This window comes from Mastigoproctus giganteus, chromosome 9 (assembly GCF_048544385.1).
Source record: "Mastigoproctus giganteus isolate SK-2022 chromosome 9, ASM4854438v1, whole genome shotgun sequence".
NCBI classification, from domain to species: Eukaryota; Metazoa; Arthropoda; class Arachnida; order Uropygi; family Thelyphonidae; genus Mastigoproctus; species Mastigoproctus giganteus.
In genome coordinates this window covers 180,332,006-180,442,092 of record NC_143583.1, presented here as the reverse complement: position 1 = coordinate 180,442,092, position 110,087 = coordinate 180,332,006, and the positions used below count along the sequence as shown (strand labels likewise).

The 110,087-nt window shown below is 36.6% G+C and overlaps 1 protein-coding gene and 1 long non-coding RNA gene across 3 annotated transcripts; both read right to left on the bottom strand.

The window, feature by feature from the left end:
- Positions 1 to 7,374: 7,374 nt before the first annotated feature.
- Positions 7,375 to 56,525, bottom strand: LOC150080921 (transcription termination factor 5, mitochondrial-like). The gene is made up of 3 exons (XM_090380856.1): positions 56,347 to 56,525; positions 30,358 to 30,703; positions 7,375 to 8,178 (listed from the first exon to the last, which is right to left on the bottom strand). The coding sequence occupies exons 1-3, from the start codon at positions 56,523 to 56,525 to the stop codon at positions 7,375 to 7,377; spliced, it is 1,329 nt and encodes a 442-aa protein (XP_090236982.1).
- Positions 56,526 to 56,547: 22 nt separating this feature from the next.
- Positions 56,548 to 75,602, bottom strand: LOC150080920 (uncharacterized). 2 transcript variants are annotated; one of them, XR_016547413.1, is made up of 2 exons: positions 75,480 to 75,602; positions 56,548 to 56,760 (listed from the first exon to the last, which is right to left on the bottom strand). It is a non-coding gene; the product is annotated as an uncharacterized LOC150080920 (long non-coding RNA). The 2 variants fall into 2 exon arrangements; XR_016547412.1 differs by lacking the exon at positions 75,480 to 75,602 and adding an exon at positions 74,275 to 74,490.
- Positions 75,603 to 110,087: the final 34,485 nt, after the last annotated feature.

The window sequence follows — 110,087 nt, the reverse complement described above, 5'->3', positions numbered from 1 at the left end:
TATGGAAATGATAGCATGTATTAACAGATTAAATGAGAAATTAATATATTAGATGTAAATGAACACCAGTTATGTATTGTAAGTAGATTTGTATGATAAATGACTTTTGTTTTATAGTTGTGTCAATGCTCTTGAGAAACTGACAGCTCACATATAATATATATATATATATATATATATATATACGATATATAATATATATACTCGTGTGTGTGTGTGGGGGGGGGAATATCCCTCAGCTCCTGGAAATTCTAATTTTTTAACGCAGTCAGGTAGCTTGTGGGGCTTAGTGCTTGAAGGGAGTTGCTGTATGAAAATCATAACAGTGGCCACTGATGGCGATACTAAGGTAGAGGAAAATAAAAATTAATAAATAAATAACCCTCCTCCCACAACTTAGATTTGTTTCCTCACCAAGCTTAACCGTCAGTCTCTTTCTTTCATTAATACAGATACAGTGCCATAAAAAGTCAATAAAGGAAATATTTTTTATTTTTGATAAAAAGGAAATAAGATTTTTTGAATATGAAGGAATAAGGGGGGGGGGGGTTAAATTGCAACTTCTCTACTACTATCTCAGTACAAAGCATCAACCAGCACAGAATCCAAAAGGACGTTTTCTGCCGCTAATTAAATATGTACCAAAATTAGATCCAGTTTAAACGATAACACTATTGAGTTTCTTAAGAGCTCACTTTATTCGGACAGGTAATGTGGATGCTTATTTTTGTTGTTTTTAGAATAACTATGTTTAGTAATTTTTGCTAGAATATTTATTAAACATACAATCATTCTAAAATGATCAATATGGCATTATGTTGGCCCACATGATGTACAATAATTTATTGTAATAAAAGTTTGATTTAAAATGTGAATTAAAGTAATCACTTGTTTTTTCCTTACTTTATTGCACCTAACTGTCATCAAAATTATTGCAAAAAATATTTTTTTTGGAATATCGGTATCTCGGTTTCATAAATTAAAAATTCCAAAATACCGGTATTGTGAGCCCTAGTAGCTATGGAACTGGATATCAGTCATCAATATCCTTACACTAACTTGGGCAAGTATTGCATGATTTTTTTCCTCAGAAACTCAGTTTCTTCATTTAGCAGAGTGACCACAAATAGTACACAGTTTTTTTTTGCACATCACAGGAGCATAGACTTTCATTACTTTTGTTGTGTAATGAAATGATTAGAAACTCTACTCTGCAGCATTTTTTGTTTTCAAAACAAAAAATAACACTACCGATCCATCAAATCTTTTATTATGCAAAATGTGGTTTTCCAATTTTCTATTTCCAGAACTTATATCATCATCATCATCATCCAAATCTGTTATCCACAGTGAATATAAAGGTCACTACGGTAGTATAAAATAGCCCTTCTGGACTACCATCCTTCCACTCATTATCTTTTGGGCTATCCTATTTCTCATTAGATCTCTAGCCAGTGGTTTAACTATGTCAATGCCATGCACTGGGGCCCACTGCCCAAAACAGAAAAAAAATTTTATTGAGTAAAAATTTAAGTTTTTTAGTTATGTTTATGATAAAATTTACTATGTCTACGAACAATAAGTTTTTCACACGAAGCATGTTTTATTGTTAGCTAGCTACACAGCACAAGCAAAACTGCAGTGAATATAGATGAGAAATGGTGCTAGCATAGCTGCTGCTTCCAGGGCAATTTTTGAGGATTTGTTTTTAAGGTTTTTTATTTTTGCCAAAACAAATATTTTTCAGGGAGCCCACGCTAAACTTTGCATTGGGGCCCACTTTTTCTAGTTAAGACACTGTCTCTAGCCCTCTTTTTTGTAATTCTTGCTTGACACCATTGATCCACCCTGTTCATGGTCTGCATCTGGGCCTAGTACAATTCGTTTTTGCTTAAATATCTTTTAACTAAGCTCCCTTCTCCCATCCTTTCTGCTTACCAATACATAAATTTTGCTCAATTCACCTTTGAATGGATAATTTTTTTTTTTACCTCAAGATTTGTTCTTATTACCTTGTTTGTAACATGGTCTTGCCATTGCTTCCTCTTGTTAGTTTCATTTATTATTTTTTAAACTCTCATTTCTGAAAATTATAATTTTTAATTATACAGGTCAGGAACTTTTATTCAAGTCAAGTATTATTCATTGGGAAAAAGAAAAAAAAAGTGTACTAGATAGATCTTTGAATTATGATTCCATATCTTTCATCAGTTTTCCTCTAACTTGTCTAGTTTTTGACAGACCAATTACAGAAACATGATGAGACTAATTATACCACTCACATACCTATTCACTCAATCTACATCAGGGGTCCCGAAACTTTTAGAGAAGTAGGCCACATATGAATTATTGGAATACTTGGCAGGCTGGAGAAAATTCCTAATTATTGGAAACTATATTCATCATATTTATGCAGAGAAACAAATTTTATACTTACCTGTATCTACAGCTTCAAAAATAAATTGATGGATATGTAATATAAAATATACCACTTTATTTATATCAAATTTTAATTATTACTTATTTATTATACTAATCACAAAAAATACAGTTAGTAATACAACAAAATTATAATTAATGCAATGAATGTGGTTATAGAGTGCAACTGAGTTTCATAATATCAGGTTTTAAAGTACTAGTTCCAGTTCTTATAGTCATGGTCAGTTAGGCGTGATCATATTTTTGATTTTACATATTTCATTTTTGAAAAGATGTAATTTTTTTCACACAAAGCATATTTATTGTTAGCTAGCTGCACAGCACAAGCAAAACTGCAGTGAACAGAGGTGAGAAATGACGTAACCTTCTTTAAAAATTTTTAATTTTTGGATAATCTGACTCAGATAATGCTGAATAAAGTTGAATTAGATTTTCATTTTTCAATATTGTCTTCAGTGCATCATTAGATTGAAGATCTACCAACTCTAATTGTAAATTCTCATCAACATTGTTGACGTTACGCCAAATGAATTTTGAAAAAGTTCAAACACCTTTGAATTATTTTTAAAATCAGAAAATCTATCCACAAAATTTTCAGTGGAAAAATTCCAACTAAGCATATTTTTAGATAAATTATCACAACATGGAAAATGTGAATAATTATTCTGAAGTAGTTGACTTTTAAATAACTCCAGTTTTGTTTAAAATGCTTTGACATTATAATACAGTTCATTAACAAGTTTGTTTCATCCTTGTAGTTTCATATTAAGAAAATATAGCTGTTAAAAAGGCAAGGTTCTGCAACCATTTGAGATCTGACAGTTCTGGAACAGGTTTCAATTTTTAATTCATAAATAGATCTATTTCTATCTTAAGTTCGAAAAATTGCTTCAACATGTTACTGCGACTCAACCATCGTACTTCAATGTGGTACAACAAATCACTGTATTCAGCCTTAATTGTTTCAAGAAAATTTTTGAATTGCCGATGATTCAGACCAGCCTTGCGAATAAAATTTACTGCTGATATTACAGTTGACATGACCAAAAATCTATGCTCAAATTTTCCACACAAAGGCTGGTGAATTATACAATGAAATTGCATTGGATTTTTAATATTTTTACTCTCAAAATATTTATGATGCTGACCCATGAACCCAATTTTAGTACTGACCATATTTTTAGCGCCATCTGTCATAACTACTGATAGCAAATCCCAATTCAATTTGAGGCCTTCACTTCTAACACACTCAAAAATATATTTTCACCTGTTGTTGTATCTTCCAACCTTTTTAATGCAACTAGCTCTTCAGTTACTTCAAAACTTTGATTTACACCTCATATATAAATTAGTAATTGAGCTGTATGGTTTGTATTCACTGTCATCAATTGCTATTGAAAAATGTGTGAATTTCCCGAACTTTTTCTACGAGTTTATTTTGAACATCAGCTCCTAAATCTTCAATTCTTCTTGTTACAGTTGATGAAGATAAATTTACAGACACAAAATTCTTCACTTTCTCAGAGTATACTTCTGCAATTGCCAAACAAATTCTCCATTCGTAAAGGCCCTTCCTTATTCGGCAATGATTTGGGAAGCTCAAAAACTAGCTCTAGCTGCAGATAAATTTTGATGAGTAAAAGTTCTAACCTTCTGTTGCTGACTTTGAAAAGTTTGTGTTAGTTTTTGGAGTTTTTCTCTGCTGCAAAGCTCCTTGAAATTTTTTATAATTTGAGGCATGTTTTGTGGTGTAGTGATGTTTCACATTATGTTCCTTGAACACCAACAAGGCTTCACTGCAAATAAGACAAGTGCAAGTATCATTAATCAGTTCTTAATTCTTTTTTTTTTTTTTTTTTGACATCAACTTCGACAATTTTTATGGGGTCACTGGAATAAAAAAAAAAAATACTTGTAAATATTGAAGTAAGCAAGCACTGATGGGTCTTAAAATTTCATGAAATATTTTAACATAAATTTATTCACAAATTTGAAAAAAATTTTAAGATTTATTACAAAAAAATTTAAACAGTTGATTTTTAGCAAATTGTTTCCGCGGCTTTTCGTATGACAGAGAATGTGATTTTAATTACTACCAAAAATGTAACATCAGATAAAAACAGTACCTACTTATCTGACTAGAAAACAAGACGACACTAACTTTTTGTCTTTGTGCCCAGATTTAAAAAAATTATATTTGTTGAGGCTACTGAAGTTGGTCACACTCGTGAAGCGTTCAATCAATACAACACTTCTGTATTTTCTCTTTAACGGTTTATTAAATGAAATGTATATACAGGACTCTAACAATGTTTAACTTAGAACTTAACAAGTGAACTGCTATTTAGTACTAACTTAGTACTAAATAAAAATATTTACGTGATGGGCAGAAAGTAACCCCCACTACAAAAGGGGTAGGTCTATGTGGAGGGGACACAAGTGTCACCCAAGCCAAGATAAGAGATTAGGAAATCCATAATTGCTGTCTCTAATGACTATTGCTCTTTAATGACAGAGTCAAGGTTAACAGATTATTTTAACGATGTTTCAAGGAATAGCTTTGAATGGAAATAACAGAATTAAATCGAAAAAGACTAAGCTGACGACAGAGAGGTGTCAACATGATTAATCAACCGATGAATGCTAAAATAATCTGAAAAATGTGTTTTTCATAAATTTTATTGTGATCTAATATAAACAAATTTTTATGATCTAATTGAAATATCGGAACCGGGCCGTAGTTTGGGGAAGCCTGATCTACATGAAAATAATTATTGTTTGTACATTTGTATTTATGTATTGTTTGAATATAACTATATCCTTGTTATTTCATAATTTAATTATTTTGTTATAAACCGTTTAAGGTAAGATTGGCAAATTACTGAAACATATTCATCACCATGCCTCAAAAATGTAAAAATCGCCTGAACAAATTCTGCTGTGTGTGCAGCTTTTTCCTAACTAAATCATAAAAAAAAAAAATTATGCCATTGCCTGTGACTTCCAGTGATATCAAGGATATGGAGGGAGCCAAAAGACCACGGTGATGAGTATATAACTGGATTCTCAAAGAAGAAGAATAAGATTGTCTATCCGAACCTGGATGAGCAATGTGACCAATCTCTCATGACAGTATGTAAGTACCTCCACAGCACAGACTATGTTCTTTGGAAGATAAAATGGAATGAGATGAAGTTGCAATTGGTGGAGACCTGAGAACTTCAGTTGATCCCAATGAAGAGACATCAGAGCTGTTGATCTCATTAGAGGTCTAGCCCTCTCCAAAAAGATAAAGCCAAACATTACCCTGAGAACTAAAGTATACACACTTGGGTAAAAAGAATATCAAATGTATTGAAAAAGAAATCAAGTTTTGGGAATATTCTTTATAGTAAACAGTCTTCTTTGCTACTATCCAAAAAAAAATTTCCCTATTACTGTGTGTGTGTGTGTGTGTGAGAGAGAGAGAGAGAGAGAGAGAGAGAGAGAGAGAGAGAGAGACCCTAGATGTGCCAAGCCCATTCTCACCAGATGTGAGCCTAACTCAACCTTCTATTGCTAACATGGTATCTGACAGTTGCATTTTTAAAATTTCTGTTTGTTTTTTTAATTTGTAAATGAAATCAAAACCCTCCCATGTAGCTTTGCCCGCCAATATTCTCTAATTGGATATACATTATTTTGTTTTTTTAATTTCAATATGGTATGAATTACAGGTTCTGTTTGCCATTTAACATACTACCAGGTGAGCATCTGGGTTTCATTCTGGGGATCACTGACCCTAAATTAGAGAGAAAAAAAAATGATAAAACCTTTATTATTGTTTTCTCTTATTTATTTTAATTGGATTTAGTAAATCATAATTGATAGACCACCATTTAATTCAGCAGAAAAGCTAAAAATTAATTTTTTATAATTAAAACAATAAAAGGAATCACACAAATGCCACACTGTGTGGAATCTCTGTGTAATAATCTTGAGGTTGAAATTAATGGAAGGTTAAGTGAGAAATTTCTCAAGATCAGTACTGCAAAAGTGAAAGAGGAAATCTTTGGGAGGTCTCAAATCAGAGAACATCTGCAAGATGAAAGTTTTGAAAAATGCTTCAATATTATTAGAAATAACAGCATGGCAGGCTTTCAAATGTATATCACTGGAACTTGCATTCTCATTTAGACTTCTTTCCTGAAAACCTTGGTACAATGAGTGATGAGCAGGGAGACCAATTCCATTAAGTCAGTGGCTATTAAGGTTTGTTTGTTATTTGGTTTTTAGGAGCATTAGCAACTAAGGCCATATTGCTCCGGGATATGCGGTGGTCATTCCCTGACCTTTCCGCATCCTCCGTATTTGGTGGTGACGGGCTCGAACCCCGGTCTAATCAAGAAGCGTGTTCTACGCACTGCCGCTCCTTCCCACCTGGCTACGGAGGCGCCAGTGGCTATTAAGGCTTCTGGAATGAATATATATTGGCAGACTACTGTTGGATATTGTACCACATTCACTGAAAACAATTTTTTTACAATATTACACCGTATTATCTTAACTATTCTGTATTAACTATTCAGCAGTCACATTAGGAAAGTATATGTGCTTGAGGGGGGGGAAAAAATTGAAATCAGCACGCATGCAAACCAGGTTTATAAAAGTGTGTTTGCACCTTTGAAAAAAGTTTCATTTTGTTGACCACTGTTATATGAGCAAGATAATGTTTATTGTCACAAATTTCACCAAATTACTTTATACCTACAATTTTTTTATAATTAAAACAATAAAGGGAATCACACAAATGCCACACTGTGTGTCATCTCTGTGTAATAAACTTGAGGTTGAAATTGATGGAGGCTATTTTATTAGCACATTTAATACATAATTTTGCATGATCTGAAATTTACTTCAAATTTTGTATAATGACACATTTATTTATAATAACTGTCAGTTTTCATATTCATTCATTATACTATAGATACCTTTACCAGTGAAATTAGTACTCTTTTCTAAAAAGTATAACATAAGCTGTAAGAAATTATAATGAGCTTTCCACTCAAAAAATGGTTGAACCACCTCATAATATGGCAAATTATGAAACAGCTCTTCAACTTTATTGCTATGGTAAAGAACAATAGGCAATCCATTTAATAACTGTTCTCTGGAAATTCCATTTAGCAACAGAAATTCAACAACTTTCTTCACATTTAATAATGAAATATGCGAAGCAAAGGGGTGAACACCAAGTTTTAGTCTGATTTCTGGTAAATTGCTACCTAAACGAGATGCTAAATAATGACAGCTCTCCTTCCCATGTGAATGATCTTTACCTAGTCTTAAAATATAAAGCTGTGAATGAGAAAGTGCATTAATTGTTATGGATGTAAAGTCAGCTTCTTTTAGCAGCTGCAGCCTTTCTTTTGTCCTCTTGTAAAGATAAACTAAATGTAGAAATCTAGGACATAATCTCATTACTTCTAATTCGGGTATATTAAGAATTTCTATCAATCTTGCTTTCAAAGTTTCAGTTGCAAGAGTCAGTATGACAGCACAGCACTGAACCTGATAATCTTGAATCTTATTCTCTTTTAAATGCTGAATGTTTGTACTCAAGTCATCACCAGATTTGAGTAGAATTTTTGAATATTTCATAGCAAGTTTTCGTATATCAAGATTACCATAAGTAGAAACTTGTAGAATATCTTTAAGGTTATCAGGGTAGCACTTAAGAAGGAAACATTCAGAGTGGATCTGGAATTAAATAATAGATAAATATATACACATGTAACTATGAGGTTCATTCAGAAAGAAAGTAGTGATCTCTAATTTTTAACGTGAAATAGAATTATAGGAAAGTAAAACACAATAGTACTTTAGTAAACTGAGGACCATATGTTCTACTGCATTCTCCTGTCCCCAGTCCATACCTTTTTGAACTGCTATAATGCTATGGTCTTAATACTCGAACAAAACAAACTCCCTTAATCACAAGCTGCCTGAAGATGCACTACTTTTAAGCAAATAGTAACACAAAACAGCTAAATTATTATTTGTTTAAAATATGAGACACTGTTATAACACCATAATTCAAGACTTACTGGTCTCTCATCAAAAAGTGACCTTGTGGGCAGCCTTGTTTAGCCAATCTCATGTTTTGTGAATATAAAGCAGTTTTATGAGTTGCTATGCTATATATAAAGAAGGCAAAATTTAATTATTGTAAATATAGTAGAAGCTGTATAATAAATAATAAATCTGCAGCCAATTTCAATCCACTAGAGGATGGCGGTCTCCTCAACAAGCAATGTTGAGAGAATAGACCATAATCTGCCATGCTGGTCCAGTGAGGGTTGGCAGATCAACCATATTTAGCAGTCAGAGGCTTGAACCCCAGTGTGTGTGTTATTGCACTCCCAGTCCTGACAACTCAGCTACAGAGGCCTTAGAAGCCCGTCACCACCAAATACGGAGGATGCGGAAAGGTCATTCAGGGAATGACCACCGCATATCCCGGAGCAATATGGCCTTAGTTGCTAATGCTCCTAAAAACCAAATAACAACAACAACAGCCTTAGAAGCTATATAACCTTTTAAATAAATTAGTAATTTTAATACTATCTGTCATATTAAAATAATCTGTTATGAAAAGGTTGACCTGATTATTAAAATAATCAGGTTTTAACTTCTTCATAACTCAGATGGAATTGATTCATTATTAATAAGTCATCAGAGATTTGCTAATTCAGATAATCCACAATCTGATGAGAGACCAGTAAATCTTGAAACACTGTCAAACAGTGGCTCATATTTTAAACGAATAACAGACTAGCCTTGCTATTTTGTTTAAAAATAGAGTTTGTTCTACCTTGAGTATTAAGCCTATAGTATTTACTCATGGCAACTGAAAACTTGCTGTCTGAAAAAAAAAAAAAGGGGGGGGGGGAACAATAAAAGAACAACATAGCCCTCAGTTTACACATTTCATGGGCCACATAATTTAAGTTTAAACAAGCTTGTTCTAAACCAGGGGGTTCTTAACATTTTGCTTTAAGTGAGCAAAATTTTTCAAATAAGGCAAAAAAAATATACATTTTTTTGCTTAAAGATTAAAAATGCATTTTTTAAAGTAATTTTTAGCTGCATTACGCATACAAGAATTATATTTTTCAATTAAAAATTTTGGGTGCTAATATTTATTATCTTATCAGTGTGAATCTTGACTTTGAAGAGATGTCAACCTTTGAAATTAATTTCTCAATTATGAAGAGATAATCACAAATTTTCTTCCAAATGTGATGTCAATAATCTTGTCCTTTTTTTTGTTTTTGATGTTGATTAATTGTTTGATATTAATGAAAAAGCACTTTCACATGTGTATGTTGATCCAAACATAGAAAGTACAGTGGATTCCGTTTATTTGGGGCAAATCTTAAAAAACAGAAACCAATCGAGAAAATAGCCAGGGTTTACTTCGCTTAATTGGGACAGCATGCCATTTAATCGGGGCAGGAGACCGATTAAACGGCATGCACTGGATCGTAGGGTAATCTCCGCAGCACTGGAGATTACTCTACAATTGTCTCTGATGGTAACCACATGGTTCGGTCGAAATTCTGGAGGTCACAACCATAAAACAATTAGCAGTCACCTCTTTATTGGGCTTTTCTGTTAGTGAAATCTATCATAAACAGACAGTAAACTTGATCTTACTGAATTTGCAATAACACCGACAGCTGGAATTCTGTGAGTTATTATGGTGAAATGTGTTTACACTTCTATGAAATCTTCATTCATATAAAAAAATTAATTTTCAGATTTTCTCTTCATTCCTATTTTTAAAGCTTTGTAACTCGTTACTCCGTTTTCACTTGCGCGTATTGTTTTACTTGCAATTTGTGTGTGTGCTGTGTTCTTTGTTATTGTTTTACGCTTATCTTTTTACTGTTTTAAATTTTAACCCCCACCCACAAATGTCAGTGAACAGAAATGTCAACTAGTTCGTATGCACATATTACAGTATGTATTAATTATTCCGATTATTATGTATATTCTTCCGATTTTCACGTATCATTTAATTTTTTAATTGGTAAGGTAATAAAGGATAAATTTGTGCTTAATATATCTTTGCTTTCATAGCCTGTGGATAATATTCCTCCTATTTTTGCTAATTAGAATCACTGTTTAATAGAATTAAAATTCAATTCACAAACGTGATCACAATGACCGGCGCTTACTGCACATCGTATAGTGAAGGGTACTTTACTATGGTGACTCCATCTTAACGTGATTTGATTGTACAGTGAACTAATTGTAAAGGGGGGGGTTACATTGTATTTTTAACTATTTACGTGAAACTTCAGATAACTGGGGCAGCCACTTAATCGAGCCAAAATGCACTAGTCCTGATGTGTCCCAAATAACCGGAATGGACTGTACTTTGAACGCTTCTCTTTGTAATAAAGGAAATTTTTTGCAGTCAGAAAAACCCCAGAATTTTAAAATAGTTTTGTGTTGGAAAAGAGATTTCAGAGCTAAAGCTGACTGCATATTAACAATTTCTAACTCGGCAGCTGCTACTTCATTTTGATTGAAAATTTGTTCCAAGTTACTGATTTCAAAATTTCTGTAATTTATCATTAATTCAAATTTTTGGAGGTGCTCTTTCAAGTATTCAAATCTTTCTTGAATTGGTCACTAAGGTCTTTGACTGGATTCATTACAAACGTTGAGAACTCCCCAGCAGTTCCCTCCAGACATTTTTTTAAGAGAAGGAAAATTAAGCAAATTTCCTTTTAAAACTTGATTCTGAAACACTTGAAGTTTTTTCTCAAATGCAATGATCTCCTCATATAAAACTACCACAAATTTATCCATTTAAATGGCTGAAGATGCCAACCATGAATAAAAGTGTAATCTTAAAATTTTTATTAAAAAGGTTTTCTTTATTGCTTTCAATTAAAAAAGCTTTTAGTTCTTCAAACACCTCCCAAATTCTGGAGAGTGCCTTTCCACGATTGAGCCAATGAACCTCTGTATGGGTAATAAGATCAGAATAAGAAGAGCTTCCAAAAATATATTTAGAAGTTGCTTATTTAGGGATTTAGCAATAAAATGGTTGATGACTTTAACAATGACTTCAAGACATCCTATAATTTCTTTTTGATCTTTCATTCAAAAAACTCTGTATCACTGAACACAAAGTCTCAATATGAGTCAAACAGTGATAATGCAGAAAATTAGGCATCCTTTCATCTCTATTAAGATAAGCAATAAGGCCTTTGTTTTTACCTATCATGGAAGGCATACCATCGGTAACAATTGATACACGTTTACTCAGATCAATTTTGTGCACTGTGAAGAATTTCATAAGTGCATCATATACATTGTTTCCAGTTGTATGACCAGTAGGTGGCAAAATAGCCAAAAAATCTTCTTCACAGCTGCCATTTGATCCTTTTGAATTAAATGAACAAAGCACATAAGTTGTGATATGCCAGAAACATCAGTCGACTCATCAAGTGCCTGTGAAAAAAAAAAAAAAAAAAAAACTTTCAATTCTACCTAATAATTCATTGAATATTACATCTGCCATTTTATGAACTCAATTTGAAGCTATATCATTACTCAAAGAAATATTTTTGGTGGAGCTAATCAAGGTAGCTCTCTGTTTTTCTGGTAAGACGTGTTAACAAGCCTGTCTAATACACAATTTTTTTATTATTTCTCCACTAGTGTAAGGCAATGAATTCTTCACAATTATATTTGATAAAATAAATGAAACTTCATTCGCTAACACTTTACTACTTTATTAGCTTGACATAAATTTAAAATATTTTTCTGTCTTTCAAGTTTCTTTTTTCCTTCTTGAAGTTTAGCTTTAGTAATACGCTGTTGTGCAAAACTTAAGGACCAACACTATTTCTAATGGTTACAACCACAAAATCAAACGAAACATCCTGTGGCGATTTGCATAGCTGTGGCCATTCAGTAGAAAGCTGGTGCGCATGCAAAAATTTGAATCGTGATGAGAGGGCTCACATAAACAGATAAAAGCAGCGGTTATGTGCAAATTACCAAATGGTGAGCACGATTGTTACAGACATTTGATTGATTTCATACAGTGCTACAGACAACAAAATGGCCAGTAGACAACATCTTCCCAATTATTCGACCCGGGGTCGAATAATTGGGAAGCTCGAGAAAGGTCGAAGTGCAAGGAGTGTGGCTGCAAAGTTCGGTATCACCTATAGCATCGTCTCATGTGCGTGGTCGGCCTTCAGAACGACAGGTACAGCTGTTCGAAGGACCAGTGGTGGTCATTCACGAAAAACAATGCCCAATGATGACCACTATATACTCCTATAGGCCAAGAGGGACCGACACCAGACAGCGGAATCCACTGCAAACCAGCTGCATAGGACACAGGATATCATGGTTTATTGTAGCCAGGTGACTCCACAAAGGTGGACTGTTTGCCCGATGGCCAGTACACTGTGTCCCTTTAACACCTGCCCATCGGAGACACCGTTTATAGTGGTGCATCGAACACAAGGCCTAGACAGCAGCGTAATGGGATAAGGTACTCTTTACTGATGAGAGTAGATTCAGTCTCAGCAGCGATTCTGGACGTCAGCTAATCTGGCAAGAGGTTGGCACACAGTATCACCCTGCAAACATCACTGAAAGGGATTGATATGGCGGTCGAGGTGTTATCTTGAATGGATGTACACAACTCCAGATAATGGAAGGTGGTACTGTAACCGGTGCATGCTACTGTACTGAGGTAATCCTTCCCCATGTGCATCTGTTCTGAGGTGCCATTGGCTCCCGAGTTCATGTTTATGGATGATAATGCAACACCTCATCGCACTGCAGCTGTTGATACGCTTTTGGAAAGTGAGGATTGTTCGTATGAATTGGCCTGCCTGTTCCCTCAATCTAAATCCCATCAAACACATATGGGACACTCTGGGGAGACGCCTAGCGGCACGTCCATACCCACCACAAAATGTTCACCAGCTGAGGATGGCACTGACAGAGAAATGGATGATGTTACCGCAAGAACTTATCAAGAACATTGTTCTAAGTATGGACAGGTGGTGCAAAGCCTGCATCGACATTAGGGATGGCCATGTCTCCTATTGAGGACCACCTCTTCCCTTTGTTGTTCCATCTTTGGCAGTGATACATCTGTATCATGGCAGCCAGTGCTATGTTGCCATTTTTGAATAAAGTCCCTCTGTACCTTTTTGTTTCTGTTGTTGTCAGTGTTATTTCCTTCGTCATTTCTGTACCTCACGAGGTTCCCTTGGTATGCTTTTCCCCATATCCAGCCACTCCTATGAGAAGCTACAGGTGAAAACCTGACTGGTCTTTAAGTTTTGCACACCAGTGTATCACTAAATTTGGGAAAAGCTTCATGAAAATTCCTATGGCATGTTTGGTAACGTCTTTCACAATTCAACTTCCGATAGCCAGCCAAATACGCCTGACATAATAAGCAAATTACACCAGTTCCACTACTATTATCTATTACCAACAATCATATTCCCAAGAGGAGTGAAATGCATACTTTTTAATTTTTATTTTTCTGCATTTTAAACGTGTAGGTCTAAATCAGATGAATGCGAAGGTAATGTTAATGCATCATTTTTTCCTCATCATATTCATTTCAGTTTCTTTTTAAAAACTTAACCATTTTGATAGGGTTTAGTAACTTTAGTTAAATCTGTTAAAAGAAAATATATTTAAGCATTTGCACCAAAAATCAAAAGATTTCTTACTATAACACTTTCATCACCTTTAAATTCAGCACTATACATATATGGTACCTACCGCAGCAGCGCAACTGAGCGAAACCCGGAAGAAACCTGTTAAAACTAGAAACTGAGAATCAGAGGAGGTAGTATCCTCGCTCTGTAGTTACACTACGGCAAAAATGATCGTACTCTCAACAAAAATATTTTGTAAAAATTTTTCTGACTAAATAAATGTCAACTTAACAATAATTAATAAGAAAAAATTTTAAGAATACCAAAGTGTCAAACCTTGACCGTTTTTTAGATTAAAAAGCCACAAACTATTTAATTTTCCTTGAATCACTAACAAATGAAAGGATTTTTTAGCAAAGAATGGTATGGATTTTTGTAGATTATTGCAGAAAGCTGAGAAATAGAAAGCACCTTTTTTAAATACAAAGATTTATATATACAGTCAGTCCTCATATAAGACATGTTTACACTATACAAATTCGATCATACACGATTTATAAATACGGGAACGATATCTTATATAATACGAGCCAAATTCGCTTATGCACGATTCGCCTTTGTGTTTACAAGAAATGGCAGTCGAACACAGAATCACCCCAACCGAACGCAACACGATAGGAATGAAGAGAAGATTCTGAAAATTTGTTTTCTATATCAGTGAAGGGGGAAACACATTTCACCATAATAACATAAAAACCAACACAATTCCAGCTATTGGTATAATCGCAAATGCAATTAGATCGAGTTTACTACCAGTTTATAACAGATTCCACTAGCAGAAACGCAACTGGAAATTGTTTTTATTGTTTTATGGTAGTAACCCCCAGAAATGTGCTTTAGTAAAATGTGAGGTGTTAATAGTGTATCTCTGCCTTTACGGTGTTGTTTATTCAGCTGCTACATGCGCGCAGCTTTGTTTATGTGTATCAAGCATGCCTCCTCGTTTTGTAATTGTGCTTTATTCCCTAAAAATGAGTAAAATACTTAAAATTCAGATTCAGAGAGAAAAAGAAAAGCAATATCAATAAACAGAGGCGGACTGGGTCAAAAATTCTTACGTGGGAAAATTTATAGTGGTCTCATACTACGGTTTATTGCCAAAATCATACCGGCCTCCGGCCCACCGGGGTTTCCCCGGTAAGGATTATGGCCAGTCTGCCTCTGTCAATAGAGAAAAAATATGAAATTGTGAAATGCTTTGAGCGAAATGAAGACCATGTGATATTGCACGTGCTACAGGCCTAAATGAGGCAACGCCGAGAATTACAAAGAATGCAGAGAAAATAAAAACAACTTTCAATGCAGAAACAACTGAAAGTGTAATTAAAATCCATTAGATTAAGACAAAGAATTGGAAGAGATGGAATGGCTGTCATCTGTTTCGATAGAAAATCAAACAAAAAACAAGTTTGCTTATGATAGAAGCGTAAGCATTAGCAATATTTTATTACGTAATAGTCGTAATAAAATACATAAGTATTTTATTACGATTATTTATTGTTTGGTAATGTTTTGGTTACAAATGTGTGTTCAATCTTGGGTGGTCGGCACCTAATCCTATTTTTCCCCATAGGGCCTGTTGTTCATATTGCACGAGGGTTTCTAGGAACACAACTATCGTGCTATACGAGGACTGACTGTACATAGTTTAGCTTAAGTGAAAGTGCTCGCGAGCACTGATTTTAGGATCGGTTACAAGCAAAATTTATTTTTTAAAAAGCACAATGGTGCTCATGAGCACCAGGTTAAGAATCCCTGTTCTAAATGTATTTATTTCTGCATGCAATTCTCAATAAGGAATCTACAGTTTCTGAGTAGACGTCATGGAAAGTTGTTTCCCTAATGAAAGCTGCAATCACCTGTGATGAATGGGTCGAAATTCTGAAAAATAAGGCCTTTTTTTTTTTAATTAATTTGGTTATTATAGAATCAAAGCAACCCAAAGCCATGAGCATCACTGTACCTTGTTTATAAATTGTGACCTAATCTAAACTCAATTTTGAAAAGGTCAAGAGCAGGAAACTTACTTATTTAAATCATAGTCATGTTCTCATGCCAAAACTATTGGCTGCAACGGTATCAGTAAGATAGCCTATGCGGATGACTTGGTGAATATTGCTGATGGAAGCACAAGGAGAATAACTGAAGAGAAAATACAGCCCACCTTGGATGATTTGATGGCATGGGCTAGTCAAAAAACTGAAAATATCCCCCATTAAAATCAGTTTTATGACTTTTAAGAACCATTTTAACCACAATAGACCACCCAGAATCTGAGTAAATAATACCCAAATCCCCTATGTATCCCAAACTAAGTATTTGGGTATCACCTTAGATGATAAACTCAGCTTTCTGCCTTATGTGTCAAAACTCAGGGACAAAATCTGTTTTTTCCAGCCTCAGTTATCAGTCTCAAGGAAAGAGTGGGGATTATCAAAGAAAACCTTGAACCTTTACTATAAAACCATATTTTTGCCTATTATATCATGTGCAGCAAGTGTTTGGTACCAAAAGGTATCAAAGGTAAAAGTGAAACAAACTTATTTTCACACAAAGATCAGTTCTTCTGACAATCAATAATATTCAAAGGATTGTTTCAAACAATGCACTCCAAATACTTAGCAGTATGATTCCTGTAGATTTATATATTACTTTCTGGGGTTTGATTTACTACCTAAAAAAAGCAGTCTAAGACACTGCTTGGAATTACAGCTTACCCAGCCAGCGACGTTAAAAGGGAGAAGAAAGGGCTTGGAAGGAATTTACTGTTGTCTGGCAAAAAAGATGGGATGAGAGCTAATTTGGGCTTGTAACAAGAAAGTATATTGCATAAGTGGAATTCTCAACAACCCATGGTTTTGGTCTTCTACGACAACTTATCTTCTGCTAACAGGGCATGGGTCTCCGGGCTAAGTTATTTGAGCATGGTCTGGAGTCTGATCCAGACCATGCTCAAATATGAAATGTGGATTCATGTACTTCTGAACTGTCCATTGTACTCTCAACCTAGAGCGGATTTAATGTTTGCAGTTCCAAACTTATTGGAGAACAATATGAATATCTTAGTTGAAGACCATAATAACTTTACTGTTCTGCGAACCTTCTCAAGAACAGTTTTCATATTGAGGATTCAGCTAACTTCAGCTTCTCCTGGGAACTGACTACACAAAAGATCAAAAGGTTTATGTGAATTGTTATTGTGTTGATTTATGTCAAATATTATTGTCTTGACTTATGTTGATTATTATTGTGTTGATTTATGTCAATTGTTATTTGATAGTATTAACCAGAGCTATAATGCTCAATACGTTCTACATTGATATCAATATTTGTAAAAGAATAAGAGAAGTTTAGCTCAATATGATACGTAGAACACTTCTGATTAATACTCCCGAGAAATTAAAGCGAAAACAATTTAAAAATGAAAATCTTACATTACAGTAAGAAATAATTAACAATAATTAAAAAACAAATGAACACAAATCAATTTAACGCAATTAAAAATTAAGTAAAAAATTAATTTAACAAAAAAAAAATTGCAAAACGATTTTTCTTCCTGAAGCTGACAATGCTTTTTGACTGTATGTCGTGATCGCAGGAATAAAAATTACCGAATAGGGGTGAGCATAGAACTTAAATAGGGATTATTTGTCTTTGCGCATATGGGTAAAGGTTCAAGAGTTGGAGATTAGATATGGCCGGCGAACATTAACAGAATTCTTGTGTAATTTAATTTTTATGGTTTCTGCAATTAATAGTCTCATATAATTACATTAGACACTTAAGTATTTTGGCCTCGTTAAATAAAAAGGTATGTTTTTCATTAAGGGCATGAAAGGCTAATTCTGAAGCTGCTGAACGAGAAGCACGAACTGAGGCCGTGTGTTAACACGAAAATTCAGAGGAAACCACGTAGAACCCTGATAAGACGAGTCATAATCACTGCAAGAAATTTATACTAGGTCATTTATTTGTGTTGAGAACGAGGAAAGGACTGAGCAATTGTTCAGTATAGTGTGTAATTTCCGTATTGGCCTGGCCACAATTTTTTAAATTCAGTATCTTTAAAGAATCTGTTGTTTGTGTCACTGTTCAACATATGGAACAGAAATAAAGTATTTTTTGATATTACTGTTGTTGGTTGGTGTACTTTTTTTTGTATCCAATCCTTAGCTTATATCCTAATTTGGTTTTCTATAGCAAGAAGATAACCCCTGTTTAAGAATCTGCTGGTTTATATTGGTATTCCTGAGCCCAAAGCAGATTCCGTCGTTTAATATTTATAAGCATTGAGAAATTGATTAAAGATAATCGATCTTTTATAGGTGAACGGGTGATAGCTGTTATAATGCAGGAGCATACCGGTATTTGTAAGTTTTCGATAGATGTTAAATTGGATTTTATTCGCGTCCCGAATAAGCATGAAATTTAGAAAATTTAATGACTTAGTATCTGTATTCTCTCTCTCCAATGTAAATTTGAGCCTAGAATGAATATTATTAAACGAATGTAAAATGTCTTGGATAGTGATACTATCGGTAACGACTAGAACATCATCTAAATACCTTCCATAGTATGTGATACAGGGTAGAAAAGGTGTCAAATGTATACGTTCAATCATTGAGAGATAGATCTCTGATATTAGGCTGCTCAGACTTTAATCCCTTTGGCAAACCAAAAATTTGTTTGTATACTTTGTCTCGAAAGGTGATATAGTTGGTTTCAACTAAGAGTTTAAGTAAGTGAAAAATTTCTTTAAGAGAAAGCTTCATATAATGAATTGGTATAGAGTTATTATTTAACCTATCCCAGAGAATATCTAATGTGTATTCAATATTTACATTCGTATATAACAAAGTAACATCTAGTGAAAATAAATTATCATTACCGCGAAGTCTACAGTCCTTAAGGTTATTAAATAGTGTATTGTAGTTCTTAATCCCAAATTGTATCGCCTGTCTAAAGGGTTTTATAATGCTATATACATGTGTGGCCAAGGATTAAAATGGAGGGTTTCTGTAGGAAACAATAGGCCGAATAGGAAATCCGGTCTTATGTAATTTTACCTGACGAAAAGTGCAGGAATATTGTATGTTTAATTCCTTTAAGTGAGCCATAGTAATGTAGCTGTTTTTTCAATACGTGGTTAACATTTTGTTGTATTGATTGATCAAATTGGTAAATAGTGCCGGGTCTACTTCAAGATAAGTGGAGGTATTTGATACAACTGACTCTAATTTATTAATATAATCGGGTTTATTGAGTATTACCACTATATTTCCTTTATCAGCTCTCTGAATAATAATGTCTTTATTTTCCCGAAGTTCATGTAAAGCTGACTGTCATGTGTATTCAATTTAGAAAGTAGAGCTTCTTTTGTGTTATTCACCACCTGGTTAACTTGTTGAATAAATAAATCTTTTTGTGGAACATTATGAGGTCCAAATTCAATATCACTTACGTGCTGTTTTTTAGGCAATTTTCGGGGTGGTAAATTGTAATTTAATCCTTTGGATAAAAGTGAAATCTGGTCCTGCGATAGCGTATACGAGGAAAGATTTGTAACCTGTTGATATGTCAGTTTGTTGAATGTTGGGCGAGGAGATATTCACGAACTAGCTGAAGTATTCTGCGGTAGACCGTTGTGTGTATATGGGGGGTCGTCACACAACTTGTATGAATTTAGTTGCAAGCTCGTGACAATATGTTAAAAAACTCTTGTGAACGTGTCTTGACCCTCCCGATAATGTATTCAATTTGTTAATGTGCCTGTTTTTTTATTTCTGAAGCCTGTGCTTCATGTCACAAATCTATGGAGGTCTTCAATACAGACCAATCGTTAAAATACAGATAATGTTTTAATTTGTTGAAGTTTTCTAACTTGGAAAAGGTATTTTTGTTTATTAGAATACCGAGATCTTAAGGCAATCTTAACTATATTATGTGATGTGGTAAGTGCTATCTGGTTAACACCCAAAATTTTATGATTTAAATTGACCCTGGCAAACTTCGGAACGATGTTGTTTTGAAAGCAATCCCTTAGAAAAATATGGTAACTTTGGGCCAAGTATCTTAATGTTAATCTAATGTAATTTTGCACCAAGGTATTCAAAAAATCCACACATAATTGTGTGTATCGATAGGTTATACCTGGAGAGAAAGGAAGTGAATGAAATAGTCAATAAGAGATTAAAAATTAATTTGATAGTATGAACTAGAGCTATAATTGCTCAATACGTTCTATGATTATATAAATATTTGTAAAAGAATAAGATACGTAGAACACTTCCATATGATACTCTCCAGAATTAAAATGAAAACAATTAAAAAAAATCGAAAATCTTACATTACAGTAAGAAATATTTACAATAATTAAAAATCAAATGAACACAATTAAAAATCAATTTAACGCAATTAAAAATTAAAATAATTTAATTTGTCAAAAATTAATTTTTGACTTAATTTTTAATTGTGTTCATTTGATTTTTAATTGTTAATAATTTTTACTGTAATGTAAGATTTTCAATTTTTTGTTTTCGTTTTAAATTCTGGAGAGTATCATATGAAAGTGTTCTGTGTATCATATTGAGGAAAACCTCTTATTCTTTTACAGATGTCAATTGTTATTGTAAAGACTGGTACTGTGAAACACAGGGTTTATGAGAATCATTTAGTAGCTATCTCATTGTGCTTGTTGGCAGGTTTGAAAGTTCTAGCAGACAGACTAGACAGTGTTGTTAATTGTCCATTGTATGTAATCATGCCCAAGGGCTCACATCTGGTGAGTATGGGCTTGGCACACCCAGGTTCCTGAGCTGGATATCATCATTCTTCTCTTCTTGGTGATTCCCTTCTACTCTTGACTCTCTCTCTCTCTCTCTCTCTCTCTCTCTCTCTCTCTCTCTCTCTCAGAGTAACTCGGGATTTTTTTTTTTTTTTTTTTGGCTGGTGCAGCATAAGCCTCAGGCTTCCTTGCATCATGTAGCTGATGATGATGATGATAATAATAATAATAATAATTTAATTATATATTGTTTTCTGGTTCTCACGAATTCAGAGACTGAACATATTTAAAACAAGTGTTGTATATACCTGTTTAATATAATAATTACTGTTTCTCAGTAGTAGTGAGGATAATTTGTGGAAGTTCTCCACTAGTAATTCACTTGTCTTCACCCACTGGTATTGCACTACATCCGGTGGTTGCAGGACTTCTGCATTCGGCACAAACAGATAACATATCAATGTATAAACTCTCGAAGGGACTACTTTGAAGGGGACAATGCCGACATGTAACTAACATAAGTATAAATTAATTTATTGCCCTAGTTTGGACTTTTAACCTTTTGGCTCATATTGCATGCGCATGTTACTATTATTTATTCCATTTTCAAATTTAGTGCACTGTGAAGCGCATGGAATTTGAATATTATGCATTTGCTAACTATCTATCAATAACGAAGTCAGTTTTATGGTTTCATTTTTTGTGTGTGTAAAAGGTGGAGAAAAATTGTCAGGATAGCGAGCAGGAGAATCAGTCAAAAAATATGGAATGTCCATCATAAACCCTGAGACCTGGCAGCTGTGGAAGTAGGAACTATAAACTGATCAGCCTAACTTCTGGGTGAGGAAAAATCACAGAAGCAATGATTAAGAATGTAATACAGGGTAGTCTAGACAGAAAATAGCTTTTCTCAAGGGAGCACAGCATGGTTTTGTTAAAAGAAAATCTTATTTGATGAACCTGATAAACTCTTATAACAGTTTGGCTTGTCAGTTTAGAAGGCAACCAATCAAGTCTTTTAATTGCCTTTTTTATTTCATTTTATAAATTTAAGACAAAACATTGTCAAAATATTTTAATTGCAGCAGCATGCACTCTATAATATACAATTAATCACCAAATCTTCAGCAAAAGCTTATTATTTTTGTACTTACCTTGTTATTTTTGTATATTTTTGTATTTAGGGTTTAAAATTCATAAAAAGCAAAAGTGGAGGTAATGGATTAACTATATTAAATTAAATAAGAACATTCCCTGAGGAAGGAGAACTGCACTGCTTTCCCCCCCCCCAGTAGTCATCTATAAAAGAAACTGCATAAAAAGGACTAGGACAGAGATGCTATCATCGTCAGTTGGTTATGTGATACAAGCAGAATGTAGCCATTTATTTATAGTAACTTTAATTCCCAGGATGCATCACGTTGGAAAGTGTCACGTGTCATATTGGTAAAAGGTTTGCTGGTAATTTGCATTTAGCATTTCGTGTGACATATTCTGTTGGAACCATTCTATGTCAAAGTCTTCCTACTGGAGTATTTTGCAATTAGAATTTAATCTGACTAAGGTGATTGTGGGGGTCTATTAATGAATTGAAATTAAGATTGTGCACTTTGAGTGAGTTCAGTACCAGACTGGTTATATCTTAAACTATTATAATGATAACATGCTCTTGTGTTCGCTGTCTTGGATGATCCATATTTAGTGGTAGTGCTACCTATGTAACAAGCATTACAGCTTGTTATGTCATCTGTATATCGTATGAATAACTTGATCTCGGGAGGAAAAGGTTTAAGTATTTGATTCTCAACAGCTGCTAAATATATCCCAAAGAGTGGGGCCGAAATGCCTAAACTCATTGGGAGCCAGCAAACTTGTTCATAAATTATAAATTTCGTTTTTGAACCGAAATGTCTCGCTTTGACTAGATGTTGGTTAATTCTAAAATACTGTTGATGTTAAGGGATGTACGGTCTTTGAGTGTGGGGTCTGCTACTAATAACTCCCGCAGTTTCTGTAGAGTGTAATCGATGTTTACATTAGTGTATAGTGATACAATGTCATAAGATGCGAGCATATCATCATCTGTTTAATTTGTTCTAATGCTTGATTGGTGTTGTATGCTCTAAATTCTGAAAATTTCATTAGTGGTGAGCTTATTTTAACGAGGAATGATGACAGATTAGCAAACACTGATTTTTATACGATTATGGGCCGTAATGGATGGCCTATTTTGTGTAATTTGACTGTCTCATACATGTATGGTAAAATATTGTTTCCAATGCCTATTTACTGTTTTGCAGATAGTACTGAAAGTTTTACGTTTAGGCTCTTGGTTACTGACACTCTGTCTGTCCTTTTTATGCAGTTTCTTTTATAGACGACAACTGAGGGAAAAAAAAGCAGTGCACTTCTTCTTCAGGGCATGTTCTTATTTAATTTAATATAGTTAATCTGTTACCTCCACTTTTGCTGGAAGATTTGATGAATAAACAAACCGTACTCCAAGCCCTAGCTGCAAAATTATATAGCAAATAATCACATAAATGTAAACATGCCTGACTGGATACTGGGAGCAGTGTGACAAAAATAGGCAATGATCATGCAGCTATCACTGCTGCAGCTTCCTGAAATGAAAAGTTGCAAATGTCATATACACCTAATTCTGTTTTTACACGATAGATACGTTCCTGAAAAATACGTGTAAAAAAAAATTCGTGTAAAAAAAGACATTGTATTTATGGAAGGAAAGACGATTGGTTCCGGATCTAAAAAATCAGTAAAAATAATTAAAAAAAAACACATAAAAATATTCGTTTTAAGCTTATTATTTTATTTCAACAAAATACACATGTAATAATATGTAATGAAAATGTATTAAAGTAAATTTGTATGCATGAAAAAAATTCTTCATGAACAAAAAAAATCTGTTTTACACATAAAAAGATTTTATTCATTTTCACTTTCTGATAATAAACGGCGCATACGTTTGCGTACGACTGGAATATCACTAGAAATGTTGTGGACATGGTCTTCTTCCTCTATTATGAAATTCTATCTGTGATCTCTTGAGAAAAATCAGCACGAGTCTCCTCTGGTGCTGATGTTTCACCGGTTTTTACGAACGAATTCAGTTATTAATCGCTGTGTTCGTGTTTTGGTTAGGCCGTTATATAATTCTCTGTAAGAGGCTGTCAACAACTTCAGTTCACATTGAAACTTCCCAGCGCGTTCTTCATTAGGGTCATGTTTGACAAAATGATTACCTAATTTTCTGGCCAGTTCCAGACCTTCTTTTATTAAATCTGCATTTAGAACAGAATCATTTTCTTCATTATCACTACGTTCTGTGGGATAAGGAGTCCCAAGGACAACCTCTAATATTTCATCTTCGCTTAGGGCTTTGTCGGTTAACAATTCATCAATATCTTCAAACGATAGATCATCAAATCCTTCTCCACCAATTTTGTGTGCCATTGTAATGATGTTGGGAAATTCGGTCGTATTAGGGATGATGGGATCTTTTTACACATTGTGGCCAAACCGCTTTCCAACACGCATTTAAAGTTGCTGGTTTTAATTCAGTTAACGCTAATCCAACTTGATTGATACAATCCATAATTGAGAATTTCTTCCACACATTAATGACTGTTAGTGTTTCATCATTCAGTTTGTCCAAAACGTGTTGGAATGTTCGTTTTACGTAGTATGTTTTAATTGTCGCAATTATACCTTAGTCTAGCGGTTGTATCAAAGATGTAGTATTAGGTGGCAGAAATAAAATTTGTATGTTTGGGTGTTCCAAGACAGGATGGCCGGGTGCATTGTCAAGAAATCAGAAGAACTTTAAATTCGAGACCTTTCAAATTCATATAACATCTGACTTCTGGGGCAAAACATTTGTTGAACCATTCTGTAAAGATAGCAGTTGTCACCCAGGCCTTCTTGTTTGACATCCATTGAACAGGCAGTTTATTGATATCTACACCTTTCATTGAACGTGGGTTTAGGGCTCGATTTACCAGCAGTGGTTTCAACATACGATCTCCTGAAGCGTTGGAAGAAAATAACAAGGTCACACGATCCTTAGCTACCTTAAAACCACCAGCAGTTTTCTGCGATTTGGCTACATACATTCTGTTCGGCATTCGTTTCCAGAAGAAACCAGTTTCATCTGCATTCCACACTTGATCAGGAGTGTATCCTCCGTCTTCAATAATTTTTGCAAGTTCCTGCGGGAGTACTTTAGTGGCCGGTTCATCTGCAGATGCAGTTTCACCTTTAATTTTTATATTAGGAAGAGCATTCCTTTTAAGAAACCCTATCATCCAACCTGTACTCGCAGAAAATTCATACTTTCTGTTTAACTTTCTGTTTTTTGTTTGAGATGAAGTGCTTGGCTTCTTTTCTTTAATCTGTCTGTAAATTCTTAGTGCTGTTTGCTTGATGGCATTTCCATCTACTGGTACTCTTTTTTGTGACTGATCTTCTATCCATATTACCAGAGCCTTTTCCATTTTTTCCTTGACAATATCTCTTGTATATGATGATGAATTAACACTTACTTTTGTTCCAGAACATACCGACTTCCTAATTGCAGCTTCATTTTTCTTAATAGTTCTTACGGTAGCTTCATGTACACCAAAATGCTTTCCTACAGACGTAGCCCCTTGTCCAGTTGCAAGACGATCTAAAATTTGAATTTTAAGTTCCAAAGAACTCGCTTTCCTTTTCATTTTGGTAATAGGCGAATTATTCGACATTATATAAGGGCTACCGAAAAATATCTCAGTTATAGTTAATAAAAAAAGTATGAAAAATTTGTAAACTTACAATTTATTGACTATAGGCAAAATTAATAAATTTATATGTGCACAAATTTCACTAAAGATTCTTTCACTTTGAAATAGAGCTTACTACTTAATGTCTTTCGAAGATACAATGCACGAATACCGTATGTGTGCACCAAATTCAATAAAAACGTTGATGATTCATAGATACCTAGACGTACACATTGGTAAACAAAAGCACACATTTCAAAACGCACACACTAGCTAATCTATCACACTAATAAATAGCTGATAATCACACTAATCTATTGGTGCGTGTAATATAGAAATGATACTAATATGTCACAAATAAAAAAAAATTCTTAGAATTTAGGCAAAAAAAATTCATAGAAATTGTGTTAAATCAAAATGACTCGCGTAAAAAGAGATTGAAATATTTATTTTGAATTCGTGTTAAATCAAATTCGTGTAAAAAAAGTTCGTGCAAAAACAGAATTAGGTGTAATCAAATACAGAATACTATCCCCAAATAAAATTTTGTATATTTCATTAGTCTCTTTTTTTTTGTAGTCATAGCTGTAAATATTAATTTTAAATATACAGTATAACTTGGATAATTTGAAGTTGAAAGGACATCAAAATTACATCAAATCACTCAAACTTTGAATTATCCAATACTTCCCCATCCATTTTACTAAGCACATCAATTTATGTTAGCCTAAACCATCTTAGACAATAAGAATTCCATGAATGTGATCTCTATTGGGAAATTAGCGATGCAATGCTTACATTTTGCTGTAAGCTGTTATATTTTCAGAAAAGCACAAAAAAGAGGCAATTCTGTTGCCCCCCCCCCCCATCCTACAAGCAAATATTTGACATTTCTGCTTTTCCCCACCACCTTAAATGGTAATTAATCTAAAAATGACTGTTTATATATCATAAAGTAGCTTCCAAACTATTGTTTAAGGTGCCGACACAAAATAAATGGTCAGCTGCTAATTGCTGACATTTCTTGGGTGACAGGAGGCTAGTATTGAATAGAGAGTTATCTTCTTTACTTCAGAAGAGATTTGGAACTTTGGTACTGACATTTGAAAAAACAAATTTATTTTCTATCCCATGTATGTATACACATTGTTCTGTGCTTGAATACCTCTATTGCAGTTCTCAGATTCTATGAAACTGTTCAACTGTTCAAGAGGTTTGTTTCACAATATGAAAGGGGGAGGGTCCAAAATTTGCAGCAAACTCCTGGTTGTATTTGAATTGTAAATGATAGTTCATAGAGGCTTTTTTTTTTTTTTTTTTTTTATTGCCATTGAAAATATGGGGAGATTTAGTTTGAAAGCTAATGTGGGGGGGAGAGAAGAAAAGAAGCATGAAAAATCACTAGGCATAATAGCTATACAAATGTTTTACAGTACATTATTGAGAAACTGATGTACAAACCTTTACAAAAATTTATTTAAAGAAGCTAATAATTTTGCCTGGCTTTTTTTGTTTGTTCCTTTTTAAATCCAATACAAAATCTGGTTTGTTCAGAGACTGAAAAATTTTATCATTCATGTCCTGTGCTTCTACAAAGCATTTTATTTGTACCACAAGCTGTAGGTATTGCTTCTTCCACAAAAACAGGCCCTATATCCTCTTCTGATTATTTATCTTGATTTTTCTTCATTATGTCATTGAGTATCTCAGCTTCCATAAATTCTCCACATCTTCATCAATATTAACATACATTTCATGTGAAATGTCCCTTTTCAGTTCCTTCCATTCTTCAGGCTCTGGGATCTGAATATCTTCTACAAGCAAGTCAGTCGCTGTGTCTTCATTTTGTAAAGATGGTTTGAACCCTGCTTTATGAAAAGTTTGCAATGGTTTCTGGCTTATATTGTTTCCATGCTTTTGCGATCATCCAACTAGCATCTGACATAGCACCCAAGAGATTAATTTTGATATGCAATTTTGAAGAAATTAACTATAATTTTTGCCACCATCAGCCCACAATAAATGTGTTTCAAAATTCCAAATCATCCCCTGATTCATTGGCTGCACTACAGAGGTCATGTTTGGTGGTAAAAAGATTACTTCAGTTGCCTTCAAATGAGGAATATTGCTGTGAGCTGTACAGTTGTCAAGAAAGAGCAGAATCTTTTTTGTAGATAATGTTTTGTCTAATTTAACAAGCCAACCTTTAAAGAGCTTGCTAGTCATCCAATTTTTGTTTTGTTAAACTCTTACTGCGCTGGTAGGCTTTTAGCTTTTTTGAAGCATCTAGGTTTTGCCAATTTTCCAACAATTAACACTGGCAGTTTTTCTGAGCCACCCAGAATTGTCACTTTTTCTTTACTATTTTTAACATTGCTACAATGATCGCCTTTAAAAGAAAACATTTCATCCAGCATTCACTTAAATCAAACTTTAAAAACATCTCTTGGTTCATACTTCGTTAGTTTATAAGAAAGACTTAATCCACTTGTTTGCTGCTACTTCACTGGCTGAAGCACTATCACCATTATTATATTTAATTTAAAATTTATATTTAATTTATATTTTTTATATTATATTTAAAATGTAATGTTGTTCGTATCTTTAAATCCTGTCAGCCATCCCGAACTTACTTTAAAATTACTCTACCCCAAATTTTTAGCAGAATCTTTGCTTTTGCCTTTATCATTGGCTCACTCAATGGAATGTTTTTTTTCACATACCTGCTTAAACCACTCTAACATACACTCATCAAATTGAGGAAAATTGGCCCCTCTGAACTGTTTCCTTTGTTCATCCTGGCAATGAATAAAGGAAACAGTTCTTTTTTCTACTTCATTAATCACTTGTACTTTTTTTTTTGGTGCGTGTTAGGCCACATTTAGACATTAGCATTAGTAGAAGCATATGATGCAAGCTTATACAGCATCAGCGAAAAAAAAAAAACCTTTCCATTTCACCCATCCATTCGCTCTAAATGTTTGCTAGTTCTGCCTTGAATTTATTTCAACACAATGACAGATGGAAGTTTGTCGCAGAACTACCTGCTGGCTAAAGGCACATTTCCGCACATCTATTCTAAAACTGTCTTTCCTCAGTTTGAATTCATTTCCCCTCAGGTGATTAATCTGGACAAGAGGAAGGATCCCATCGGCATTGAGCTTGCTCAAACCATTCAAGGCCTTACACACCTCAATCAAATTCCCATTTCACCCATCCATTCGCTCCAAATGTTTGCTAGTTTTGCCTTAAATTTATTTCGACACAACGACAGATGGAAGTTTGTTGCAGAAATCAACCACCCGCTGGCTAAAGGCAAATTTCGCACATCGATATTAACCTTAGCTACCCTAACACAATCCTTGTATTTACTTGTTCTGAAATGACTCCCAGCAGTCTCTGAAATCCCCTGCACCTTGTTTTCCAGGCTGCAGCTCATTCCGATAGAAGCAGTGCAAGAATCACTTTCATCTCTGCCAGCGGCTACTGTTAATCTATTAGTCCGTGTATCCCCCCCAAACTAGTAGTTTTCCGACCCACCTAACACTGCCTCGATAGCGTCAGCAAATATTCCTGCACCCTTTCTATTTAAGTGTATCTCATCCCTGTAGAATCCGTCTCTCCTGTTAACAAGCACAGACCAGGCTGAGAAAAATTCTACCCCTTGAGCCTTGCACAATCTCTCCAGGGACGAATTGATTGACAAGGCTCTCATCATATACTCCCTTCTATCGTGTCTGGGCAGAATTGGAGACACTTTCAAATTCAACCCTCCCTAACTCACTGCTTTTTTTCAACATTTACTTGTACTTGTTAAGTAATTCTACCGGTCTCCTACTCTTAATATCATTAGTGCCAACGAGTACAACAATATCACCTTTTGTGCCCTTATAAGATGATATCTGCTCTTCAATATCATCAACCTTTGCCCCTGGCAGATATACTCTGGTCCTGTTCCGCCTATCCTTTTTGCACAATATATTCCCCGTTTCCCTGACAATAGAATCACCAACAACAACTATTTACAGTGCATTCTGCCTTGGGGGTTGCCACTGTGTTGTGTGATGTTAAGTGCAAGCTCTGGCGTTGATGTGGGCAGCTGAGAGCTTGATGAGCCTCTCAATTTAAATCCTTGGAGGGTATCTACCCTGTCCTTCAAGCTCTCATATAGGCCCATAACAATGCTGAGTTGGCACCTGATTCCTCATACTCCTTGAACAAACTTCCGTCTGTCGTAGAAGTTGATAGCTTAAATAGATTTAAGGCAGAACTAGACAAACATTTGGAGTGGATGGATGAAATGAAATGAGAAGATATATATATATATATATATATATAATTTTTTTTTTTTTTTTTTTTTGCTGATGCTGTATAAGCTTGCTTTCTTGCATCATACGCCTTTTCTAATGCTAGTCACTAATTAAGATATAAAATGATAATGAAAAATAAAGAATAAAAAGGAAAAAAAACAGAAATATGAACTATAATAATTTTGAGCCATATCACTTTTTCCTATTATTATTTGCTTGTTTATTGATATGTCACAACAATAATAGAAGTACAAAAAAAATTCATATTCCTAGTTTTTTCCTCTTACCTTTGAAACTGAAAAGTTAAAGTCCTTTATTAAGATGCTGAAAACTTTCTGTAAAACTGATACACTTCTGTATTGCAAGGTGGGCATTCTGGTAATCATGTCCTTTGTTTGTGTCAATTTGCATTTCAGCTGCCATGATAAATATTCAGTTGTGATCATATTTTTAATGACTGATATACTTGTATTTGAGGTATAAAATTGAGCTTGCTTTATCATCCGAAGTTTTAATTCCGCTGGACATTCTATATAAGATAATGTGCATTTAATAATATCCAGTGGTGATGACGAAAAGAGAAAATAATTAAGCTGCACCTGATAAGGTGTTTTATTCATCACAGCACAAAATCTAAATAAAAACAAAATAAGGTTAAAATACAATGTGAAAAAGCAGAAATATTATAATAATCTTAAAAATTTCTAACAAAAAATTATTACTGATTGAATGTGCTTATTAATGATCAGGCTGTTTGTGTTCCCTCCCATGTAACACTATTTTTAGCAGTTTATGATACAATTCATGGAGCTCTGTTTGATATAGCATAAAAGTAGGAATCATAATAATCTCTTTTAGTATATCGGCTTCACTATACCATCTGAAAGAGCTGACTTTTATTCGTTTGTTGCTGACTAGAAAAACTGGTAACAGAGAAGTAACCCTAGAAACTACCAATCTTTTTATACCAACAAAGAGATTTTTCAAGAGTTCAACCAAAATGGACACCAGCTGAACTAATGAATTTAACTCAGTGGTGGCACAGCATTTGACAGACTTAATTTCTACAACAAAAAAAAAAAAAAAAAGGGGGTTTTGGTTATTTTGAATTCTGCTCAATCTTTCATTAACAGATTGTGTTATCTATTGAATATTGTTTTTTTTTTAACACAAAATTCAAAAATATATTTTTTTTAAACCTCGTATTTTAAACAAAACAAAAGTTATTACTTCTGCTGGAAGGAAAAAATAAATAAAAATATGAAACGAATAGCCTTTTCCAAATTCAAGTTTACAAAATTATTAAATGCATAACAATTTGGCATTATATACACCATATATACACAAAAATTGGATGTATTATACAAATGTTATTTGTGTTGTTGTTGTTATTTGGTTTTTTTAGGAGCATTAGCAACTAAGGCCATATTGCTCCGGGATATGCGGTGGTCATTCCCTGACCTTTCCACATCCTCCGTATTTGGTGGTGACGGGCTCGAACCCCAGTCTAATCAAGAAGCGTGTGCTACGCACTGCTGCTCCTTCCCACCTGGCTACGGAGGCGCCATGTGTTATTTGTGTAACATTCATATAATAACATTTTTATCATTGTTAGATGTTCAGAATTTCTGCTAGTGGAACACACACATGAATGGCATCACTTTGCAACAGACTGATTACAGCAGTACACTTCAGCTGCAATTTTGCCCACTTCCTATCATCACCCAGAAATCTTAGAATGTTTGAGGTTTATGAATGTATAGAGGAGTAATGCTGAAGGTCCCACTTCAGATTTTCTTATTCCCTGCATGTCAGGAATTTGTGGGGAGAGGTATATTTCAAAAACATTGCCCTTGCAACCTGTCCATCACCCAGGAAACCAAATACCCACAAGTATGAATTCATGGACATTCATGTTGAAATACAGTGCTGTATCTTCCGGCTGAATTTTAATATGATACGTAGAACCTTCAAAGGTTCTACATATCATATTCAGGTAAATTTCTCACATCCTTCTACAAATATTGAAATACAATGTAGAATGTAATGAGCATCGTAGCTCTGTTTTATAGTAATCTCCTGCTGATGAGGTGGAGAATGAAAAAGACCTGGGGGTAATTGTGCAGTCAGATATGAAGTTCTCTGAGCAGTGCAGGTCATGGAGTTTTACCAATTATATATAGGAATTTTGCTAGCAGAGACAAGGAGGTGATTATCCCTTTGTGTAAGGCAATGGTCAGGCCACACCTTGAGTACTGTATACAGGTCTGGAAGGATGTAGAGTTGCTAGAATGAGTAGAGAAGGGCAACAAGATTGGTGAGAGGAACAAAGGGGTGCGCTTATGAAGAAAGGCTTAAGTTCTACAAGTTGCAGCATCTGGAGACTAGGTACCTGCGAGGTGATCTGACTGAGGTGTATAAGGCCTTGAATGGTTTGAGCAGGCTCAATGCTGACAGGATACTTCCGCTTGCTCAGACTAAGAACCTGAGGGGGGCATAGATTCAAATTGAGCAAAGACAGTTGCAGAATAGATGTGCAGAAGTTTGCCTTTAGCCAACAGATAGTTAATTGGTGGAACAGACTTCCATCTGTTGTGTGGAAATTGATAGCTTAAATAAATTTAAGGCTGACTAGGCAAACATTGGAGTGACCGGATGGGTGAAATGGGAAGGGGTTTTTTTTTTTTTTTTTGGCTGATGCTGTATAAGCTTGCTTTCTTGCATCATATGCCTCAACTAATGCTAATGCTAAGATGCTCATAATTCTCGATTGACTCAAATGACTTGGATGCTTTTGGCAGTTCTTTCTTCCACAGCTATCCTCTTTAATGTTATAAACAGTTCCATGTTTTTCAGATTTATCACTGAGGCAGGTTATTGTTAGATGCATTGAATGTCTTTGTCGTATATGTGATGAACTGCTTGAGCATTGTCATACTCTCAGAACCATTTCAGAATACACTTACTTCAAATGTTCATTGATTATTCTCCATAAGTAAGGGATCGCTAGTTATTCTTAATGTAATGAAAATTTATTAAAAGCTTAATTGTTTATTTCAGTTTTAAAATGAACAACTTTTTATTCAAATTGCCATTCTATCTACAGAATATAGCCATTTAAAAGATTTTATATAGAATTCAGTTATAAATTCACCCCATATATGTGATATACACTATATTGGAATATGGCAGAAATAACCATATCTGCCATCCAAGTGTCAAGAATAGCAACTAGGTATAAAAGCAACTGCATTCATGCTAGAAGTAATCAATTTCCTGCCATGTTCAGTTCTGCACAACATTATCTCTGTGACAGTATTCATGATATTTGTTTTCAATTTGTTAATCCTGGAGACTGTAGGGTGATATACAATGTTTTTAATACATCTTCATGAGGAGTCAGGAGGGGGGGGGGGCTGTCTGAAAATCAGGGAGGCCAAGGGCCTGGTCTATCTCTGCCAATTCATCTTCCTCGAAATCATCTACTGAAAGCCCTGAACAACTACAAGGTGGAACTCAAGACCTGAGGTTGGCAATGGTCTGAATCTGTTTCATTAATTGTCATTATTGGGAAGATAATGATACAGGTACTCAAATTAGACTTGAATTGAGTACGCTGAGACTTGACAAACCTATCTGTGACTTGACCAATTCCAGGACCTAACCGATCCATTCTTAAAAGTTTTTTTTTTTTGCTGACCCTTTTGTCACTGAATACAGGCAGGATTTCTTTATCAGTAAAAACGTTTCGGTATAACAGTTGACAGCCCACCTCCACACAAGGACAGAAACCAATTTCTGGCATACTCTGCTAAGAGGCTGATCACCCAACACAAACAACATAACCTAACACCACAACTACACAAACAAACAAACACCACTGCACCAATCGTCTTTGCTGGGTACAGTTTACATGTACACTGTCTGGCTAGGAACTGCCCCCACATAAAAAAAAAAAAAAAAAAAAAACTGTCCTGTCAAAGGTATCCAACACCCCTTGGGGTTTGGGAAAAAAATGAGCCATACTCACCATACACACCTCAATAACAGATATAAAAGCAAATTATGTTCACACTATAAATAAGCACATGAATGAAATACAGCAGATGGTTGAGGCACTGAACCTAGCAACTTCTAATGGGGACTCATCATGGGATACCATATGAGAAATCAATTCTGTTTGTACCATTGCAGTACAACACCCTAGTCAATGGTTGCTGATGTAATCACCAAATGGAAATATCACAGCTCTATTACATAACCAGAAAACATTCAGGCAACTGCAGAAATTGACAGAAAGAGACCAGAGGGGGCTCAGCATATTGGGATGTAGATCCAATCAGTTCTCACTGAATAACCGGAGTTCAGAAGGCTACAAGAATTTTGTTATTTCTAGAACAAAGAATGCTATGTGGCACAATGACATTCTGCTCTTCCTACACAGCAGCAGGAGTACGACGAAGAGGAACGATACTATTCCAGCATGACAATATGCCATATCACGGCCTGTCCAAAGCTCTGACCTTAATACCATTAAACACCTTTCACACCTTTAGGATGAACTGGAGTTTCCAGCCAGACACACTCACAGTGCATAACCAGCACAACTCGGTATAAATTTATGTTCTATAAAAAAACAAATGATGCAAATAAACATGTCATGTATGACATCATCATTAGGAAATGTCATCTATTTTTGCATTTCTTTCTATGCACTGCACACCGTTATGCTTACATGTTTGTGTCTGAATACACTGCATGTCCTGCCATATGAAATTAAAAAAATAGATCTACATAATCATCATCATCATCAGCCATTTTCAATCCACTGCAGGATGAAGGCCTCTCCAGCAACTTTCCAGTTCCTTCTGTTTTGAGCACTGGCCATCCATTTACTACCCACAAACTCATGAATTTCATCTATCCATCTCCGCCTTTGTTTTCCAGGTTTTCTTCTAGCTCCTCTTGGATACCATTCTGTTATTTTCTTAGTCCATGTGTCATCATGTCTTTGAGCTATGTCCTGCCCAAGACCATTTTAGTTCTTTAGTTTTGATAAGAATGTCCTTTACTTGAGTTTGCTGCCTAATCCATGTGTTTCTCTTCTTATCTAACAGTATGATTCCCAATATAATTTGTTCCATTCTTCACGGTGTAGTTCTCAGCTTCTCTTCCATTCTTTTGGTAAGTGCCCAAGTTTCACTTCCATAAGTCATGTTAGGGAGTATACATTGGTTCATTATTTTACGTTTCAGACAAACTGGGATATTGCTCTTCAGTATGTGACTATATTTCCTGAATGCTATCCATCCAAAATTATTCTTCTCTTGACTTCCAGCCATTTATCATTATTACAGCTAATAACGTGTCCCAGATAAGTATATGACTCCACCTTTTCAATTACTGCTCCTTCAATCATTATTTCCCTTTCTGTGGCATACTTGTTCATCTTTTGTTTTAGCCATATTCATTTTTAGTCCAAAATCCTTACTCACTGTGCATAACTGATTAAGATTTTCCTCTAATTCTTTGGGATCGTGGCTTATGACCACAATGTCATCTGCAAATCGTAAATGGTTTAGGTACTCTCCGTTCACATTGACTCCTTTCTGCAACCAGTCTAATCTTCTGCAAGCTTCCTCAAGGGCAGCAGTAAACAGCTTCGGAGATATTGTGTCTCCTTGTCGAACTCCTTTCTCAATTTTAAATTTCCTACTGTCTTTGTCTAGTCGATTAAAGGAGGTAGCACTCTCATATATTTTCTTCAAAATCATAATATATGGGGTATCTATGCCTTGTCTTTCCAGTGCCCAAAACATTGCCTTATGCTGTATGGAGTCAAATGCCTTTTCATAATCCACAAATGCCAGGCATAATGGTGTTTTATATTCATTTGCTTTCTCCATTAGCTGTGATATTATGTGAAGGTGATCCATAGTTGAGAATCCTGTCCTAAAGCCAGCTTGCTCTTTTGTTTGATTCTCATTCAAGTATTCTTTCTAATCTGTTAGTAATGACCCTTGTGAACAACTTGTAGATGTGGGATAACAAGCTAATTGGTCTATAATTTCCAATTTCTGATTTATCTCCTTTCTTATGCAGCAAAACTATGATTGCATTATTCCACTGCTTAGGCGTCACACCTTTCCTAATGCACTTTGTGAAGAACCATGCCAGTTTTTGTGTTATGTCTCTTCCTCCCAATTTTAACAACTCTACAGTAACTTCATCTTTCCCCGGGGCTTTCTGATTCTTCATTTTCTTCAATGCATGTTCTACCTCATCAGGAAGAATATCGGGTATGTTGTATGTGTTGCTACTTTGCAATCCATCTTCCCCACTGCTGGCATCATTCCCCTGCCCCTTGTATAATTCTCTATAGTAGTCTTCTGCTATTTGAATTATGCCTTCTCTTCTGTTTATCAGTACACCATCGCTATTCTTCAGTTTCAGTATCATTTGTCTTTCTGTATTACTGCTCATGGTTGCTGATTTAAATCCTTTGTTTTCCCTTAATTCTTGTTCTACTTTTCTTGTGTTAAATCTTCTTATGTTCTCTCTGAGTCTCTTTCTAATGGCTTTGCATAACTCAGTATACTCAATTTTCTCCCTGTCAGTGTTTTTCTTGCTTTTCATTTGTCGTCATTTCTTCTTCTTCTTCTTTCAGCCAAACCAATGATATTCCAATTCACATTTTCTAATTCCTTTTCCCGTTCTAATATCCTGTCTTCACCGATGAGTGATCTGACGTTATAACAGGCCAAGTTCAGTTTCTGTGCATGGCAGCCTGGTCGTACCCAGAGATTCTTAGCACCCTCTGCTTCCACTCTGATCCTCTCGCTGCCATAAGAGGGAGAGTGAAAGGTGCTGGGGACTGAGGGCCATTTGTTTTGTCGTGCTGTCATATGCTGGAGGGTTTGGTCTTTTCCTTTTCATGCTGACCAGGCGTCTTGAAGAGAACCACTCTACATGTTCATTGCCACCTAAATGACGTAACAGGGCTTACCATTGAGAAGGTGTGCATAAGTGGATTTTAGGGAGGCGGGCCAACCGGACTTCTCCTAAATCTTCTGTAATAGAGAGATATTGGATCCATCAGTGTTTTAGGCCGAGTGTCTGATAACACACAGTATACCTGTTCCCCTCTAAGCTCCTTACATAAAGTATTCTACTACATAAAGATCTACATAAAGTACTCGGCAAACGTTACCTTTTTTTTAGAATTCGCAATACACATAAAAATCATGCATGTCTTCTGAAATTTAATATATTTCTTTGGCATCTTACTGAAAAATATTGTTAATTAGCGTCACACTACAAAGTGTGATAAAATGCATTTCTATTTTACAATGTAAAGTAGTACATCTCATAACCAATACATTAATGAAAATAAAAAGATATTCATAAAAAATTTTAAAAATTTATTCAATTTTAATTCCAAAAAATACAATTTTACTATATTTTTGCAAAAAGATTAAGAAAAACCATGTTTTTGAAAAAAGACAGAAACTATGTCACCAACTACATTACAACAGTGAGATGGCTTCTCAACTGTAAATCCAGTGAGTTGGCAGCTAAACTACTATAATAATTTCTTAAATTTTAGATGTTTTGAGACTTACTCTCATCAGATGGAGGCACCTTGAGTTGTAAATAAATAGCAGTTTCTCCTTCTTTTGGTGATGCCATTTAATTTATAATGATCCAAAAAACCAATGTCCCCAAAACAGAATGTGGCAAATGCATAATTATTTCAATCTATGCATTGTAACAGAATTCTGCAACCTTTACAATGAGCCAATGCAGCCCAGTATTAGAGGTTAAACATATGTAACCTTTATGTGTTTGATTACAAATTTATCTTAAATCTTATTCTAATAACATTTTAGGACGGAAAGCCTCAAACATGTCATAACTTAAATCTTATTTTAAGATTGTTGACTTCTTGTCTTTTTTTTTTTTTTGCAAAAACCCCAAACATGAAAGGTATTAAAACCTATAGTACTTAGTACTGTGTGGGTTGGAGGTTGAGAAGACAGGAGATACTTGTTGACATCAGACTTATTTTGGTAGATTGCAATTTCAGGAAATACATGTGAAGGAAGATTTTTCCAGAAAGCTGAAGTTGAAGGACAATTGAGAAAGAAGAAAAGTCGGTTCTGGGAGTTTCAAGTTGGACAGTAAATGAATGTTGACTGGTTCCAGCATGCATTCGGACTGGTTTAGGGAAGTTACAGAAGCCAATTCAGAAGAACAGTGCCCATAGAAGTAGCTACAGAAAAGGCATGCAGAAGAAACAGAATTCTATGAGATAGAGAGACTTTGTAAGAGATGGGTCATTAATTAAACTAACTTGCCCTCTTTTGAATGGAGTCTAGAAGCCTGAGAGAGGTTTTGAGGGCACCACAAAAGATGTAGGAACAATATTCTGTGGTAGGGCAGATTTCAGATTTGTACAAAGATAAAAGGCAGATAAAGGAGATTTGGATGCGAGCCACTTGTGGTATGCAACATTCTTATCTTGAGCAGCCTTAGCACAGTTATTGGAAAACCAAGGTTTGGATAAAAGGATGGCATTTTTAGGTAGCGTCTACAGCATTACCAATAATAATTTTTCACAAACATTGATAACAGAAGATTTAAAACTGTAATCCTACCAAGGAAAAGAAGAATAGAAATAGGTTGAGAATGGCCATGAGAAAAAGGCTCCACTGGAGAAGAGACCATTACCAAATTGAGATCTGCGGTGTAGACATCTCAGATCATTTATGCCATATACTCTGAATGGTTGTTTGTGAGAAAAAGACTGGGTGTTGGGTGTGTGGTTAGAACTGTCTGGTGTTCTGGTAGATAAATCAACAACCTGTTTGAGACCATTAGTAATTGTAAAAGCCTCAGCATCTCAACCAGCTGGGTCCATGTGACTAGAAAACTGAAGCAAATTGGAGTTGGTTGTTGTTGTTATTTGGTTTTTAGGAGCATTGGCAACTAAGGCCATATTGCTCCGGGGATATGCGGTGATCATTCCCTGACCTTTCCGCATCCTCCGCATTTGGTGGTCATGGGCTCGAACCCCGGTCTAATCAAGAAGCGTGTGCTACGCACTGCTGCTCCTGCCCACCTGGCTACGGAGGCGCCATTGGAGTTAGGAATAATAAAGTTGCCAAGGAAAATAACCTCACTGTTAGGAAAGTTGGAGTGGAGAGTGTCGATTTTCAAAGAAAGGAAATCAGAGTTTCAAATGATTAGTGAAAAAAGTTTTAAGAAGCATAGCAGCAGCAAGTGAATTTGACAGAATGGGGTAGTGAGATTTTAAGCCAGAGACAATGAAAAAGAGGAGATAAGTTATTAAGTCTCTGACAGGGATACCAGAACAGAATTATGTACAAGTACTACCTATGAAGCAAAAGGAATCATATAGCAGATAATTAGAACACTTGAGATGGGTAATAGTTGAGGCAATCAATAATTGGGAATTGTGATTCTGTCAGAAAAAGCAAGTGAGGTTTGGCAGACTGCATGTGGAAATGAACATCATTGAGAATGGAACTGAGACCATGTATATTTCTGAAATGAATAAAGTTTTTGGGAGATTTAGATCTTTTCACAGTTACAGTTCTATTAATTTGGTACCATTCGTTGTGTCTTAAGTAGTAAAGTAAAAATAAAGGGGGGGGGGACATGTATGAAGTAATGAAATTTTTGGATATGGCATACACAGCAAGAATATACCCAACTCCTTGACATAACCTGGCCTCAACAATGCCCCCACCCCTCCAGATATACACTACTCAGACCACCGCCAGTCATTACCTGGCAGAGCAGATGCAGTGAGATTATACATTAGCTGATTTGGATGCTTCCTACAGCATTACCAATAGGTTTGGTCCACTAGACCGAACCTATTGGTAATGCTGTAGACCAACAAGTCGATCGTAACCTACTAGTCGATCATGGCTTTAATTTTGGTCGATCACAACGAATTTTAAATATATATGAAAACAGATTAGTCAAAATATAAATATTGTTATTATGTGCCCCGCTATATACGCTTATTACAAATCCACTGAACCACATGACTACTCTTGTCACTGTGCTGCCTAGGCTTCTCTAGTGAAAATGCACACAGTTACATTGTGGAGAGCATAGTGTATGTGTTAAATTGTTATTTAGCTTACTTATATTAATAACTGGACAGTTCTTATACATTAATTTAATAACCTTTGATTTAAAATTAATACTACGAAAAAGAGCAAAACATATCATTTTATTCAAGAGTGGGAACTAGAATACTTTTTTGTAATGATAAAAGAAAAATGTTGTTTGATTTTGCAGTGCTTCCATAGCTATACCCAAAAAAGGAAATTTAGAAAGGCACTTCAACACACTGATTAATAGTATTTCTGCATATAAATATCAATTTTTGGCAATGGCTAAGGATCTCAAAGAAAAAAAAAAAAAAAAAATGATCATTTTGCAAATATGCAAGATCATTTGCAAATATGTCCTGTTTTTGAATTTAATAGTGAGAAATATGTTTCTGAAATTGAGAAAGTTGTGGATGATTTTGAAACCAGATTCAGTAATTTTAAAACAATTGAAGACATTGTTCAATATATTTCTTATCCATTTAATACTTTAAGACTTAGATACAAAACAAATTGCAGAAAAAAATCGCTGAAATTTTTCAGATGGAGAAAATATTATTGGAAAATGAAATTATTACATTACAAAACGATATCTTCCTAAAAGCCAGATCATCAGAAGACGACATTTGGAAATATGTTTGCCGAGAGAAGTACCGAAATGTAAAAAAATGCAGTGAACTTTTAAATTCTTGTTTTGGTTCTACATATCTATGTGAATCGGCCTTTTTGTATTTGAAACAAACAAAGACGAAGGATCGCTTTACTCTTACAGACTTGCATACGGAAGATTCTTTACGGTTGGCCTTATCACGGTATAACCCCGATTTTAAAAGCTTGGCAGATGACACGTAGACACAAACTTCGCATAAATTAAAATTTTAAATACGTATGAATTTAAAATAAGAATTCTGAATTGCATTTCATTTTAAAATTTATAAACAATATTTTCCAATATGTGTTGATTAACTTTTTTCACCATGCGCAATCAAATTCTTGAGATGGTAGATTGCGGCACATTTTGAAGAAAAAAAGTAGATCGCATCACAAATTAAGTTGGCCGCCCCCTGCTGTAGACTATCTAGCAACCACCCTGCAAACATTGTCTTAGAGTTGTACCTTTGAAATGTAAGGAAGACTGGATCTTGCCATGATGTCCATCATAACTTCAAGACATCAATCATACTTTATGATGAAATAGATGGAGGGTTGACCAAATGCAATAATAATTTGCTAACGACACTTATTATTTGAAATACAGTCAGTCCTCATATAGCACGATAGTTGTGTTCCTAGAAACCCTCGTGCAATGCAAAACCGTGCAATATAAACAACAGGTCCTATGGGAAAAATAGGATTAGGTGCTGACCACCCAAGATTGAACACACATTTGTAACCAAAACATTACTAAACACAATAAATAATCGTAATAGTCGTAATAAAATACTTATGTATTTATTTACGACTATTACGCAATAAAATATTGCTAATGCTTTTGCTTCTATCGTAAGCAAACTTGTTTTTTGTTTGATTTTCTATCCAAACAGTTGACAGCCGTTGCATCGCTTCCAATTCTTTGTGTCTTAATCTAATAGATTTTAATTACACTTTCAGTTGTTTCTGCATTGAAAGTTGTTTTTATTTACTCTGCATTCTTTGTAATTCTCAGCGTTGCCTCATTTAGGTCTGTAGCATGTGCAATATCACATGGTCTTTCATTTCGCTCAAAGCGTTTCACAGTTTCATATTTTTTTCGTTATCGACAGTGGTGGACTGGAGGCCGGTGTGATTTTGGCCATAAACCGTAGTATGAGGACACTATAAATTTTCCTGGGTAAGAATTTTTGACCCAGTCCGCCTCTGTTTATCGATACTGCTTTTTTTTTCTCTCTGAATCTGCAGTGTCTTCACCAGGACGCTTTCTTTTCACACCTTTTATGTATTTTACTCATTTTTAGGGAATAAAGCACAATTACAAAACGAGGAGGCACGCTTGATACACATAAACAAAGCTGCACGCGTGTAGCAACTGAATAAACAACACCGTGAAGGCAGAGATACACTATTAACACCTCACATTTTACAAAAGCACATTTCTAGGGGTTACTACCATAAAACAATAAAAACAATTTCCAGTTGCGTTTCTGCTAGTGGAATCTGTTATAAACTGTTAGTAAACTCGATCTAATTGCATTTGCGATTATACCAATAGCTGGAATTGTGTTGGTTTTTACGTTTTTATGGTGAAATGTGTTTCCCCTTCACTGATATAAAACACATAAATACATTTTCAGAATCTTCTCTTCATTCCTGTCGTGTTGCGTTCAGTTGGGGTGATTCCGCATTTGACTGCCATTTCTTGTAAACACAAAGGCGAATCGTGCATAAGCGAATTCGGTTCGTGTTATACAAGATATCGTTCCCCTATTTATAAATCGTGTATGATCGAATTCGTGTAATGTAAACACGTGTTATACGAGGACTGACTGTACAGTACTGGCAAATTTCCTTTGCATTAGCATTAGTAGAGGCATACAATACCTTGCATTAGTAGAGGCATATGATGCAAGAAAGCAAGCTTATGCAGCATCAGCCAAAAAAAAACAAAAAATAAATAAAATAACCCTCCCATTTCACTCCTCTATTCGTTCCAAATGCCTGTCGAGCTCAGCATTAAATTTATTTAGGCTATCAACTTCCACAACAAAAGACGGAAGTCGGTTCCATCAATCAACTACCCGCTGGCTAAAGGCAAATTTCCACACATCTATTCTACAACTGTCTTTCCTCAATTTGAATCTGTGCTTCCTCAGGTTCTTAATCTGAGCAAGAGGAAGAATCCCATCAGCATTCAGCTTGCTCAACCCATTCAAGGCCTTATACACCTCAATCAGATCACCTTGCAAGTGCCTACCCTCCAGGCATTGCAATTTGCAAAACTTAAGCCTTTCTTGGTAAGAGCACCCCTTTGTTCCCCTCACCAATCTTGTTGCCCTTCTTTCTATTCGTTCTAGCAACTCTACATCCTTCCTAAAATGAAGCCTCCAGACCTGTACACAGTACTCTAGGTGTGGCCTGACCACTGCCTTGTATAACGGGATAATCACCTCCCTGTCCCTGCTAGCAAAATTTGTATATATCATTGACAAGACTCCATGACCTTCCCTGGCAGCCCCTCTGCACTGCTCAGCGAACAGTTGGTACACTTCTCTTCGGTTACTGGTAGCCATATGCAGTACTTTGCATTTGTCAATGTTAAACTTCAGTTGCCACTTTTCAGCCCATTTGCCCAATTTATCTAGATTCAGTTGGAGAAGCATACTGTCTTTACTGTCATTAACAATTCTGCCAAACTTTTTTGTATATCTGCAAACTTGGGGACATTAAATCTTATATGCCTTCATCAATATCATTGATAAATATACAAAACAACAATGGGCACAACACCAGACCCTGGGGAACTCCACTAATAACATTTGTCCATGAAGAGCAGTGTCCATAGATTACCACCCTGTCGTCTCCCACTCAACCATCCCTTTATCCATTGTAGCAGCTTACCCTTAATGCCATACTGCTCCAATTTGTACAGTAGTCTTACATGTGCAACAGTATCAAAAGCTTCCCTGAAATCCAAGTTCATGATATCAAAATTATTTTTGGCATTCAGTTCCTTTGTGACCACATCATAGCATCCAATCAAATTGGTCAGACAAGACCTCCCTTTAACAAATCCATGCTGTGTCTTAACTATTACTGCCGTCTTGTCTAGATGATACTTTTTTTGTAATGCTTTTTTAACCAGTGATTCCATTATTTTCCTCAGAACACAAGTTAAACTAATAGGTCTATAGTTACCTGTGTCACCTTTTGAACCCCCTTTGTGAATTGGTGATACATTTGCACACCTCCAGTCCATGGGGACCTCCCCTGAGTCCAAGGAAGCTCTCATAATTATCGCTAAGGGTTTGCTTGCTTACTTCCTTTGCTGCCTCCTTTAATATAACTGGATAGATCCCGTCCACCCCAGGTGCCTTTTTTATGTTTAACTTCAATAATTTCTCCTTCACTTTGCTCTCAGTTATTACAAAATCACTTAGCTACCTGTTCGAGTTTGATAAACTTCTGGCACTTCCCTCATTGAATAACTCCTCATGTATGAATATAGATGCAAAATACTCATTCGGTTTATCAGCTACCTAAGCATGATCATCAATAGTCAACCCATCTATGTTAAGTGGTCCAATCTGATTCGTCTTTTTCCTTCTAGAGTTTACATAAGTAAAGAACTCTTTGCATCCTTTGCCAAGGATTTCTCGTAATCTGCCTTCGCCTGCCTAACATCCTTTGTGACTTGATTGCTGACTAGTTTATATCTGCCATAGGCTTCTGTGTCACCTGATAATTTATATGCATCCCATACATTTTTCTTCTCTGCCACGAGTCTCATTAGTTCATCTGTCATTCATTTAGGCCTAAACCTTGAACAGTATTTCTTAGTTGGAATGAAAAGCCTAATAGCCTCCAAAATTAAGTCCCTGAAGATTTCCCATTTAGAATTCAACATTGGTAATGTCATCAGTTGATCCTACTGTACAGAGTTTAAAAACTGTCTGAGACCTCTGTAATCACCTTTACAAAAGCAAAAGCCCTTCCCTTTAGCCTTGATGGTAGTTACATCTTTAAGTAATTCACACATCAGTACATTGTGATCACTGTCACCCAGTGGTTCCTTTATCTGCAAATTCTCTAATGCATGAATAATCACTGCTGATAATCAGATCAAGAGTATTACTCCCTCTGGTTGGCTCTTGAACATGTTGCTGGAGAAAACAGTCATCCTATAAATCCTCAAAAGTCTTGCTAGTATGCGGGTGACCAATCCACAAATTCCAGTCAATATCTGGAAAGTTAAAATCCCCCATTATAAGACATTCTGATTTACTGGCTCTCTCTATTTCTCTGCACAACTGCTCATTATACTCATCAGATTCATTAAGCCTATAACACACACCTATTCTCATTTTTCCTTTCCCAGTGCTTATATCACACCAAACAGACTCAACATTGTATTGTCCACCAACATCAATTGGATGCACTTCCTTAGATTTTATGTGTTTCTTAACTGACAGCATAACCCCTCCTCCCTGTCCTGTCTATTCTTTCTGTATACATTGTACTCCCCAAATTTGAATTTTGCACTGCTTATGTCTGTGTGACACAATGTCTCTAATATCCCAACAATATCTGCCTTTGATATGTTGACTAGCACTTCAAGCTCATCAAATTTATTAACTATACTCCTAGCATTGGTGTACATGCAAGTATACATGCACCTGTTTCTACTCTTAGTTACCCTAACACAGCCCATGTATTTATTTGTTCCACTATGACTGCCAGAAGTCCTGGAAATCTCCATTGCCTTGCTTTCCAGGCTGCTGCTCATTCTAATAGAAGTAGTGGAAGAATCACTTTTGCCACTGTTAACTTTTAGTCTGTGTATCTCCCTAAGCTAGCAGTTTTCCAACCCACCTAACACTGCCTCGATAGCATCAGATCCTATAATGATAAAAGAATCAAGCCTTATACAGAAAATACATGATGCAATTAAGCACTGTTCTAAGGGATATGATTTATACACAAAATTACAGTATTTAGCATTAGTAGAGGCATATGATGCAAGCAAGCAAGCAAGCATGCTTATACAGCATCTGCCAAAAAAAAAAAAATCCCATCTTTTCCGAATGAAAATATCTCTCACAACTAATCAACAATACTATTTCAGAATTAAAACAGATTACAGGCACACATAATAACATTACAACAAACCTCAGGAAAAGATATAAAAATCAACTACCATACAACTGCTGGTAAGCATATTATCTGAAATAATTTTTTTCAGGAACCCATACTACTTTCCTCATATAACAAATTAGGATTTTTTTCTTAAACTAATCAGTCCCTTCTTTAATATAAACGATATTAATAGTATTATTTATTTAATTCAATGTCAACAAGGTATAACACTTGCTGTATTAAAAGCATTTCAGTCTGATTCAATTCTAACAATATGTCTGGTACCAGAATGTTTCACCACAAATTAAATTTCAACGGTATGTTGACTATGTTTGGTTCTACCAGAACCAAATTCAGTGAACACATACTCCACCTTACACTATCCACAGTGTTAATTAAGCACAAACCTCATTTAAATTATATTCAAGTTAAAAGCTATTGATATACTAGACATTAACTAATGAATATTCCTGACAAAATTTTAAATCTGTCTGATTTTAAACAAACTTGGTAACTAAAACCAGATCAAAATTTTCACAGTTCCTATGAAACCAAACATAGAAGTGAATTGTGGAGATCAAAAAGGCACTCTTAATAAAATATCATGCTAACCTTCATTGTCAGCCTTTTGGACCTGAGGATGTCATTTCAAAAATAGTCATTCCACAGTAAACTTCATTCCACTTTCCAGCTCAACAATGGAAATAGAGATGCTAATTCAGAAGCATATTTATTCAAGAAAATATGTAGAGAAAAGGCATACAGCAGAAACTAAACATGCATGTGTGTGATCTCTCTCTCTCTCTCTCTCTCTCTCTCTCTCTCTCTCTCTCTCTCTCTCTCTCTCTCTCTCTCTCTCTCACACACACACACACACACACACATGCATGTTTAGTTTGTCAGAGACAAGACTGTCACACACACACACACATGAGAGAGTTTGTCAGAGACAAGTAATTAATTTACCTGACTGCCCTCTTTTCAATAGTTACTAGAAGCTTGAGAGAGGTTTTGGAAGCTTCAATATCACACAGTAAAGGCAGAATTCAGACTTGTAGTGTAGCTGTTTGGAAAAAAAGTAATGCTGAGAGAAAATAAGAAGTTTTCTTGAGATAAAGGAAGCAATATTTATGATAAGCTTATGTCAAGGGAGAGAGATTAGAAATCAGGGTAATCCATAATAAAGATATATGATCTTGTCTAAACCCAAGTGCCATCAAAGATGAACGTGGAACTAGTAGACTCTTTTTCTGCAAGAAATGAGGGGGGGGGAGGGTTATAGAGCATTAAGCTACTTAGCTAATGTTAATGCTCTGCAAGAAATGCTCTACTTAGTTAATGCTCTGCAAGAAATAAGACAGGACTCAGTTTTAGAAAGACCAAAATTAAGCTTTCTTTTTCCCCATTAAAGAATTACCTGGAGATCGACATGTAAGGAATTGAGTTTCACTGAACTTTCCCATTGAATCTGTCCAAAGATGAGTAATATATGCTCAGATATGACCAGTAGATTGATATGGACAAAATCCAAATTGGTGGTCATTGATCAGATGGAAGGCTCTGGGATAGCTTAAGGGTTGTCAGCTAATGGACTTCTCTATTATTTTGGAGAGAACAGTGATGAGTGCAATGGAAAAATAACTGGAAGTGAAGGATTTGTCACCCATTTTAGGAACTGGCTTGATATAAGAAATTTCCACAAAGAAGGGAAAATATTTTACTTATTTTACACCTAGTGAAATAAGAGAGTGTAAAAATGAAACACAAAACAGAAGCAATCTCTGGAGTACAGGTTCAGGGAAAAAATGTCATCGGCATCTGGAGTCTTCTTCGAATCAAGTTTGCTCAGAATTTTTCTAATATCCTTCTGTGGTATAACCATGGAAGGTATTGGCAGAATGTTTGGTATGGTAACCATACAAGTTGAAAGTAAGACGCTAAGATCTTTAGCTTTATCTTTAGCTAAGGATGCAACAGAATCAACAGGTTGTAATAGAAGTGGAAATATAGATGGACAGAAGTTGCAGCCAACAGCTCTGGAAAGAGACTAGATACCATTTGAAAGGGCAAGTTTCTTACCCTCAATCTATTCAAAATCACTATTCACAAATTCTATTCACAAAAAATTAAGCTGGTGATTTGGACTCAAGCCAATTATGATATGCTATGTTCTTATCTTGAACAGCCTTGGCACATTCACTGGAAAAACAAAGGTTTAAATGAAGGATGGGATTTTAGGGTGGAATGAGAATAATTTCACTGACACAAGCTGAGCAAACACAGACTGGAAGATTTATGATGGTAATACAAGCACAGAAAAAAATGAATAGAAATCATGCAGTCCCATTTCGTGTTCTTAAAATGCCAGAAGAAATAAGGCCAAAAATGGCCATGTGAGAGAGAGAGAGAGGCTCCATTGGAAAAGAGAACATTACCAAGTTATGATCTGAGATATACAGACCACTAACATTAAATGTATAATGTGACGAGCTGTCGGTGATGAAAAGATCAAGAGTGTTGGGTGTATGGTTAGGATTGTCTCTTATTCTGATAAGTAAATGAACAAGTTGCAAGGTTGCACTAGCAGGATCTTGTTTGGTTTTTTTTAGGAGCATTAGCAACTAAGGCCATATTGCTCCGGGAATATGCGGTGGTCATTCCCTGACCTTTCCGCATCCTCCATATGTGCTATGCACTGCTGCTCCTTCCCACCTGGCTATGGAGGCACCACTAGCAGGATCTGTGCAACTAAAAAAATTGAAGCCAGCTGGATTGTTGTTGTTGGGTTTTAGGCACATCAGCAACTTAGACCATTTGCACTACTGTGTATTATGTCTGTATAAGAAGTGTTAGCATTAGTAGAGGCATATGATGCAAGAAAGCAAGCTTATACAGCATTAGCGAAAAAAGAAAAAAAACCTTCCCATTTCACCAATCCGTTCACTCCAAAAGCTTGTCCATTTCTACCTTGAATTTATTTAAGCTATCAACTTCCACAACGACAGATGGAAGTTTGTTCCAGCAATGAAAAAAATTCTACCCCATGAGCCTTACACAATATTTCCAGGGCTGAATTGATTGACAAGGCTCTCATCATATACTCCCTCCTATCGTGTCTGAGTAGATTAGAAGACTAAAAGAAATTTTAATTTCATTTTACTTATGGCACTATGAATATTTTATACAGAAATGTATTTTAAGTTTCAATTTATATTTAAGTGTAATATGTTTATTTTGTTCTTGTATGAGTGACAATAATTGTTTAAAAGACCACGTTTTCCATTTTTCAAAAATCGGAGTTTTAAAATTTACTGGGTTATACTGACCCGAACATTACACGAACATAATAAAAGTGAATAGAACAGCAGGGCTAATAAAATACTGATAAATAATATTTAATAAAATATTCAATAAAAATATTATTGATAAAATAATACACCAAACTTATGCTTGTCAAAATATGAATTTCTGGCTTTCCTTTTTATTATTATCATCATCATCAGCCATTTTCAATCCACTGCAGGTTGAAGGCCTCTCCAGCAACTTTCCAGTTCCTTCTGTTTTGTGCAATGGCCATCCATTTACTACCCACAAACTCATGAATTTCATCTGTCCATCTCCATCATTGTCTTCCAGATTTTCTTCTAGCTCCTCTTGGGTACCATTCTGTTATTCTCTTAGTCCATGTGTCATCATGTCTTCGAACTACGTGTCCTGCCCAAGACCATTTTAGTTCTTTAGTTTTGATAAGAATGTCCTTTACTTGAGTTTGCTGCCTAATCCATGTGTTTCTCTTCTTATCTAAGTCTGATTCCCAATATAATTCATTCCATTCTTCACTGTGTAGTTCTCAGCTTCTCTTCCATTCTTCTGGTGAGTACCCAAGTTTCACTTCCATAAGTCATGATGTCATAGTATACATTGGTTCATTATTTTACATTTAATACAAATTGGGATATTGCTCCTCAGTATGTGACCATATTTCCTGAATGCTGTCCATCCAAAAATTATTCTTCTCTTGACATCCATCTATTTATCATTATTACCGCTAACGACTTGTCCCATGTAAGTATATGACTCCACCTTTTCAATTACTACTCCTTCAATCATATTCCTTTCTGTGGCATACTTGTTCATCATTACTTTTGTTTTAGCCATATTCATCTTTAGTCCAAAATCCTTACTAACTCTGCATAACTGATTATGATTTTCTTCTAATTCTTTGGGATTGTGGCTTATGACCACAATGTCATCTGCAAATTGTAAATGGTTTAGGTACTCTCCATTCACATTGACTCCTTTCTGTGACCAGTCTAATCTTCTGAAAGCTTCCTCAAGGACAGGAGTAAACAACTTCGGAGATATTGTGTCTCCTTGTCGAACTCATTTCTCAATTTTAAATTTGCTACTGTCTTTGTATAGTCTAATAAAGGAGGTAGCATTCTCATATTTTCTTCAAAATCATAATATTTGTCTTTCCAGTGCCCGAAACATTTCAGGCACTGGAAAGACAAATATTGGCATTTGACTACATACAGCATAAGGCATTTCCATGCCTTATGCTGTATTATTTATTCATTCAACTGCCGTTTTCTGGAACAACCTTCCTTCATACGTATTTCCTGAAAATTACAATCTACAGAAGTTCAAGTCCAATATCAACAAATATCTTCTTTCGTCTTCTCAACCTGCAACCCAAGCACGGTACTAAGTACTATAGGTTATAATACCTCTCGTGTTTGGGGTTCTCATAAAAAAAAAAAAAAAAAAAAAAAATACAGCATAAGGCATTTCCATGCCTTATGCTGTATGGAGTCAGATGCCTTTTCATAGTCCACAAATGCCAGGCATAATGGTGTTTTATATTCATTTGCTTTCTCCATTTGCTGTGATATTACGTGAAGGTGATCCATAGTTGAGAATCCTGTCCTAAAGCCAGCTTGCTCTTTTGGTTGATTCTCATCAAGTATTCTTTCTAATCTGTTAGTAATGACCCTTGTGAACACTTGTAGATATGGGATAACAAGCTAATTGGTCTATAATTTCCAATTTTTGATTTATCTCCTTTCTTATGCAGTAAAACTATGATTGCATTATTCCACTCCTTAGGCATCAACACCTTTTCTAATGCATTTTGTGAAGAGTCTTGCCAGTTTTTGTGTTATGCCTCTTCCTCCCAATTTTAACAACTCTACAGTAACTTCATCTTCCTGGCGCCTCCATAGCCAGGTGGGAAGGAGCAGCAGTGCGCAGCACATGCTTCTTGATTAGACCGGGGTTCGAGCCCGTCACCACCAAATACGGAGGATGCGGAGAGGTCAAGGAATGACCACCGCATATCACGGAGCAATATGGCCTTAGTTGCTAATGCTCCTAAAAACCAACCAAACAACAACAACTTCATCTTCCCCTGGAGCTTTCTGATTTCTTCATTTTCTTCAACACATGTTCTACTTCATCAGGAAGGATATCGGGTATGTTGTATATGTTACTAATTTGCGATCCATCTTCCCCACTGCTGGCATCATTTCCTCTCTCCTTGTATAATTTTCTATAGTAGTCTTCTGCTATTTGAATTATGCCTTCTCTGCTATTTTTAAGTACACCATCGCTATTCTTCAGTTTCAGTATTATTTGTCTTTCTGTGTTACTGCCAATGGCTGCTGATTTAAGTCTTTTGTTTTCTCTTAATGCTTGTTCTACTTTTCTTGTGTTAAATCTTCTTATGTCCTCTCTGAGTCTCTTTCTAATGGCTTTGCATTACTCAGTATACTCAATTTTCTCCGTCACTGTTTTCCTTTCTCTTCATTTGTAGTCTTCGGTTCATCACGACAAGTGTTTCTTGACTAATTTTTTCTTCTTTGGATTTCTTTTTATCTATAGGTTTCTTGGGCTTTATCATGTTCAGAAAGTTGTAATATTCCTGATCAATATCTTGGTCTTGAACAATCTGCAGAAGCTCAAACTTGTTCTTAAGTTCCAGTACATACTGCTTTTTCTCCTCTTCTGTTATCTCAAAGACCTTTGTATTATTTACTCGAGTCAGTTTTTTCCTTTCCTACATCTATATCAAGTGTACATCTTACCATTCTGTGATCACTTCCAACATTTTCCTTGTTCAAGACGGTAACATCATTCACAATATATCTTTCATTAGTGAGGATGAAGTCGATTTCATTAGTTATTAATCCATTTGGACTCTTCCATGTCCACTTTCTGTTCACCCTTTTCTTGAAAAAAGTGTTCATTACTGACAATTCTCGAGATTCTGCAAATTCCACAAGTCTTATACCTCTTTCATTTCTTTCACCAATTCCAAAATTTCCTATTGTTATTTAGTTTTTAGGAGCATTAGCAACTAAGGCCATATTGCTCCGGGATATGCAGTGGTCATTCCCTGACCTTTCCGCATCCTCCGTATTTGGTGGTGACGGGCTCGAACCCTGGTCTAATCAAGAAGCGTGTGCTACGCACTGCTGCTCCTTCCCACCCGGCTACGGAGGCGCCACCAAAATTTCCTATAGTTCCCCTTTCTAACCTGTTTTGTCTCTTTCCAACCTTAGCATTGAAGTCCCCCATAATGATAGTATAGTGGATTTTCTGCTCATCTAGAAGACTATCAATTTCGGTGTACATTTTTTCAACCTCTCCATCATCGTGGCTCGATGTTAGTGCATAAATTATTATAACCTTTAGCTTGTACCTCTTAGAAACCTGAGTAGTAGTCCTGACACCCTTGGTGATGTACTTTTAAAATCCAAAATGTTGTTTTTTTATTTTTATGCACCAGAAAGCCAACTCCACCTTTGCTCCTTTCACTGTTTCCATTGGTGTACAGTAGATTTCCACTTGATAAACTTATAAGTGATTCATTTTTTCCTTCTTGTTTCAGCAAAACTGATGATATTCCAATTCACATTTTCTAATTCTTTTTCCAGCTCTAATAACCTGTCTTCATCGATGAGCAATCTTACGTTGTAACTAGAGGCTCACATCTGGTGAGTATGGGCTTGGCACACCCAGGGTCCTGAGCTGGATATCATCATTCTTCTCTTTCTTGGTGATTCCCTTCTACTTTTGACTCTCTCTCTCTCAGGGTTACTCGGGAACTTTTTTTTTTTCCTGGTGCAGCATAAGCCTCAGGCTTCCCCTTGCATCATATGGATATTAATAATAATAACAGGCCAAGTTCAGTTTCCATGCATGGAAGCCTGGTCGTATCCAGAGATTCTTAGCACCCTCTGCTTCCACTCTTATCCTCTCTGCTGTAAGAGGGGGAGTGAAAGCCGCTGGGGACTGAGGGCAATTTGTTTCATTGTGCTGTCATGTGCTGGAGGGTTTGGTCTTTTCCTTTTGTTACGTCACTAACCAGGCATCTTGTTACGTCACTTAGGTGGCAACAAACGTGTAGAGTAGTTCTCTTCAAGGCCTGGTCAGAGTGAAGAGAACACTACACATTCGTTGCCACCTAAGTGACGTAACAGGGCTTACCATCAAGGTGTGCATGAGTGGATTTTAGGGAGGCAGGCCAACCAGACTTCTCCTAAATCTTCTGAGATAGAAAGATATTGGATCCATCAGTGTTTTAGACTGAGTGTCTGATAGCACACAGAATGCCTGTTCCTCTCTAAGCCACCTCTAAGCCCTTTTTATTAACTAAATTGTAACTGCTTGTTGTTACACAATCGTATCATACATTTTTAATTAGTGAAGTAGCAAGCTGGTGCTTCATGCAATCTTACTTGTGCACGTGTTTTTGTTTTAGTACAACAATGTATTTTAAATTTTAATTTGCCCCTTATTTGAAAAATAATTTCAGTGAAAAGAAAGTATACTGACAAATAATAATGTAGCATTACTTCAATAAGTTTAACAGGGTAGGAAAGCCACAATGCATCATATGATTGGAAGCTCTTTTAAGTGAATCACTGAAACCAACTGACATCAATTATAGCCCAATGACTTCCTGTTACCATCTTAATTTTTCTTTTTTTAATATGAAATTCCCAAGCACGAGAAGTATTAGAGCCTATAGTACTTAGTACCGTGCATAAGTTGAAAGTTGAGATGAAAGAAGATACTTGATGTTAGACTTGAATTACTGTAGATTGCAATTTTTGGGAAATATGTATGAAGGGAGGTTGCTGCAGAAAACAGAAGTTGAAGGAATAAATGAGGAAACAAAAAAGGTTGGTTCTGTGAGTTTGAAGTTGGACTGTAAAAAGATGCTGACTGGGTTGGAAAAGAGAGAGGGAATTATGGAAGCCAATTCAGAAGAACAGTGCCAGTATCTATAGAAAACGCATGCAGCAGAAACAGAACATCTATGAGACAGAGAGTCTCGTAGACTCTCTGTTAGAGATGGGGTCATTAATTAACCTAACTGCTCTCTTTTGAATGAAATCTAGAAGTCTGAGAAAGGTTTTGGTGGCACCATCCCAGATGAAGGAACAATATTCCACGGTAGGGCAGATTTGCAATTTGTACACAGTGAACCGCTGTTTGGAAGAAAAGTAATGCTGTGACTTAGTACTGTGCATAAGGTGAAAGTTGAGATGAAAGAAGATACTTGATGTTAGACTTGAATTTCTGTAGATTGCAATTTTTGGGAAATATGTATGAAGGGAGGTTGCTCCAGAAAACAGAAGTTAAAGGAATAAATGAGGAAACAAAAAAGTTGGTTCTGTGAGTTTGAAGTTGGACTGTAAAAAGATGCTGACTGGTTGCAGCATGTATTCTGACTGGTTCGGAAAAGAGAGAGGGAATTATGGAAGCCAATTCAGAAGAACAGTGCCAGTATCTATAGAAAATGCATGCAGCAGAAACAGAACATCTATGAGACAGAGAGTCTCACAGACTCTCTGTTAGAGATGGGGTCATTAATTAACCTAACTGCTCTCTTTTGAATGAAATCTAGAAGCCTGAGAAAGGTTTTGGTGGCACCGTCCCAGATGAGGGAACAATATTCCATGGTAGGGCAGATCTGCAATTTGTACACTGTTTGGAAGAAAAGTAATGCTGTGAGTGAAGGATAAAACCCATTTTTATAGATTCAGAGGAAGCAATATTTGTGATGTGCTTATGCCAAGAGAGATTAAAAGTCACGGTAATCCCTAACTGAGATGTGATCTGTCTAGAAATCTGAGTGTCACTGAAGATAAGAACAGGAGTAGAAAAATCCTTTTTGCTAGATATAAGACAGGACAGGTTTAGAAGGATTGAAATTAACTTGGTTATCTTTGTCCCATTGGAGATCTGCATTTAGAGAATTGGTAGTGGATATTCAAGAAGTTAAAGCTGTTTGTGCAGGGCAAGGTTTAATTTTTTTTTTTTTTTTTTTTTCATTCCACCTTCCACTCTTAAGAGTGGAAGGTGGAATGCAATGTGCTATCATCAGCAAAACTATAGATAGGATCTCTGGGCAATGGAAGGTCATTAATATGAAATTCACAAAGATTTATCAAGCAAAAGCAAAAGCAAACAACTAAACCCAGATTTTAAAGAGAGTAGAAGATACACGAAATCTAGAAATAATGGTGTATTTTGTTAGCTTTTGGAGCGTAACCCCCTCCCCTTTTCATACCTTTTCTTAATCTCGTATAACACGGTTTTGCACATCATGACATTTTACAGGAGCCCAAATACCATGTTATACGAGGGTTACCTGTAATCTAATACACACACAAAAAATTTTTTTAAAAAAAAGGCAAAGAAAGCCTGCACAAGAAGCACGCAAAAGTTCGATGAAATTTACCGGTAAAAGTACTTTGCCGAAACGGCATTTGTACTGTTGCTCACTCAGTAAACATACAGTGGGTGTTATCGGTCAGGAGTAGAAATTGAATCCCATGGGAGATTTAAACCCTCCCAAAGTGGAGGGGTAACCTGACCTTTTTTCTTTAGAATCGCTGGTGGATTAGTGGATAAATTGCTTATTAAGTAAAAAAAGGCAACGGAAAAGGAGGCCCACACGAGAAGCATGGCAAACTTCAAAAAGGTTTACTGGTGAAACTACGTTACGAACATTTTTTACGACACCAGAACTTCCAATATGACTGTTCGTGATTCAATTAGTGATTCTAAAGAAAAAAGGTCAGGTTATCCCCCCTCCAGTTCGGGAGGGTTTCAAGCTCCCGTGGGATTCAACTTCTGCTCCAGACCGATAATACCCACCGTCTGTTTACCGAGAGAGAAACAATACAAATGCCATTAACAGCAAAGTACTTTTACCGGTAAATTTCATCGAACTTTTGCATGCATCTCGTGCAGGCTTTCTTACCTTAGCCAAAAAAACTAATACCATAAACATATTTATAGTTTTATGAAGGGATTCCTTACCTCTGTATGATATACAAATTAATACAGCAGAAACCTATTTCCTTTAAACACTGAATACGATTCATAATAATTTCTGGAGAAAGGGTAATAACTGTAGGATAGCTTGAAATATCTCTTAAATCAAGTTCCTTTAAATAAAACATAGTCCTTTTAATTTGTTCTTCTTTAATTCCAATCATACGCTTATTTTTTCTTATTAATGAGAAAGCAGTAACAGGCGAGCATCCTATTGTATTTGCAAGCATTTGAACATATGCAGCTTCTTTTAATTTTACTTTGTCAGTACATTTAGGAGCAAGTGAAGGAGGCAATAAGTTAGTTACAGTTTGAATACAGCTGCACATAAATTTCCATTTATGTTTCTTTACACTTCTAGCAAACATTGCTGAGGGGTTAGCTCCACAACTAGAATAACTAAAAAGAAAAAATTAACAGTTTGCAATAAACTAAAAATCTTCCACAACATAATAAACAATTGATAAAATTCAATTTAAATTGTTAAGCAGTTTGTTTTGAAAGGGATGTGCAAGTACATTAAAAATTTAAATGAGTTAATATCTTCAAACATACATCTACCAAAGTACAGGCAACCCCCGTCTAACATGGAACTTCTAAAAACACAGTTTTGCTCTAACACGATTGATAAATTGCAGCAATCCTCACACAACATGGTACTTCTACAACAAGGTTTTGCTCTAACATGTTTTGAGAACTGCTGGAAATCTTGCATAACACAGTATTTTTGAGCTTTTGTGCTAGGAAAACCCTGCTATTACGTTAGATGTAATTTTCAATGTGTTTCCATTCCTTTTTGTGAATCCCTGCTGTTGACACGCTAGTTGTTATCGCCTTTGTAGTATTTTTCTAAAGCACATTTCTGGAGGTCACTACCATAAAACAATTTGAAGTTTCCAGTTTATTGGGCTTTTCTGTTAGTGTAATCAATTATAAACAGGTGGTAAACTCGATCTTCTTGCATTTGCTATAGTACTGATAGTTGGAATTCTGTGAGTTTTCATGTTATCATGGTGAAATGTGTTTCCCTGATGAAATATTCAATCATATAAAAAACAAATAAGTTTTCAGAAACCTATTACTCCGTATTGTTTTTGTTGTAACTTGTGCAAGCTGTGTTCTTTGTTATTAATTGCTTATCATTTTTACTGTTTTTAATTTTGCAGCCAAAAAAAAAAAAAAAAAAGGTCAGTGAACAGAAATATCTATTAGTATGTACACATTACAGTACATATTAATTAAGCTATATATGTAAGTGTAAATTTGTTTTTATTTTGCTAATTGGAAAATATTCTTCAGATTTTCACATATCATTTAAAAACAAGGTTCACTGTATTTTGTTGGAAGATCCCTGGGTTAGTTTGTTTGTTTGGTTGGTTTTTAGGAGCATTAGCAACTAAGGCCATATTGCTCCGGGATATGCGGTGGTCATTCCTTGACCTTTCCGCATCCTCCGTATTTGGTGGTGACGGGCTCGAACCCTGGTCTAATCAAGAAGCGTGTGCTGCGCACTGCTGCTCTTTCCCACCTGGCTACGGAGGCGCCTCCCTGCGTTAGGTTCTGTGCTATTGAACTTGCACTTGTTTGAGACCATAAAAAATAATTGTGACTTTGAAGAGTGCAGTTCATGACTTTTAAAGAGAGCAGAAGGTACACGAAATCTAGATGCTGCAGAAGAGGTTGTGCTTAGCAGCGATGAAGAGGAAAAACATTAAATGAATGTACATTATCTGACATATAAGTATCACAGTTTGTAAGATAAGACGTTTGTTCAGTTATTACTATTTAAGTTACTACTATTATAAAAATAAAGTTAAAATATTAAGTAATTTTCTCAAATTACGGCATGCAAAAAGGTCATCTCGGTCAGCCAAGCTGGACTGGAGGCAGCTAATGAATACTACCAACAAAGGGGCATATCAGATCGCCCTATCCAATCGCTTCGAGACGCTAGCTGTGCCCGAGGATATAAATGAAGAAGAAAAGCAGATCTCTGATGCCATCCTGGAATGTGCCAAGCCCCTATGTCCACCTGCCCGACGTCGAACGCAACCATGGATATCAGACGAGTGCCTTGACCTCGTGGACAAACGGAAGCAGGCAAAGTTGGTCGACTTTGAACGGTACCGGCAGCTAAACCGAGAAGTCCGACAAAGGATGACAGCGGAAAGAGAAGCATACTGGAATCAAGTGGCAGACGATCTTGAAGTGGCGGCATCCAAGAACGAGTACCGCACTCTCTATCGCACCCTCAGATGTCTGAGTGGAAAGACCAAATTGACTAGTGACAACATCAAGAATGCTGATGGGACCTTCTGCGATCACCGTCCGAACGCTTGCAACGGTGGAGTGAATTCTTCAAAGCATTGTATAATCACGACCCACCTCAGGGACTGCCAGAAGCCGCACTATCGATTGATCCCCCTGAAGTCTCCATGGTCGATGTTGAGCCTACAGTAGAAGTGAAAGCAGCCATACAATCCCTAAAGAATGGCAGGGCACCAGGAGTGGACCAAGTCACCACAGAAGCGATCAATGCTGGGGGAGATGTACTGCTTCGCCGACTACACTCACTGCTCAAAACCATCTGGTGCACTGAACAAATTCCGCTAACATGGAGGAAAGCCATTATTGTACCGATCCACAAGAAAGGTGATAACCGGGATTGCAAGAACTACCGAGGCATCAGCCTCCTTTCCATCATCGGAAAGGTCTTTATGAAGATTATCCAGTCAAGACTGCAAAAACATCGTGAGCAAACCAGTCGAGAAGAACGCGGGATTTAGACCTGGGCGAGGATGCTGTGATCAAATCTTTGCCATCCGTCAGCTGATGGAGGAGAGGATCCGGTGTGGACAGCGAACCGTCATTGTTTTCATTAACTTTAAGTCTGCTTTCGACTGTGTCCATCGGCCTGCCTTATGGAAACTACTAGAGGTCGAACATGTACCTCGAAAAGTCATCACACTCCTCCAAACTGCATACAATGGTTTAACCAGCCAGGTGCGCATCCAGAACGATTTATCTGAGGAATTTACCATCCAAACTGGAGTCCGCCAAGGGGATGTAGCCTCCCCGTTGCTTTTCAACATTGTGGTCGACGCCATTATGAGGCAAGCATTCAGAAACAGACGGGGCATACAATATGACAAGGATCACTATGTGACTGACCTGATGTTTGCCGATGATAGTGCTATCTTTGCTGGTAACGACTCTGAAGCCACAGACATCCTCTACGACATTGCCCGGCCATACGGTTTGAAGATCAATGCTGATAAGACAAAGGCCCTGACAACAGATGGGTTGCAAGCCACCATCTATCTCAAAGGCATCCAGATCGAGCAAGTGCAGGACTTTAAATACCTTGGGTCGCTGGTCCAGGAGAAGAAAGTTGCATCCACCATGGAAATCCACAGCAGAATTGGACAGGCGGCCACTGCGTTCGCCTCGCTCAAATGGTGTCTGTGGAAGAGGACCAACATTTCCTCAAAGACTAAAATCCGACTCTTCCGGACTTTGATCCTGCCCATTCTCCTTTATGGATCAGAAACATGGATTTGTCTCAAGCTAGATATAAACAAACTTGAGGTATTCCAAATGCGATGCCTGGCAGATTTTGGGCATCTCACTTCGTGACCGCATCACTAATGATACCATCCGCACCAGATGCCAACAGCAACCAACCATTGCCGACCAAATCCAGAAGCGAAGGCTTAGATGGTTTGGCCACGTATGTAGAATGGGCACGAACAGAATACCATCCACACTCCTTTGGAGACAACGACCCACCCAATGGAGCATCCAACGGACCGCGCCTAGGAAAACGTGGGCCAAGCAAGTGGAAAATGACTTGAAGAGCCGACGTCTCGACCTTAACCAGGCCAGGACTGACGCCATGGATCGTAAAGTATGGAAGAACATCACAGAGCAAGTCCGAAACCCTGCGGCACCTACAGCAGCATACTGGTTGCGTGGCCAACCACCTTCCCCAGCTGCCAGCTAAGGACCAAGAAGAAGAAGAAGAAAGTTTCTGATAGTTATAAAAAAAAATGACATTTTTGTTAGCTTTTGGAACATAACCCCCCCCCCTTTTGGTACTGGTTCTCAGTTCCATATAACACCCCAGGGGCTCACATCTGGTGAGTATGGGCTTGGCACACCCAGGGTCCTCAGCTGGATACCATCATTCTTCTCTTTCTTGGTGATTCCCTTCTACTTCTCTCAATCTCGGGGTAATTCAGATTTTTTTGGCTGGTGCAGCATTAAGTCTCAGGCTTCCTTGCACCATATGGCTAATAATAATAATAAACACGGTTTCGCATTACACGAGATTTTGTAGGAACCAAACAACCATGTTATACGAGGGTTAACTGTACTTTATCAACTGGAGGGAGAGATACTAGAAATGATAAAATGTAGCCATTATATTATAGCCTGTTAAGTTGGTGCTCGCTGGACAGAGAGCATCAACTGATTGGCAATTCTGCAGCCAAGCACTTATTAGGAACTCCACTATATTTTAGTCACAGGTAAAGCTTTGTTCAACAGAGATGGAACAACAAACACATAAAATGCACGTCTGTGCTCATGAGAATCCTTACACAATCACAAAAATAAATTTCCATATTCGTTTCTCGATGAATATCTGATGCAGTATTATCAGAAATTACTCATTAGGTTGTTTGTATACTTGAAAACAACTATTTAGCCAAGTGCTGGCTATGATTTTCATAGAAAGAGCTGCCGCTGTTAGATGATGTTCCTCTACAAACCAGGTGGATACAGCAGGGGGGGGGGTGCATCCTTTCATTTTGGTTGGGAAGTTGGGACTGCACTGCTCACTCAACCATTGGATAGGGCGTGTGGTGGGGGGGTACAGTTGCTTGGCCTATGAGATCAATTGACATCATTATGTCTTTTGGACTATTGTCTGTGGAGCATGCTGTGAAATTAAACAGGGCCAACCTGCTGTGAACAAAAGCAGATCCAAGAAGAGGCAAGTTGGGTAATTGTTCCACTCCCAGAGCCTGAGAAAATTGGAAAAAATATTGTACTTTATAATAAGTTATTGTATAGTTACTATACAATAACTTATTATACAATTACTATAATCAGCTTCCCACATCAATGCCAGAGCTTGCACTAGAACATCAGGCAACACAGCGGCAATCCCCAAGGCAGAATGCGCTGATCCCACAGGAACTAGTTGTCAGTGACTCTATTGTCTGGGAAACGGGGAATATATTGTGCAAAAAAGGATAGGTGGAACCGGACCGGGGTATGTCTGCCAGGGACAAAAGTTGATGACGTTGTACAGCAGACATCATCTTTTAAGGGCACAAAAGGTGATTTGTTGTACACGTTGGCACCAGCCATATTAAGAGTAGGAGAATGGCAGAATTACTTAACAAGTACAGGTCAATGTTGAAAAAAGTCAAGAGTTAGAGTTGACTGCAAGTATATGATGAGAGCCTTGTCAATCAATTCGGCCCTGGAAAGATTGTGCAAGGTTCATGGGATAGAATTTTTCTCACCCTGGTATGTGCTTGTTAACAGGAGAACCTGCTTCTACAGGGATGGGATACACTTAAATAGAAAGGGTACAAGAATATTTGCTGATGCTATCATGGCAGGGGGGGGTGCATCATGGCAGTGTTAGGTGGGTCAGAAAACTGCTAACCGCTGGTAGAGATGAAAGTGATTCTTGCACTGCTTCTAATGGAATGAACAGCAGCCTGGGGATTTCAGAAACTGCCATGAGTCATTGTGGAACAAGTAAATACATGGGCTATGTTAGGGTAGCTAAGAACAGTCAAAACATCACAAAGGCAGATATTGTTGGGATATCAGATATAAGTAATGCAGTATTAGAATTTGGGGAGTACAATGTGTACAGGAAGGGAGGAGGGGTTATGCTATTAGTTAAGAAACATAAAATCCAAGGAAGTGAAGCCAGTCAACATAGCTGGACAGTGCAGTGTCGAGTCAGTTTGGTGTGACATAAGCATTGGGAGACAAAACTGAGAGTAGGGGTGTGCTATAGGCCTAATGACGCTGATGAGTATAATAAGAAACTGTACAGGGAAATAGAGTGTGATTCTTGCACTGCTTCTAATGGAATGAACAGCAGCCTGGGGATTTCAGAAACTGCCATGAGTCATTGTGGAACAAGTAAATACATGGGCTATGTTAGGGTAGCTAAGAACAGTCAAAACATCACAAAGGCAGATATTGTTGGGATATCAGATATAAGTAATGCAGTATTAGAATTTGGGGAGTACAATGTGTACAGGAAGGGAGGAGGGGTTATGCTATTAGTTAAGAAACATAAAATCCAAGGAAGTGAAGCCAGTCAACATAGCTGGACAGTGCAGTGTCGAGTCAGTTTGGTGTGACATAAGCATTGGGAGACAAAACTGAGAGTAGGGGTGTGCTATAGGCCTAATGACGCTGATGAGTATAATAAGAAACTGTACAGGGAAATAGAGTGGGCCAGTAAATCAGAGTGTCTTACAATGGGGATTTTTAATTTCCCAGATATTGATTTGTGGGTTGGTCATTCACACACTAGCAAGGCATTTGTGGATATGTTGGATGATTGTTTTCTACAGCAGCATGTTCAGGAGGCAACCAAAGGTACTCTTGATCTGATTATCAATAGTTATTCTTCATGCATTAAGAATCTACAGATAAAGGAACCGCTAGGTGGCAGTGATCACAGTGTTCTATGTGGGATTTACTCAAAGAGGTAACTACCATCAGAGGTAAAGGGAAGGAGGGTTTTTGCTTTCGTAAAGGTGACTACAGAGGTCTGAGACAGTTTTTAAAGTCTATACAGTAGGACTAACTGAAGATGTTACATTGACAGCTTAAATAAATTCAGCCATTAATTTATTTAAGCTGTCAACTTTCACAATGACAGATGGAAGTTTGTTCCAGTGATCAACCACCTGCTGGCTAAAGACAACTTTCCACACATCTATTCTACAACTGTCTTTCCTCAATTTGAATTTATGCCCCCTCAGGTGCAGAATCTCAGCAAAAGGAAGAATCCCATCAGCATCGAGCTTGCTCAAACTATTCAAGGCCTTATACACTTCAATCAGATCACCTCACAGGTGTCTAGTATCCAGTTCTGAGAGCACTATCTACCGAGAATGCAGCTTTTCCCTGCATTCTCGGTGAACAGATAGTGCGTGTTATCAATAGTGGCAGTAGAAGTCGATAACAATGTATTGATTAGTTTTTCTTATTTCTTCCCTATTAAAAGCAGATTATCGGAGTTCACGAGTGGGCTGAAATTTACTTATGGGTACACACTCCAGACTGCCTCAGTCTTAGGGTGTTTATCCCCCCTTCACGCTGTTTTAGCCCAATAGGAAAATGACTTCTGCTGCAACTACCGATAACATGCACTGTCTGTAGAAGTAATTTTCGTATCGGGTTAAAACAGCAAGGAAGGGGTTATAAACACCCTAAGACTGAGGCAGTCTGGAGTGTGTACCCATAAGTAAATTTCAGCCCACTCGTGAACTCCGATAATCTGCTTTTAATAATAAGAAAAACTAATCAATACATCATTATCAACTTCTACTGCCACTACCAATAACACACACCATCTGTTTACTGAGAATACAGGGAGAAGCTGCGGTACCAGGAAACACTTTTGACCGCTAAAAGTTTCCCGTGGTTCTCATGTTTGCTTTCTTTACCTTAGCCCACATTTTATATCTGGAATAATATCACTGAAGATTATAAAAAATTAAATGGCAAACTGTATGTAGACCATGAGATGTATTTGAGAACAATCCGGCTTGCAATTAATATTAAACTTGTTGTTTTGCTCAATGTTTGTTTTTAGCTCAGCACTGTCATATAGTTATTTAGACAAAATATTTTATATCTTGTAAACTGGGCTCTGAACTACTATATTTCACATGATTCAAAACTTAAGTTTTACCAATTTCATTTAAAACTCTGAGTATGTGAATAATCAACTGGGGTTTAGTCTCTTGGGGTACTAAAATAAACATACCAGTCCAAGGGTGGGAAACCTTTTTGCATTAGAAGGCCAAATTTTATTTAACCAAGATACTATTAGACTGCATGCTGCAAATTAAATATATACAAAAAAATTATGTTTTTGGAGGCATATTTATAATTTTAATTACAGCCTGCTATTGTATAAGGAATTTAAACAAACAAATTAGCAAACACATTTATTTGTTTAGCAAAGTCATAACAAAACTAAAAATGGGCAAATTTAGACAACAAACCATTTAATGACTTTTCTGCGACTGCTTAATGCCAGATAGTATTCTGATATTTAGTTCCAACATCATTGAGCATACTTTTAATTGGTCTTCCAAGTGAATATCAGTCATCTGAGATCTCAAGCTTGTTTTAATTTGTGTCATATATGAAAATGTTGATTCACAACAGTAGGTTGTGCCAAAACAAGATAGCATTCAACGAGCATGTTGACGTATAGGTATTCAACAGCATTTTTCTATATTTAAAGAGGATCCTTCTTCACGCCAAATAGAGACTTCAGAATATTATCTTCTGAGAGCTCAATTAATTCAATCTGTAAGTCAGCAGGTGCTTTAGAGACATCAATCATGTGTGGTTGAAAAGCTGGTTTCAGTGTGAGTTCATGTTTCTCAAAATCAGCAAACCTTTCATTGTATTCTTCAATCAGGGAGTCTAGAATAGCTGTGTATTCTTTCATGTCGCATTTCCTAAAAGATTTGTTTGTATCCTGTTCATTAATTACTTTTGCCAGTTCAGGAAAGTGTTCAGTTGAAAGTTCCAATTGGTTAAGCAAAGTTCTGAGAAAGTCAGCTTTTTTCCGAAATGCCTGTATTTTAAGCCACATATCATATTTAGATTTGGTTTTACCTTGCTTCAGATCCTTGCAGTTTTACCTTGCAAAAAAAAATATTCAGATCACTTTGCTTTGATATTATATTACACAAAACTGCAATATCTCTGTAGAATTCCACTTTTGACAATTCATACTGTTAATTCAGTTCCTCAAAAAAGCTTGTGATTTGTTTTCACAAAGTAAAAGTTTAACAAGTATTTGTCCTTGGGACAACCAGCACACTGTAGAATGATATGGCAGATCCACGCTGAATGTTTCATCATTAAGCTGAAGCATGCTGCAAAATTGGCGATGTCGTGATGTATTTACTTGAATGTAGTTTACAATACCTATAATGATATTTAATGTGTCATTTAAAATGGTAGATTTGGCACACAGATTCTGCTGATGAAAGAACGATTAATGACATTAATCGCACTGTACATATTTACAAATTACTTTTGTAAATTACATATGATTTTGAGATGTAAAACTTCAGAAGTTTTGGAGAAATAAATTAAAATTAAAAAAATAATAACAATAACAGGCAAATGGGCCTGAAAAATGGCAATCCAGGTTTAACACTGATAAATGTAGGCTAATAAAATTGAAGAATTTAAGTTTTGTAATACCAAACAAAAATGCTTGGCTCATTACCAACTACCTTAAATATCAATCTCAAGTAGTTCACAAAGCAAAAGATCTAGGAATAATTATATAGCCCGACGTGACATTCTCTGAGTAGGGTTCTTTCTATAATTCACAGAAACTTTGCCAGCTTACAGGTTTATAAACCTGATTATATAAAAACAAGAGCTACAAGATTAGTTCAGAGCAAAAAGGGTATTCTTACCAAGAAAGACTGTGGTTATATAAATAGCAGTACACAAAAACTAGGAATCTGCATGGTGTCCTAGCTGAAGTGTTTAAGGCTTTAAAAGGATTAGCCAAAGAGGGGAAAAAACACTATCCCACCTCATCTGTCCACACCCTCTATAACAATATGTCTAATTCTTTCTTAAATTTATTCTAACCACCCGCTTTCAAAAACATTTAATATTAATTACTCTACAGCTGAAAGCAAATTTCATGCATCTATCCTACAGCCATCCTTTTTCATTTTATGTTGCCTTGTGTGCAGAATCTGAGAAAGTGTCAGAATACTATCATCACTAAGTCTGCTCAATCCATTTAAAGCCTTAAACAGTTCAGTCAGGTCTCCTCAGAAGTATCTAGTTTCCAAGCACTGCAATTTACAATACCAAAGTCTTTTGTGGTAAGAGTACCACTTTGTGTTCCTCACTAATCAAGTTTGCTCTTCTCTGCACCCATTCTTAAAACGAGGCTCCCAGACATGTATGCAGTACTCAAGATGTGACCTAACATTGCTTAATACGGTGGGATAATCAATTCCTTGTCCCTGCTGATAGGGTTCCAGTTTATCATTGACAAAACCCTATTATAATACTATCTTAGCACCCCATCTGCACTTCTCAAAGAACTTCATGTTAAACTGTACAATTATCCCGGGTATCTTTTGTTCTCCATCACCTTGAATGTAGTACTACCTAATTGGTGCATTATTCTGGGATTAATGTCACCCATATGCAATACCTTCCATTTACCAACATTAAGGGTGGACAAATAAAGTGGGGTTTTTTTTTTTTTTTCTTTTTCTGTTGATGCTGGTATAAGCTTGCTTACTTGCAAAATTTTGCCAATATTAATACCAATAATGGTTTAGAGAAGGAAATGTCCAAAGGATAAAATTTAAAAAAATAAACAAACTAACAGGGTAAACTAACTTTTAAACATATCATCACATTACAGTTAGGGGCATATAAAGTCAAACATTACAAATAAGAGATTCTATAAAAGTATTGTTAGATTTTCTTAAAAGTTACCCTTGTGTAATTAATATACATAAATCTTTGGTTCAAATTTATATGTTCACCAGTGAGTGGGAGATACCTTTATTTTATATCAAGACATTAAACAGTGACCTCTTCTTAAAATTAGTATTAGTACACTAAAATGGTAGAGCCATGCAAGGAAGTAAAGATTACTTAGCATCTGCTGTAAAATAAATTATATATATATATATATATATTTAAAAAAAATTTTAATGTGATAAAATAAAATGTTTCCCTGGTTTTATATTTCTTCTACTGCTTCCAAATGTTTAACTAATCTTTCTGCCTCTACAAAGATAGGTAGTAACCTAGCTTTGTACAGGCAGAGAACTAGGTAGTAAACTTGTACAAAGCTAGTACAAAATTTGTAAAAAACAGTAAAAAGCTAGGTAGTAACCTAGCTTTCTACAGGCAGAGAACTAGGTAGTAAACTTGTTCCAACAGTTTACTCTTTGATGAAAGGCAATTTTCTAATGTCCAATGTATAATTAGCTTTCCTGAATAATGACTGATGCTGTTTAAGCTTGCTTCCTTGCACCATTTGCCACTACTACCTAACCTAACTATTACATATCTATATCCAGAAGTGCAAGAACTGGAAGAAAAGCAAATTTAAGAATAAAACTAAGTGAGATCAAATAGGGAGTAAAGTGGTATATCTTTCACAAAAATATGGACAAGGTACTCCCAATGCAGTGTATGTTTTATAACAAAATAAATTATGATGAATTAGGAAGTAAAGTGGTAATAAAATAAAATAAAAATAAGTGTTTACAGTGCTATCCAGATGCAAAAATAAGTGGCTATAAGCAAATGACGCGATTAGAATAAGTTTAGAATAAATTTAAGGATAATATGTATATAAAGTTAGATATATGGTATAAGGTAAATGGAGTGAACTGAGGATAGGGAAGGGATAAAGGTGTAAATAAAAAGGCAAAGATAGCGAGAGATTTAGGGCAGTAGGAACATTTGTATCACTAATAGTTTTACGAATGAGAAAAAAGGGGAAGTAGAAAGTGTAAAAATATAAAGCTAAGAAAAAGATATTAAAAGTACCGAGCTAGCTGGGATTGTAAAGCCCATCCTTTTAGTAAGAGCCCAGTGAGAGAGACTGTTAGTAGAAAAAAGGGCATTACCCCACTTGCCCTAATAGATTGAGTCTTATTTCCCACTTGCCCTAAAAGTATATGCTCTATGTTCCGCTTGCCCTAATCACATTTCTATTGTTTTCATGTAACAGTATCCTACTTTTTCAGAGTGATAAAAATATAAAAATGGACTTCAAAAACTTAATAAGACTCCAGCAATCTACCAAGTGATGCACACCCGATTCGGGCCTCAAAACAGAAAAACCAAGTGCAAACTACTCTGGTTAAAAAGGACATTGTTTTCTTAGAAGACTCCATTGTCAGGGAAACGGGGAATATTTTTTGTAATAAGGATAGGTGGAGTAGAACCAGGGTATGTCTGCCGAGAGCAACTATTAATGATGTCACCAACAGATTGTCAGATTTTAAGGGGGGTAAAGAGAATATTATTATTCATGTGAGGACAAATGACATTAAACGTACATAATCTGACAATTTGTTGGAAAAATACAGGACCATGCTGAGGAAATGCCACAAGCTAGGCAACAATGTCTATGTGTCTGCAATTCTGCCCAGACATAATAGGAGGGATTATATGTTAAAAGACTTGTGGATTAACTCGAGACTTGAAGGACTCTGCAAGGCTTTCGGAGGGAAATTTCTATCAGCATGGCCCACCACACTTGTAGGTAGAAGGAATTTGTTTTGTAAAGATGGGATACACTTAAACAAAGGTGGTGCAAACGTTTTTGCCAGTATTATTGAGGTAACCTTAAAGGTTCAGGGAAACTGCTAGTTAGGGGGCATGTGAGTAATACTGACATGCGTTTATCTGATAATATTGGTCAAAGTAACTCTTGCACATACCTCAAGAGTTCTTATCTGTTACCTTAACTGGACATATTATCTAGATGTTCTGGGGACAGAAACGTTTCAAGTGAGCAGGTAGCTAATGCCAGGGAAGAGAGCCTAAAAAACTTCAAGGGTTGTGTTAGGGTTGTTAAATATACAAGAACAGTAAGTCTTAATTGTTTATACAGTAATGTTAGAAGTGTCGTCAATAAAATTAGCGAATTCGAACTGTTGGTTAAAACAAATAACGCGGACATAATAATAGGGATTACGGAGACGTGGTGCTACCCGGAAATTGGGGATGATGAGTTTCAGTACAGCTTGTATAATGTATTTAGGAAGGATAGGGTAGATAGAAGGGGTGGTGGGGTAAGGCTTCTTATCAGAAGCAGCCTGAGTGCGACGATAGCTTTCCCGGATTCAAATGTTTCACATGCTAATATAGAATCTGAATGGTGTGAGATAGTTGGAAACAAAGATATAATGCGAGTAGGAGTAATCTACAGACCAGGTGATTGTGAAGATTATGACTAAAGCCTCTACATGCAAATGGAATGGGCTAGTAAGCGTCAATGTCTTATTATGGGTGATTTCAGTTTGCCTCTAATTGATTGGAGTAAATGGGAAGGAAACTCGACATGGGAAACAAAATTTTTAAATCAACTAGATGACTGTTATTTGTATTAACATGTCAGGGAAAGTACTAGAGAAAAGAATATCCTAGACCTCATCATCACCCATGAATCAGATGACATAACAGGGCTGACAGTAGAGGAACCAGTAGCAGGAAGTGATCACAGAGTTCTATGGTATATGATAATGAGAGAGTTAGCAGCAGTAAAAGGCAAAGGAATGGGTTTTAATTTCAGAAAAGCAAATTATGATGCCTTAAGGTACTACATGGCCTCTATTAACTGGGTAGATATCGCGCAGAGAATGAATACATTTGAACTGTGGTATGCTTTTAAAACATTAATCACAGATGCCTTAAATGCGTACTTACCATTAAAAAAATACTCCACGAGGAGGGTTCCAAGTTAAAATAGGATGAATAGTGAAGTTGTCACATTACTTGAGCAGAAAAAGGTGGCATGGAAAGGTTACAGAGCAATAAAAAGTACTGAAGCCTATAACAGCTACAAGATGATCTGTAATAGAGACACAGAAAAGGTTCGACAGGCAAAGGCAGTTTATGAAAAATCACTAGCAAACAGAGCAAAGGGGGGGGGGATAAGGAATTCTTCACATATATAAATGCCAAGAAGAGCAGGACAAACCACATCGGGCCTTTACTTAAGGGGAAGGTGATAGTATTAAATACACCAGCTTCTGTTGCAGATGAACACAACAGTTATTTTGCATCGATATTTACAAGTGAAAAACCTTTTGTGGCAATGGGAAATTGTGGGAGCGAAGTTGAAAAATATGTAATTAATGATATTGAAATTTCGCAACATTATTTAATGAAAAAAACTTTCGAGCCTACAGGCCAGTAAGGCTCCTGGATTTGATGGAATATTCCCTATAATCTTAAAGGAGGCGGCAAGTGAGTGCATCGAACCATTGAGGCTAATTATGCGAGCATCACTAGACTCTGGGGAGATTCCCTTGATTTAGAAAAGTGCCAATGTATCTCCCATACATAATGGTGGCTCTAAGAGTGAAGTGGAAAATTATCGACCTATCAGTCTGACTTCAGTGGTAGAGAAAATCATGGAGGCAATGATCAAGGGTGGAATTCAGGATCATTTGGATCGAATTGAAATTTTCAAGGATACTCAGCATGGTTTTGTAAAGGGAAAATCGTGTTTAACAAATCTAGTTTACTATTTTGAAATGGTCACTCACAAGCTGGATTTAGGGAATAATTTCGACATTGTTTATTTAGATTTCAGCAAAGCTTTTGACTCAGTCCCACATGAGCGGTTGCTTTATAAGCTGGAACAGGTTGGAATCACTGGAAAAATCCTTAGATGGATAGCAAGATGGCTTATGGGTAGGAGGTAGAGGGTTGTGATAAATGGCTATTCCTCAGATTGGGTTGATGTAAGAAGTGGGGTTCCCCAAGGATCAGTATTAGGACCACTGTTGTTTTTAATTTTCATAAACAACATCGATGAAGGGATAAAGGGCATGATGTCTAAATTTGCAGATGATGTTAAATTTGGTAGAGTAGTTAATGATCACTGTCAAGCTGAGCTTTTTCAGAGAGACTTCAGGAATGGTCAGAAAAATGGCAGCTATGCTTTAATCCGACAAAGTGTAAGGTATTACACCTGGGAAACAGTAATCCCAAAATAACTTATTCACTTGGTGGAGTTCAACTTAACCCAGTACTGGAGGAAAGGGACTTGGGTGTTACGATACAGTCAGACATGAAATTCTCTGAGTATTGTAAACAGGTTGCAAGGAAGGCCCATGGTGTCCTATCGATGATCTATCGAACTTTTGCAAGTAGAGATAGGGACGTGATAATCCCATTATATAAGGCTTTTGTTAGACCACACTTGGAATACTGTGTTCAAGTATGGAGACCGCGCCTAAAGAAAGACATCGAGCTTCTTGAAAGGGTGCAAAGATGGGTAACTCGCCTGGTGAGATTGGCAAAAGGGCGTCCTTATGAAGAAAGACTTCGAATATGTGGGTTGCAGAGTTTGGAAACACCTTAGAGAAGATTTGATTGAAGTGTTTAAGGCTCTGAGAGGCATCAGTAAAATGAATGAGGGCAAAATTTTCAAGATTATAAATGATGCTAGAACTAGAGGACATAAATTCAAGTTACGGGGGGAATGTTTAGATTGGACTGCAGGAAGTTTTATTTTAGCCAGCGAGTTATAAATTACTGGAGTAAGTTGCCTACAATGGGTAGTAGAGGCTGACAGTTTGGGAAAATTCAAAGGTCATCTGAATAGTACCTTTGGGTGAGGGAAGCACATAGGATGATAGGTTTAATTTCCTTTTCTTTTATTAATTATTATTATTATTTATTTTTATTTATTATTTTTTTTTGGCTGGTGCAGCATAAGCCATAGGTTTTCTTGCACCATGGGACCATTACTAATACACTAATATTAATAAAAAAAAATAAACAAATACAGTATAACATCAAAATAATAATCAATTTATTTTCTTTATGCAAATAAAAATTTTGTTTAAAATACAACACAGGTTTAAAATACAAATTATTAAAGTTTAAATTATACTAATCATTTAGTGGAAGAAAGTAACCAACTGCTTGCACAAAAGTGTGTAAATCGATGTCCCCATTTTGTCTATCTGCTGTTTTGTCTTTTTGGAGGATGTTGCAGTGGATGTTCTCGAATGATTCCTCCCCAAGCGTCCTCTAGTTCATCTAAAGAAACAAATGCCAATTCCAACAGTGACCACTAACTTTCTGACAATTTGTTCCTCGATGTATGCCAATTGTAATCCTAAATGTTGTATGGATCTGATCACAGCACTTTCGTAATAGTAGTAGTAGTGGCATGTGATGCAAGAAAGCAAGTGTGTGAGCTTATGCATCAGCCAAAAAAAAAAAAAATAAATAAAAAATATATATATACTATCATTGAATTATATTAAATATTAACAAATTAAATTATAATAAAGTGAATAAATAAATAATTAGGTTTAAGGTAATTTGGTTTTTGTTTTTAAGGTAATTAGGTAATTTGTTTTATTTTATTTAATTTAATTTAAAATATTGGATATATATATATATATATATATATATATATAAATACAAAATAATTCCCTCCAAATGTCTGTCCAGCTCCTCCTTAAATTTATTCAAACTATCAACCTCCACAACGACAGATGGAAGCTTGTTCCAGCAATTAACCACCTGTTGGCTAAAGGCAAATTTCCGCACATCTATTCTACATCTGTCTTTCCTCAATTTGAATTTATGCCCCCTTAGGTTCGTAATCTGAACAAGTGGAAGAATCCCATCAGAATCCTTATGCACCTTAATCAACTTGGAATTTTCTTGGTTGAAACATTGTCCCGATTTGCAGTGCAATTTAAAATTGTTCCTAATCAAGGAACAATTTTAAATGTTCCATGTAAATAGCATTTCCAGGATTTTTGCAGAGAATCTGAAGGAACTGTGCAATTCTGAAACCAAGAATCTTTTCTTCCTCACCATCTTCAAATAGTAAAAATTCTTTATCTTCCAACTTCTTATATTCATTCGGGATCAGTTTTGATAATGAATCTGGAAGACAAGGAAGAGATTTAGCAGCTCTATGAGGCATTGATCATACGTTTTCATAGCTGGGCATAGCAGAAGCAACTTCTATATCTTCAGGAATCTAGTGTTTTGTTTAATACTTCCCTATAAACTGTAGTAACCATTGCTTCTGTTTGTGTTAAGATATTCTCCTTCATTTGTTCCACCATGTTCGCTTTCATAGCTTTCTGAATTCAGGCTCGTGATTATAATGGCCACTTTTTGCTTTCAAAATGCTCTGGCAAGCGTTCATTAGTGCATGTGCAATTAGGGCAAGTGACCATTAGTTATTGTTATTTTGGTTTTTAGGAGCATTAGCAACTAAGGCCATATTGCTCAAGGGATATGTGGTGGTCATTCCCTGACCTTTCCTCATCCTCCATATTTGGTGGCTCCTGGGCTCGAACCCCAGTCTAATCAAGAAGCGTGTGCTATGAACTGCTGCTCCTGCCCACCTGGCTATGAAGGCACTGTGACCATTAGTGCTTCTGAGATTAGGGCATATGGATTAGGGCAAGAGGGATTAAACCGAAAAACGAGACTAATACCAAATGTTTGCTATGTAAGAAGGTGAAAAATAAAGAGCCAACATAAAAACCAAAAGCAGCTGGTTGCAAAAATATAGTATATAACCTATACCTGGAATATATATATATATATATATATATATATATATATATATATATTATTTTTATTTATTTTTTATTATTATTATTTTAATTATCATTCTAATTTATTTTTATATTTCAAGCATCATGTAGAGGAATATGCTTTTTGCTGCCTCTGATGTTTGCTTTACCTTTTTATTTTTTATTAGGTAAGATTAAGTTTTCAACTATTTCAAACATTATTCAAATATATATATATATATATATACACACTGTATTAGTAAAAATTTCAGAGTTGCAAGGCTCAGTAACTTCCACGATTTTTCAATATATTAAAAAAATAAGAGTTTACCTCAATCTTTTTCGTGGAATGCTTCTGGTCAATTCTCTCCAAATGTAACGAATAAAATAAGATGATAAAACGAATAATTTCCTCACTCATAGAGATACGACCAAATTCGAAGTGCAACGGAATCAAAAGCCGAGAACCCCAACCCGACCTCGAAACACATCTAACCACCGCAGCAAGATCATGAGTGTGAGAAGACATGTTTTCAGAATAAATAATTAAAACCGCTTCCGATAATAAATAATTAAAATCACGATTAAAAAGATTAAAATCACGAGATTTTTAAGAGCCAAATACACACACAAACACTTCGCGATATTCTCATCCTGTGAACACGGCGATCAGCCGAAAAGCGTGGTAAGGAAGGGAAACAGCTGTGCATTTCGTTTAATTTGAGTGTTCATCCAAATTTAATTGTGTTTTAATTATTTATTATCGGAAGCGGTTTTAATTATTTATTCTGACAACGTCTTCTCACACTCGTGGTCTTGCTGCGATGGTTTGAAGTGTTTCGTCGGGGTCAGGTTGGGGCTCGGCTTTCGATTCCGTTGCACTTCGAATTTGGTCGTATCTCTATGAGTGAGGGAATTATTCGTTTTATCATCTTATTTTATTCGTTACATTTGGAGAGAATTGACTGGAAGCATTCCACGAAAAAGATTGAGGTAATCTCTTATTTTTTTTTATATACTGTATATATATATTATATATACTGTATACATATAAAATATATTTATATATATATATACATATAAAAAAAAAAATATATATCCAATATTTTAAATTAAATAAAATAAAACATAAGCCAGTAGTATGGCAAAAACTGTAGAGCGAAAATTAACATAAAAATAATTTCGGCTTCATATGGAGGAATTGCAAGTTGCTGCCTCTAATGAATGCTTAATTATTTATTTATTTTATTACAATTTAGCTTTCGTCAACATTTAATATAATTTTATTTTATTTTATTTAAAACATTGGATGTATTTCAGCTTCATATGGAGGAACTGCATGTTGCTGCCTCTAATGAATGCTTAATTATTTATTTATTTATTCATTTTATTATAATTTAACTTATGTTAATGTTTAATATAATTCAATGATAGTATATATATATATATATATATATATATATTTTTTTTTTTTTTTTAAATGGTCACTTCTTTTTTAGAAGCCGACTTGTATGAAGGAAACAAATTTTCTCCTACCTGTGATTCTTCAGGATAACTGGGATAGCATACACTTTAGTTGAGAGATTTTTACTAAAAAAGCATATGTTATTTCCACGTATTCCATGTTTCAATTGACGTCTGAAGAAAACGCAAATTTCATTCCAATTCCAAAAAGCAAAGTTCTCCTGTATTTTTAACTATGTTTGTACAAAAGTGAATCACACTAGATCCTAGAAAAAGCTTTTATTCTTAACAGATATGGAATAACTTTTAATTATAATGAAAACATTTTTCTAACAATTTAAACTTGGCTCCATAACTTTGTTAATAAATATATCCATTAGTTTCTCTTCACTCTTAGACACTTTTTTTTTTTAGCGCCTCTGGTAGCCGCTTGCGTGTCAAAGTCAAGTCTGTTTTCGTGTGAGTGCAGGATTGCCAATTTAGGAAATTTTGAGAGACATCTGGCGATAAATTTTTCGATTTTGCGACAAGTCGAAATTTTGGTGCTTTTTCAATTAAAATGGTGACAAATCTGGTGTTTTTATGGATCGAAGCATTCCTGTATTAAATAATACAAACTTGAAATCAATCTTGTTTCATTGTACCTCTCTAAGTACCTTTCCACTTTCTATAACCAGTAGGATACCTGAAGCCACAGAGTAGCAAACAAGGGTTTGCTTATTACTCTGTGCCTGAAGCCTGCATTTCGTTGTGTGTTCTTCTAATACAACAGGGCCAATAAAAAAAATTAATAATTTAAAAGTCTGCCCCTGCTATATTTCAGATCTAAAAGACCTCTCTCTCTCTCTCTCTCTCTAAAACAATTATACTGTATTCTGTGTACTGAAAAACAGTTTCGGGATCGTCTTTTTCTTCTTCTTGTACTTTGTGGATTTTTGGCTTATGAAGCTTGTACCATTAATTTCTTCAAAGAACTGTTCGATTCGTCTTTTTCTGAGACGCAGTCTGTTTCTTTTTCAAATAGGTTTGCAGTTCATTGTCAATTTTGGTAGTCTCTTCTTACTCATTCTCTCTACATGCACTTTCCATTCGTGTTTTTCTTAAAAAAAAAGAAAAGAAAGAAAGCACACATTTCCAAATAAATAAAATAATAGCAATTGTTTTATTAATAAGATACTTTACTTGTAGTGCACTCAGAATTCTATCGGTTAGTATTTTTATGGACTGGTGCAGTTCATTTTTTACGTTAGATATGATGGCAACTGAAGACGTTTTTAAAGGTATTTAGCAAAGGACAGGATGGAATACTTCCACTTGCTCAGATTAAGAACCTGAAGGGAGATAGGTTCAAATCGAGGAAAGACAGTTGTAAAATAGATGTGCAGAAGTTTGTCTTTAGCCAGTGGGTAGTTGATTGCTGGAACAGACTTCCATCTGTTGTGGAAGTTGATAGCTTAAATAAATTTAATGCTGAACTAGACAAACATTTGGAGTGACCGGATGGGTGAAATGGGAAGGGGTTTTTAATTTTTTTTATCATTTTTATTAATTAATTTATTATTATTATTATTTTTTTTTTTTTTTTGGCTCATGCTCTATAAGCTTGCTTTCTTGCGTCATATACCTCAACTAATACTAAATAAAAGACAGTAGTGCTTAAAGCGCCTGTCGGCATTTTTTTTTTTTTTTACAAAACAAGATTACGTTTATAACGCGGCTATGTATCAGTATATCTCAAATGAAAATGTTTTAAACATATCACAGTTGGATTGCTCATAACGCGACAGCATATCACCACTTTTTAGTGAATATTCCTTTTCCTGTTTAAGAATGCTACAGGCATGATAAACACAAATAATTATATTCATAACTACAGCAGTTAAGCAACTCCAAGGGCTTACATATGGTGAACATGGGCTTGGCATACACAGGGTCCTGAGCTAGATATCATCATTCTCCTCTTTCTTGGTAATTCCCTTCTCCTTCTGAATCTTGTTTTCTCTCTCTCTCTCTCTCTCTCTCTCTCTCTCTCTCTCTCTCTCAGAGTAATTCAGAATTTTTTTTTTTTTGGCTGGTGCAGCACAAGCCTCAGGCTTCCTTGAACCATATGGCTACTGCTATATAATAATAATATTAATAATAATAATTATTATTATTATAACCTCAAAGAAGGAAGGAAGAAACTACACCTTCACCAACCTGATGTGCATGGATGACATCAAGCTCTATGCGGGAACCGAGAAGCACCTCCAGCAACTACTCCAGATGACCGAAGAATTCAGCAATAATATTAGGATGGAATTGGTCTAGAAAAATGCAAGACCCCCGGATTGCACCAGGGAAAATTGGTCAACCGAAACTACCAGCTGCAGACTGGTAAAGAGATTGAAGCCATGGCAGAGGGAGAAGCCTACAAATACTTGGGGATGATGCAGGCTAGGCAGTTACAGCACAAGGAAATTAAGGCCCACCTGACCGAAAAATACCATCAGAGACTCAGAAGCCTGCTGAATGGAAGGAACACAGTTAAAGCCATAAATACCTATGCAGTCCCAGTGCTAACATACTCCTTCGGGGTCATAGATTGGACTAACACGGAGCTGAAGGATATCATGAGAAAGACAAGGACAATGATGACCAAGAGCCGCCAACACCACCCGAAATCTGCCGTGGAGAGTCTGACAATTGCCTGGAAAGAAGAAGGAAGGGGCCTCATTGAGCAACAGAAGACAGCGATAGTTAACCTGAAGGATTACTTCCAGAAACATACAGCAGCATTCCACCAGACCATAAGGAAGATAGACAAGCAGTACACCTCACTCAGCCTAAGCAAGGAGTCCCCTCCCAACCAGGAAGCACAAACGAAGCTAGAAAGATGGGTAGAGAAGACACTCCATGGCAAACACTACAGCGATCTCCATCAAGATCACATTGATAAACTTGCTTCCAATGCATGATTCATGAGCGGGACGCTGTTCCCCGAGACTGAAGGATTCATGCTCGCCATCCAAGACCAGGTAATCAACACCAGGAACTATAGAAAATACATAGCCAATGAGCCCGAAGTGTTCGATGACACATGTCAACGATGCCACCTGACTTCAGAAACGATCCACCACATCACCGCAGGATGCAAGGTAATTATCTAGACTGTGTACACGCATAGACACCACCAGGTAGCCAGGACAATACATCAGAAGCTGGCAAGGAAAAAGCAGTTGATCGAAGGAAGTGTACTGTACTATAAGTATGAACTCCAGGCAGTACTAGTGACCCCAATCCACAAGCTGTATTGGGAACGCGCCATAATAACGGATAAGACAATCCGTTATTATATAATGTAGTATATAATAAGATAAGATATAATGTAGTATGAATGAAATGTCTTATTCGTAAACCAAATACGTTTTTTTTCTTTTTTTTTAACTTCATATCGTAAGTGCTATATAATTGATTGCTATGTGACCACATGCTGTATTTAGAAAATTATAACTTGCCAGCTAATAGAAGTTTCTTCTTTCCCCTTCACTTCTACTTATCTGATTGACACATCGGTATCTAACACTGGCAACCTGCAGAAAATCCATGGGGAAGAAATCAGGAAGTACACGAACTTAAGACAGGAGATCAAAGAGATCTGACTATGCAGCGAGTAACGACCATCATGTCAGACAGGTATGGTGCCAAAGACCCTACATACGAACCTAAGATCAAAGAGATGTGACATATGCAACGAGTAACGACCATCCCATCATCGTGTCAAAGACAGGTAATATGGTGCCAAAGACCCTACATAACATTCTAGTAGCAATAGCTCTTCCAGGAACACCTACAAGGAATTCCAGAATGTCGCAATCCTGAACACCTGTAGAGAGTTCCTCGACCAACAGTAACACCAGACATAACAAAAGCCACCCTGTGTACTTGTATTGCTATCCTGTGTAGCAATACCTGTCACGAGGTGGAACCCTAATCAAGGAGAAATAATATAAGAGCAATAATAATATTTTCTTCAGGAAATTTTAAATCATTAATACAAATATAATGTAGTATGAAAGAAATGTCTTATTCGTAAACCACATACGTTTTTTTTTTTAACTTCATATCGTAAGTGCTATATAATTGATTGCAATGTGACTACATGCTGTATTTAGAAAATTATAACTCGCAGGCTAATGTGAAATTGTCTTCATTTTCACTTGGTCGGTACAGTCCCAGAGAGAGAGAGAGAGAGAGAGAGCAGTCGTCTTATACTTTTGCCACTACATATAGGCATAGAATAACATTTTCTCTCTCAGAATGTTTGTTTCTTTTGCCTTGCTGTGCTTGTTGGGCGTTAGAACGTAGATCGTAACAATTAGACCAATATCAGATGTCCGACTCGAAGATGACGAGAGATATATAGCTCAAGCGCTCGGACCAGTGTGTTACGCAATGTTTATATAAAAACAGGGAGCAAGAGTTACGATTGCGGGCGGAGAAAGAACAGTTTCGAAAAGAGAATATTGTCCGATCGTAACTTGAACTGGGTATTTAGCCCGTGTTTGTATTACGAGGACCCCTGTGAGAGAAGATGAATCTAGGTCTGATTATCTGGAAATGCAAGGCGACACTAATATAATAATTCTCTTGATGACCCCTCGTAAATGTCTATTCGTTTTGATAGCAGTTTGGGTTTCAGAAGCATGTTAGTTTTACGAATCCATTTCCCGCCCCCCGGTAAAAATTAACCCGTGAATCAGGGCAGGCCTTTGGAAATACCAAAGGAGAAGGGGAAAGAAGACGATATATATATAAGAAGGGGGAAAAAGAAGGAAGAGAGAGTAAGAATTGATAGTGGTTGCGAAGCAGTGTTTTGGAGCTGACATATAGAAAAAAGGCTATTTTCGCTGACGAGAGTAAAAAGGAAAATAATGAAGCATTTTCCCATTAATCGTTCCAGAGAGCTGGGAGGCCAAGAGGAAACTCTGTTGTTTTCGGGTAAGTCAATATTTAATTAAATTAGACACAGAATATAACCCCTGAAACACAAGCACCCACCTTTTTATCAAGTAGTCTTTCTTTTACTTCCCACATGACTCCTCAAAAGGTGGCACCTTGATAAAGATGTACACTATCAGATTATTATGAGAGTATTGGGAAGTTATGAGCCTTTACTTTTCGTGGATTGATTTATTATCACACTATTCATATCCTGTTCATGAAAACAATGAACCAGACAGAGATGTATTGAGGTAATATCTAGAACCAATGTACATATATACAAATTACTGTTTCATTTTAATTGTGACAATATCCCTGTATTGAGTAATATATATTAAATCATATTTTGTTGGATTAATCTTGTCTGATGGCCATTCTCTAGACACACCTTACTTATACACTAGTTTTATGAGCTATTTAAAGAGCCATTAATTGCAGTCATTCTGCGGCCCCCTTATCTAAGAGGGACCTCTGGGTGAAAAATCACAGTGCGTCTAGATGTTGCAATTTGCTCTCTACTTCTCAGAGTAAATTTAGAACACTAGATTATTTTGTCCTAATTTAAACTGCTAGATAGATCATTTGAAAGCCAGGGTTTTCTGGATAGACCTCGTAATGTGCTGGCTTGCTGGAGGCTGAGTGATCCACGAGTATGTTGATTAGGCTAGTTAGTTATTTGTTAGTTATTGGGATTTTAGGAGCATTAGCAACAAAGGCCATATTTCTCCGGGATATGCGGTGGTCATTCCCTGACCTTTCCGCATCCTCCGTATTTGGTGGTGACGGGCTCGAACCCCGGTCTAATCAAGAAGCGTGTGCTATGCACTGCTGCTCCTTCCCACCTGGCTACGGAGGTGCCGTTGATTAGGCAAGAGCACGTTATGACAGAAAATTCTGTGGAACACTGTTGCTAATCGTGACCAGGATGAAATGTGCTTTTGCGGGATGAAAAGCCTCTTTTTTATATGAAAGCTTGTGAGTAACTGGGATTACTGTAATTCAATGAGCCGAGTCACACCAGGAGAAACTAGTGAATAGAAGACAACATAAAAGGGATTACTGTTGTAATAGAAAGAAAGGGAAAATGTCCCACTAGTGAATTTGTGTGTATACAGAGAATGGTTAGAGGCATTTTAATTAATTTTCGTTTTCTTTTTCAGCAATACAAATAACACAGTCCTCAAGTACATACATAGTAGTAACACTTAGCAACTAGAAGCATTTAGAAGTAGTTAATTGATGTGTCAAAACAAATAGTAATAATAAATTTTAAAAAAAGAAAAAAAAATTTTCTAGTTGCTATATGTTAGAAACTCATTTTGTTTTTAGCATTACTCAGTACTAACAGTTTAGTCCTGTTTCAGCTACGGAAAGGTAAGTACACTATTTTGGAGGGACCCTTCCACCCGAAAATTTTACTCAAATATTAACAGTCACTTAATTTAACATAGACACTTATAAATCCAACATGGAAGAACAAATTCCACAAACTTCAACTAACCTTTCTGCTGCATTGTTTGATATGCAACAAACACAATCCCCTCCCGGATCTGACAGGCCGCATGTGGCTAATATTGCAGGTTACCTGGGTCTTGTGCCTACATTTTTTGGTACAGATGAAGGCCCATCTGTGCAATATTTTTTTGAAACTTTAGAAAGTGTAAGGGAATTAGCGGCTTGGCGAAATTCCGGAATGATCGCCATTTCGAAATCAAAATTTCGTTCATTGGCAGCGGAATTTCTTGCACAATCCACTGAATTACATAGGGAGAAAAATTATAACGTGTTCAAAAATGGTTTCTTAGCTCAGTTTGAAAAAACAGTATTTTGAAAATACTGTGCAAAAACATACGGAAAATGTGGCTAGTTTTGGCGCCAGAATTACGAATTTGGCAAGAAAAGCTTTCAACATACAGAATGAAACTCACGAGGAAAAAATGATTTTAGATCAGGCAATGTTGGCCCAGTTCCTTAGGGGGTGTTTCGAATAAAATTAAAAGAATGGTGCTTTCACAAAATCCATTAACTTTCCAGCAGGCAATTATGATCTCCAAAAGTGAGGAGATAAATGAACTTCTTACAGAAACAAAACACAGACCAGTCAATGCCATGTATTGTCAATCTAATAGTGAAGAAGTCCGTAGCTAGCAGGAAAATTATTTCGAAAAATTTATTAAACCTTACAAGATCAAATAGTAGACTTAAAACAATCATTTAAAGCCTTAGCTGTAAGTAACGCTACCTGGAATAATTTACAAACACCAATTTACGAAATGGAACGATGTCAAAATCATGATGCGGCATCTTTTTCCCACTACAGTTACAGAGCGCCCAACATTATGTATTCGCAGTCTGAAGAACGAAGAGTTGCTATACCCTCAGGCGGCAAGGGAAATGAATTATCCCGATCAGAGAAACGTGATTTTGCTCCGTGCTATGCTAGGAAGCACGTATACTATAATCCTACATACCAGGCAGAAAGACGTTATGCGGCTGCCAGTCGCTGCAGCAGCTCACGACCGACGCCAAATTATTCTAACCATCCCTGCCCGAGTCGTGCAGTGCGCGAATACACTGCGTTACCAAAATATCGGTCAGCCGATGTTAACAGACAAAGTTGTAATTTTGATGGAAATGGGTTTAGAAATGCAAATAAAATGTATTATAATAATCGAAATAGGACTAATATGAACTCTTACACAGGGGTAAGAAAAAGAAAAGAAATACCTAGAAATGAGTTTAATCAGGTACAACCTCACCCTAAAGCGATTTTTGGTAGGTCAATGAACCATGTAGGCAATGTAAGTTACAGACAAGATAGAGATAGACATTTCTGACATTAACGGGGGTCTGAAGGAAATAGAAGGGACTATCAGCGTCATAGAACTGTTTTACCAGGTCAGAATTATTATAGAGAAGATAAATCTTATACCAACCACAAAAATGTGCAACATGGAGTTTATATTTTAGATAACGATTCTCAATTACCGTTGATCATTTTTTTTTTTTTTTATATCAACCCCAAACACGAGAGGTATTAGAACCTATGGTACTTAGTACCGTGCTTGGGTTGGAGGTTGAGAAGACGAAAGAAGATATTTGTTGACATTGGACTTGAACTTCTGCAGATTGTAATTTTCAGGAAATACGTATGAAGGAAGGTTGTTCCAGAAAACGGCAGTTGAATGAATAAATGAGGAAGATGAAAAGTTGGTTCTGTGGGTTTGAAGTTGGACAGTAAATGGATGTTGGCTGGTGGCGGCACGTGTTCGGACTGTTTTGAAAGAGAGAGAAGGAATTATAGAAGCCAATTCAGAAGAACAGTGCCCATGGAAGTATCTGTAGAAGAGGCATGCAGCAGAAACAGTGCGTCTATGAGAAAGCGAGTGGAGAGACTCTGTTAGAGATGAGTCATTAATTAACCTAATTGCCCTCTTCTGAATGGAATCAAGAAGCCTGAGAGAGGTTTTGGGGGCACCACCCCAAATGTGGGAGCAATATTCCATGGCATGGCGGATTTGCGATTTATACAGAGTGAGCAGCTGTTTGGAAGAAAAGTAACGCCGACAGCGAAAGAGAAAACCAAGTTTTTTAGATGCAGAGGAAGCAATATTTGTAATATGCTTGTGCCAAGAGAGATTAGAAGACAGGGTAATCCCCAAAAGAGATATATCCTTTTGCCTAGAAATTGGAGTGTCACTAAAGATAAGCATAGGAGGAGAAGAATCCTTTTTGCGAGATATAAGACAAGACTGAGTTTTAGAAGGGTTGAAATCAACTAAGTTGTCTTTGCCCCACTGGAGAATTATCTGAAGATCGGCATTTAAGGAATTGGTAGCAGATTTTCGAGAAATTGGAGCTGATTGAGCAGGACAAGATTTCTCAAAACAGAAAGTTGAATGCAATGTGCTATCATCGGCAAAACTATGGATAGGATTTCCAGTCAATGGAAGAAGGTCATTGATATACAAGAGGAAAAGAGTGGGGGAAAGAACTGAACCTTGGGGGGGACACCGGCATTAGTAGAGAAGTTAGAAGACAGAGAGCCATCTACCATCACCCTCAGTGAGCGATCAGAGAGAAAACTGGATAACCAATTACTAAAAACAGTTGGCAAACCATAAGATGGAAGCTTGTTTAGAAGACCTTTATGCCAAACACGATCAAAAGTCTTTGAGATGTCAAGAGCAACTACTTGTGTTTCACCAAACCTTTCCATTGAAGTAGTCCATAAATGGGTAACATAAGCCAGGATATCACTAGTGGATCAACACTGACGGAATCCATACTGGTGATCGTTGATCAGACGGAAGGTTTCTAGGTAGTTTAAGAGTTGGCGGTTAATTGATTTCTCCATTACTTTAGAAAGAGTAGAAGTAATTGCAATGGGACGATAATTGGATGCGAGGGATTTGTCACCCTTTTTAGGAACTGGCTGGATATGAGCAAATTTCCAAGCAGAAGGAAAAACACCTTTGGAATAAGAAAGTGAAAAAAGACAGCAAAGAATAGGAGTAAGTTCAGGAGCACAGATTTTGAGAACAAGTGGAGAAATACCATCAGGACCTGGAGCTTTTTTAGCATCAAGATTCATCAAAATCCATCTGATATCCTTTTGACGGAAGACCACAGGAGGCATTGAATGGACCGTGCTGGGAATGGTGGGAGGTGTTTTACCAAGTTCATTAATACATGAGCTGGAAGAAAAATGGGATGCTAGCAGGTCAGCTTTATCCTTGGCTGAAGTGACAACAGAACCATCTGGTTTGGACAGAGGTGGAAGCAGAGATGGGCAAAAGTTGCGGCCAATAGCTTTGGCAAGAGACCAGAATGCTCGGCTACCATTAGGGCAAGAAGCAAGTTTTCTACTCTTAGCCTGTTCAAACTCTAGTTTGGACTGATTAATAACTGCTTTACAATTGTTGCGAGCTTTGGTGTAGGCAGAAAATGAAACTGAAAAATTAGAAACAAGCCAATTACGATATGCAACATTCTTCTCTTGAACAGCCTTAGCACATTTATTGGAAAACCAAGGTTTAGATAAAGGACGAGATTTTAAAATGGAGTGTGGGATAAAGGATTCCATTCCTGCAAGAATAATTTCACTGACACGATCTGAGCAAACGTTGACATCAGGAGTTTTGAAACCGTAATCCGACCAAGGAAAAGAAGAAAAGAAGTCTCGCAGGTCATCCCATTTTGCATTCTTGTAATGCCAAACAACACGAGGTTGGGAATAGCCATGAGATAAAGGTTTCATTGGAGAAGAGACAATCACCAAGTTGTGATCTGAAGTGCCTAAAGGACCTCTCACTTCGACCGTGTACTTAGAAGGGTTGTTTGTGAGAAAAAGATCAAGCGTATTGGCTGTATGATTCGGATTGTCCGGTATTCTTGTAGGTAAATGAACAATCTGTGCTAGGTCATTAGTAATTGCAAAAGCCTCAGCATCTCAACCTGCTGGGTCGGTGTGACTAGAAAACGGAAGCCAGCTGGAGTTGTGAACATTAAAATCACCAAGGAAAATTACCTCACTGTTAGGAAAGTTGGACTGAAGAAAGTCAAGTTGCAACGAGAGGAAGTCAAAGAGCTCCAAGTGATTAGTGGAGTTGGGAGAACGGTAGAGACAACAGATGAATTTGACACAATGAGGTAGAGAGATTTTAAGCCAGAAAAGATCAAAGAGAGGAGATTCCAAATTGCCAAGTCTCTGACAGGGAATATCAGAACGGATATATGCACAAGTACCACCTTTGAGGCGAAAGGAATCATACAGCGAATAATTTGGGCATCTGAGATGAGCAGTAGTTGAATCAACCGATAACTGAGATTCTGTCAGGAAAAAGTACATGTGGTTTGGCAGACTGCAAGTGGAAATGGACATCGTTGAGATTAGAATTGAGACCACGTATATTTGTGAAATGAATTAGGAAGTCCTTGGGAGGTTTAGATCTTTTCGCAGATAAGCTTGTTCAATTAGTTTGACAATTCATGGTGTATTCAATAGTAAGAAAAAGTGGGTGGGACATGCTGTATGAAGTAATGAAATTTTTGGATATGGCGTACATGTGGTAAGAATATACCCAGATCCTTGACATAACGTGGCCTTGACAATGCTCCCCGCATACACACTACTCGGACTCCCTCCAGATCGTGGGATCAGTTCAAAATGTTGAGGCTAAATGTTTGGTAGATACAGGCATGAGCATAACATTAATGAGCACAGACTTATTTAATAAAATTAAGCATGATAAATCTCTAAATCCAAGGGCTCCCAATTTGACTGTAACCGGTGTTTCATGGTATGTAGTACCCATCCATACTGAAATTACAGTAAACATTAAGCTGGACAGAGCAAGATTTCAAGATAATGTTTTGGTAGCTAATGGAAATTTCAAAGGACAGCATGACATATTCGGGTTGAATGTTTTAAGACGTTTTTCTTTCATAATTGACTTAGGCAAAAAAAATGGTTCGATCAATTCCATTGAATATTTGTTTATGAGAAGTAGGTGTTAGGGAACGAATTATGAGTTCTAAACCCGTGGTAGCTAAGCTCACATGTAAACATGTGCTACCAGCATCTTCTGAAATGGTTGTGACAGCATATTGTAACCAGCTTGCTGTTTCCACAGAACAACTTGTGTTAACAGAGCCTAATTATAACCTAGGTCATGAAGACTTAGCTGTCTGTTGTTCAGTGGACAAAGTACAGTCCGATGGATTAGTATCAGTCCTGGTGGCAAATTTGTCAACTGAGCCTTTACATCTTCCAAAGGGGATGGGAATTGCTAGTTTGGAAAGGGTTGAAAATAATCCAGTCACTTTTGCAGGTAAGGAAGTAGAGGAAAATAAGACATCTCCTGTGACTAAAAGATTTTGATTTTGATCATTTGACTGGTGATCAGAAACATAAACTATCAGACTTGTATGAATATAGAGATGTTTTTGCCAAGTGTCCAGCTCAGCTAGGAAATTCAAAGGTATTTAAACATAGAATTAAACTGATGGACAATATACCAGTTAAGCAGTCAGCTTATAGAGTTCCTTTCTTGTCGAAAGATGAAGTTCGAAGGCAGGTGAATGAACTTTTGGAGGCAAACATCATTCAACCCAGCAACTCCCCATTTTCAGCGGCAATTGTTTTGGTTCGCAAAAAAGACAAATCGTATAGGCTTTGTGTGGATTTTCGGAGATTGAATGCGAAAACGGTTTCAGATGCATATCCTGTCCCGGATTTGAATGAAATTCTTCAACTTCTAGGAAAAGCACGCTATTTTACTTCGCTTGATTTGCAAAGTGATTTCCACCAAATTGAGGTGCACCCCGTCGATCGTCATAAAACCACTTTGACCACTGGTGAATCCTTATATGAATTTTCCTGAATGTCTTTTGGCCTTTGTAACGGAGTGGCATCGTTCGTGAGAACTATGTCATTGGTGCTTTCTGGCCTGGAAAATCAATCGATATTCGCTTACCTCAATGACGTAATCATAGCTTCAGAAAATTGGGTCACAGCATGCCAAGCTGCGGATGGTCTTCCAGCGTCTGAGAGACTATGACCTAAAATTAAAGCCTAAAAAGCGTGAATTTGGTAAACAAGAAATTTGTTATCTTGGCCACCTGGTGAGCAGCGACGGCATTCGTCCAAATCCCGAAAACTTGGCCGCAGTTCGAGACCGTAAACAGCCCGAACGATCAAACAAGTCCGATTGTTTCTTGGAATGGCGGGATTCTACAGGAAATTCATTCCCAATTATGCGGAGATAGCGAAACCCCTCACTTCACTAACAAAAAAAGAAACACCTTTTGTTTGGGACTGTTCCACACAGCAAGCTTTCGATCAACTGAAAACTGCCTTGACAACTGAACCTGTTGGCTTTTCCTGACTTCACAAGACAATTTGTCTTATCAACTGACTCCTTGTCGTACTGCGTAGGGGCCTCTCTGGAGCTTCAGATGGATGAGGATACGAGACAGCCAGTTGCCTATGCTTCTAGACTATTAAAGAAGTCAGAATTGAATTATAGTACGCAGAGAAAGAAGCTTTGGCTTTTGTTTTTGCAGTAACAAAGTTCAGACCTTTTTTAGTGTCCAATCATTTCACCCTGACAAAAGATCACCAACCCTTGAGTTATTTGTTCAATTTGAAGAATCCGTCCCCCGCTTAGCGAGATGGAGCATGCTTTTACAAGAATATGACTTCCAAATTCAGTACCAAATTAAGTACATTCAAATGTAGATTTTCTTTCAAGGCCAGTGTTAGAAGAGGATGAAAAGAAAAAAAGGCCAAGGAAGGCTAAAACAACTGAGTTAATTGCTCCCATATCAGCTGATTTAACCATGGAGTCACTGGTGATGCCCCAGCAACAAACCAGAAATTTAATTAAAACCCTGCAAAGAGAAGATCCAGTTTTACAAAAGTTAATTGAACAGTTGGAAGGAATACCCCAGGCATCAGCAAAAATCCCAGATTCCTTCTATTTATCTAAAGAGGGAATACTATATCACTACACTTTATCTGACCCTGGAGCGACAAGAGAAGAGCCAACAGAACAATTAGTAGTCCCCATTGGCTTGAAGACAGGTATTGAAAGCATGCCACGACAACGCTCTTAGTGGTGGTCACTTGGCACTACAGAAGACGGAGAAACTCAGGAAGAATTTTTTTTGGATTGGGATGTTTTCAGATGTAAGGCACTATATTGAGTCATGTCCATCGTGTATGGAACGTAAAGGTTACAATCCTAAAGCCAAAGCAGCTCTGATGGGAGTTCCCAGTGAAAATTCACCTTGGGAGCGAGTGTCATCAGATATCCTAGGACCACTTCCTATGTCCTTGAGAGGACACAAATATCTATTGCTAGCAGTGGATAATTTCACTTATTATGTTGAAGCAATTCCACTCCAAACTCAGGAGGCAGATGAAGTAGCCACAGCATTTATAAACAATGTGATTGCATGACATGGAATACCTAAATACATTCTCACGGATCAAGGTACAAACTTCATGTCCTTATTGTTGCGACAAGTGTGTGAGAAATTGGACATTCACCAACTCCATACATCTAGTTTCCACCCACAAGGAAATGCGAAAGTTGAACGTTTCAATCGCACTTTAGCTAACATTTTATCCCATGTCGTAAATCAGACCCAATCAGATTGGGACCAGATGGTACCATTGGCTGTGGCTGTATATCATGCTGCAACTCATAGTGCTACTGAAGAATCCCCCAATTTTTTAATCTACAGCAGAGACTTAGTGTTACCTTCAGATTTATGACATGCAAAATTAAGGCAAAGTTATGCGTCATTGGAGAACTATTCAGAACAAATGTGTGTATGACTTAAGAGGGCTTATGAAATTGTTTCTGAACATTTGGAGGAAGCAGTGCAGAAGCAAGAACAGCATAGAGCAGCAGTAGCTGTGGATAAGAATATTCGAGTAGGAAGTCTTCTTTACCTTTTTACTCCTAAGGTAAAAGTCGGTACCACGAAGAAACTGGCTCGCTTGAGTACAGGTCCATACCGTGTAATCAGTCAGAGTTCGCCAGTAAACTATGAAATACAGAACTTGTATAAGACAAGCAGATTGTACATGTTGATAGATTGACAAAAGTAGTAAATAGAAAAGTTTTTCCTGAACTTAAGAGTGGAAGAGTCAGAAGAATCAGAAGATGGGGAACTACAAGATCAATCTGGTACAGAGACAGTGCCAAAATAAACATGGATCTATGATGATCCAGGTGTGGAAGAAGGTGACTGGATCCCAATGGTAGATCCTAGACCAGTGATACAACAACCTACGAGCATAGTGTGGTTACCAGTTCAATTCCATTGTCTTCTCTCCCAGGTAGGAATCACGATCAAGGTTTGACGAACAGACAGCCGGAGGATTCAATTGAAACTGTTCAGGCACCCACTCCCTCATACAGTTATAATTTGCGTAGTCGTAGTAGGATGACTCATACACCATATGTAGTATCCCTAAATCCTCCATCACAAAATGATGTGATAGTTTCCGAATCAGCTTCAGACAGTAGACTGGAAACAGAAAAGGGCAGCCCCTCTCATGAAACGGAGATGCAGAAAGATCAACCATCAGATCAAAATACTGAAGGACAAGGAACTGCAGATCAAGCAGAACAATCGAGTGGTATAGATAGGACTATTCAGTGGATGCTAGGTCCACTCGCTTCGAGACTGGATTCACAGAATAGTGATAAGGGCTTTGATTCGGCAGGCCTGATCAGAGATGCGTGGAAAGATTAAAAAAAAATTATATAGGAAAATGCTATATGATTTTGGGATTAGGGAGGCACACAAGGTGAGTTTTTTTTTTTATTCTCTTTTTAGGGTGGCTTTCAGGTATTGACCAAAATGCGATTTTCAAGATAAAGTATTTATTGAAGATGATGATCCTAGGAACGTTTTTTGTGTTTAGTCAAGCTGATGTCGAACTGTGCCAGGTGAAACATGGAGTTTGTCTGTGAGATGACTAAACCCTGTCTTTGCGTAAATGGATTCCACAAAACAGCTGTTCAATCATGAATTGTGAAAATTGCTTGAAGCAATGGGTGTCTAGAATTCTTCTTAAAAATGGCACTTTGATTCCCCCAGTGCATTTTGTGCTGAAACATTCGCCAAAGGAAAATGGTACTTCAGCCATTTATGAGTGCCAGAGAGATGGCAAAGCCTGTGAATGCAGCAAGGAACACTGCAAGGGAAGTCTGGAATACTGCTATGAAGCTGAATGTGACCAACAGGCTTCATGTATGTGCCACAGACAGCCTGCCGAAACTTATTGGCTGGCAGAATGTGGACCTCTGACTCTTAGAAATCCAGTGATTATTTCCTATAGAATGTGCTTGATCCCACCGGTAGAAAACGTCCATCAGAGGAGACACGTGAGACGTATTATCAGACGAACAAGCTCATTTTTGAGGAACAGGGATTAGACGTCATGTTTACAGATCCAGTGTTTACTACATTAGAGAAAGGCACTCTGATAATAAGGAAGTATGGTAATGAAAAAACGTTTGTAATAAATAAGGAACCCCTACTGGCAGAAGTTCCATGTGAGTTCTTATTGTCCCCTGGCCCATTAGAATTTTTGTTCGTATCTCAACAAGGGAAGGTAGTGCAAGGAACAATACATTTGGCAGGAAGAAGTGAATGTAAGCGATTGTTATGCATTTTTGTTGGGAACTGATAAACAATCGACATTGTTTTCCTCCTATTACGTACACAATATACATATTGGGTATTTTGGCAGCAATGATTGTTTGGTACTTTAAATTCATCATTAAATCAGTAGCACAAACGGTCAGAGGATTTTTCGTGCTCATTAGTGCCATGTGGAGAATGTTTCGTACGGCCTGGCACCTCACGAGCCTGGCAGGCCTTTCGGCAGGTGCAGCAGTCAGAACCACTACTGGTAGAGTGCAAGAATTTTTAGAACATGTTCCTGTGGAACTGAGGCCGCTTGTGCATATTGCACCCATACAGATGCTTTTGTATATATCAGCACTCATACTTTTAGTTGATTCAACATGTACCAATCATCAGATTTTGCATGCTAAAGTGAAGGAATGTCAAGCAGACTTGTCTCGACCATGCAAAGTCTCAACTAGAGCCCGTGTGACTTTGTTAAACTTGAAGTACAAACAGTGCCTGTGGTTCGTATCTGACACTGAGCAAACTCTTTTCCAGTTACAGTTAACTTTTAAGCAAGTACAGTGTCACTGGCAGACAAAACAAATGCATTACACTTTCCCCTACAGAACTGCATCTTATAAGTCAGGTAGCTTGCCCTCAAAATGCTTATGGCGCATGGGGGCTACATTGCATTCTGGGCTACTCCTTTCAAGCGATAACAAAGGAATCATTGAGCTGGCCTGGAATCACAAATTGCATTGCAGGAGACAGTGGTGCGAATTGCCATATCATAGACAGCCAGCCTTGTTTGCATTATCGAGTTTGGTTGGTCCCAGATTTTACACGCATATATGAAGTACGAAAAATTGAAGTAGTTTCTTGTAGATACATAGTGGAAGTGTAGACCTGTGCTAATGAAACTGCAGAAACCATAACGTTGAATAACTTTGCTATTACACGAGACAACATTGAAATTCAGGTGCTGGGAGCGTTTGATCAGCCCACTGACATTTTGGAACATCATCTAATTGTGAGAGTTGGCGATAATAGCGAAGCCTACTTAGATCAGGCAGCTTTGGTGTCATGACCTAAATATGGTGAGATTGGAGACATCCAAGCTAATCATAGTGTCTCTAAGCAGTTTATTTTCGATGACCGGATGATTCAATGTCAATTTTATGAAGAAAAAATTCATTGTCAAAAAAGTGAGTCTTATTTGGAACAGATGGTGGGTGGCAAAATTAAACTCCCAAGAACGCAAATGTCACACCAGTTAGAGACTGAATCTTCTGGCAGACTTACATCAAAATGATACAATCAGCCCCATTAACATTAGACCTATCATTTTCTGAATTTGAATTTTATTTGGAAACCCATACAGTGTGTCCTAAATTTGTAGAAGAGATTACCAAACCAGTTGGGTGTTTTACATGTGATACATTGGCTACTTTCACATTCCAAGCGTTTTCTACATGCCTTTCAGGAACAGTTACTGTGAGCTTTCAAAGCATATTAATAGCTACAAGAGCAGTTAAGGTGACCCAAGAAACAACCACTTACACTATTCGATTTAAAACCGATGTTAAATGCCATAATGAGAACTTGTGTTTAGTTGTTCGAACTATTACAGCTTGTAAAGACATTGAATTTTGCTTAGAAGACCCAGCGCTACAGGTAAACCATCCAAACTTTTCACAAGTCACACACATGTGAAGTTACTCTTCTGGTCAATCACCATGGTCAGTTTGGTTTCATCAACTAATTGGGGGAACTTTCATTTCATGGATCAAAATACCTATTATACTGGTATCTGTGGCTCTATTGGGAACTTTCGTGGTTTCCTCGTGCATGTCATGCTGTCGTGAATAAATCAAAGTTTTTTAGGAAAAAATAAGTAATAAGGAGAAGAACGAAAGGGTGAAAAAAGTGTTTCCGAGGTTGAGAGATAGAAAAAAAGGAAGAGTGACTGAGAAGTGAAGATGAGGAGTACAAGTAGCACAAGAGAAGTCTTTTTTTTTTAAAGAGTAAATCTTTCGTTTGAAACTTAGACTCGACAGAAGGAGTGAGTGAATGGATTATATATATTTTTTTTATCTCTTTATGCTCATATTTTTTTTTTTTGCTACTGTTTCCCACCTGCAGTTACTTTGTTGATCCTTCTAATGAAGAGAATATGGGCATGTTTCCGCTACATAGCACAACTGGTGAGGGGCTCAACTAGCCTTTCCCCTCCAAAAAAACCATATCAGGAGTGCTATGGGACTGCCTCGTTGGTGACCCCCCCCCCCCCGAATACCGACAGCTCGCCATCGCAGACGCCCAACACAGGGGCCACAACCAGCAAAGAGGTTACAGAGAGACGACTCCCCACTTGCAAGGCAATTTTCCCATGAGACATCGGAGCAGTTCCCCTGTGATCGACCGACCCTCATAAGATGCTCCTCACACGAATTTATTTCCACCGGATGTCCTATTAGAGCCCTGAAGGTCCCTTTTGCCAATTGGGTTTTGGTGGAGGTCCGTTCTGTGAGGGGTGCGGTTGGTCCACTGGTGCCCGAAGAAATTGCAATTGTCACCTGTGATTGCCAGACTATGGCCGGCATCCTCCAACCAGGAACATTACCCTCCCCAGGTTTCGGATTATGGATCAGCCCACTACTAGAGCCCTACCAAGTTGGGATTGCAGATGGTAGGGTAAAATCTAAATGTTTACAGGAGGCCCTTCCGTTTAAAACTAATAAATATTCATGAGTTTGATCGTCCGCTGATTAATAAGCTTCCATCGCTAAGGGATCACACATTTAAATGCCCATCGGACCACCCGGACATTTACTGCGCTGTCCATGCAGCGGAGGGTCCAAGCCCAATGGGCAGAGTTTCAAGGTATTGTGAAGGTGAGGCCCATTTTAATACCTGAATGGTGGGAGTGAGAAGCTACAATCTTATAGTTATATATATTATACTGTTGTAACCACCACATCTTATAATTTTATAGTCATATATATTATACTATTGTAACCACATCTTATAGTCATATATATTATACTGTTGTAACCACATATTATAATCTTATAGTTGTATATGTTATCATGGCTTAACAAATTTTGATATTTGTTGTTGTATGGCTAACCCTGGTCATATTTTTCAGGGAATACCTAACTGGCCTTGTATTCATCCTTGTATATATTCATACCTAGTGAGTAACCTTATGTGTGTGTGTTATTTGGTTTTTAGGAGCATTAGCAACTAAGGCCATATTGCTCCGGGAAATGCGGTGGTCATTCCCCGACCTTTCCACATCCTCCGTATTTGGTGGCGACAGGCTCAAACCCGGGTCTAATCAAGAAGTGTGTGCTACGCACTGCTGCTCCTTCCCACCTGGCTACAGAGGCGCCGAGTAACCTTATATGTATTAGGTATTGTTTTAATGGTCTGTTATTAACTTCAAACTTCTTTTCACACTAATGAAGGTATTACCGAACCATATTACCTGAAAAATCAATCTATATGTAGTGTATTAAGCCAATATTAGTGCAATGTGTATTATTAATCATAGATTGTTTAAAAGGACTTAGAGTGCATCATTATATGTTAACTATATCAGTTTTAAAAGATACAGATAATGACACTGTGTTTTCTTGATGTTTCATGTAATGCACTACGTCGAGCGGACACTAGTGAGGAGTGTTCTGTACCAGCGTCAATTGCTTCGATTTTATACAAAGAAGTTCTGGAAGAAGTAAGCCTTCAGTGAGCCTACAGAGCAGTGATGGACGGTCTTGCAGTCGTGTAAAATTATGACTTTCCTGAGTTATTAGTTATATCCAGGTGAACCTTCTACAAATCAGGAGTAATCGAAATTGGACTAACCAAAGTCTTTGATTACAACAACTCACAAACTTTAATATATGTAACCTACCAGCAGACAACCCGAGATATTTGAAGATTTATGGTGTGAAATACATTTCTTTATTTAGAGTTACTTAAGTTGCTTTTTTTTTTACAACTCACAAACTTTAATATATGTAACCTACCAGCAGACAACCCGAGATATTTGAAGATTTATGGTGTGAAATACATTTCTTTGTTTAGAGTTACTTAAGTTGCTTTTTTTTACATGTTAACACAAGTGTGTAAGAGGAGCCATGCAGGTAAGTCCTCCCTTTTTTCTTTTCCTCTCCTTTTCCCTCAAAAAAAAAAAAAAAAAAAAAAAAAAAAAAAAAATTTTTTTTAATTTGTTTTGTTTTTTTTTGCTGGTAGGATGGAGGTGTGTGAAATTGTCATTTTCACTTGGTGGGGGGGGGAGAGAGAGCAGTCATCTTATACTTTTGCAACTACATATAGGCATAGAATAACATTTTCTCTCTCAGAATGTTTGTTTCTTTTGCCTTGCTGTGCTTGTTGGGCGTTAGAACGTAGATCGTAACAATTAGACCAATATCAGATGTCCGACTCGAAGATGACGAGAGATATATAGCTCAAGCGCTCGGACCAGTGTGTTACGCAATGTTTATATAAAAACAGGGAGCAAGAGTTACGATTGCGGGCGGAGAAAGAACAGTTTCGAAAAGAGAATATTGTCCGATCGTAACTTGAACTGGGTATTTAGCCCGTGTTTGTATTACGAGGACCCCTCGTGAGAGAAGAGTCTAGGTCTGATTGTCTGGAAATGCAAGGCGACACTAATATAATAATTCTCTTGATGACCCCTCGTAAATGTCTATTCATTTTGATAGCAGTTTTGGTTTCAGAAGCATGTTAGTTTTACGAATCCATTTCCCGCCCTGGTAAAAATTAACCCGTGAATCAGGGCAGGCCTTTGGAAATACCAAAGGAGAAGGGGAAAGAAGACGATATATATATATATAAGAAGGGGGAAAAAGAAGGAAAGAGTAAGAATTGATAGTGGTTGCGAAGCAGTGTTTTGGAGCTGACATATAGAAAAAGGGCTATTTTCACTGACGAGTAAAAAGGAAAATAATGAAGCGTTTTCCCATGAATCATTCCAGAGAACTGGGAGGCCAAGAGGAAACTCCATTGTTTTCGGGTAAGCAATATTTAATTAAATTAGACACAGAATATAACCCCTGAAACACAAGCACCCACCTTTTTATCAAGTAGTCTTTCTTTTATCAAGTAGTCTTCCCACATGACTCCTCAAAAGGTGGCACCTTGATAAAGATGTACACTATCAGATTATTATGACAGTATTGGGATGTTATGAGCCTTTACTGTTCATGGATTGATTTATTATCACATTATTCATATCCTGTTCATGAAAATGATGAACCAGACAGAGATGTATTGAGGTAATATCTAGAACCAATGTACATATATACAAATTACTGTTTCATTTTAGTTGTGACAATATCCTTGTATTGAGTAATATATATTAAATCATGTTTTGTTGGATTAATCTTGTCTGTTGGCCATTCTCTAGACACACCTTACTTATACACTAGTTTTATAAGCTATTTAAAGAGCCATTAATTGCAGTCATTCTGGGGTCCCCTTATCTAAGAGGGACCTCTGGGTGAAAATCACAGTGCGTCTAGATGTTGCAATTTGCTCTCTACTTCTCACAGTAAATTTAGAACACTGGTATTGTTTTGTCCTGGAATACTGGAATTATTTTGTCCTAATTTAAACTGCTAGATAGATCATTTGAAAGCCAGGGTTTTCTGGATAGACCTCGTAATGTGCTGGCTTGCTGGAGGCTGAGTGATCCACGAGTATGTTGATTAGGCAAGAGCACGTTATGACAGAAAACTCTGTGGAACACTAATAGAAGTTTCTTCTTTCCCCTTCACTTCTAATTAAAAGCTGAAAAAACTTTTAGATATTTTTAATTTCACATTAAAAATTTAATTTAATAAGTAAGTTGTTTCATTATAACTTTTACAATATGTAACTTATTGTTTTGATTCCTTTTTTTTCTGCTTTCACTGCAACACAATTTCATAATGCCAAATATGTTGTATTTTGATGTATTTTGATGTTGTATTTTGTTCGCTTTCACGAATTCGTTATAATGACATTTTAGCCCGCCGTAGCCTAGTGGTCAGGCGCGCAAGTGCATAAGTACACGTGTCTTGAGTGACCGGGGTTCAAGCCCGTGACTGCTGAATATGGTGCTGTTTCTTGTATTCTGTCTATCTTGTGAACTCCTCTGACCGTTTGGTCGTCTCGGAGTATAAACAGAAAATTTATTTATTTATTACTGAACTTCAGCAATTTAGACAGTAAATCCCCTTCTGATTTCCAGGCGCTCACTACGAGCTGACCTGATTCAGAGAGGCGCGGGTAGGGGCAAAAACAGCATTATGATCAGTGTTGAATGCAGAGGGGTCGCGCCGGGGGATGTAAACCTAGGGGTACATGCATCAGGGGAAAGAATGGAAATTTAGGGGGGGGGGTTCATGTAGTATACAGGCATACCTCGAATAACGAATAGGATGCGTTCCACGAAATTACTTCGTTAAGCGAAACTTCGTTTTCAGAGGTAAAAATACTATGGCCAGAATAGGGATACGTTCTTACGTAAAGAAAATTAAAAGATTTTTTTTTCGGACAAAGAAAAGTTTTATTAAATAAACAGTCAACTTACATACAAAGTGAAATCACATTTTAAAATACGAGTCTAAAGTTGATTGTTTATGCTCTTTTTCTCTTTCATTTAACAATTGCCTATACGGAGTTATTGCATTTAACACTGATAGCTTAACAATAATACTTCTTCCTAAATCAGGATCATTTTCACTAAAAAAATTTAACGTTTTCAATGTCATTTAAGCACCTTTTTAAATCTTTGGTTGTTAACACTTTTTCGGCAGGAACTTCTTTAACTTCGTCTTCGTTGCTAACAAGGTTTTCTAAATCTTCCACTGAAAAACCATCATCTTCGGCATTCAATAAATTTCTAACATCCTCTTCATCGACATTTTCGAAACCTATTGATTGAGCCATCTGGATAACTTCATTTCTAATTTCTTGGATGTTATTTTCTTCTTCTAGTACAACTTCTGGCCATATTTTGCGCCAAACTCCATTTAAGCATTTCTTAGTGACTTCTTTCCAAGAACTATCAATGTTTTCAATTGCGTTTTTAATGGTGTAGTTTTTCCAAAAAGTTTTAACTGTCATTTCCTCTTTATCCTCTAGTTCAGTTAAACTGCTTAATGTTCGACGCAGATAATAAGCTTTAAATGATGCTTTTCCTCCCTGATCCAATGGTTGAATCAGGGAAGTCGTGTTTGCTGGAAGAAACACAACTTTGACAGGAATGCATGTGTCCAACGTGTTAAGATCAGTAGGATGTCCCGGAGCATTGTCTAACAACAAAAGAGCTTTTTCTTCAAAGTTGTTTTTTTGACAATATCGTTTTACTTCAGGACAAAAGTGGTTAACAAACCAATCAGTAAATAACTCCTTGGTAACCCACGCTTTTCTATTTGCTTTCCATATTACAGGTAAATTCATTTTTATGTTACCTTTTAACGCCCTCGGATTTTCTGAATGGTAAACTAATAACAATTTTAATTTATAATCGCCAGACGATTTGATCCAAAGAGTAACGTTAAACGGTCTTTGGCTCCTTTATCCTCTAGCTGATTTTTCTTCAATAGATATGAAGCTTTTTGTTGGTAGCCGTTTCCAGAACAAACCGCCTTCGTCAACATTGAACACCAAATTTGGAAAATTTTCACGTTCAATTATTTCCTTTAGTTTTTCTGGAAACTTATTTGCAGCTTCTCCTGTTAATTTTACACTATGAATCCTGGCCCGTTTTTTAAATTTCTCGAACCAACCACGAGAAGCCCCAAAGGTTTCCGTAATTTCTTCAGTTTGTTTAGATTTCAGGTGATTAAACTGGAATATATTTTTTTTATGTTAAATGGGGCTTGAAATTGCCGACTTCGTTATATCGAAGCTTCGTTATCAGAGGTAACGTTAACCGAGGTATGCCTGTATATATATTTTTATTATTACTTAATATTTACAACATATCTATGTTACAAACAAATCTGTATATTTATATTTATGCATAAATATAAATCTAAAATATAACTACATATAAATTTATGCACAATATGCATATAACCCCAGGGCTCACATCTGATGAGTACAGGCTTAGCACACCCGGGATCCTAAGTTGGACATCATTATTCTTCTCTTTCTTGGCGATTCCTTCTTTTTCTGACTCTCTCTCTCAGGATAATTCAGAAAAATTTGACTGGTGCAGCATAAACCTCAGGCTTCCTTGCACCATATGGCTAATAATAATAATATAATTTCTATAGTTTTTTTTTTTCAAATTTTAATCGGTGATTTTCATATTAAACTGTGATTATTGTCAGTAATGTGGTTTTTGTGAACTGACTATTAGTATTTAGATGTTAAATAATAAATATTTCCTTTCGTTTTCTCATATTCTCTTATTCCTTTTTATTCCTTTATAACATTCATAAATATGCATAAATACAAAATTGCATAATCTGTATATATTTATGCATATATTATTATTATTAGCCATATGGCGCAAGGAAGCCTGTGGCTTGTTCTGCACCAACCGAAGGAAAAAAAAAAAAAATCACCATGTGTGAGAGAGAGAAGTAGAAAGAAATCACCAAGAAAAAGAAGAATGATGATATCCAAACTCAGGATGTGCCAAGAACCATACCCAAGACCCTGGGTATGCAAAGTCCATATTCACCATTTTTAAGTCCTTGGATAATCAAACATGCAAATACAGTCCATTTCGGTTATTTGGGACACATCGGGACTAGTGAATTTTGGCCCGATTAAGCGGCTGCCCCAATTATCCGAAGTTTCACGTAAATAGTTAAAAATACAATTTACCCCCCTTACAATTAGTTCACTGTACAATCAAATCACGTTACGACGAACTCACCACAGTAAAGTACCGTTCACTATACGATGTTCAGTAAGCGCCGGTCATTCTGATCACGTTTGTGAATTGAATTTTAATTCTATTACACATCGATTCTAATTAGCGAAAATAGGAGGAATATTATCCACAGGCTATAAAAGCAAAGATATATTAAGCACAAATTTACCCTTTATTACCTTACCAATTAAAAAATACGTGAAAATCGGAAGAATATACGTGATAATCGGAATAATTAATACGTATTGTAATATGTACATATGAACTAGTTGACATTTCTGTTCACTGACATTTGTGGGTGGGGGTTAAAATTTAAAACAGTAAAAAGATGAGCAATCCATAACAAAGAACAAGGCACACACACAAATTGCAAGTAACACAATACGCGCAAGTGAGAACGGAGTAACGAGTTACAAAGTTTTAAAAATAGGATGAAGAAAAGATCTGAAAATTAATTTTTTTATTTGATTGAAGGTTTCATGGAAGTGTAAACACATTTCACCATAATAACCCACAGAATTCCAGCTGTTGGTATTATCACAAATTCAGTAAGATCGAGTTTACTGTGCGTTTATGACAGATTTCACTAACAGAAAAGCCCAATACACAGGTGATTGCTAATTGTTTTTATTGTTTTATGGTTGTGACCTCCAGAATTTCGACCGAACCACGTCGTACCGTCTGAGCCAATCGTAGGGTAATCTCCAGTGCTGCGGTCTCCTGCCCCGATTAAACGGCATGCTGTCCCAATTAAGCAAAGTAAACCCTGCCTATTTTCTCGATTGGTTTCTGTTTTTTAAGATTTGCCCCAAATAAACGGCTGCCCCGATTAACCGGTGGCCCAAATAACTGGAATCCACTGTACTGTATTGTAATAATGTTATTCTTCTTTGCTTTTTCTTTGCATGTGTATCAATCATTTATTAATTTTTCCGATAACTCATTCGGGCCCTCAGCTTATCTTGCAATATTACAGTACAGATGCAAACTTGCTATATTACAGTACAGTTGCATATACAATAAAATGGTTATAAAATGTATTGTTTATAGGCTGTGACCAAACCGTTTTGTTTGGGGTACACAAAGGGAGACTTAGCCACAAATAGCCTCTTGCTGCAAAAAAAACGATATGAAAACCATAAAGCGAAACTGCTGACGATTGAATTAGTGGCTGCAGACTCCCCTGAAAGCCGCGGCACACTTTATAATTATAATAGTAACAGGAACCAATTCAGGCAAACCTATTCGCGGCCTGCAATCTTGTTTGCGATATACAAAGAAAGAATTAGTCACAAGTAGACAGTTTGTGTGAAACACTATCAAGGGGTAGATTGTGTAAAAATAAAGGGAACCATAAAACGAAAATGCGGACACTTGAAATAGTGGCGTTTAGAGAGAAGACAGAGAGTGGTATCAATGGACACTGCTCATCGTGGACTAATGTTATTGGTGAAGTCCCTCAGGGTTCAGTGTTGGGTCCATTATTGTTTTCTGTATTTATAAATGATATTGGTGGTGGTATATCAAGCTTAATGTCCAAGTTTGCAGACGATACAAAGGTTGGCAGGGTTGTTAAGGACACTACTGACGCTGTGCTGCTGCAACAGGATCTGGAAAGATTGAGCAGATGGGCTGAGAGGTGGCAAATGAAGTTTAACATTGACAGATGTAAAGTACTACCTATGGGAAATAGTAACCCCAGAGCAATGTACCAACTCTGTGTTACTACACTGACAGTGGTAGAGAATGAAAAAGGACCTGGGTGTAATTGTGCAGGCAGATATGAAGTTTTCTGAGCAGTGCAGACGGGCTGCAAGAGTAGCTCATGGTGTATTGTCGATGATATATAGGAATTTTTCTAGCAGGGATAAGGAGGTGATTATTCCCTTGTATAAGGCAATGGTCAGGCCACACCTTGAGTATTGTGTACAGGTCTGGAGCCCTCATTTTACGAAGGATGTAGAGCTGCTGGAACGAGTACAGAGAAGGGCAACAAGATTAGTGAATGGAACAAAGGGTTGCTCTTACAAAGAAAGGCTTAAGTTTTGCAAATTACAGTGTCTGGAGACTAGGCACCGGCGAGGTGATCTGATAGAGGTGTATAAAGCCTTGAAAGGTTTAAGTATGCTCAATGACGATGGGATTCTTCCTCTTGCTCAGAATAATCACCTGAGTGAGCATAAATTCAAATTGAGGAAAGATAGATGTAGGAAAATTTGCCTTTAGCCAGTGGGTAGTTGGTTGGTGGAACAGACTTCCATCCCTTGTTGTGGAAGTTGATAGCCTAAATAAATTTAAGGCTGGGCTGGACAGGTATTTCGAACGAATGGAGGAGTGAAATGGGAGTGGTTTTTTTTTTTTTTTTTTTTGGCTGATGCTGCATAAACTTGCTTTCTTGCATCATATGCCTCTATTAATGCTAATGACAGATGATGTGGGTGTTTTTTTTTTTGGCTGATGTGATATGTTTGCTTTCTTACATTATTTGTCATTATTAATTTAAGTTGAAGTAAAACAAATATTTGAAGTGAAGAGCCATCTGAATGGCAGCTTATAACACTCCAATGGTAATTTCTGGATAAACATTTTCTTTGGCTTTGGTTGGGGTGGACTTATAAATTTTTACAAGAAAACCAGAGTTTTCTTGTAAAAATTTCCTACTAGTCTCATCTGAGATCAGATAACTACGCAAATGCATGAAAAAAAAAAATCCTCACATCATTGATGAGATTCAAACCTACCAGTTGTAGTTTTAGGTGCAGCAGCAATTTTACATCATATTGCACCATATATAGTCTGTAAATTGCATTTTCTGTGGTCGATTTGTCTCTTTGCCTGACAAAAAAGTTAATTTTCCAGGAAAAAAAAACCATACACCCTCACACGAGATCATCTAACTCTGACACGAAAATAGCCCATAAATATTGCTTGCATCACTGATGTGATTCAAGCTCAGGCCTTTTCCACCCAGTGTGAGGATGGCTGTACTTATATGCACTTATACCCACGATGGGCAAACTCAGCAAATCTTTTCCACCCTTTATAAGTGGACAGTGATTATGAACAGTGCAACCTGTGATGGCTAAGTGGAGGAAAAGTGCAAAACTTGACATAATTTCCCATAGATTTTTGCGAGCTAGTCAGCCACACCAGTTCCAATGTCAGTTCTGATGGAACTTTGTGGGTTTGTACATAAGCAATGTTCCATTGCTTATGTAGAAAATACAACCAGAAAGTTTGGGGACAACATTTGGGAAATTATACAACTCACCAGATATTCAAATGGATCTCCTTTGAAGTAGTCTGTTTGACACTGCACAAACTGATTCTAACACTTTTGCAACCTCTGGTTGCATTCCTGACAAGCTTCTCTTGGAACTGCTAATAGACTTCTGAATAAATTCCTTAGTCATTGCAAATCTTGCCTTTCAATGTGGCTTTAAGCTTAGGAGAAGCTAAATATGGTAGAAGTAGAATCACAATAATGGAGTAATACACAAGAAATTCTTGAATGGGAGTCGTCATTATGCAAGCACCAATTTGCAAAAGCCCACATTTCTGGCAATTTTCAATGAATAGCATTGTGCAATCTCCATAGAATTGTTTTGTAGTATTCCTGGTTCACTGTTTGACCATTTCCCATATAGGCAAATTCATAATGAACAATGCCCTGTGAGTAAAAAAAAATACAATAAGCATAATCTGCACATTTGATAGGGACTGTCTTGTTTTGAGACTCGAAGAAGACAGTTTCCAAGAGAAAAGACTCAGGTTTTATGTCCGAGTCATAACCTCAACACCCACAGTTCATCACTGGTATTGATGGAAGAAATAAAGTGCATGTCAGTAGCAGCACAATGACAAAAATCCTGATATGTAAGAAATTGCCGTTTTCCACATCCATCAGTGAGGATGCAGGGCTGAAACTTATTTCTCAAGTACTGTTGTTAAAACTGATGTCCCATTGGAAATACAGGTTTCACTTGAATTTTGCATATAGTTAAATGTCGATCACCCTTTGTCAGATCACAAACACAAGCAACTGTATCAGGTTTTTGAAGTTGAAGGGTAGTCAAAGCGAGGATCATCTTCAACAGCCAACTGCTGGATGGGACCCCGGAGGACTGGTGTGAACCCCCTGTCAAAAAATTAGTCAATCAACTTTAACTGGAAGTGACCCTTAACTGAAATAATAAATTGGCAGCACAACCCTGGCCTATCACTCTAAACTTTTCAAACCATAAAAGTTTTCAAATAACAGATACCTTCTGTGACAGGTGTTTTCACATTTTGTGGGCCTCCATTGCACTTTTCCCCTAATTTGATGCTAAGCAAAATTGCTTGTTTTAAAATTAAAATAAATAAATAAGAGACCTATGCAACACCCACAAAATCAGAAACTGACTAGATAAACAGGTGATTATGAATATTCATAGAATTACATATATACATACATTGTAAATGGTTTGTAGATAATAATAGCACAATGATAATGCATTTAACTTTTTTGCAATCAGTGGTGAAACACCCATAATGCCAGATCCCACTGTTTGGAAAGCACCCCAAGCAGTGGTGGATCTGGCATTAGACTGACATTTATCTTATAAAAGATAAAAGTCAGGCAGTCTGCCTGAATTTGTAGTTTCACTGTTGTAATATATTTATAAAATATATTACAAGTTATATAGAACTGAATAATGGGCATGTCTACCTCCTCTTGAAGCCAATATCGCAACAACCCAGCAAGGTATGGACCCTATAAGGCCTCTGAACATTTTAGGAGTTATGTTGTACCATATCACCAATATATTACATACCACAAATCTCTGATAGTGGAGGATCTAAATGCTGGATCTGTCAATCCACATAATCTCAGATGTGTTGTGTTCTATAGAATTCATATCCTAGAAAATTCAGCAGCCAAGGCAGTCATTTTTGTTTTAGCAAACCACTCACGAACAATACCAGTGGATGGGTAGTTTTTATCATTTAAAGTGTGGTCTAGAGTTAAGAGAGCAGCTCCAAGAGATTTTTAAAAAAACATCCCCATACCAAAACACTGCCACCACCATCCTGTTTCTGTTGCATCTGTGGGCATTGAAATGGTTCCTCTCTGAGTCTGTCACCATATCCTTCACTACTGTCTACGTGGAATAGCAGGAAATGTCATTTATCAGAAAAGGCAACTTTTTTACAGTTGTTAATAGTACAATGCCATTCAGATGCAAACTTTGGGCATTGTTTGTGATGGGTGGCTGTAAGCATGGTTGGCTAGTCACTTCTGATCAAAATGATGTTCCCAATGGAGCCTCTTTCAATAGTTATTCTCAGCCTTGTATCATTTAGAATTCAAAATTGTGAAATGGATGACTTTCATGAATCCTGTTTGTTTACCTCAGTTGCATTACTGTTTTAAATCTTCCAATCCTTGTTTGCTCAAATCATGTCAGAGAAATTATACTTGTTGACATGAAATTCTTCACTCCTCATTCCACCCTAAAATCTCATTCTTTATTTAAACATAGTTTTTCCAATAAATGCCCTAAAGCTGTTAAACATAAGAACACAGCATTTTGCAACTGAATCACATCCAGATCTCTTGGTTCATTTTCTGCCTACAGGCTAAGAGTAGGAAATTTGCTTCTTGTCCAAATGGTAGTTAAACCTTGTGATCTGTAGTTCCGCCTCTGTTGCATCCTCAGCTAAAAATAACACTTCTTAGATTCCTACTTTTCCTCTTTAACTCTTGCACTGATCTTGGTAAATCACCTTCTGCCCTTATTATTATTAGCCATGGTGCAAGGAAGCCAGAGGCTTATGCTGCACCAGCCAAAAAAAAAAATTTCTGAATTACCCAGAGAGAGAGAGAAGAATGATGATATCCAGCTCAGGACCCTGGGTGTGCCAAGCCCATACTCACCAGATGTGAGCCACTGGGGCTCTGGGATCTTCTGACAGGACATCAGAATCCTGAACAATTTTTATGCCAATAAGTCTCCAAGTTCTGTTGACATCTCTCCACTGAACAAAAATTTTTCACAAGAGTTTGCACCTATTTTGTGTTGCCGTTTCCACTTTTATTCCACAGGTGTTTTCCACCTGCATGGAAATTTGTCCATATTTGGCTGATCTATAAAAAAGGATAAATCCCTCCCTTCCATTGATCAATAATTTGTGGTGCCAGAGCTTACTCCTGTTTTGCATCTTCTTTCTGCATTCTCATATTCCATTGGTGTTTTCCCTCCTGCATGGAAATTTGCTCATATTCACAGATAGTTCTTAAAAAGAGAAACAAGGCCCTCTCTTCCTTCCAATTATTCGCATATTGCACTCACCTCTATTCTTTTCAAAGTAATCAAGAAATCTATTGAGAGTGAATTCTTAGGTTACCTTGAAACCTTCCATTTGATCAATGATCACCAATATCATCAATTACATCAGTGTCAGTTCACTGTTGATATCCTGACTTACATTACCCATCTTTGGATAAATTTAGTGGAACTTTTGGCAAAATTTAGGCAAATTGTTCTTGCCATTTTTGAAGCTAGTCCACAGCCAATCATTGTTCAACTCTGACACACAACTAACTTCCTTTTCTCATTAATTCCTTCTACTTGTTCTTTTTTTTTTTTTTTGGAACAACCTGCTTTCACATGTATTTTCCAAAACTTATAAATGAAAGAAATCCAACTAATATCAACTTTATTTCTGATATCAGCCTATTCAATGATCAGCGGATAGTATCTACTTGAAGAAATCAAATAAATAGGTTTATTTAATTTTGTTTATTAATATATTTATATTATTGTCTATTTATATTATTTATATTTAAAATATAAATAATGTAAGTAAATAAATGAAAAAAATTTCTTTTCATTAATTTATTATTATAATACATACTAGGGGGCTTCGCCTCCTACTCGCTTTGCTCGCCAACCCCCCCCCACATTTTTCTACGTAAAATATAGAGGTACGACAGAGTAAGTAAAATCTTTTCTATATATAAGACTCCTGCCAAAACGCGCTGATTGATATCTAATCAGGAAATGACCTGTGTAATTATTTACATGAGCATTTTAGTGATTAATTGCCCCACACACTTGTATCATGTGACGCGCATCCCTCTTCACCCATTGGCTACACTACCCCTACCACAAGGCATTCTCAAGGTGGAATAAATATCACACTATGTAATTGTTTACTTGCATTTACATAGGTCACTTAGGAAATGGCCTTTTGTTTCGGACTCCATAATGCATGAGGAATATTGTTGCATCCCAAAGAGCAGTACTAAAATATTTACAAACTATACAAATATTTAAAGTATTTACAAATATACAAACTATATCGGGTCCCTTCATTGGCTGACATTACAAAACAACATCAAATGATGCCGAGCGTGGTCATGTATTAGACAGTGTATTAGACGTGCACACAGTTGGTGAACATTATGGAGGCACTTGTCTTTTAATGGAAGACAACAATGTAATTATTTACCTGTGCATTTGTAGTGACATAATTTCCCCGCCCTCTTCTCCCATTTGCTCAAATGAATATCACTAGGAGTAAAACTTTTTTAATGTATAGAAAGATATATACACAGGGTAAGCATAAAGTCTTTCCCTGATTTCAAACATTTATTACACAAGAACTATGCTGGGTACAAATATACAGCTTTTTGAAAATTTTACCTCAACTCAAAGTTTTTCACCTCTTCAGTACACTTCTACATGTGCTCCGTTTGTTGCCTGGAGAATGTCTATTCGATACTCGATTTCTCTCCATGTTTTCTCCAAAATCTTTCCAGTAACCTCTGTGAAAGCATTCATTATCCTCGCCTTTAAAATTTCAGTATCATGAACTGGAGTAGAATACACTTTGTCCTTAATATATCCGCATAAAAAAAAAAAAAAGTCAAAAGGGGTAATGTCTGGTGAATGGCCTAGCCATGGTGTTGGACCATCCCTCCCAATCTTTCGGTTAGGAAACGTAGCATCCAGGAACTCACGAACAACTAAACTCCAGTGTGGCGGTGCACCATCTTGTTGGAAAATTACCCATGGCTGAAACTCTTCTGAGGTGCAATGTATTGCTCCAACATGTCCAAGTAAACGTTCGCTGAAACGGTGGTCTCAGCAAAAAAAAAAAAAAAAAGTTCCAATAACCTTGTTGTGCATTAGGCCGCGCCAAACGTTCACTTCAGGGCTGTCCCTCTCTTTCTCAAAAACAACACGTGGGTTCTCTGACCCCCAAATATGGACACTGTGTCGATTTACCTTCCCTGAGGAAGGCAGCCTCATTAGAAAAACAAACACTCTTAAGGTAATCATTGTTTTCATCAAATTGCTGCAGAATCTCTGCAGCAAAAGCAGCATGTCAGGAACGATCGTCTTGCTCCAAGGCTTGAACAATTTGCACTTTATATGCATACAAATGAAGCTGTTTGTGCAAAATTTTAACCACTGTCCTCTGAAGTATGCCAAATTTCCTTGATGCATGATGAGTTGACATCTGAAGAATGCATTCAAAACTTTTCAATCACACTAGGCCGCCAACACTGCCAGTCTCTTTAAACTTTGCATAATAACCTCTGATGCTTTTAACATCTGGCAGATCTCACTCATACTCTCTTCTAAAGTTTCGCTGAACTGTAACTGGCGATTTTGTATCATGAAACCACAAAACACACTGAGCTTTCTCCTTCATTGACGCCATTTTGATACTGGTGATTGCAGCGATGTATCCATTGTAGCGATTGCAACGCTACCACAGATTGTGCAACTGTGCAGTGCAAAAAACTCTAAGCATTGGCCTTCATTATGACGCAGGGTGCAAGTTTGTATCTAGCATAGTTTTTAAGTTATAATTTTTCTTAATCAGGGAAAGACTTCATGCTCACCCTGTGTGTATGTGTGTGTATATATATATATATATATATATATATATATATATCTGATAATTAAAATAAATATGATATTTAAAATAAAAACATCAGCCAGTAGTACGGCAATAATGCAGTACTACTAGCTAATGATAGCTACATAGCCATATTTATTTATTTTTATCACTTTTGCCTAACTTTTACCTGACATAATATATTTTTTTTTTTTTTGGCTGGTGGGAGGTATTCCTTTGATCCACCCCATATACATATGCCACTGACAATGTAAAAAACCAATAAACAAATGTATGCATGCAAAGAAAATGAAAAATTAGAGATATAGTAAATGCTGCAAAACAAGGAAACAGTTGAAATGTTTTAATTTGTGAATGTTGCAGATCTGCTAATAAAAAAGCAACACTAAAATAACAACATTATTTATTTAAAATAAGTGTTTTCTTTCTTTTTCTGATCAATCAAAATCATATATTCTATGAAATAGATTTTTCTTTTTAAGATATGAAGTTATACTCTAAGTTTACATAGGGAAATTGAAAAATTATGTCACAATTCAGCATAAAATATCATCTTCAATAAAGAAAAGGAAAGTATTGTTCATCTATCTAACAGAAGTTCAGGAACTAGTATATCAGCAACATTGTGTCAGAGTTTGAGTGAACAACAAAGCATCATTCAGTACTGAACATTCATATAGTAAACAGTTAGAAAATACTTTTCTTTTAAATTCACA

Excerpts from the sequence above, each read along its gene's own strand:
- LOC150080921 (XM_090380856.1), bottom strand. The coding sequence starts at position 56,525 with ATGATTGGAATTAAAGAAGAACAAATTAAAAGGACTATGTTTTATTTA. Across the intron at positions 30,704-56,346 it reads AATTTGTATATCATACAGAG|ATTTTGTGCTGTGATGAATA; the intron begins GTAAGGAATCCC and ends GTTTTTATTTAG. Across the intron at positions 8,179-30,357 it reads TTAACTTTTCAGTTTCAAAG|ATCCACTCTGAATGTTTCCT; the intron begins GTAAGAGGAAAA and ends ATTTAATTCCAG.